This window comes from Staurois parvus, unplaced genomic scaffold (assembly GCF_062004578.1).
Source record: "Staurois parvus isolate SC_StPar_1 unplaced genomic scaffold, SC_StPar_1.0 ptg000711l, whole genome shotgun sequence".
Lineage (NCBI taxonomy): Eukaryota > Metazoa > Chordata > Amphibia > Anura > Ranidae > Staurois > Staurois parvus.
In genome coordinates this window covers 185480-291375 of record NW_028318507.1, presented here as the reverse complement: position 1 = coordinate 291375, position 105896 = coordinate 185480, and the positions used below count along the sequence as shown (strand labels likewise).

Below are 105896 nucleotides of genomic sequence, written 5' to 3'. Positions count from 1 at the left end.
TTTTATTCTAGGGTCTCATATTCTATCATGTTGAGGGTTGTTTTTTTTAGAAATTATTATTTTTATTATTACTGTACCGGATTTATATAGCGCCAACAGTTTGCGCATCGCTGTACAATATAAGGGAGACAATACAATTACAATACAGGTCAGTACAGAAGAAATAGGAGGGCCCGGCTCGTGGAGATTACAATCTAAAGGAAGGAGGAGGTGATACAAAAGGTGATAGCTGCGGGGGATGATCTGGTGGAGGTGATTCAAGTACAGTTCTTAGGTGGAGGTGGGGTAAGCTTCCCTGAAGAAGTGAGTTTTCAAAGATCGCCTAAAGGCAGACAGGGTGGGGGCTGATAACAAAGATATATATCTTCTATAGATCTTGTCGGGTGATTCATTTAGATATTTAAGCCTAATTATACACTCAATGGCCACTTTATTAGGTAAACCTGTTCAATTGCTTGGTAACACAAATTGCTAATCAGCCAATCACATGGCAACAACTCAATACATTTTCATGTGATACAAGCGCTTCACTATTTCTTCTTTTTATTTGCACTTATTGGTATCAGTTAAGTGATAGCAGCTGTATTATAATAATTATATTAATTATTCCCATGAGCGCAGGAGGATTCCTTGTTATTTAGCTTATTTCACACCATTACACCTTTTGCAGCCAATATGGAGATTTTCAAATTCATAGAGAGTAGAACTATTAACATAGAGGATATTTTTACCAAAACAGAGAACACCCTTAATGGAGATTTAGATACTTTATATAGAAAATTAGGGCACCTAATGGAGAAGAAACTATCCACATGGTGGGATATGACCACCTTTGAAAAATATCTCAACTACCGGTTGGTTCCTAGGAGATTTAGGTGGGACGTACCCATTTGTGATGGATTAGTTGATGTTGAGGCCACTGATGAATGGTTCAACTTCTTTCATGATAAAGGGTTGGAACTCTTGAGATTTTTATTAAAAAGAAAACAGAAGAAAATGAGACAACTCGAATCACAGATAGAAGAAATAAAAAACAGAATTGAACCTCTGAAAGACTCTCCAGATTTAGAACCATATAATAAAAGATTAAATAAAGACTTAGAAAAATTGGATCAGGAAACAAAATATAGGAAAACAAAAAAGTACCAAAGAGATCTTAATGATTTCAAAAAAGAGCAGGTATTCAAATGGCAAAGTTCCTCTACAGAATCAGAGATAGCCTCTAATAACACAACCCCGATTAAAGAACAGAAGGGGGAAACAGTAAAACTTTCGTTTATAACCACTCAGGAAAAACAGGAAAATAATAATGAAAAGAAGGGTAATTATCACCCTAATGGCCCACCGCATCATACACCCCGAAATGGATGGAGACCCAATAATAATGGGGGTTCTCATCGGAAAAAGTCTAAGGGGGGTGGCAATAATTGGAGACCGTATCAAAATGGGGGAAGACCGAATAACTATTACAAAGGAAATAATTATGGCCCATATAGACCAGATTATTACCAAAGACCTGTATACAATTATTATCAAGAGAGGCAATATCCACAAGAGAGATGGTACCCACCGTATGGTGAGGGAAGAAGCCCTATAGGACTGTACAATAGATATGAACCACTGAGAGATGAATTACCCCAGAGAGATTTTTTAGAGAGGGACAGGAGTCCGGAGAATGTAAGGTGGAAAAGTCCACCCAAAGGAGGGGGTGCCGGGCAGGGAGGAAACAACAAAAGAAAAAGAGAATAATAGGGGAAGGTGTTTTTAACTTAAGTGGATGTGAACTATCCAAAGAAGAAATTATGGCCCTAGATAAGGGCCTTAAATTCGCACCACCTAAGGCTGCCAATAAATTTGCTATATATGTAGATGCACAAAAATTTATCCGTAAATTAAATATTAAAAAGTATTTTTTAAACTTACCAGGAGCAAAGAATAGTATAGCGAATGGTGCTAGCAGTAATATTTTACATAGCCATCTTTCAAATAAATCGCTTTTTAATCCGCAGGTACATAATAATGACCATATTGAAGTTTTTAAACAGATGGTCACCAAAGATTTGGACAATTTGAAAATCCCTAAATGCATTAATAATATAGGCATTCAAACAGGGATTAATAGACTTGCTAAGAGAGATAATATAGTCATCAGGCCTGCTGATAAGGGAGGGGGCATAGTGGTGTTATCCAAAGAATATTATTTACAAGAATTAGCACAACAGTTGGCAGATGATACTACTTATAAAGTTATTTCGAAAGATCCCACGTTGTTATATAAGAAACAATTGGTCAAACTTGTAACAAAAGGTGAAAATAAAAAAATCTTGAACAAAAAGGAAACTAAATATCTGATACCTGAAACTTGCCGTATTCCAGTGATATACACTGTACCGAAAATACACAAGAATGTGAAGGACCCTCCGGGTAGACCAATAGTGAATGGCATCCAATCTGTTTTATCAAGACTTGGTCAATATGTGGATTTTTATCTACAGCCAGCAGTTAAAAGAACTAAAGTGTACCTACGGGATACGAAACATCTAATTCAAATATTAGAAAAAATTGAGGGTCATCCAGAAATAATTTTAGCAAGTGCAGACGTGACTTCGCTGTATACCATCATTGACCATGATGGAGCGATGGACGCAGTGAAGTGGGGACTTGAAAAATATAGTGATATCCAACGAGTCCAAAGGAAATTCCTATTGGAGTGTCTAGAGTTTTGTCTTTTACATAATTACTTTTGGCACAATCATACCTTTTTCCAGCAGATTAGGGGTGTTGCGATGGGGGCAAGGTTTGCCCCCAGTGTTGCCAATCTGTATGTGGCCCACTGGGAGGAGGAAGCCATTTATAAACAAACTCCATGTGAACTTATCTCATATTATCGATATATTGATGATGTAATTATCATTTGGAAGGGAAGTAGACAACTGCTGATTGAATTTTTGAATGGATTAAATAATAATACAAAAAATATAAAATTTTCTTGGACATATGACAATGAAAAAGTCAATTTCTTAGATCTTAACATTATGAATCAACAAGGGAAAATTTATACAAATACTTATTTTAAAGAAGTGGATCGTAATGGATTCATACCATCAGACAGTTGTCATTACCGCCCATGGCTCTATAATATACCTAAGGGCCAGCTAGTGAGGTTGAGAAGGAATTGTTCTGATAAGGAGGAGTACAAGAAACAAGCGAAGATCATAGGAGATAAGTTTATTAAAAAAGGCTACCCTGAGAAAGAAATAGAGAAGAGAATAATTGAAGTTCAAAATATGGAGAGGGAGTTATTGATTGTTGATAAGAATAAAAAGGAGAACTTTGAGAGTCAAATGGCAATTATTCTAGACTACAATGTCCATTATAAAAAAATCGAGAAAATATTTGCTAAACATTGGTCTATTCTTAAAACGGACCCTGATTTGAATAAGATTTTGGGAGATAATCCAAAATTTATATATAGGAAGGCCCCTTCCCTGAGGACGAGATTAGTTAAAAATGTACTTGAGCCACCAGTTAAAAAGAAGAGTATCACATTTCTTGACCAAGTAGGTTTTTTTCCGTGCCGACACTGTTACGCTTGTAGAGAAACCAAGGGTAAAAACGGCAAACGTAACACCTTTAAGGCCAACTATGATGGTACAGTATATAAGATCAAAGATTTCATTTCATGCCATACAGAGGGAGTAGTATATGGCCTTGAATGTGAATGTGGTTATCAATAAATAGGAAGAACAAAAAGGCCTATGTGGAAATGCATGAGGGAACATGTACAAAATATAAAAAAGGGGTTCCCTAAACATAGCGTTTCCCGGCACTTCCTAAAACAGCATAACAAAGACCCCTCAGGACTCAAGTTTTGGGGTATACAGAAGTATGTGAGTCATTGGAGGGGGAGTAATAAGATCAAATCCCTAAGTCAGGCAGAGTCGAGATGGATGTACATCATGCATACACAAGCATCGCATGGCCTTAATATTGAGTTTGATCTCAATTGTTTCATTAGCGATTTTTAAAATTTTAATTTTAAATGTTAGAAGACTGATCTGGTAATAATAATTTAGAATATGTAATATACATATATTTTATTAATTTAAGCTTGGTTGATATGATGAGTGAACTTTTGTAAACCCAAGCTATGGATATTTGTGCATGTCACGTGTATATTTTATAATCTATTTTTTAATATTCCTTTTAAATAGGTATCTAATGAGTTTTATGAGTATTTATTCAAATCCATTTAGCGTGGCAGTGTAGATAAATACCCTTATATTATAGATTTGTGGGTTTGTTTTGTCATTATTTTTTATTTTTTAGTTTTTAGTTTAATGTTTATTTTTATTTTATTTTTATTTATTTTTTTTTATTTTTATTTTCATTTTTATATTTTATTTTTTTTTATATTTTTTCATTTTTATTTATATTTATTTTTATTTAAATTTATTTTCTTTATTTATTTTTTAGGGTATACACATCCACTTAATAAGGAAGCCCATTAAGATTTATGAAAAAGTATTTTTGGAATGTTTTCAATATTTTTAATATTAATAAAGTTTCTGATTTTGTAATAGTGCATCATCAAAGTTGTAGATGTGGTCTAAAAAGGCTAGAATATATAATTCGTCTCATTTTTATATGTATATATTCTGAATATGATATAGGTAGATATAGATCCGTTATCCAGCACTAGAGTTTACATATGGGTAGGTTAATGTAGTTCCATGTATGTGAGTGCTGGACTCTAATAAGATGTCCACCGTAAGTCCGCCCTCACAATGGAATCCAATTAAGCTTTTTCTATAAATACCATTGAGTCACCAGGGGGCGGTAACCCTGATGAAGTCACGACGCACGTGACGCAATGCGTCGGATCGTTCATTTCCTGGTGACGCATGTCCGGACGCAGCGGCCATATTGGATTCCCCCAGGTGCATGCATATCTACCCATAGGCTGGGGAAACCGCTTTTTAATGGAGAGGAGCATGTGAGTGGAATATTGTGTTATTTTAATCAATCTCAATTAAATACACTACACTATGGAAGGCTTTCTTGTCTTTTTATGAGTTGCATTAGAGAGGAGGAGGAATAAGGAGTCTGCCAGAGGAATTACACCACCGAGGTGGTAACTGCTTTGGGGCCCTGTGTGGGTCAAGGAGGGGAGGTGAGCAGGCATTGCTGCCATTTGAAGGAGAGTATTTGCACTTGGAAGTGGAGATCACGTGTGTGTTTCAGCAAAAAGCACAGTCACATGCATGGACATTTTTTTCACTTGTGATATTGTTTTGTTTCACCTATGACATATATTATATACGTATGATTTAGACACTATTGTATGTGGCCAATTATTCTGTTTTCACGTATTCACATTTTGTTAAGAATTTTTTATATGCACTATATAACAAGTTTTATAATGTGTGCTATATTGTTATAGGGAATTATATTTTGGTTGGCACTATTTTTTTTCTTCCCACTAGAGGGAGTCAGCACTCACTTATTATATATAGTGGTCACTTTGATTTATAATTATATTTTCATTTTTTGGAGGTACTTGATTGTATTCATGTGATACAAGCGCTTCACTATTTCTTCTTTTTATTTTAACTCAATACATTTAGGCATCTAGACATGGTCAAAACGACTTGCTGAAGTTCAAACCGAGCATCAGAATGGGATAAAAAAGAGAATTAAGTGACTTGAACGTGGCATAGTTGTTGGTGCCAGATGGGCTGGTCTGAGTATTTCAGAAACTGCTGACATACTAGGATTTTCAGGCACAACCATCTCTAGGGTTTACAGAGAATGGTCTGAAAAAGAGAAAATATCTAGTGAGCGGCAGTTGTGTGGGCGAAAATACCTTGATGATGTCAGAGGAGTATGGGCAGACTAGTTGTGGCAACATTCAAATGGTAGGGTTAGAATTTGGCGTAAAAAACATGAAAGCATGAATCCATCCTGCCTTGTATCTACGATTCAGGCGGGTGGTGGTGGTATAATACACACACACACATACATTCAGGGAAATCAAACCTCTTGCTCTATATGTTGAATTTATTCCAGGTAATAACTGCACAACAATGGTTGAGCTTACCTGCACCTGGTGAAGAGTGGGGACACTTGAAACGGTTGTGCAACTGTTAAACCTGAAATGAATTAAACATATTGAGTGAGACATTTTGGAATGCAACGACTTTCCTGGATTGATAGGTCTCTGTGACAGTTTGGAGCCTGTCAGTTACCGGCTATATTTATATATACTGTATCTCTAATCTTACAAATGTATCGGGCTACATTGGATCCAGTCAAGCTCTGTATATATATCTCCAAGGGCCAATTATACATGACAGAAGCAGAGCACACTGGAGAGTGCAGCCAAAACCACTTTAATAAAGAAAACATTTACATTGTACCTGCATACAAGTGAGTTGATCAGTGCCTATCACCACAATCAGCTCATCCAGAGGTGTACCATATTCCAGATGTAAATTTACCTCCATTGATCGCCGGTGCGCTGTGTCCCTCGGACACAGAGGATCACAGAAAGAGCCAAAGATGTTGGCTCGGTCATGTGATCAGCTGTGTCCAATCACAGCTGATCACATGTAAACATGGAAATGCCGGTTATCGGCATTTCTCTCCTCTCGAGCTGTCACGCTGACAGCTCGAGAGGAGAGGAGAGCCGGTAATCGGCTTTCCGCGGAGGGGACATGTACACTGATCATCAGGGCACTGATGATCAGTGTGCCCTGATGATCAGTGTGGCCCCAGAAGTGCCACCTGTCAGTGCTCATCAGTGCCACGTGCCAGTGCCCATCAGTGCCACGTGCCAGTGCCCATCAATGCCACATAACAGTGAATACCAGTGCACATCAATACCACATATCAGTGCCCATCTGAGCTGCCTTTCAATGTCACCCATCAGTGCCAGTCAGTGCCACCTATCAATGCCAATCAGTGCCACCTATCAGTGCTGCCAATCAGTGCCACCTATTAGTGCCAATCAGTGCGCATCAGTGCCAGTCAGTGCCGCCTATCAGTGCCAGTCAGTGCTGCCTAACAGTGCCAGTCAGTGCCGCCTAACAATGTCATATATCAGTGCCATATATCAGTGTCATGTATCAGTGCTGCCTTTCAGTGCCCATCAGTGATGCCTGTCAATGCCCATCAGTGCAACCTACCAGTGCCTCCTCATCAGTGCCCATCAGTGCAGCCTATCAGTGCCCATCACTGCAGCCTCATTAGCGCACATCAGTGAAGGAGAAAAATCACATATTTTACAAAATTGTATAACAAAAACTAAGAAAAAACTTTTTTTTTTCAAAATTTTCAGTGGTTTTTGGTTTGTTTAAGAAAAAATAAAAATCCCAAAGGTTATTAAATACCACCAAAAGAAAGCTCTATCTGTCTCAAAAAAATGATAAAAATTTAATATGGGTACAGTGTTGCATGACCGCGCAATTGTCACTCAAAGTGTGACAGCGCTGAAAGCTGGAAATTGGCCTGGGCAGGAAGGGGGTATAAGTGTCCTGTAGGCGAGTGGTTAAGGAGCACTAAGAGCCCTTGGATGAATATCTTCAGACCTCAGCAGTAAACTACCCACCTAATTGGCTGCCTTGAAGAATATCCCAGAGCAAGGGATTCCAGAACAGTCATCAGCATTGGCCCGGGAGAAATTACTGGGTATTGCACCTGGCAGCCCTTTCTCTTGCAGGCCCCGGGGGTGTAGAGGTGTTCACACTGTCCCTTGTGTCCTGCAGCTGAGGATAAAACTGCTTTCAGGCGTTCTGCTGGGCTAGTCCTTCCAGGTTGTGCAGGCTGTCCTTTTCCCATAGACTGTAGATCAGTGGAGCTCCCTCTTCCAGCTTCCTTTCCTTCCAGCCTCCTTTCTCCAGCCTGGAGGTGAAGCCTCCCTTTCCTGGGGTCCCCTCCCAGACCACACGACAACAACTTAGTAATTCCACCTGCCTCCTTCCAATTGCTGGCCATGCTCTCTCCTATTTAAGGGCTTACCTAGCCACCTTGACAGACCTCCTGCCTGAGAACTGGCCAAATTCCCCTAAGTATGCAGATCCTGCCTCCTTACCTCCGCCCACTAGTTTCTAGAAGTTCCCTTCTAGAAACCAGGGGGAGGAGAAAGAGGCCTGGTTTGCACAGCCTTGCAGTCTTCCTGCCTTACCTCACATTGAACCCACAGTAAATTCAGATTCACACACCTACTGTGAGTCAGCAATAAATTGACCTCACTCTGTCTAACACTAGAGGGCACTACATGTGGACAGCCACCATTGAAATACATGGGATTTGGGATGTTGAGACGTTTGGAACTTTGAACTACAAAACCCTCATGTGTGAGTGGGGCCTAACTATCACTTGGCTTGGTGATCAGATATTCAACTCCAAGGCTCTCACCATAACCTTCTTCTACTGTAACTCTCCACAATTCATCTGTTTACTGGTAATACCATAGTTCATGACAGTTAATCCCCATTATACGAGGGTGTCTAGTGGATCCCATCACTGTACCTACATTTTGGGCATTCATTCCTGAACGCTCAAGACCTAACACCGATACCACTTGGTACAGTGTTTAGCCCTGTCTAGCTGCAGCCTGCCATAGACCCTGCTGCAAGCAATGGGTCTACTATACCAGTGCCTCCAATTTGCATTAAAATGCAGAGCTACATGCACAGCAGCTAGATGCCCTCATGTGCAAGGAGCCTTAGGGACTGTGTTGACGGGCTTTGGGCTTGTGTTGATCCATCAGTTTAAGACGTTTCCTGAAATTATTCAGAATTTCATGTCAGGTGTGCTTGACCTGCAAACAAAATCCTGTTGACACAGACCACTAAGGCTTGTTTACACTAGCATTAGCCCTCTGAAGAGAGATTCACTGTGGATTGCTTTTTAGAAGATGTTTGAGAGGCAGTGAGATTATATTGTTTCCTCACCATTCTTTTCAATCCCAAAAAACAACTGTCCACTGTTTTGCTTTCTGCTGAAAGTGATTTAGTGGCTGTAAAGCTGCTTGATCACTTCCATGCATACTGGAATGTGCTCTTTCCCCCACCTGACCAATTTCACCCCTGGCCCTCCTATTGGTTGAGTGGATGGAGAACAGTGAACATCAGTTCCTGCTTACTGATCATTCCTATAGTGAATGAAGCCGGAACTGATGAGATAGAGCACTGTCTTTGCATGGCTGCTGTGGCTGACAAAGGAATTAATCAAGTACAAAAGCTAAACAAAAAGATGGCAACCACCCTAATTTATAACTATCGTTTGCAGTAAGGTGCACATGGAAGGGCAATGCAGATCACAGACAAAAATTTCCCAGCACACTTAATGTGTTCCTGTGCCTTTAGGAGGAGTGAGCACCCTAGCATTTTTTGCAGGCTAGCTGGTAAGGGCCTGTTGTGGAGAGTGCCAGGCTTTCCTGTTTGAGATGCTCCCAGTTGGGGAGTTGGCATGTCACCATCTAGGGCCCTGCCAAGAAGATGCATAATAGTTGGGTGGAGAGCAGGGGCGGACTGACAACTCATGGAGCCCCTGGGCAATAGGGGATCATGGGGCCCCTGTGTCCTTGCCCAAACTCAAAAAAGCCTATGAAAAAGGTACCAGGGGCATCTCAGGGGCAGTGCCCGAGGTTCAAATGGGCAGTCCGCCCCTGGTGGAGAGTCATCAACGGGACCCTGTCATCGGCAGAATGGCAATTGGACTCTCCAGACCTGGTGGAGGACATCCCCCACCAGGGCTTCCCCAACAATCGCAGAGTTGAGTGCTGCCCCAGTAGTGATGGGCAAAACACCCCCGTTTGGTTCGTAGTTGAACATTAAAACGAAAGTTCAACCGTGAACTTTGAAGAGGGACAATTCACTAAGCGGTATCTTATACAGCACAGCCACTAAAATACTGCATGAGTTATATTATTGAGTCATGCAGTATTTTAGTAGTGAAAACATTCTTTAATGATTCAGCTGCCAGCCCTTCAGGTCTGGTATGGATTTTGAGGGGAACCCCATGTCAAAATGTAAAAAGAAAATGGTGTGGCCCCCCTCCAAAATCCATACTAGACCCTTATCCGAACATGCAGCCCGACAGGTCAGGAAGGGGGGGGGGGTGAGCATGCTCCCCCCCCTCTTGAACAATACCAGGTCACATGCCCTCAACATGGGGGGGTGCTTTGGGGCGGGAGGCCCCCCAAAAGCACCTTGTCCACATATTGATGGGGACAAGGGCCTCTTCCCTACAACTGTTGCTGGTTGAACAAAGGGGCCCCCAGATCCCAGGCCCCCCTCCCATGTGAATAAGTAAAAAATGCTCTGCTCTTGACACTGGCTCCTGGCCCTCTGACAGCTGCGCCGGGATGACAGTCCTTTAAAACTGTGATGACGTCACATGCGCTATGACCTGACCTGTGGTCAGACTCATTGGTTTGGCCAATCGCAATGCACTATAAGGGCGCAGTGCATTGTGGGGCACGGTGGGCAAACATCCTGCTGAACACCATTACTATTAGTGTGTTCACCAAAAACAGAATGGCTGATGATCGAGCCGATCGTATGTTCGACTCGAACATAAAGCCCAAAATCATCTCCCAGTACCAACGGGATCGAGCTCTGTCTTGACCCTGTCCCTGAGGTACTTTTGTCGGAGGTCTCTGTGCAGCCACCACCTACTACAGCACAGGTACATGCAGCAGAGGCTAGTAGTTCTCATATACCATCTGGAGACCCACAGCCTGCTCTATCATTTACGCAGCCAACACAGTCAGTGGTGGACTGTGTGTCTTCAGCTTCTTGGGAGTGGTCTGGGGCCTTATGGGATGCCCCTAATGGTACTATTGCAGCAGAGATCTGGGATGTTTGTGGGCTCTCACTGCCTGACCTGCGTTTCCCGCATCAGTGCCCGTTTGTGACACCTGAGAGTGGGCTCAATTCATGGGAGACCTAGTGCCCTCCCTACATGGGGTCAGATGAAGAGGAAGTGGAGGAGACAAGCAGTGCCCCAGAGCCTTCCCAACATCCAAAGTCCTATCTGCCCCTAGGACAGGGGCAGCATCGCATATGCCTCCTCATCAGTATTATATTTATCTACAGATACAAAATTTTTTCTCCTCCAAGATTCCCTCCGTAAATCTAGAGAAGCCTACTCTTTTCGAACGCATCTGCATTCAGGGTCCATACCAACGGGGCCTAATTTCCTCTATCTATACGTTACTTCAAGACACTTGTCCCCTTTCTACTGATACACACCTTTATATGTGAAAGTGGCCCCGAATCCTTCAATGAGATATCCTCTTAGATCAATGGAGCAGGATCTGGGAGGCCGCCTCTAGATTTTCTATATGTGTGGTATATAAAGAAAACACATAACATTTTGAAGTTTTGGTACAAGACTCCTGAGGTTCTCCATGATCACAATCTGAGTGTTTCTCATGTCTGGTGTCGATGTGGCGTGGAAATTGGCACTCTTTTTCACATTTTCTGGCTTTGCCAACACATTGCATCTTTCTGGAGAGAGGTCCTTAGCCTCTTGCGGCTACTTCTACAGGCCCATATTCCATTTGACCCCATTTACTTTTTATTAGGCCTACCTTTTACAGGCCTCTCCAAATCTGCCAAGAAACTATCCTCTCCTGTTTTGGCCAGGAGAACCATTCCCATTCATTGGCTATCTTTTATACCTCCTACTCGGTCGGAATTGGTGAAGGTCATTGCTGAGATTAGAAGAATGGAGTACCTCACTGCTATGCATGCTAATCTTGTCCCCTTTTTTGAAGTGGTTGAGGAACCATGGGATCTTTTGATTTCCAATATGTCTACCCAGATGTCTGATGTTGCTGGCTAACCCACTGTTATACACTGACATTGTATGTATATGCATTTCACTCGATGTTCTTGTTTCTTTTCTCCTTTTGTTGGTTTGTGACTGTTATCTCACAACTCTGTGCAACTTTTTGTCTGTTGTATGTCTTTCAAAACTCAATAAAAACTAAAAAAAAAAATAATTATAGAAAAAAAACCCACAACAGTCTGTATATGTAGTAAAGCATGCTTGTTATACTCACTGTGGAACCTAAGGGGTTAATCCTCCACATTGTAAAAAAAAGATGCTTGATTCTGTCTTCTCTGATCCTCCCCTTCTTCTGCTGTCCCCAATCCATCTGCTGATAGAACAGAGCCTTGAGGACAAGCTGCACATGTTCAGTTTCGTGTGCATTGCTAGAGAGTTTTTTTTCTTTCTTGGGAGAGTGCATGTGATCAGCACAGGGCCAATCAGAACTGTAGAGACAGAGGGTCAGGGGTTATGAAGCCTCATAGGAGAATCAGGGAAGAATGAAAACTCCTCCAACAAGCTTTAACCAGTGCTGTGCTGGACAGAAGTCACAAGACTGCTATATACTGCTGATAAGAAAAGGTATTTAGCAGTTTATATTGACTAAAATAATTGCATTTCCATGTTCTGTGTACTGTGGGAGACCAGATATAGTGAATGCAGGGTCCGGGGAGACCAGATATAGTGAATGCAGGGTCCTGGGAGACCGGATATAGTGAATGCAGGGTCCGGGGAGACCAGATATAGTGAATGCCGGGTCCGGGGAGACCAGATATAGTGAATGCAGGGTCCGGGGAGACCAGATATAGTGAATGCCGGGTCCGGGGAGACCAGATATAGTGAATGCAGGGTCCGGGGAGACCAGATATAGTGAATGCAGGGTCCTGGTTTAGTAACACTTTAAGATAATATATTTATAAACAATATAGGGTCTGGGATTAAAAATCCCATTTCAGTCTTTGCAGATGACACCAAGCTGTGCAATGGAATAACGTCCTTATAGGATGTGTCCAATTTACAAGCCGACCTCAATGCACTGTTTAATTGGGCAACTATGTGGCAAATGAGGTTTAATGTTGATAAATGTAAGGTTCTGCACTTGGGGGCTAAGAATATGCATGCATCATACATACTGGGGGGGTACAACTGGGGGAATCAATGGTGGAGAAGGATCTGGGGGTTCTGGTAGGTCTCAAGCTTAATAATGGCATGCAATGCCAAGCTGCAGATTTTAAAGCGAGCAAAATCCTCTCTTGTATTAAAAGAGATATAGACTCCAGAGAGAGATATCATATTACCCCGGTACAAATCATTAGTAAGACCTCATCTGGAATATGCAGTTCAGTTTTGGGCACCAATTCACAAAAAGAACATTGGGGAACTGGAGAAAGTACAGAGAAGGGCAACCAAACTGATAAGAGGCATGGAGGAGCTCAGCTATGAGGAAAGATTAGAGGAACTGAATTTATTCTCTCTTGAGAAGAGGAGATTAAGGGGGGATATGATCAACATGTATAAATACAGCAGTGGTTCATATAGTGACCTCGGTGTAGAGATATTCACCCTGAGATCATCACAGAGGACAAGGGGGCACTCTTTACATCTAGAGGAAAAGAAATGTAATCTCCAAACACGGAAAGGTTTCTTCACAGTGAGAGCTGTGAAAATGTGGAATAGACTCCCTCAAGAGTTGGTTCTGGCCAGCTCAGTGGATTGCTTCAAAAAAGGCCTGGATTGTTTCTTGGATACACAGAATATAACTGGATACTAACATTTATAGGTAAAGTTAATCCAGGGAATATCCGACTGCCTCTCGGGGGATCAGGAAGGAATTTTTTCCCAGCAGGTGCAAATTGGATCGTGCTTTGCTGGGTTTTTTTGCCTTCCTCTGGATCAACTGTGGGTGAAGGATTATAACTTTTTTTTTTCTATGGTTGAACTGGATGGACATTTGTCTTTTTTCAGCCGGACTAACTATGTAACTATAATATATCCATAAAGGGCCATATAAAGGCAAATGTAAAACAGTAAAGTCAAAGGAAAGCCAAAGATTGGATAACTCGCCAGTCATCTGCAGTATAATGCCCAAAAGACTTTGCTGCTAGCCCTGGACATGTATTTGCTGCCATGTAAGGTAACATTGGCAACAAGTCTTCTTGATGTAGTCACCTGTGTAAGCTGAGTTTTGCTTTTCCCTTATCAGTAATAAGTGTTTAATGCGTGACAAAGTCCATGGTCATTGAACTTGAACGTCCTCAGCCCTGCAGCCCGCTCTATACAGAATCCAGCTGTCATCATCCCACCATCCTCTCCATGCTGGTGAGGATTCAGCTGAGCTGCTGCCTTGTATGGTATCCTCGAGCTGCCGGCCGGGATGTTATTAGCTTTACATAGGAAGGAGGAATTCATAGAAGCTGATGATCTGCCGTATTTATACATATCTGCCTGCATTCCTGAATCCTGGTGAAGAGTGACCCATCCTAACACTAACCCAGCTGAATCAGAGTTCTAGATTTTAAAATAGTTTTAAATGAAATCCTATTACTATCACCTCAGGTCAATACAAAAGTAAGAAATCAGATCCTGTCTCATAGTATTAGGTAGAAACATTCTAATATTTTTTGCATTGTAAAATCATAGCATATAATAATAAATACATTTAAATAACCACTTTGCTTCTGGAGCACCTTTTTTAAAATTTTCATGGTAAAATTTGAATTTTTTCAGCTATAAAATTACTTAAACCTCCCCCAAACAATTATGTTCTCTGAAAGCAGAGGCCCCGATGAATAAAATGGTGGTAGCTGAAAATGTTTATACTGCAAGATAATTATGCAATTGTTTATCAAATCTATATTAAAAAAAATTGAGCCAAAATGAATAGTGCACAGAAACACAATTTTTTTTTGTAAAATATTTAAAAGTTGATTTTCTATCGAGTAAATAGATGCAAAACATGTCAAGCCAACTTTACAGTGCTGTAGAAGTGATTGGGTGACTCTATAGCCATATAGATCACTTTTATGGGATATCTAGAAGCTGTCTGAAAAAATGCTAATGCTAAACCTTTTGGATATATTAAATGTATAAAGTCACATGACTGTGTTTGGTACCTAAATATCATGTCCAGCAAGATTTGACAGACCAGCAAGTACGGTATGTTTTTGTACTTGCAATGCAACACATTCCAATGTGGTTTTTTTTGCCCTAATACAAATTTTTTTTTTAAATAACAAACATGTTATACTTACCTGCTCTGAGCAATGGATTTGCACAGAGCAGCCCCGAACCTCCTCTATTTGGGTCCCCTACTGGCGCCCCTGGCTCCTCCCCTTGCTTGCTATGGGTGCACATGTGCATGCTCACTCCCAAGCCAGCTCTGTGTGTCCAATGACACACAGAGAGGGGCTCAGCCCCGTCCCTCCGCTCCCTCCTCACTGGCTGTGATTGACAGCAGAAGGAGCCAATAGCTCCCACTGCTTTGTCTGAGCCAGTGAGAAGGGGAAGAGCCAGGAGAGCTGCTGCTCTAGTACCCATCTCAGGATCGAGATCAGGCCCAGTTAAGGGGGTGCTGGGGAAACTGCACAGTGAAGGTTTTTTACTTTCATGCACAAAATGCATGAAAGTAAAAAAAACCTTCAGCCTTTACAACCACTATAAGGCTGCTTTCACACTGATTTGTTTTTTTACGCATGTGACCATGTAATCCTATGGAACTCTTCACACTGATCCTTTTTGGGTCAGTTGTGTCTTTTAACCACTTCAATACCGGGCACTTATACCCCCTTCCTGCCCAGGCCAATTTTCAGCTTTCAGCGCTGTCGCACTTTGAATGACGATTGCGCAGTCATGCAACACTGTACCCGTATGAAATTTTTATCATTTTGTTTCACACAAATAGAGCTTTCTTTTGGTGGTATTTAATCACCACTGAGTTTTTTTTTTTTGCTAAATAAAACAAAAAACACCTGAAACTTTTGAAAAAAAACGCACTTTTCTTTGTTTGTTATAAAATTTTGCAAATAAATAACATTTCTTCATAAATTTAGGTCAAAATGTATTCTGCTACATTTCTTTGGTGAAAATAATAATTGAATTTATAATTTTTTTTCAAATGTTTCTATTTTTTTATTTTTTATTAAATTTTTTCTTTTTTTTTACTATTTTATTTTTCAGCACACTGTTATCAAAGCAATACAATATTACCTTAGTAACATTAAACTACTCTGGGCAAGTGATCAGGATTTATTTTTTTAACACATTGCTAATACCAATGTATTTCATTGATATTTGCAATCATTGCTACTGAATGAAACGGATTAATTCAGTCTTTTGTTGTGATTAGCTGTGATTGGGTAAAGCTGATCACATGATACAGATGGGCTGTGAATGGCCCTGTCTGTATCATGTGATTGCTTTGACCATTCACAGGTAACAACACAATTGTATAGAATAAATGGCATGACAGGAAGCCATCCATTGTATACAATAGACATGTGATCTGCTGTGATTGGTCACAGCAATCACATGACACTGGCAACAGGCCGGTGTAGTAATATGTCATCGACACAGCCGGTGACAGATCGTGCCAATGCGCGACTCGTTTTGACAGGTCGTCATATGACTCCCAGTCGCAACGGCGAGTGTCCTGCCCAGCCGTCAATCTCCTATAGGCCGGGCGGGAAGGTGTTAAAATCCCGCTTGCTGAATTTTTGGAGCAGGTTTGGTGGAGTGAAAAAAAAAAGCACACCAAAAAATGTACCCACCCCATTCAAATGGATGGAAACGCAGCAAAAACGCACTACATTGTGTTTATGGTGCGTTTTTTGAGTCGCATAACCTGTAAAAAAAACTCGTACCGCATATGTGTTTTTGCTACAGATCAGTGTGAAAGTAACCTAATGGCTCATGTACATTGGCAGAAAAATACAGCTGCTTTGGGCTTCTGAATTTTTTTATTTTTATTTTTTTGTATGCCTATGAATGCAGCTGCATGTTATTTATTGTGGCCATGTACAACCAGGCGTTTATGTGTGTATTAATGTGTAGCATTTAGGGGAATAAGGCCTCATGCACACATGTACGCTCCAAATATGCCGCCAGAATTTGGTAGGAAAAATGTCTCTAATCTCAGGAATCCCCCTGATGAAGCCACGTGACCCGGTGGCGTAACACGTAGGGGAGGGGCTCTGACGTCACGACGCTATTCAGAACACACACGGCGAGTACAGACAGTGTGCAGAGCATACACAGAGGAATTATATGTTTTAAAAACAGCTATTAATTTAGAAAAAATGTGAGTGGATATATATGCAGCATTAATAAATAATTTTAAAAAAGGATAAGGCACTATCAGGGGCGGACTGACCATTTGGAAACTCAGGCAGTGCCCGAGGGCCCGGGGTTAGTAGGGGGCCCCATGAGATGCCCCTGGTACCTTTTTCATAGGCTTTTTTGAGTTTGGCCAAGGACACAGGGGCCCCATGATCCCCTATTGCCAGGGGGCCCCATGAGTTGTCAGTCCACCCCTGGGCACTATATATAGATTCTTTTGCATGATAACCCACAATATGGAGGAATAAAGAGGGGAGGTGGAGGAAGTGCAAAGACCCCTGGAGGACAGAGGAAGAAAATCCATCCATTCATAATACAAACAGGGATCAGCAAGTCCAGGAGACCCCCTGTGGGAAAAGTGCATTACTACATTCAACTACCCATCGTTTTTGGAATATGGTCAAAGCTTGAAAATCACCTACCTGTCCACAGAAGGACACAAAGCTGTTTTAGCCTAACTTCACGGTTTGGCTAAAATTAAAGGTGAGAACATAAATAAGAAAGATCCATTCATTTTCTGATTGCCATCATGGAGTGGACTTTTTTGGTTTCTTGATTTAGACACTATTTTGTAAATTGAACACTAAATATTTTATACACTTGATATATATTTTATTTTTTATTTAATTATTTATTTTTTATTCATATTTTATTTTTCGTATCACTATAAAATAAAATTTTTTGGGTATCTTAAATTGAGAGTTTATAATAATATATTTTACTAGAGCACATATTGCACCTTAAAAATATATTAAGGTTTATTAAATTTCACTTGTATTTAAAAACTGATTTTTGCAAAAATATTAATTATTTATTCACAGTGGAGCACGACACAAATTTAATATTATATATTTGCACATGTTTATAACTCTTTAAATCTTCTCCACTCTAACTAAAAAACAAGTTTTATTTTTTTATTATTATTATATATTATTTTTATTTAAGTTATATTTTAAGCAGTATGAGCATTCTTCACGTTATTAGAAAATCGAATACTATGACTATTTATTATACTGTGCTCAAGCTGGTCTAGAGATCGATCTGCACAGACAGGACATGTGTGTACTCAGGCTGGACGACTGACGGTGAGCGTTGTCAGCACAGCTGCTCCTTTAAGAAGCCGGTCACATGATTCTGGGAGCAGAGGGCACTTCAGCGTTGGAAGGAAGAAGTTTATGGAAACACAAATCACAAGCAAGAGACTTCATTTCTGTACATGATAATTCTGTAGCCTGTGAGAGCAGCAAAGGATCCCCTGCACAATACTCATCATACACCGCCGGGGTGAGAATCACTATTAGAGAAGAGTAGAAATGTTTGTTTTCTTTGTCCTGCATATGAAGCGGTATCTTCCATTATTACTCTGCTTCTACAGCCTAGCTCAGAACAGATTCTAAGAAGACCGCAATACGTATATATACGTTCCAGAAGTGGGGAAGAGATAAGCCATAAACTTTTCTTTCAGCCTGGATTTCTGATGAAAGTGGTCTGAGCAGTTCATTAGCCACTGGAACACTTTCTGTACCTGTGCCCCCCCCCCCCCCCCCCGCTGCTCACCGGTGTTTCTCGGGCTCACTGTTAAAACCAGCGTCCACGAGAACAGATCCGACGGTGCGGCTCGCTGCTCCTAGAGGCAATGAGAGATTCTATGGTCTCTGATCACCTCTATGGTGTTGGAGGTCCAAAGCGGCATCATGACGTCACATCCAGTCCAGGACAGATGTAAACAATTGTTTTCTTTTTTTAAAGAAAAAGAACAAAACATTTTTTTTTTAATCTTTTGCTCTTAAAGGAGAGATTTGGAGTCTTTTTGACCCCAGATCTCTCCTTAACCACTTTGCGCCTGCGCCTCCCGGCGCTTTAAAAGTTTCAGAAGTCGGGCGGGGTTTTAGGGTCATGTGACCGCTGTGATTCGCCATCATGGTGGTCACATGATCGGAAAAGGTCCCGATCGCAAGGGGAGAACGGAACCAGGGGCGGACTGACAACTGATGGGGCCCCGGGCAATAGGGGATCATGGGGCCACTGTGTCCTTGCCCAAACTCAAAAAAGCCTATGAAAAAGGTACCAGGGGCATCTCATGGGGCCCCCTACTGACCCCGGGCCCTCGCGCAGTGCCCGAGTTTCCAAATGGTCAGTCCGCCCCTGATCGGGACCTTCCCGTGAGTCACGGACATATGTGCTGGTAGTGCGCAGGGTGCTCACTCTCAGCACATATGTATTTTCTAATGGCACGCAAATATGCAAGGCCCAGATGCCGAGAGGTACATATTTGCATGCGCTCGGCGTCCAGGGGTTAAAGAGGACCTATCATGCTTATTTCTATTATAAAGGATGTTTACATTTCTTGTAATAGGAATAAAAGTGGTAATAAAAATATAAAAGTGGTAAAAATGTAAAGCTCCCCCATCCCTCCGTGCATGCAGAAGTTAACACATATGTAAGTCATGCACGCATGTGTAAACGGTGTTCACAGCACACATGAGGTATTGCCCTGAACGTTAGAGCAATAATTCTAGTGCTAGAACTTTAAACAGGTAACTTGGAAAAAAATTTAAAGCGTCGCCTATGGAGATTTTTTCAGTAGTTTGTCACCATTCCACGAGTGTGTCCAATTTTAAAGCACCGTAACATATTTTTAAGATTTCAATTTCAGATTAAAATTAATTTTTTCCAAAAAGATTGTGTTTGAAAAACTGCTGCACAAATACCATGTGACATAAAAAATTGCAACGATCGCCATTTTATTATCTAGGGTCTTTGCTAACAAAAAAATATATAATGTTTGGTGGTTAGAAGTAATTTTGTAGTAAAAAATACTGATTTAAACTTGTAAGTAAAACGTGCCAGAAAATGCTTGGTCTTCAAGTGCTTTTAAAGGGCCACAAATCTAATACAAGAATGTTCTTACATAAGAACATGGTCACTAATTTGACTTTTGCTAAACAGAAAATCCTAAAAACACGAAGAAGTCTTCTGCTCCTCACATCAGCCATTCAGAAAGCACAGAAGTCAGAGCGTCAGTGTAACAGCCAGGAAACCTGCATTTTCAGAAGGGGTCAGTAGTAGCAGTCTATGTGTTTTTCTCAGGAAGGTTTATCTTTAAAAGGTTAGTCGACCTCTACATCATGCACCCTTCCTACCCCCAGTCACCGGTGTACTTACCTCTGGGGTTGCCAAGCTATTAGCACCCCCACAGCCACTCCAGTGTTCTGAGAATTTGAAACCCCATTCTTCTCTCTCTTTTCCATGCAGTGCTTCAGGGATGGACCAGATGTATTCACTGTGACAGTGAGGACCATGAGTGGTACAAGTGGATAGCCATCCATCTATCCATAGGCTGCATAGAGCTGTATTAGACCTTGTATGTTTAATGTCCTGGTAAGCCATGTGGTGTGGTGGTGGCTGCGTGCACTGTAATTGGTGGAGGTGGTACAAAGGATACACATCACTCTGGACTGTAGTGTACTTTATAGGTTTTTTTGATATTACATCAGAACGTTTTGTATTTATGCACTTAATTGTTGCAGTGCAACACATCGGAGTTGATTTACTAAAACTGGAGAGTGCAAAATCTGGTGCAGCCAGGGGCGGACTGACAACTCATGGGGCCCCCGGGCAATAGGAAATCATGGGGCCCCTGTGTCCTTGCCCAGACTCAAAAAAGCCTATGAAAAAGGTACCAGGGGCATCTCATGGGGCCCCCTACTGACCCCGGGTCCTCGGGTAGTGCCCAAGTTTCCAAATGATCAGTCCGCCCCTGGGTGCAGCTGGGCATGGTAGCCAATCAGCTTCTAACTTTTATACTAAAATACTAACATTTATAGGTAAAGGTGATCCAGGGAATATTCGATTGCCTCTCGGGGGATCAGGAAGGATTTATTTCCTTGCAGGAGCAAATTGGCTCATTCTTTTTTTTTGCCCTCTTCTGGATCAACTGTGGGTATAGGATTATAATTTTTTTTTTTTTTAAATGGTTGAACTGGATGGACTTTTGTCTTTTTTCAGCCAGACTAACTATGTAACTTCAGCTTGTTCAATTAAGTTTTGACAATAAAACCTGGAAACAGATTGGTTTCTATGAAGAGCTGCACTGGATTTTATATACTCCAGTTTTAGTAAATCAACCCCATTATTTATGTTTAGTCTGGTTATTGGGTATTCAGAGATCAGTGAGTGCTGCTGTTACCTTCATATGTATATTTTTTGTATGGTTTACACTAAGAGCGGTTTGTGTGCTATTTTTGGTTTCACATGTTGAGCTAATATAATCAACTCTGTGCTGAACTGTGCCACAAGCCACTAGTGCTTTTTATTATACATATTCACCAGCTTCTTGTGATAATCAATGCCATGTGTGCCATTGTTAAGGGATTATCAGTGATCTGTGTTTGAGATATGACAAAGATGCAGCCTGCAGAATCTATATTTAACCATTTAGCCGCCTGGCCTATAGCCGTTTGGCGGCCGCAAAAATGCTGTAGCTTTCGGTTGCACGCCATTTGGCGTGCTCCCGCACATGCGCAGTTCGCGCGGTTGCAGAGCCGCGCAGCGGCGCGATCTGTCACCGGCCGTGTACCTCGGACACGGCCGATGACAGATCTGAGTACCGGCCCCCGTTGCCGGTACTATGTGACCTGCTGTGACCAATCACAGCAGGTCACATGACAGTTGTAAACAATGGATGGCTTCATTCATGCCATCCATTGTATACTAGTGCCTAGCTGTGAATGGTCACAGCAGGTCACATGCACATGTCATGTGATTAGCTGTGGCCAAATCACAGCTAAGCACAGAAAAAAACAAAAAAAAAAAACCTGAATGAATCGATTTCGTTCAGGTAAATGCTTGCTTATAGCAAAGTAATTCTTTGCTATAAGCAAATTGTGTAAAAAAAAAAAATACTGATTACTTCCCCAAAGTAGTACAATGTTACTATGGTAACATTGTACTACTTTGGTCATAGTAAAATATGAAAAAAAACTTAAAAAAAATAAAAAAAAATGTAATAAAAAATTAAAAATAGTAAAAAAATACAAATATATATATATATAATTTGTTTTCATACTGTCACCAGTCAGTGTCCCTGTTCACCGCCATGCCAGTTATATGATGACGCTGTACTGCACTGGTGACAGTATGTAAAAATAAAAATAGTGAAAATAATTTTTTTAATTTTCTGAAAAATTATGACAAAAAAAATACAACTTCAAAAAACTCGCCATTCCTCTTATGAAGTACGTCGGACTGTCTACTCTGCAAAAAGGGGTCATTTGGGGATATCTGTACTATTCTGACATTCTTGGACCTCAAGAAATTAGATTGGCTGTCAGTACTTCAGGATTGATCAATTTTCAGATCTATACCATAGTTTGTGAACTCTATAACTTTCCTACAAACTAAATAATACATCCTAATTTTGGGTTATTTTCACCAAAGACATGTAGCAGAATACATCTTGGCCTAAATTTATGAAGAACAATTATTTATTTGTAAACTTTTATAACAGAAACAAAGAAAAACGTGGGGTTTTTTTCAAAATTTTTGGTCTTTTTTTGTTAATTTAGCAAAAAATAAAAACCCCAGCGGTGATTAAATACCACCAAAAGAAAGCTCTAGTTGTGTGAAGAAAATGATAAAATTTTAGTTTGGGTACAATGTTGTATGACAGCGCAATTGTCATTCAAAGTGTGAGAGCGCTGAAACCTGAAAAATGGCCTGGGCAGGAAGGGGTAAAATTGCACGGTATTGAAATGGTTAAAGAGGAGCAGAAAACACATGTTGCTCACTTGCAGTCCAAGTTTAATGTGTTAAACTGAAATGGATAACATTATACAGCTAATTACTGGTTCACACTAGCCCGCAGGCTTCAGGCTGGTTGCAGGTTCAGGAATTGCACCTGTTCCCACACCCACAACCACCCACAGGCACATTGTGTTTCTCTTGTGAAGAATGTGGGGGTGTCATTAATTCTGAATGGCACCCCCACGCATCTCATCTCGCAGCGCGATTGTGGGTGCAGGAAACTGCATGGTGCTTTGCTTGGTGAAACGAGGGCACAGCAGGTCATTCAAATGAAAAACGATGGCCGCACGGCCTTCACTAGTGTGATTCAGGCCAGCAGTAGTGGCAGTGCAGGCCACATGAAAAGCACATTCATTTGTATTAGAGAATTACCATTACTAACATATAGGATACTAAACAGAGAAAGTGAGTGTCAGAACAAACACAAAACTGACCAAAGATAGCATAAACATAGGGGTTGATTTACTAAAGGCAAATAGACTGTGCTTCTGCTCGTTTACAAAACCTTAGAGCAACTGCACTGCAAGTGCACAGTCTATTTGACTTTAGTAAATCAACCCCCAAAGTGTGACTAACCTGTATTTAAAGAGGAAAAGAAAAAACATGTTGCTCACTTGCATTACGAGTTTAATGCGAGCTTATTGGTATAGTCTCCTGAAGTCACTCTACAAATCATCAGAGCTCCCTCTAGCTGCAGCCTAGTAATAGCATTACTGGGAGGTTTATTTTACTTTCTACACTATAAACAGGTGAAGACATGAAAATATATGAACATTTATAACTGTTAACCACTTGAGCTCCAGAGGATTTACCCCCCTTAATGACCACGCCTCTTTTTGCTACTCGGCGCTGCATTAATTCAACTGATAATTGCACGGTCATGCAATGCTGCACCCAAACAAAATTTACGTCCTTTTTTTCACACAAATAGAGCTTTCTTTCGGTGTAAATTGATCACATGTGTGCTTTTTATTTTTCACGCTATAAACAAAAAAAGGCCAAAAATTTTGAAGAAAAACAATATTTTTTACTTTCAACTATAAAAAATATATAGTAAACTCAAAGTTGGTTATAAATTTAGGCCAAAATGTATTCTGCTACATGTTTTTGGAAAAAAAATCCCAATAAGTGTATATTGATTGCTTTGTGTGGAAGTTATAGCGTCTACAAACTATGGTATAAATACTGCAATTTACGCCATTTTTCTGCTATACAGCGCTGCGCTAGTTTAACGGACAATTGCGCGGTCATGCAATACGGTACATAAATGAAATTTACATCCTTTTTTCCCCACAAATTGAGCTTTCTTTCGGTGGTATTTGATCACCTGTGTGGTTTTTATTTTTTGCGCTATAAAAAAAAAGGCTGACAATTTTGAGGAAAAAAAAACAATATTTTGGACTTTTTGCTATAAAACATGTCCAGTAAAAAAAAATGCAAAAATCAAATTTAGTCATAAATTTCTGCCAAAATGCATTCTGCGACATGTCTTTGCTAAAAAAAAAACCCAATACGTGTAAATTAATTGGTTTACGTGAAAGTTATAGCGTTTACAGATACTGGAATTTTTTATTTTTATTTATACTAATAATGGCGCCGATCAGCGACATATGGCGGCAATCAGCAACATATGGCGGCGACCAGCGACTTATGGTAGGACTGCGGGACTGTGGCGGACATTTTGACACTGGGGGGGGAACTGACTTGGGGTCACTGACATCCCCAGTGACACCAATACAGTGATCAGTGAAAAAAAACCACTGAAACTGTACTAATGTCACTGGGGAGGAAGGGGTTAACATTTTTAGAATTTGCTGTGTAAGGGGAGTGTTTTACTAGGCGGGGAGTGTGTACTGGACGGGGGAGGGAGGGGGGAGCTGATCAAGGGAGAGAAACTCTGCAGCTTCTCACAAGCTGTCAGAGAACTGACACAGAACAGGGCTGTGTGTAAACAATGCAGCCCTGCTCTGTGTCAGCGATCACCGTCAATCGCGGGAAAACGGCCGGTAAAAACCGGCTGTGACCTGGTGGCTGACACCCGCTGCTGACACCCGCGGGACAGATAGGGCACCTTGCGCGCGCCCCCTACCTGGTTTGAAGGCAGCCGTTTTAAAATGTGCTTTTGCCTACGAGTGCCGTCCTGCCGCTGTTTATATGCGGTGGCTGGGCGGCAAGTGGTTAAGAAGCAAAGTGTCCATAAATATGTCTTTTAAAAACTCCCACAAATAATGAGAAACATCCACAAGTAAAAAACGTTTCTGTTTTGTGTTCAGGTTGATTCAATGGACTTTCATCTGGCATGATTTTTTATATGTGATTTTTTATGTGTTGGACACTTGCACTTGTGTATTAGTTGCGTTCCCCTATAGGGAATCACTTGCCTCACAGTTATTTGTTCCCCCTGATTGGGGTTATTTTATGTGGGGGTCACTTGTGCAGTTTGTGACAGCTGACCTATATGTTACTATGTCTTTTGTGTTATTGATACTTCTGTTTAGTATTTATTTTAGCGCTACACCATTTTCTTCATAATATTTGTATACTTTGTGGTAAAAGAGGGTGCTAGCTGCTTAGGGTAGGTTACATCCATTTCAGCGCAGGGGGTCTTTCTCCTTCCACTCAGCTGGTCTCTCACAATGAACATGGTGGATGGCTGTATAGCAGTGGGCCCCTATATCAAGTACGTTGACCACCAGCTTCCTGAACCCTGTCCACTCTTAAGAAACTATTTGAATTCCTGCATGCTTTCTATTCCCTGTTACTTCCTGTACATTATGGCATTAGTTACTAAAACAGAAAGTGATGGGAAATCTCTCCAATGGAGACACAAATGGTAATAAAAACCTGACTGAGGTTCCCTACTTAGGCCGTTGTTTGGTGGACTGCACAGTTGTAGCCATATCTACAGCTGACATAATGCTGCTTACAATAGTGGATCCTAGTTTTAGTTTTTTTGCAGCAATAATTACTAAATATGTGAAGGGTTAAGTCTTTTTAAGGTGTCATCCTTATTTTGTGCCTAGAGTAAATATACTGTAAATCCTGATGCGTGTCGTCTGTACATATGAGTGTTTTTCTTCCCTTTATAGCTGAAAAAATGAAGTACACCAGCACAAGAGGAGTTGTGTCTGGTGTGGGGTTTGATGAGGTCTTATTTTCGGGATTTGCTGCAGATGATGGTCTGTATATGCCGGAGCAGATCCCGAAGCTGGATGAGCAGACTCTCAGATCATGGAGCGCTCTCTCCTACAAGGAGTTGGTGAAGGAAGTGTGCTCTCTCTTTATTCCTTCGGAGCTCATCCCCAGGAATGATCTACATGGTAAGTTACACATTAACGAAAGTTGAGAGAAATGTATAAATTGCTACTGCTAAAGTGTTCACAAAGGTTGATTGGTGGCCAGGAGAAGTATCTCCAGTTCTTAGTAAGGGCAAGTCGATATGCAGTATACGGCACTATTTAGCTCTTTAGTTGAGGAAAAGCACTAAGGAAAAAAAGGTCCCTAACTCACTATAAGCGCCATGTCACTCCTTGACACGGGTGCATTTCAGCGTAGCAACTGGTGTGCACTGCAATTTGGGTGAGATCAGACTTTTTTTTTGTTTTTACATTTTTCTAACAACTTCTCAACCGTGCCATAGCCAAAAGACGGTTACAGTGCGGTCTTCTACGTCTGAGAGGGTGTCTATAGATGTCCCCCCAGAACCCTGCCCCCTGCATGCCCCCCGGGTGCGCATTGGGCACGCTCTGTAATCACCTTTGGACACAGTTGATCACAGATCAAAGTAAAGGCTCAATCACAGCGGCCCTTTGCCATGTGATCACCTGTGTCCAATCACAGCTGATCACATGTAAACAAATCTGCCGGTTATCAGCATTTCAGCATATCGGCTCTCCTTTCCTCACACAGTGACAGCACGTGAGTAAAGGAGAGCTGATAACGGCAATCCTGACAGGCCACATCTACAATGATAATCAGGGCACTGATCTTCAGTGCCCCAATTATCAATGCAGCCCCATCAGTGCAGGTTCTTAGTGCCTATCAGTGCCGGCTTATCAGTGCAGCCTCATGAGTGCCCATCGGTGCAGCCTCATGAGTGCCCATCGGTGCAGCCTCATGAGTGCCCATCGGTGCAGCCTCATGATTGCCCATCAGTGCAGCCTATCAGTGCCAGCTTATCAGTGCAGCCTCATGAATGCCCATCAGTGCAGCCTCATCAGAGCACATCGGTGAAGAAGAAAATTTTCATAACGAAAACTAAGAAAAACTTTTTTTCAAAATGTTCAGGCATTTTTCCTTTGTTTTGTGGCAATAGCCGCCCATCACAGTGCCACAGCATCTGCTGTGAATAGACCCTTATTTCAAAAGGAAAAATACATTGTAACTGCTTAAAATGCCTAAAATGTGGTAGCTGGAGTTAGGCTTTAATTTCTTAGTCATTTATGTAAAGTCCATCTAAATCTACTAGTCCATCTAACACTAACCTCACCCTAGGATGACAGCACTGCTGTCCAAGGGTGGCTACATGGCTGCTCCATAGATACAGCTGATGATTGAGTGTAGCCACCCTAAGGCTTCATGCACATGGGTGAATGAATTTATGCTGCCAAAAGGTGGCAGAAAAAAATGCCACTGATTTTGTGTTTTTTCACTTTTAGGTGCATTTTATGCGCATTTACATGCATATGGTGTTTAGAAGCGGTTGCGCGCAAACTCATTCTATTGGCTAGAATATTCATGCATTCTATCCATTAGAATACAGTGAAGGAAATAAGTATTTGATCCCCTGCTGATTTTGAATGTTTGCCCACTCACAAAGAAATGATCAGTCTAAAAATCGAATGGTAGGTGTATTGTAACACAGAGACAGAATTGCAACCCAAAATTCAAAAGAAATGCATGTCTAACAAATGATCAAGTATTTGATCCCCTTCACAAAACATGACTTAGTACTTGGTAACAAATCCCTTGTTGGCAATCACAGAGGTCAGACGATTCCTGTAGTTGGCCACCAGGTTTGCACACATCTTAGGAGGGATTTTGGCCCACTCCTCTTGGCAGATCCTCTCCAGGTCATTAAGGTTTGGTGGCTGACGTTTGGCAACTTGAACTTTCAGCTCCCTCCACAGATTTTCAGTCGGATTAAGGTCTGGAGACTGGCTAGGCCACTCCAGGACCTTAATGTGCTTCTTCTTGAGCCACTCCTTTGTTGCCTTGGCCGTGTGTTTTGGGTCATTGTCATGCTGGGACACCCATCCACGACCCATTTTCAATGCCCTGGCTGAGGGAAGAAGGTTCTCACCCAAGCTTTGACGGTACATTGCCCCGTCCATCGTCCCTTTGATGCGGTGCAGTTGTCCTGTCCCCTTAGCAGAACCCCCCCCCCCGAAGCAGAATGGTTCGCCTCCATGTTTGACAGTTGGGATGGTGTTCTTGGGGTCATAAGCAGCATTCCTCCTCCTCCAACATGGCCAGCTGAGTTGATGCCAAAGAGCTCGATTTTGGTCTCATCTGACCACAACACTTTCAACCAGTCCTCCTCTGCATCATTCAGATGTTCAGTGGCAAGCTTCAGATGGGCCTGGACATGTGCTTTCTTGAGCAGAGGGACCTTGCGGGCACTGCAGGATTTCAATCCTTGTTGGCATAGTTCGTTACCAATTGTTTTCTTGGTGACTGTGGTCCCAGCTGCCTGGAGATCATTGACAAGATCCTCACATGTAGTTCTGGGATGATTCCTCACTGTTCCCATGATCATTGACACTCCATGAGGTGAGATCTTGTATGGTGCACCAGACCTAGGGAGACTGACAGTTGTTTTGTGTTTCTTCCATTTGCGATGATTGCACCAACTGTTGTCACCTTCTCACCAAGCTGCTTGGCGATAGTTTGGTAGCCCAGTCCAGCCTTGTGTAGGTCTACAATCTTGTCCCTGACATCCTTGGACAGCTCTTTGGTCTTTGCCATGGTGGAGAGTTTGCAATCTGATTGTTTGATTGTTCCTGTGGACAGGTGTCTTTTATACAGGTAACACAATGAGATTAGCAGAACTCCCTTTAAGAGACTGCTTCTAATCTCAGCTTGTTTCCTGTATAGAAGACACCTGGTAGCCAGAAATTCTGCTGAATGATAGGGGATCAAATACGTACCATGCACATGCAAATCAGTGCATCATTTGTTAGTCATGCATTTCTTTTGAATTTTTTGTAGCTATTCTGTCTCAGTGTTACAATACACCGAACATTCGATTTTTAGACTGATCATTTCTTTGTGAGTGGGCAAACATTCAAAATCAGCAGGGGATCAAAAACTTCTTTCCTTCACTGTAAATACACACACGTGTTTACATGTGTTTAGGGCATGTATATGCGTTGTGTGGAGAAACCGCAAAAGCCGCTTCTTGGGGAATGCATGCTTGGGAAATTTCTTTCCGCCACTGGACGAAAACACCTGCATGGGCCCATTACCTAAAATGCAGTGGTGTTCAGAGGTGAAAAAAAAAACCCCAAACACCCTTGAAAGTGGCGTTTTCTGCATCTGTGTGCATGAGGTCTAAGACAGGAGGTGGATTGCTGCCAGATCACCAGGTAAAGATAAAAGAAAAAAAAAAGAAAACTAATGCAGCCACCACATCTCAGGACTGGTAAGCTGCAGTATATTACATTTATGGTTTTTGGGTTTAGATATGTGGAAAGCAGCGATAACTCTTCTCTGTATAGATCTGATCGACAAAGCTTTACTGCGCTTCAGACACCAAGACATCGTTCCAATTACCAGACTGGAAAATGGGTTGAATGTGATGGAGATGTGGCACGGTCCAACATACGCTTTTAAAGACCTCGCTATGTCCTGTATGGGCCAGTTTCTGGATTACTTTTTGAAGGAAAGCAAGCGGCATGTGAACATCCTGGTTGGTACGTTGTCACCAATATATCATTGTTATCCCACAGATGGCTGACTTTTCTCATATCGTTCATAAAATATATGAAAGCACATTAAAGCGGTTGTAAATCCTCACATATACCCAGTGAAGTGACTGGCCTCAAAGTGGTTGTAAAGGCTCAAGGTTTTTTTACCTTTTGTGCATTCTATGCACGAAGGTAAAAAACCTGTGTGCAGCATCCCCCCCCCCAGCCCCCCTAATACTCCCCTAAGCCCCCTCTTGATCCAGCGATGTGCACTGGACTGTTCCTGGACTCCCTCTCCTCATTGGCTGAGACAGAAGCGGGAGGCATTGGCTGTCAATCACAGCAAGTGAACCAATGAGAAGTGAGAGAGCAGGGGGCCGAGCCGTGGCTCCGTGTGACTGGACACACAGACAGCGGGTGCTCCCATAGCAAGCTGATTGCTGTGGGGTCACCTGACAGGAGGGAGTGGCCAGGAGAGCATGCAGTGGACCTGAGAAGAGGAGGATCCAGGCTGCTCTGTGCAAAACCACTGCACACAACAGGTAAGTATATAGACATATTTGTTATTTTTTCTTAAACAAAAGCCTTTAGAAAAACTTCAAGTAATACACAGAGATGAAAAACGTCCTCTTACATAAGTTGTACCTGTTTATCTACAGTTGTGTTTCTCCTACATCCATTCAAAGTGCAGAATTTACACAGGATCTCTCAGCTATGAAAAGCAGGGGGTGGGGTGCTGAAGTTACATCAATGAGGAGAACTGATTGGAGGGAAGGGAACCCCCCCCCCTTAAAACAGGAACAGAGCTGCGGCTGTCAATCACAGGCTGTGTCCTCTCCTGTCACCATTTTTCTGTTCGTGTCATGAAAACTTGTCAGAAGTGACTCATATTATAGCAGAGAGACAGAAATGACTCTTAGTGCTCTGGATTGAGACAAATACACACTATAGAGGGATATGTTTTGTTCATATTTCATGTCTGAGGTTTACAACCACTTTAAGTGACACAACATCTGAAATACACATATTTTTCAGTGGACAGATTTCCTTTAAGTGTGGTACTTTGGAGAGTAAATCAGACTTAACACAAGCTACATGTTTTCTTGCTGTGTGCTGCACGCAGTAATGTGTCTAATGTGTAAAACTTCCAGCTATTTATTACCTCTCACTGAGATCACAGCACTCCCCCCAACAATGTATTCATCTGATTTCCTCTCCTGAAGAACTGCACCATCTTTGTTCAGCCACCATCCAGGGTCAGCATCTACTTTCTGGACTGAGGTGACAGTCATGTAAATTTTAGTGCTTGTGCAATTTTTGGCTGTGTTCACAAATGCCTTACACAAATCAGCCTCTGCTGCATCCTCTCACCTTGCAGTGTTATAATGTACAGTCTGATCCTCCTACCTGCAGCGCACTGATGACATCATTTGAGCCTAGACAAAGACTGACTGAATCTTGAGGATTGCTTTTTAACGATAAAAGTTGGAGCTTTTCTGAAAAGAAAATGATACTGTTACTCTGTATTGTGACATATCAGGAATTTATTCATGCAGACTTGTTATGTTACTGACAGGTCCACTTTAACCCCGTGTTTATATCTCACATTTATTACTGACTGATTATTTTAATTACTGACCAGAAGCTTTCAGAGAGCTTTCTGTATTATTCAGCGCTGTGTATCTTATGTTTCAGCAACATCTGGAGACACGGGAAGTGCTGCAATTGAGGGTGTTCGAGAAAATCCAAATATTGATATCATTGTTCTGTTCCCACTTGGACGCTGTACTAAGATCCAGGAGCTGCAGATGATCACAGTGTTTGAGGATAATGTTCACGTGTTAGGGGGTAGGTAGCCGGTACATTACTATTAGTCAGGATTTAACCACTATGTACGTCCCGAGAGCGAAGCGCACAAAGCAAACTTGTGGCAGTAGCAGCCATGTGCTTTGTATTTATTTCAGTCAAAGCCAGGGGCGGACTGACCATTTGGAAACTCAGGCACTGTCCGAGGCCCAGGGTCAGTAGGGGGCCCATGAGATGCCCCTGGTACGTTTTTCATAGGCTTTTTTTGAGTTTGGGCAAGGATACAGGGGCCCCATGATCTCCTATTGCCCGGGGGCCCCATGAGTTGTCAGTCCGCCCCTGGTCAAAGCTGGCCTCCAGCTGTAATTTAAAAGTGATCCGGGCACATTACATGGGGAGGCTGCAGGGCACATTGCATGGGGAGGCTGCAGGGCACATTGCATGGGGGGCAGCAGCAGGGCGCATTACATGGGGGGCAGCAGCAGGGCACGTTACATGGGGGACAGCAGCAGAGCGCGTTGCATGGGGGGCAGCAGCAGGGCGCGTTGCATGGGGGGCAGCAGCAGGGCGCGTTGCATGGGGGGCAGCAGCAGGGCGCGTTGCATGGAGGGGTAGCACCAGGATATATTATTTTGTACATGGAGTCAGCAGCAGGCTATATTACATCTTCCTTCATCCTTGGGTCAGCTGATAGCTTTCCATGGTTTCCAACACCATTTCTATGCTGATGACACACAAATCTATCTCTCTACTCCTCAGCTCACCCCATCAGTTTCCTCACGTATCACCTATTTACTGACAGATATATCAGACTGGATGTCACACCTCTTCCTAAAATTCAATCTATCCAAAACTGAGCTCATAATATTTCCTCCCCCACGTGTCTCTTCCCCTGATTTCTCAGTCAGGATCAATAGCACGACTATCAACCCATCCCCACATGCCAGGGTGCTAGGGGTAACCCTGGATTCTGAACTATCCTTTCAGGCTCACATCCAATCCCTGTCCAAATCATGCCGCCTCAACCTCCGCAACATCTCCAGAATATGCCCCTTATTAACCAAGGATACCACAAAGCTCCTAATTCACTCCCTGGTCATCTCTTGACTTGACTACTGCAACTCCCTCCTCATTGGTTTACCTTTACATAGACTATCCCCCCTCCAGTCCATCATGAATACTGCTGTCAAGCTCATCCAACTTACCAACCATTCAGTGTCTGCTACCCCTCTCTGCCAATCCCTCCACTGGCTTCCACTCGCTCAATGAACAAAATTCAAAATACTAACAACAACTTACAAAGCCATCCACAACTCTGCCCCCAGCTACATCACCTACCTGGTCTCCAAATATCAACCAAACTGCTCTCTTCAATCCTCCCAAGACCTTCTGCTCTCTAGTTCCCGTGTCACCTCCACGCTTGCACCTCCATGCTTGCCTCCAGGACTTCTCCCGAGCTTCTCCCATCCTATGGAACTCCCTACCCCAATCTGTCTGGCTGTCTCCTAATCTATCCACCTTTAGACAATCCCTGAAAACCTTTCTCTTTAAATAAGTCTATCCTGCTTCTACATAGTAAACCGCCATTTATTTCCTCCATCAGCTCATCCCCCCCACAGCTATTACCTTTTGTATCACTCAACCCTTCCTCCTAGATTGTAAGCTCTAACGAGCCAGGCCTTCTGTTCCTCTTGTACCAAATTGTATTGTAATAGTAATGTCTACCTTCATTTTGTAAAGCGCTGCGCAAATTGTTGGTGCTATATAAATCCTGTATTATAATAATAATTACATGGGAGGGAGCAGAAGGGCACATTACATGAGGGACTGTAGCGGCCGAGCACAGCAAGCGGAGATGGCAATATACTGTAGAGTAGGTTTTGGGAGTCCTGGTCCTCACCAGCCCCACCATTCTTCTCCATCCCAGGTGATGTCACATACATGCACCTAGGATGGACAGGAGGGGAGTAGGGGCCGCGGGGAACAGAGTGCTACAGCACGACTCCCAGAAGCTTCACAATGCAGATCTGTATGTAGGGGAGACCTGGGGATGAGAAACAATCTGATTACTAATGCAGGCCATAGATGGGTTGAAAATCGGCCGTTTAAAATAAAAAAAAAATTAAAAAATCGGTCGTTCAATCGGCCGACATTACCACCAATGGCAAAAAAATCAGCCACTTTTCGTCCCGTCTACGGCCGGCATTTTTACTTCTGTCCTTGCAGAGAGCTCCGCTATTATATGTTACATGAAAAAGTCTTGCGGTTTCAACATTGTATTTATTTCAGATACAGATATTTTTATTCGGATACAAATAGATACATTTTTGCAACTGCAAGACTTTTAATATAAAATATAAAAGCGGACTATTCTTCTTCTTCTTCTTCTTGCAGGTCACAGCTCATGTGCAGATTTTTTATGGGTAAAACGATCGGCCGATTTGCCCATCATTGCCGGGAAAATTGGCCAATTGTCAAAATCGGCCGTGAATTTTCCAACTTTACCGATGAAAAAAAATGTGCCAAAACCCCGAAAAACGGCCGACCAATTGACCCACTAACGATGCGAAAATCAGCTGATTTTTTTTCGGACGAAATTTCGGCCAATTTTTGACCCATCTATGGCCTGCATAAGTGATTACATTGGAATGTGTGAGATATTGTACATCCTCCATACGCATGAGCAACCTAATAATTCATATAAAATGCAACTCTTCTAAATTTTCTCCTGTTCCTTGGCAGTTGAAGGAACATCGGATGAGCTGGATGTACCTGTAAGAAAACTCTTCGCAGACACAAGTTTTGCAAGCAAGCATAACTTAATGAGCACTAATTCTGTAAACTGGGCTCGAGTGATGGTCCAGGTAGCCCATTTCATCTACGGGTACTTCCGATGTGCTCCAGCATCAGAGGAAGACATACTGCGCCCAGTGGAGATAGTCGTACCAACAGGTGGAGCAGGGAATATTACAGGTAAGAGATGGGTAACATGAAGTGAGCACGCACCAGTACCCCAACAGCAAATGGCTTGCTATGGGGGGGGGGCACTGGTCAAGGGGGAGGAGCCAGGAGCGCTGGCGGGGGAAAAAGAGGATCCTGGTTGCTCTGTGCAAAACCAGCACAGAGCAGGTAAGCATAACATGTTTGTCATAACCTCTGTGACCAAACCCCGTTGGGTAGGGTGAAATGCATCAGAGGGTGTGGCCAGAATGGCGGCTGAGGCTATTCCTCAACATTGGACTCCTGTGGTCGGTTGATCAGCGTCCATCCCTTCACAGGTACAACATGTTTGTTATAAAAAAAACAGAACAACGAACCTTTAGAATCACTTTAACTATTTTAATCCTTATGCTGCTAGCATTAGTAAATAGATCATATTAATATAGTTACTCTTTTTTAATTTTTTTTTTTACATTTCTTCAGTTACTTCCTGGTTTCTGGCCTAGATCAAAATGATGCCATACATCCATGGAGTTTTAATGAGCATTTTGTTTTCTTTCATCTGGAGGAGGAGCTTTCACAGTAACAACACTCAGGAACAAACTGGCACCCAATATAATTAACCCTCCCAAACAACCCAGTTTTTTCTTTAACCGCAGTGGTTTTTATCCCTGCAATAGGTGCATGTTATGCGTTTGTAATGGTATACACAAAAGTACTGTAAAATCTTTTAGATCAAACGCTACAGGTAAAACGTACGACATTGAAAATACCATTACATGTAACACTACACATGTGGTCTACCTCTTAGAGTGCTCCTGCGGGAAGCAATACGTAGGGAGGACAACCCGAAGGCTAAGAGACAGGTTGCGTGAACACCTCAAAAACATCACTAAGGGATTTAAGGAACACTCTGTATCCATGCATTTCAGACAACACCACCACAGAAACCCCCACTGTCTGAAATTCACGGGAATTGATGTTATCAAAAAACAATGGCGAGGTACATACAGCAAAAGAGCTGTATCTAAACTAGAAACGAAATGGATATATTTATTGCAAACGCTGTCACCATCAGGCCTGAACATCAACCTCGACATTAATTGCTTCATTGACACCAGTTAATAGCATCACAAAATCCCACATCCCCTCAGTTGGGTTCATCTGTTTCCATTTTTTATACTCATGATTATTGGTTCCACCCCATGTGGGTGTGTATTTTATATGTTTATATTTTTTATATTCTAATACCTTTGTGACCCATGTCTCATATATTCACAGTTTTATGGTCACTATTATTCGTTTTAATATGTCCGCATACGTTTATGTTACTGTCATTTGGCCTTATAGGCCTTTATGCTGGATTTAAGCGGTATGATATTAGTTAATATTATTCTTTCACCTTTTTTACATATGGTTTATTAATAGGGTATTGATGACCATCATTGTAATTTCCATTAATTTTTTAACACACATGTTTTATATTATTTTATACTGTTTTTAAACTATTATTATCCAGTCACTATGAGGTAGTGATTCTTCTTCTTGTAAGACGTTTATGACTAATCATAGATTGTTAGATGATTTGCTTCATATATGTTTCCTGGCTTTATTTAGGAGAGATCCTTTTCCCCATATCGTCTTTTCCAATTTGGTCACTAGGTGGTGCTGTGGCTTCCATTAAATCCTTGCACAGGGATTTGGGTCATACTATAGCCTTACCGATGAGTAATCGATTGTCACAGACCCCATTGCGCCACAGAGGAATAAGTAGACATCCACATGCCCGGATAAACCTTTTAATTTAGAAGGAACATTCCCCTGTGCGCTGGGCACATCTCTCATTGATGTATTGTTTTCAACCCACGGCAAAATGGCCGCCGGAGGTCTTACTGGGCATGCGCGACTGCTGTTTGTCCTCTATGCACTATAAGCCAAAAACATGGCTAGTGCGCATGCGCGGGAAGCCCGCGATGCCGCAGATGTGCAGAATGAGCACATTTGCTCTTTCTTTATTTAAGGACTCACTTGGGACCGGGTTCTCTCCCTTTGAAAATGTGTTATTACACGAAACGCGTTACAGAGATACCCTTTCTTATGGAATGTTAACCACTAACTACCTCAGATGTAAGTGCTGATTTTGTTTACTTACTTGTACTTTGATGTTACCCCTATTTTGATCATTAAACATACTACACTATTGGAGTTCTTTTCTCTCTGGGCTCATTTATCTGGCACTGAGAGTCCCTGTTCTGAAGGATTTTTCCTGGCTCCTATCTGCCTCGTATGATCCCCCTGATGGCTGGAAATTGTACTGCTGGACACAGCTAACCTGAGATGTGGAAACCTGCTTTGGATAGATGACAGCTGGTGAAGTACCTCCACCTGATGATCACATCCGCATGCTGAGTTCCCACCCCCAGAGTACCGAGGAGTAGGTCTTATTTACTCCAACGCACATTTATCTGTGCTATCTGGTTAGTGCATAGTACGCTCATTGCTTCCAGCCACAGCAGTCACGAAAGTTATCCGCTGTTCTTTGTGTCACCACAGTCACATCATCTCATATGAACTATATCCTATCAGTCAATTGGTGCATAGTATGCTCATTGCTTCCAGTTTTAATAGTCACGTATTTTACTTTTCTGTTTACTGTATATCCACAGTCACCTCACTCCGCATTATCTATACCTAATAAGCGGTGTTGCTGTTAATATCATTTAACACCACGGTCACGGCAGTCACAGAAGGTTTATTACTGCTCGTTGTGTCACAACAGTCACATTAATTTATATATACTATATTAATGAAGTTTTAACACTGTGAGATATCTTCAATATGTTGCAACTATGATCGAGCGCCGCATTTGTACCTTTATTTCTGATATTTATTGGAGGATCTGAGGTTGTTTCCTCTTCTATGCTGGCTGCTCCTATTTTTCTGTACTTAACTGGTCTACTGTAACCCAGCGCTCATATTTCTATTGTTTTTATTACTCTTCCTTTCACAGTAAGCACACACTCCTGCCTGCATGCCTGAACTAAGGACAAATGGATTCCAGGAAGTAAATGTTACATGAATCATCTGCCATTACCAGGGGTGGACTGACAACTCATGGGGCCCCTGGGCAATAAGGGATCATGGGGCCCCTGTGTCCTTGCCCTCACTCACAAAAGCCTATGGAAAAGGTACTAGGGGCATCTCATTGGGCCCCCTACTGACCCTGGGCCCTCAGGCAGTGCCTGAGTTTCCAAATGGCCAGTCTGCCCCTGGCCATTACACAAGGCTGTGGTTAGAAATGCTGAGGGTTGGTTTTCAAAATAATTTCTCAACAAAATAAAGCATGGAGAAATGGATGGATGGGTGAGCATGCTTTATGAACTAAATGGTGTTTTCAGTGGTCAGATACAGTTAAGTTCCACTTTAAAGTGTGACTTCCATAGTCTGGTTGGAAAAAGACAAAAGTCCATCCAGTTCAACCATAGAAAAAAAAAAAAAGTTATAATCCTATACCCACAGTTGATCCAGAGGAAGGATCTCAGCAAAAACTCAGCAAAGCATGATCCAATTTGCTCCTGCTGGGAAACAAAATCCTTCTTGATCCCCCGAGAGGCAATAGGATATTCCCTGGATCAAGCTTACCTTCAAATGTTAGTATCCAGTTATATTCTGTGTATCTAAGAAAGAATCCAGGACTTTTTTAAAGCAATCCACTGAGCTGGCCAGAACCAACTCTTGAGGGAGTCTATTCCACATTTTCACAGCTCTTACTGTGAAGAAACCTTTCCGTGTTTGGAGATTAAATTTCTTTTCTTCCAGACGTAAAGAGTGCCCCCTTATCCTCTGTGATGACCTCAGGGTGAATAACTCTACACCGAGTTCACTATATGAACCACTGATGTATTTATACATGTTGATCATATCACCCCTTATGTATTATACATGGAGATCATATCCCCCTTATGTATTATACATGGAGATCATATCCCCCTTATGTATTATACATGGAGATCATATCCCCCCTTATGTATTATACATGGAGATCATATCCCCCTTATGTATTATACATGGAGATCATATCCCCCTTATGTATTATACATGGAGATCATATCCCCCTTATGTATTATACATGGTGATCATATCCCCCCTTATGTATTATACATGGTGATCATATCCCCCTTATGTATTATACATGGAGATCATATCCCCCCTTATGTATTATACATGGAGATCATATCCCCCCTTATGTATTATACATGGAGATCATATCCCCCTTATGTATTTATACATGTTGATCATATCCCCCTTATGTATTATACATGGAGATCATATCCCCCCTTATGTATTATACATGGTGATCATATCCCCCCTTATGTATTATACACGGAGATCATATCCCCCCTTATGTATTATACATGGTGATCATATCCCCCCTTATGTATTATACATGGAGATCATATCCCCCTTATGTATTATACATGGTGATCATATCCCCCCTTATGTATTATACATGGTGAACATATCCCCCTTATGTATTATACATGGAGATCATATCCCCCTTATGTATTATACATGGTGATCATATCCCCCCTTATGTATTATACATGGAGATCATATCCCCCCTTATGTATTATACATGTTGATCATATCCCCCTTATGTATTATACATGGTGATCATATCCCCCTTATGTATTATACATGGTGATCATATCCCCCTTATGTATTATACATGGTGATCATATCCCCCTTATGTACTATACATGGTGATCATATCCCCCCTTATGTATTATACATGGTGATCATATCCCCCCTTATGTATTATACATGGTGATCATATCCCCCCTTATGTATTATACATGGTGATCATATCCCCCCTTATGTATTATACATGGTGATCATATCCTCCCTTATGTATTATACATGGTGATCATATCCCCCTTATGTATTATACATGGTGATCATATCCCCCTTATGTATTATACATGGAGATCATATCCCCCCTTATGTATTATACATGGTGATCATATCCCCCCTTTATCTCCTCAAGAGAGAATAAATTCAGTTCCTCTAATCTTTCCTCATAGCTGTTTGGTTGCCCTTCTCTGTACTTTCTCCAGTTCCCCAATATTCTTTTTGTGAATTGGTGCCCAAAACTGAACTGCATATTCCAGATGAGGTCTTACTAATGATTAGTACCGGGGTAATATGATATCTCTCTCTCTGGAGTCTATACCTCTTTTAATACAAGAGAGGATTTTGCTCGCTTTAGAAACTGCAGCTTGGCATTGCATGCCATTATTAAGCTTGTGATCTACCAGAACTCCCAGATCCTTCTCCACCATTGATTCCCCCAGTTGTACCCCCCCCCAGTATGTATGATGCATGCATATTCTTAGCCCCCAAGTGCAGAACCTTACATTTATCAACATTAAACCTCATTTGCCACATAGTTGCCCAATTACACAGTACATTGAGGTCGGCTTGTAAATTGGAGACATCCTGTAAGGACGTTATTCCACTGCACAGCTTAGTGTCATCTACAAAGACTGAAATGGGATTTATAATCCCAGACCCTATATTGTTTATAAATATATTAAAAAGTAAGGGTCCCAACACTGAACCTTGGGGTACACCACTGACGACCCCAGACCATTCAGAGTATGAATCAATAACCACTACTCTCTGAATACGATCTTTTAGCCAGTTTTCTATCAATTTACATTCAGATTTTTCCAAGCCTGTAGACTTTACCTTACACATTAGCCGTGTGTGGGGAACTGTGTCAAACACTTTGGCAAAATCCAAGTATACCATTTTTATATTTATTAAAAGCTCTTTTCTTATTATCTATAGCCTTTTTAACTTTGGCCGTAAGCCACATAGATTTGATTTTTAGCCCTTTAAACGTGTTGCCCATGGGAATATATTTTGCAGTGTGTTCACATACAGTCTTTGAAGAACTCCCATTTCTGTGTTGTGTTCATCAATGCCAATATTCCCTCCCAGTCTAAGGCTTGGAGAGCAACTCTCAGCCTTGAAAAATTAGCTCTCTTGAAATTGATCCTTTTTATTTTTCCCGTATGTGCTTGCTGTTTACAGCTAACAATAAATGAAATCATGTAATGGTCACTGCTACCCAGTGTCAAGGTCCTACCTTTTCCCTGAAGTTATGTTACTCCATGTGCTGGCGTCCATCTTGGATTCTGCTGTGCATGGTGGGAATCCTTTTATGCCTTCAGGTCTCTGAGGTCCATCCCCCAGAGGGGTGTGGCTGATGACATATAAACCTGTGGCCCGCACATGCTCTTTGCACTTGTGTCTTGTGTCTTGGTCTTCCTACAGCTCTGTGTATACGCTCGTGACTCTTCTGGTATCTGACTCGGCTTGTGTTTAAGACCATTCTCTGTGTTTTCCTTCAATCTGACCTTCCGTTGCTGAACCCGGCCCGTGACCTGTGATTCTCTGTCTACTGTCCTGTACCGTTTTGTCCCGTTGTTGTCGACCCGGCTTGCCTGACTACGCTATTGTCATTCTCACCAGCTACACGCCATTGGCGGCGGCTATTACCGCAGCTGGGGTGTCTCGGGGGCCGCGACCTGGTTCCTGGCTGCGTCAAGTCCATCCCCACCATCAGGGGCCCTGGTGAAGGGCAGCCTGGGACTTAGACTCCGCGCCCTGAGGGACTTCGGTCTGTTGGTGGTGGTTGTCGTCAGCCAGTGCGTTACCCTGCCACTAGGCCTACCTGTCCGTTCCACAGCCCTGCCCTGACACCCAGATGTTCTTTTATATGGACATTAGTAATAAGCTCTGGTTTGAGATTACCAGGTCCAGCAGAGCATCGTTCCTAGTAGGGGCCTCTATGAACTGGACCATAAAATTGTCCTGTAGTAGGTTTAAAAATGTTTGCCCTTTAACTGTTCCTGCAGTACCATTACTCCAGTCAATTTCCGAGTAGTTAAAATCCCCCATTATTATCACTGTCCCAGCCCTTTCGATCTGTGCAAGGAGCTAAGTTTCCACCTGCTCATTAACACTGGGAAGTGTAACTTGGTTATTAATTTTGATATAAGGAAGCTGCCATCTTAGCCTCTGTTTGATCTGCAGTTGCCGTGGTTCTGCACATTTGATCAGTTATGACACCAGACAATTTATGGCTTGTCAGTTCAGTTGAGAGCTGTCATTCACAGCATGCTTTGAATACAACAGTTCTGGGAAACCATTACATTGATGGGTTTTGTTCCACTTTAAAGTCGGCACTCCACCTTAAGTTGCTCAGCACCCATGCTCTGCCCCAGCCTTTTTCAACCAGGGTACCTTTTGGGTTCTTCAAGGGTGCTTTGGAAAATGCCTAAAAACTTCCCCAAAATTGTGTACAACCCAGTGGGTAGATTAAGCCTGTTTTTTGTTACACAAGGCCATCGTTTTTAATTAACTGTGCAGGCCAGTCACCAGCATTCTAACAATCACTGACATCATTGGTTGATAAGGAGAACATCAGACACCTACACGGCATCTTTATTTAACCCTTCCTCCCCGCCCCACTCTGTCAGCACTGGTTCACGTTAACTGAATTGGGGAGAGAAAATAAGGAAGCAATGTTGGAATACTAGTCAGTACCAGTCTGGATAAGAGTAATTGCTTTGAAATAATAAATCACCTCTAATGTTGGGTGTCTTATGTGTGTGGATGTTGATGTATTATGTAAAACGATTAGTTTAGATTTTTACATTTTAGAATGGGGTGCCTTGAGATCATCTATAATTTTAAAGGATGTCTTGACTGTTAAAAGGTTTAGAAAAATGGTTCTACCCATCTGTGATGTTCCTGGAGGGCTATTTAATTAGGTTGATGGGATAGTGAAAAAGGCCTTCAAGCTGTGGTAAGAAGCAAGTAGTAGTTCTCGTCTTGGACCTGTTCATAGCCTCCATGTAACCAGGAAGCTTTTCCACATAAGCTTTCCCTCCAGGGGGAGCATAAGGACTTTTCCCACTTGATGGGGTAAGACAAATCGTATTCCACCCTTAGAGGAATGTTGGGACTACAGTTGCAAGAAAAAGTATGTGAACCGCTTGGGATTATGTGGAGTTTTGCATGAATTGGGCATAAAATGTGCTGTGAACGTCATCTAAGTCACAACAATAGAAGAACACAGTCTGCTGAACATAATACTACACAAACATTAGATGTTGCCATGGTTTAATTGCACATAACATGTAAACATTCACAGTGCAGGGAGGAAAAAGTATGTGAGGCCCTAGCTTAATGACTTCTCCCAGAGCTAATTGGAGCCAGGAGTGAGCCAACCTTGACTCCAATCAGTGTGATGATATTGGGTGTGTTGCTGACAGCTGTCCTTAAAAAACACACACCTGTTTTGGGTTTACTGGTTTCAAGAAGCACTGTCTGATGTGAACCATGCCTCGCAGAAAAGAGCTCTCAGAAGACCTACGATCAAGAATTGTTGACTTACATGAAGCTGGAAAGGGTTACAAAAGTATCTCCAAAAGCCTTGATGTTCATGTGTCCACGGTAAGACAGACTGTCTACAAATGGAGAAAGTTTAGCACTGTTGCTACTCTCCCTAGGCATGGTCGTCCTGTAAAAATAACTGCAAGAGCACAGCGCAGAATGCTGCATGAGGTAACGAAGAATCCCAGAGTGTCAGCTAAAGACCTACAGAAATCTCTGGCACATGCTAACATTTTTGTTGACACATCTACAATAAGGAAAACATTAAACAAGAATGGAGTACATGGGAGGATACCACAGAGGAAACCATTGCTGTCCAAAAAGAATATTGCAGCACGTTTGAAGTTTGCAAAAGAGCACCTGGATGTTCCACAGCACTACTGGCAAAATATACTGTGGACAGATGAAACCAAGATTGAGTTGTTTGGGAAGAACACACAACACTATGTGTGGAGAAAAAAAGGCACAGCACACCAACATCAAAACCTCATCCCCACTGTAAAACATGGCGGAGGGAGCATCATGGTTTGGGGCTGCTTTGCGGCCTCAGGGCCTGGACGGATTGTTGTCATTGATGGGAAAATGAATTCCAGAGTTTATCAAGACATTTTGCAGGAAAACGTACGACCATCTGTCCGCCAACTGAAGCTCCGCAGAGGATGGGTGATGCAACAGGACAATGACCCAAAGCATACAAGTAATTCAACAAAACAATGGCTGCAACAGCACAGAATACACCTTCTGGAGTGGCCCAGTCAGAGTCCTGACCTCAACCCGATTGAAATGCTGTGGCATGACCTTAAGAGAGCGATTCACGCCAGACATCCCAAGAATATTGTTACACTGAAACAGTTTTGTGAAGAGGAGTGGTCCAAAATTACTCCAGATCATTGTGCAGGTCTGATCTGCAACTACAGGAAAAATTTGGTTGAGGTTATTGCTGCCAAAGGAGGGTCAACCAATTATTAAGTCCAAAGGTTCACATACTTTTTCCTCCCTGCACTGTGAATGTTTACATGTTATGTGCAATTAAACCATGGCAACATCTAATGTTTGTGTAGTATTATGTTCAGCAGACTGTGTTCTTCTATTGTTGTGACTTCAGAGCACATTTTATGCCCAATTCATGCAAAACTCCACGTAATCCCAAGGGGTTCACATACTTTTTCTTGCAACTGTATGTTCTATCCACTGCTATGCCACTGGTCTCTCCCTCTCCACCTTTCCTTGTATTAAAGGAATTGTTGTAACTCATAACGCTTGCTGCCACCATTACCCTACATGGCTGGCTGTTCACTTGTAGGACTATGCTTGGACATGGCCAAGGAGAATAAGGAAGACCAAGGATGGTTGGAAGAAATTGCCGGTTCAGTTGAAGAGCCTGGGTTCAGATTAGGCCAGGCTGGGATGCTCACAGGGTGTCTTGGGGCGATGTCTGGAGGTTTCTGCTTAGGAAACTACAGGAGCACTGGCATTAAGGGGCCACAGAGTGTCCATGGATTGCCCAAGCCGGTAAGGAAAGAGTAAGGGGTAGATTTACTAAAGCTGGAGAGTACAAAATCTGGTGCAGCTCTGCATAGAAACCAATCAGTTTCCAGGTTGTTTTTGTCGAAGTTTAATTGAACAAGCTGAAGTTAGGAGCTGATTGGCTACCATGCACAGCTACACCAGATTTTGAGTGCTCCAGTTTTAGTAAATCTCCCCCTTAGACTTCACATGGTCCTGTCACATCACATTATCACCCTTGACACTGATCCCCACTTATTTTTCTAGTCGGTGAGAATATCTTGTAGTTTTATGTGATTGTTATGTGAGATAGGCAGAACTATTGTGTAGACTTACCTTTTTCTGTTCTGTTTCTGCCCATCCAGCTGGTTGCTGCTGTAAATAAAAATGATATCCTTCACAGAGCCATTCAACATGGAGACTTCTCATTGGGAGAAACAGAGATGACATTAGCCTCTGCAATGGATATCCAGGTATTAAATGTTATACAGCTTACACCTTCTATATGTTTTCAGAGTGCTTATCTTGTAGAGGTGGCAGGAACAGCAGCCTGGGCAAGTCAATCCAGAAAACCTGCCAATGGGCCCACTTTCTGGCAAAGTCCAACCCATCTCCACATTTCATTTTTGTCACATGCTATTGTAGTTTTTCCCTCCTTTATGGACCCTAAGCATTGCATCTGCAGGTCTATAGATGAATGGAAATAGATGTAAGGGAGCTGTTTAATCTTTCAAAGCATTTGTCTTTCTGTCCAACCAGTTCTGAGATTCAAACAGCTCTGCCACAGACCACAACCATGCCTGGAGGACAGAAGACCTGAAATTCTCTGCTCCACTTCCATAACACTTGCAGATGTCCACCCCACATCACCCTGTGATTTGACAATAAAAGGACAAGCAGCAGAAAGATGACTCTTCATTAAAAAAGTGATAAAAAATATATTTTTATAAGTATTTTTATTATAACAAAATTTAGGGGAAACCATTTTTGCAGCATTTTCAGTCTTTTTTTTTCTTCCTTTTTATAGTAAAAAAATAAAGAAAAAAACAAAACAATGGTTTCTAAATACATTAAAAAGAAAGCTCTACCTATCTAAATGATATACACAAAATTAATGTTTGTACAGTGTGTCATGACATGAGTAATTGTCAGTCAAACTATCAATGAAACCTGAAAATGGCTTTCTAATGAAGGGGTACTACAGGCTGGTGCTCAAGTTGTTCGAGACCCTACAAGTGGAAAAAATACCTCTTGATCTGCAGAAATGCATTCAACAACTAATTCCTGTTTTAAGCTGACAACACGCAGCATTTTTGTGGACTGAGTGGTGTCAGCCCTGCTCAGTTGTCTGTTATTAAACAACTCAACCTCTTCCACTGTTTTCATCTGTACAATATAGAGCAGCCTTTCTCAACCTATTAACCCCAGAGGAATCTGTGAAATAATTTTGTAGGTCTCATGGAACCCTTGGTATGAATAGTCAGTTGGGTCTATTGGAAAAATGTCTCGTACCTTGGTGGTCAGTGGGAAGATTGCCCTCCTTAGAGTGGTGGCTTCAATGACGCCCTTACAGTCAGCTAAAAAGATCATTGTTGTCTTTCTACTGACTCTGCAAAGTGGTTATGGACCTGCAACTATGAAGGCACCATGATAAGGGACACAGCTCAAGGAACTTCCAGCAACCTCTGGAGGAACCCTCGACTGAGAATGGCTGACAAAGACAGTAATTATTCTGTATTCCAAAGATAAGGACTAGGAGGGCTAATTTCTCTCCTTAAAGTGTTACTAAACTCACAACAATAATATCAGCCTGTATATGCAGTAAAGCATGCTTGTTATACTCACTGTGGAACCTAAGGGGTTAATCATCTGCACTGTGTAAAAAGGATGTTTGATCCTATCTTCTCTCTTCCTCCCCTTTTTCAAGCGACCACCTCTTATCTCCTGATAAGACAGACTGAACCGTAGGTATTTTGCACATGCTCAGTTTGGTGTGTATTACTAGAACGGTTTTTTTTTTTTCTTGGGAGAGTGCATGTGATGAGCACAGGGACAATCAGCACTGGTCAGACAGAGGTCAGGGGTTCTGCATCCTACTATAGCAAAAAGAAAACTCCTACTAGCTTTAGCTGGAAGATAATAAAAATCACAAGACTGCTCTAACTGCTGATGAGAAAAGGTATTTAGCAGTTTACATTTACTAAAATAATTGCATTTCCATGTTGTGTGTAGTGTGGGAGACTGGATATAGTGAATGCAGGGTCCAGGGAGATCATATATAGTGAATGCCGGGTCCTGGGAGACCATATATAGTGAATGCAGGGTCCAGGGAGACCGGATATAGTGAATGCAGGGTCCGGGGAGACCGGATATAGTGAATGCGGGGTCCGGGGAGACCGGATATAGTGAATGTGGGGTCCGGGGAGACCGGATATAGTGAATGCGGGGTCCGGGGAGACCAGATATAGTGAATGCGGGGTCCGGGGAGACCGGATATAGTGAATGCAGGGTCCGGGGAGACCAAATATAGTGAATGCAGGGTCCGGGGAGACCGGATATAGTGAATGCAGGGTCCGGGGAGACCCGATATAGTGAATGCAGGGTCCGGGGAGACCCGATATAGTGAATGCAGGGTCCGGGGAGACCAGATATATAGTGAATGCGGGGTCTGGGGAGACCAGATATAGTGAATGCGGGATCTGGGGAGACCGGATATAGTGAATGCGGGGTCCGGGGAGACCGGATATAGTGAATGCGGGGTCTGGGAAGACCGGATATAGTGAATGCGGGGTCTGGGGAGACCGGATATAGTGAATGCGGGGTCTGGGGAGACCGGATATAGTGAATGCGGGGTCCGGGGAGACCGGATATAGTGAATGCAGGGTCCGGGGAGACCGGATATAGTGAATGCGGGGTCTGGAAAGACCGGATATAGTGAATGCGGTGTCTGGGGAGACCGGATATAGTGAATGCGGGGTCTGGGGAGACCGGATATAGTGAATGCGGGGTCCGGGGAGACCGGATATAGTGAATGCAGGGTCCGGGGAGACTGGATATAGTGAATGCGGGGTCCGGAGAGACCGGATATAGTGAATGTGGGGTCCGGGGAGACCGGATATAGTTAGTGCAGGGTCCGGGGAGACCAAATATAGTGAATGCAGGGTCTGGGGAGACCGGATATAGTGAATGCGGGGTCCGGGGAGACCGGATATAGTGAATGCAGGGTCCGGGGAGAGCAGATATAGTGAATGCAGGGTCCGGGGAGACCGGATATAGTGAATGCAGGGTCCGGGGAGACCAGATATAGTGAATGCAGGGTCCGGGGAGACCAGATATAGTGAATGCAGGGTCCGGGGAGACCAGATATAGTGAATGCAGGGTCCTGGGAGACCAGATATAGTGAATGCAGGGTCCGGGGAGACCAGATATAGTGAATGCAGGGTCCGGGGAGACCGGATATAGTGAATGCAGGGTCCGGGGAGACCAGATATAGTGAATGCAGGGTCTGGGGAGACCGGATGTAGTGAATGCAGGGTCCGGGGAGAGCAGATGTAGTGAATGCAGGGTCCGGGGAGACCGGATGTAGTGAATGCAGGGTCCGGGGAGAGCAGATGTAGTGAATGCAGGGTCCGGGGAGAGCAGATGTAGTGAATGCAGGGTCCGGGGAGAGCAGATATAGTGAATGCAGGGTCCGGGGTTTAGTAACACTTTAAGATAACAGAGGAAGTATGCACAGGACAACCCTGAATATTTCCAGGATCAAGTGATATTATCAAACAGATATAACAAAACACTTACAATTGTATAATTGACAAATTAAAAAGGTGCAAATAAGAGAAGTTCATTATTAGGGTTTTCATACACCTTAAAGAATAAGTTCACCTTTCGAAACATGTTACATGTTATACCCATATTCTGCGTGTAACATGTTCTGGAAGGAGTGGCCCCCCTTCCCCCAATGTGACAGCCCCCTCCCCTTCCCCCACTAGCTGTCACAATTTAAAAAAAAGTGTTTGTGCAGGACTCTGCCTTCCTGTGTCACTCATTCACAGTATGCTGTGAATGGGAAGAATACAAGTTCCCACATCCTCTGTGGCTGTTGTCTTGTAGTTCTCAATAAACTACCACGGCTCTGTTGAGTGCTCTGGTAGCTCATTGATTCTTTGTCAGTGTGTATCTGCTTGCCCATATGATGTACGAGCAGACAGCTTACACCGACAGTCTGCAGTTCTGCATGGCACCGGTGATCTGCTGGTGCAATGCTTTCCAGGCTCACAGAACAAAAAATAGTAAATGCACATTTTTATTACCTGCAAAAAATGTGCAATTATTATTTTTTGTTAGAGGTGATTGCAGCCGTATTAGTGCATTTGCGACAGAAACAATTGAGTACTGTCCGTGATACTTTTTTTTATTTGCACGGAGTATGTCCCCTTCTTCAAGGTCCAAGTAGTACCGTTATGATGGGTCTGTTATGATGGGTCCCATCATAACAGTACTGCTTGGACTTTGAAGAAGGGGACATACCCCGTGCAAATAAAAAAAAGTATCACGGACAGTACTCAATTGTTTATTTTTTGTTAAAAAGTGAACTTATCCTTTTAACCTGTTCCATTTTTTTTATGAGATTGGGTGGATAGCTCTATAAATATCTCTGTTTTACCCCCTTAGGACCTATATAGTGCAAATCTTAAAGTGTCTTGTGCTAATTGTAAACACACTTATATTAATTATAAAACATCCATTCATATGTGTGAACTACCAAATGTGGCTTCCACCTGTGCAAACAAATCTTATGTTTTTCACAAGATGCCACAGGTGGAAGCCTCCTGTGTTCACTAAGCAGCACGGCAACCACTTGGCATGGGATCCAGGAGCTAATAGAAATCACTGTAGTAGCTGTGCCTACTACAGTGATTTCTGTCTCCAGGGGGATTTTCCAGAAATGGCACATACATACTTACGCAGGGCCCTCTGATTCCTCCTGTATTCATTTGTATTGTAATTGTATTGTCCAAGCTGGATCAATGTCACTACTCACCACATACCTTGAATTCAGCTTTAAAGATCTGTTCTCTGCTGACATCTAGTGGAGAAATAGCAGAATGCAATTAATATTTTACTGCCTGTCACCCAATACAAAATTAAAGGCACAACCACCTTTCCAGACTTTTGCTGTAAAACCCATTTCACATGAGGTGGATTACATTCTTATCAGCAGGGGATCAGCTCACAGGTCCCCTGCTGATTGGTGCAGAGCGGGCAGATGACACATCCATAATAACAAAAATCACCAGCACCAAAAAATAATGTGAAATAATTCTTAACCTCCCTGGAGGTATTCCTGAGTTTAGCTCGGGTAAAGTTTCAGCACCACATGCGGTAACCCCGAGCTACACTCGGGAATACAATGCAGCATTGCTCCGGGATCCCTCGATCATTTACCTTGTCCTGCACTACTGCGATGTCCCCCCTGCAGCGTCCCCAGCCATCTCCTCCAGCCAATGCCGGCATCTGTCTTCCGGGTTCCATTCCCTGCGACGTCGGGACGTACGGGTCTTACGGGGATGTAACCGACAGGAAATTTAAAAATTTTAAAAAGTGACATTCCCTAAATACATTAAAATCACATAGTAAAACATTACTGTATCAAACCATTTCACATACATTTTGTCCTGAGTGCTTTGTCCTGTGCACTGCCTGCATTTTTACTGTTCTTTCTGCCTGGAAATTGAGAAACGTCCATGGTGTCCAAAAAGAGTCCCTTTAGGTCAAAAGTGGTTTTAGACCGGCTAGAGAACAGCGATAGTAAATCAGAACCACTTGCAGAATTGAATGATAATGATTCGTGGGGAAACAATTTTGCGACTTTGTTAAGTGATGTGCGAACTTGGTGCTATATTTCAAATTTCAGTGTTTTTGGTTTGATTACATTATTGAATTAAATTTATTATTATTATATTATTTTTTATGATTATTTATTAAATTATAATTTATAATTTCGCGTTTCAAATTTTAACATACCCGGGATGTTTACTAGGCTCTTGTTCAGACAGTTTTCAGTGAGATATTAAGAGAATTACAGGCCTACAATAAAAAAATGACATATTTCCATGCAAAAAAATGTACCGCTTTGAGCACAGAAATATGAACATAATGAGACCGCTAGGGAGGCTACTATGTAAAATGTTGCTGCTCCTTTGTGATATCAATAATAAAAATAATATATATATATATAAAACAGCACAAACAAATATTAGATATATATATTAACTCACAAAAACTCAATTAGTGCAGAAAAAAAATATTTCTGCAGAAAATTTTTTTTTGTTGAGATGGTCCCAAATATATTAGATAGGATATAATAGATAGGATAAAGTCCTTATTCCAAGACCCTTGACCAGTGATCTTTGCTCGCCCTGGAGGTTGGAGGCTGATTACAATTACAATGTGTATCTCTGAGGCATTGAGTGAAAGGCAATAGTCTTACCTACAACTGGGGATTTCTGCCTAAACCTTGAGATTGGAGGCTGATCCGAGGAGGATCTTGGATTCATGAGTCCATAAAATTTATGGCATTTCATTCACCTATATCTGGGGAGTGCGGTGTGTGATAATACCACAAATGGGTGTGAATTCTGGTCAAGGGCCTTGGAATAAGGACTTTATCCTATCTATTATATCCTATCTAATATATTTGGAGTGGGACTATCTCAACAAAAAAAAATTTTTCTGCACAAATATTTTTTCTGCACTAGATGACACATCCATGTCCACTCACTATCTGCAGAGTGACCACTCAGTTTCTGCAGAGCAGACACGGACAGAACCTGCTCTGCTCTTTTTGGGCAACTGGTAGTTAATAGACTCCACTGTCCTTTTTACACCCCACTTCCCTTCGATCAGCTCTGCCTAAATGGAAGAGGATAGATTCCCTTCTGACCCGATCGGACCAGGAGGTAGGCGGGTGTAAATGGACACAAGTCCATTTTTACCCCCACTGTCCATAGGTATACATGGACCTTCTGACGAGGTGTCAGGTCTACCGGAAAAACTGACAGGTGGACATGATTTGATTGCCCGTGTGAAAAGGGCCTAAGTCTTGCTGCTAGAACTGTGATTAATCTGGGAACAGAAGACGCCAATCACTTATTGACTGACACTGTTCTTGGTCCACTAAAAAGAACATCAATTCATGTTTTATCTTTTATAGGAGCCTTACAACATGGAAAGGATATTGTGGCTAGTTGCTGATGGGGACTGTGGAAAAATTAAAGCCATGATGGAAGAATTCAATGCTAAAAAACAGCTCCGATTACCAGCAGACCTTCACCAAAAGGTAGATTATAGGCATTATAATTAAACATTCGTTATTTAGTTGCTTCTGTTTTACATATTGGGGTGGATTTACTAAAGGCTAATAGATTGTACCCTTTAAAATTGCAGTTGCTCCAGAGCTTAGTGAATGAGGTAAAGCTTTACTTTGCAAAGAATACCCAATCACATGCAAGGAAAATAAAAAACAGCATTTTTGCTTGCACGTGATTGGATGATGGAAGTCAGCAGAGCTTCCCCTCATTCACTAAGCTCTGGAGCAACTGCACTTGTAAAATGCAGTCTATTTGTCTTTAGTAAATCCACTTCACTGGGTTGCCAACATTTTGGTTTTACATGGTTTTGACTTCCAGGAATCATGCACCTTGGGTGTGTGCTGCTGTTTTTGGTGTTTTTTTTTTTACAGCCAGTAAACTCCCCAGCATGTTATCCTATGACAATTTTCCTTTGTGACACATTGGGGTTGATTTACTAAAGGCAAATAGACTGTGCACTCTGTAAGTGCAGTTGCTCCAGAGCTTAGGAAATGAGGCAAAGCTTCCCTTTGCCAAGAATACCCAATTAGGCTGGAAATACATTATACAATTTTCTGTCCAATTTCTGCCAAATTCCCTTTAGATTTACCTTCAACTATGTAGCTCAAGAGCCTACCTAAGGCTGGCTATACATTATAAAAATTTTCTGTCCAATTTCTGCCCAATTCCCTTTAGATTTACCTTTAACTATGTAGTGCAAGAGCTTACCTAAGGCTGGCCGTACATTATACAATTTTCTTGAGATTTTTACTTTAGATTTACCAAAAACCATATAATATGTGGTCAAACCTAAACAACACTTTCAGTTGTATCCAATTAGGCAGGCCCATGCGCTACATAAGTTAAAGTTTTATTTAAGCCATGCGCTACATAGTTGAAGGTAAATCTAAAGGAAAATGGGCAGAAAATGGACAGAAAATTGTATAATGTATGGGCAGCCTAATTGGATACAATTGAAAGTGTTGTTAGTTTTGACCTCCTATTATATGTTTTTTTTGTAAATCTAAACCAAAAACCTCAAGAAAATTGTATAATGTATGGCCAGCCTTATATGCAAAGAAACTAAAAAACCAGCACTTTTGCTTGTACATGATTGGATGATGGAAGTCAGCTGAGCTGCTGCTCATTTCCTAAGCTCTGGAGCAACTGCACTTACAGAGTGCACAGTCTAATTGCCTTTAGTAAATCATCCCCATAGGCTTTACTCAGCGTTTTTTGGAAGGGGAATTTTCTGGCTGGAAAAACCCCAAAACTAGTGGGTTTCAAGAGGAGTTTTTTAGCTGTAAAAATGCTCTAACGCCGGTAAATGCAGTAAAACGCAGCAAACTGGTGTTTTTGAGCCAACATTTTTAATGTGTAAAAAACGTGTCTAAACGCAACAAAACAACACTAATGTAAAGAACGTGGTAAAACATGCATTTTTATGGCGACTTTATAGGTGTCAGAGGAAAATCCCAGATGGACTGTTTTGTTGGTAGTCAGTAGTGGCTGAGCTGTGAGCCCCCCGAGTCCAAGTGTAGATAGTGTACCCTCCCAGTCACCAGACGAAATTAAACGCTCACCTTCGGGGTATGACAAAAAAAGGTCAAAAATCGCATTTCCCTTCTGGGGCATGTAAGCACTGAAGGCTCCATTCAGTCTCGAACTGTATGGTATCAATCAAACTACATATGGAAAGAGGCAAAAACAGAAGGATAGGGCTCTCCGTATAATATACTTTTATTAAAATATAAAAAACACACTTACAAAGGAGGCAAAACGTGCATAACCGAGTGCTCTAGATCACAGTGCATAGATGCAAGATAGCCGCGGGTGACGTCATAGGCGTGGCTCCTCCCCCGTACACATTACATCCTAAGACCGGACTTCGTCAGCGGGAACGGGAACAGAGCCAATCAGCACTGTCCAGGCAGAGGGTCAGGGGTTATGCAGCCTCATAGGACAGTCATTGCAGAACGAAAACTCCTCCAATAAGCTTTAACTAGTACTCTGATAGCAGTCACAAGACTGCTATATACTGCTGATGAGAAAAGGTATTTAGCAGTTTATCTTTACTAAAATAATTGCATTTCCATGTTCTGTGTACTGTGGGAGACCAGATATAGTGAATGCAGGGTCCGGGGAGACCATATATAGTGAATGCAGGGTCTGGGGAGACCAGATATAGTGAGTGCAGGGTCTGGGGAGACCAGATATAGTGAATGCAGGGTCCGGGGAGACCATATATAGTGAATGCAGGGTACTGGGAGACCAGACATAGTGAATGCAGGGTCCTGGGAGACCAGATAGGGGGCCCAGTGAGAGGCTCACTGGGCACATTTCACTAAGCGGTATCTTACCACATCCGAGTATGCGGTAGGATACCGCACAGCATTTTTAAAAAAAAGTTTGAATTCACCAAAAAACACTACTAAAATATCCTGTGAGTTATTTTATCAAGTCATGCAATATTTTAGTAGTGAAAACTATGCAGCGTTAATGTTTTAGCTGTCTGCAGGGTTCCCACTGACAGCTGAATGTAAAAGATAGAATTGCCAGCAATTAAAAAAAATAATTTAAAAAACAGCGTGGGGTCCCCCCCCCTCCATCCATACCAAGCCCTTTGAGTCTGGTATGGGTTTTGAGGGGAACCCCCACGCCAAAAGTGAAAAAAAAATAGCGTGGGGGTACCCCCCCAAAATCCATAGCAGACCCTTTTCCGAGCATGCAGCCTGGCAGATCAGCAAACGGGGGGAATAAGCGAGCGCCCACCCCCTCTTGAACCATAGCAGGCCACATGTCCTCAACATGGGGGGGGGTGCTTTGGGGCCGGGGGGCTCCCCTCCTCAAAGCACCTTGTCCTCATGTTGATGGGTACAAGGGCCTCTTCTCCACAACCCTGGGAATTGTGGGGGTGTGTGGATGCGGGGCTGGTCGGAATCTGGAAGCCCCCTTTAGCAAGGGTGCCCCCAGATCCTTCCCCCCCATGTGAATGAGTATGGGGTGCATGCTACCACTACCCATTCACAAAAAACACAGGAGATAGTCTTTGACAAGTCTTTTATTAAAAGAAGAAAAATAAAAGAATGCCCCCCAAAGTAAATCCAATGTCAATGTCAATCACGATGCCCGCCGACACTGCCAACCCGATACAAGAAAAAAAAGAAAGGATCCGCTCCCGATGCTGGCTCCCGGCCATCTGACTGCTCTGCTGGCTTGACAGTTGAGTATAACAAGCATGCTTTACTGCAGATACAGACTGTTTTTACTGTTGTGGGTTTAGTAACACTTTCAGTAAAATGAGTACGGTACAGTCATCCTTTATTAATGTAATATTGTTTAAACATAACATTCATTATTACATGAAGCTTGTTCTTGTGCATTTCTTCCAGATCTGTGCAGTAATCCAAGATAATAAAGACCGGTCACTGCTGCTCTCCTTCTTGTGCAGGGTGACTGATCTTGTGTCCGCCCCCTCCTATAGTTCTCTGCAGGCAGCCTGTGGTGGGTGGAACCTGCTCAGTCCCTCCCACAGCTCTTTCCTCTGCACAGGCTATATACATCACAATGATGATGTCACCTCTACCCAGGTAATAACTGGGTTTGCAAAGTCTTTTAATGCACACAAAATAGATTTATATCTTTTGTCATTGTTAAGAATTATATTTCAATAAACGTTTTTGTATCTAGAGTTCAGCTTTAAGCTGTTAAAGGGGGGATTGTGGCTGAGTCAACTTTATTTCCATGACTGCCACACACAGCTTGGAGACCAATTATACAGTTGAAAGAAAAAGTATGTGAACCCCTTGGGATTACGTGGAGTTTTGCATGAATTGGGCATAAAATGTGCTCTGAACGTCATCTAAGTCACAACAACAGAAGAAGACAGTCTGCTGAACATAATACTACACAAACATTAGATGTTGCCATGGTTTAATTGCACATAACATGTAAACATTCACAGTGCAGGGAGGAAAAAGTATGTGAGGCCCTAGCTTAATGACTTCTCCCAGAGCTAATTGGAGCCAGGAGTGAGCCAACCTTGACTCCAATCAGTGTGATGATATTGGATGTGTTGCTGACAGCTGTCCTGCCCTTAAAAAACACACACCTGTTTTGGGTTTACTGGTTTCAAGAAGCACTGTCTGATGTGAACCATGCCTCGCAGAAAAGAGCTCTCAGAAGACCTACGATCAAGAATTGTTGACTTGCATGAAGCTGGAAAGGGTTACAAAAGTATCTCCAAAAGCCGACTTTTTCCTCCCTGCACTGTGAATGTTTACATGTTATGTGCAATTAAACCATGGCAGCATCTAATGTTTGTGTAGTATTATGTTCAGCAGACTGTGTTCTTCTATTGTTGTGACTTAGATGACGTTCAGAGCACATTTTATGCCCAATTCATGCAAAACTCCACGTAATCCCAAGGGGTTCACATACTTTTTCTTGCAACTGTAAGTCTGAATATCAGCAGATCACAATTCTGCAAACTATTATCAGTTTGTTAAGATTTGTGACCGCGCCCTGTCAGTCACCTCCCCCTTCCTCACCCCTCCTTTTCTACTTTTATCCTTTTCGCTTCTACTTTTTCTCCTAGATTGGGCTTCTCCTATTTTGTTTTTTTTTTTATAAATACGATTTATATTCAACAATCATATATATTCAGTAGCCAAATATCTTGGACTTTATATAAGCAGGCTGCTGTTTTATGATATCACCATGCCGCTTCTCCACCTCTTCCAATCAGAGAACACTTTAAACTTGCTCAGAAAATGCAAAGCAATCTCTGAATGGCACCCATGCTGAGCGGCTCAAGTTGGACCAATGTAACCATGTATAAATATCCAGGGGCGGACTGAACATTCGAGCACTCGGGCACTGCCTGAGGGCCCGGGATCAGTAGGGGACCCCATGAGATGCCCCTGGTACCTTTTATTGGCTTTTTCATAGGCTTTTTTGGATGTGGGCGAGGACACAGGGGCCCCATGATCCCCTATTGCCCGGGGGCCCCATGTCAGTCCGCCCCTGAAAATATCAATATGTGAAGTTCTGCTTTAAGGTGAGCTTGGACTTTAAAAGTCACCCCCTGAATACAAGTGTCAGGCAGACCATAGATGATACAATTTTCTTTTCTTCCACCATCAACGCTGATTCCCTCCCACAGCATTACTGTGTTCTGTAGTCAGGGAGCCTTCCCTGCGGCAGAACACAATGATTACTGCTGGCTGATATACCCACCGGCAGTGTTCACATGCATAAAATCAGACAGGCTGGTTGTACTGAAGTTGATCGATGGCTAGCCATCAATTCATCTATGGCCAGCTTTAGAATTTCATTATTAGTGGAAAAGCGCTTAAAGTATGAAAAGTGCAAAGTGCAAAGGTTTAAATTGCATTGTGTTCAATAGTTTAAAGTTTTAATAGCAATAATACACACATCTCCATCTCCATCCACCCAGTCATACAATCATTGGTGGTCAGTGGCATTTTAAAAGGCCCCACCCTGCATCACTGGTGGTCCGCGGCATATTCAAACCTTCCAAAACACTCCCAGAACGTTAGTGACCAGTGGCATTTAAACTCCACCAAAACAATCCCACAATCATAGGTGATCACTGGCACTTTAAAATCCCTACATCCTATTACTGGTGGTGAGCGGCGCTTTAAAACCCAAAAAGCAATCCCAAAAGACTGGTGGTTAATGGCCTTTTAACCCCCCCCCCCCCCCACCTTCAATTGCAGCCTTCCCATAGGATTGATTCATTCCTTGAATCCTTCATTCTGTAGTGAGAGGAAGAGGAGGGAACAACAATATAAACAGTACTACACTATTTACATTGGTGATCTCTGTGATTGGTAATCACATCTATCCCATGGCACAGAGCCACCCTGATCGTCTCTATGCCCTTACTAAATGTTCTCCATTGACTAATAATGGCAGGAGTAAGAGCTTTGTGTGTGTGCAAACAAAAGATTGTACTGGTACATCCATCCACCCATGTAAGGAGGTTAAACTTTTCAGGCCCCAGATTAGCACCCCCTTTAAACTTCTCTTTAGACCAGCCCCCCTAAACTTTAATTCAGACTCCAGATCAGTATCAGCTTATATCACATGACCAGAAACAAGATGTGTGGATAGTTTTCCACACCTTCCTGTATAGGCACCATGCTAGTTGAAGGTTTGATACCAGTGCTGGATTGTAGGAAAAAGCATTCAGCACTGCCAGAACATAGGGTGGGTCTGCGGGACCCTTGTATTTATTTCAAAGTCCCCAGGTTAGTTGGGAGGTATACTGTAGTCACTATGCCACAAAGAACAAAATAGTAAATTCGATCATTACATATACAGTGGGGCAAAAAAGTATTTAGTCAGCCACCAATTGTACAAGTTCTCCCACTTACAAAGATGAGAGAGGCCTGTAATTGGCATCATAGGTAGACCTCAACTATGAGAGACAAAATGAGAAAACAAATCCAGACAATCACATTGGCTGATTTGGAAAGAATTTATTTGCAAATTATGGTGGAAAATAAGTATTTGGTCACCTACAAACAAGCAAGATTTCTGGCTCTCACAGACCTGTACCTTCTCCTTTAAGAGGCTCCTCTGTCCTGCACTCATTACCTGTATCAATGGCACCTGTTTGAACTTATAAACCATATAAATGCTGCGCTACATTCAAACTTATTTAAGTGAATGTGGAATCCAATGACTCAAATCAAAATAGTAACAATAATAATAAAAATATGTGCTTAATGATACGCCGACGCGTTACGTCACAATGTCACGTGACTTCATCAGGGCACTGATGAAGTCACGTGACATTGTGACGTAACGCGTCGGCGTAGCGCGGTGACGTATTTCCGGCGTGGCGGCCATCTTGGTACACCTGTGGATTCAGCTGTACACCCAACAAACATAGATATATCCTCATCTGAGAGCATGAGGGTCTAATGTGGACTGGCTGCTACGTAAGTGCAATTTTACCAAAGATTTTATGTTCCTATGGTATAATAAACATACTACACTATGGGAGGATTCCTCTGTTTTGTTCTGAGAGATTGATATTTCACCTATACCTGGAGAAGAGCTTGAGTGGGAATATAAAATTCTGAAAAGCGATTTTGGAGTGCTTTGGTGCCTGGAGGATCTGTGAGAGGGATCCATTACTGCCCTTTGATCCGCAAGGGTCGAAGTGATGAGGTGAGAGGCTAATCCAGAAGGTGGTTGGATTCATAAGCTCTATCCACACCCAGATATCTGCACGATTTGTTTCACCTGTGGTCACTTTACAGTATTATTGGAAACAATGTTTACAGTTTTGTTCACTTTCAACATTCTATTATTGGATTTTGAGTTTGCGTTTATTATTTAGTCATTATTTCACTTCACATTTTGCACGTGTGATGTAATATATGTATGTGTATTTCTCATGCACATGCGTATAGATTTAAGTTTGTGTTTTTTCATCATTTTGGGTGGTTTATTTAATAATTTTGTTATCATTAAGCACATATTTTTATTATTATTGTTACTATTTTGATTTGAGTCATTGGATTCCACATTCACTTAAATAAGTTTGAATGTAGCGCAGCATTTATATGGTTTATATTTACTTGATCACTGGTATATGATTTAATGCTAGCAGCTGTTTGGGGTTCATATATTAATTTAGTTTGTTTTAAACACACATTTGGAGCGCAGGAGGGTCACACCACTTTTGCAACCTGTTTGAACTTGTTATCAGTATAAAAGACACCTGTCTACAACCTCAAACAGTCACACTCCAAACTCCACTATGGTGAAGACCAAAGAGCTGTCGAAGGACACCAGAAACAACATTGTAGACCTGCACCAGGCTGGGAAGACTGAATTTGCAATAGGCAAGGAGCTTGGTGTGAACAAATCAACTGTGGGAGCAATAATTAGAAAATGGAAGACATACAAGACCACTGATAATCTCCCTCGATCTGAGGCTCCACGCAAGATCTCACCGCGTGAGTTCAAATTGATCACAAGAACGGTGAGCAAAAATCCCAGGACCACATGGGGGGACCTAGTGAATGACCTGCAGAGAGCTGGGACCAACGTAACAAAGGCTACCATCAGTAACACACTACGCCGCCAGGGACTCAGATCCTGCAGTGCCAGACGTGTCCCCCTGCTTAAGCCAGTACATGTCCGGGCCCATCTGAAGTTTGCTAGAGAGCATTTGGATGATCCAGAAGAGGATTGGGAGAATGTCATATGGTCAGATGAAACCAAAATAGAACTGTTTGATAGAAACACAACTCGTCGTGTTTGGAGGAGAGAGAATGCTGAGTTGCATCCAAAGAACACCATACCTACTGTGAAGCATGGGGGTGGCAACATCATGCTTTGGGGCTGTTTCTCCGCAAAGGGACCAGGACGACTGATCCATGTACAGGACAGAATGAATGGGGCCATGTATCGTGAGATTTTGAGTGCAAACCTCCTTCCATCAGCAAGGGCATTGAAGATGAAATGTGGCTGGGCCTTCCAACATCACAATGATCCCAAACATACCGCCCAGGCAAGGAAGGAGTGGCTTCGTAAGAAGCATTTCAAGGTCCTGGAGTGGCCTAGCCAGTCTCCAGATCTCAACCCCATAGAAAACCTTTGGAGGGAGTTGAAAGTCCGTGTTGCCCAGCGACAGCCCCAAAACATCACTGCTCTAGAGGAGATCTGCATGGAGGAATGGGCCAACATACCAGCAACAGTGTGTGCCAACCTTGTGAAGACTTACAGGAAACGTTTGACCTCTGTCATTGCCAACATAGGATATATAACAAAGTATTGAGATGAACTTTTGATATTGACCAAATACTTATTTTCCACCATAATTTGCAAATAAATTCTTTCCAAATCAGCCAATGTGATTGTCTGGATTTGTTTTCTCATTTTGTCTCTCATAGTTGAGGTCTACCTATGATGCCAATTACAGGTCTCTCTCATCTTTTTAAGTGGGAGAACTTGCACAATTGGTGGCTGACTAAATACATTTTTGCCCCGCTGTAGTTCCCTGTTTACAGGATATAGATGTGAACACCTTGTCTGGTTCGTTTAAATAATTGGGAACTACCTAGCAACTGGACACCAGAGAGACAATAAATGTCTTGGTCAGAATTAGGTAATCACGTACTATACATACTGTATATGACATCATATAAAGTGCAGGGTCAGGACTGTGAAACATACAGGGGTCAGAAGGGTGTAACATGGGGCCCTTACTTTGCTGGTGAGATCACACTGCCAGGCAGTAGGTGCATAGATCAGAGCTGAGCGCTGGAACAAGAGATTCAGCCCTGGACTTCAGGACATGACCTGGTTCAGCAGGACACCAGGATTATGCTTCAATCCTGGGACAATCCCATAGACAATGCCCCACAGTTCTAGAAGGGGCAGGACTTACGTTGTGAGGAGCACAGGGACATTTCTGATAGTCCACTGTGTGTTAACTAATCTTCACTTCAGGTCTGTGAAAGAAGAACGTGGCTCCAACGTCCCCTAGCATCCAATCTCATCAATATCACAAGCGCTGCTCTGCTACATGAATCCTTGCTGCAGCTCTAGTGCTTGTGATGTGGAGAAGATCTGGCTTCAGGGGAGCTGCAGGGTGAGAAGACCAGATGAGTTTGGTGACACCCCCTCTCTATGCGGCGCTCGGGGAACATAATGGGAGCAAAATTGATGCTCAGAGAGGGTCAGAAGGTATATTGGTGCTAAGAAGGTGGTGAAGGGAATAGTAAACCTTAGCAAGGGGGACAATAATGCCCAGTGGGAGGTGGGAGGGAACAATAATGCTCTGGGGAGGGGGGGAGGTTATAAGCAGGGTATGGGAGGAACAACAATGCGAAGATTGGGTTGAGGGAAAACTAGTCCCCAGCCAAAGTAGAGAGAACAATGTTGCCCAGCGGAGGGCGAGGGGAATAAAAATACCCTAGATGACTGTGAAAGGTGGGCGAGAACAGTAGTGCACAGAACTGGGTGTGGAAAAAATAGTGGTCAGTAACGGTACCAGTGTGTATTGGGGGGAATCAGTAGTGACCTGTGGGCTGGTTTACAATAGTACCCAGAGGGCGGTGGGGAGGAACAACAGCACCCAGTAGGGGGTGAAAGTAAACAATGGTGTCAGTGGACAAAACTTACCTTGCACTGCAGTCCTTGTCCCGCGAATCTGCTCTCTTCGTCCTCCTCCTTCTGCTACCTGGACTGAGTAGACTCTGTCAAGCAGGAGATCAGTTCGTCTGCAAAGAGCTGGAGCTGTGCGCTCCATCTCTCGGTCCTAGACACACGGGATACCAGGATTCTGTTAAAATCCTGGGACAGTCCAGAGGAGTCTGGGATAGTTTTGGTGGTATTTGGGGTTATGCCAATCCAGATGGGCTTGAGACATTAAAGATCTAAGCCCTTCAAGAGCACCTATCTTTACATTTAGGCTCTCATTAAAGGGGAATGTGAGCTCTCTTATGACAGTGATAAACCTCAATTAAAAAAATGAATACATATGAAATGTTCATGACTGGGTAGGGCGAAACGCGTTGAGGCGCATGGCCTGGATGGAGCCTGGGCTGAGGCTGCTTTTACCATACAGATTGTTGGGTTTTGCTGGATGTGAGACACCTGGGACGTTCTTTCTACATTCTGTGAATGGCTGTCACAGTGCCGATCATTACTAGAGTGCCTGGGAGATGTCAAAGACTGTGCCAAAGACTGTGCTGAAAGCATGCATTGAGTGAACTCTCAGCACAGAAACTCCCGTCACCCAAGGAAACATATGTGTAGTGTGTGGGCATTAAAGCCCACCCTCTTTGCCGCTGCACATATGTGTTACATTGGCAAGAGGCTAAGATAGAGTGGATGTCACAATTTTATAGGTATGTGAAAACTGTTTTGCTCATACTTAGATATATTCTTCTTAATCCATGTAGCTGCCTTTACCCTTGCTAATATATTTTGTCTTCCTTTCTCAACAGAGCAGTTTATGGGTCATACCACCACATGGATTTCATTTGAAATTTGGATAGGCAGTTACTAATTCCCTAATCCCAGGGGCCGCCCACACCATCTACTACTGATGCCCCCCTGATGGCGGACCAGCTCTTTGCGAAAGCCAATAGTCTTCTAGCACCATCTGTATTGCCAGTTGCTGGTTTCCAAAGGATGTCTTACATTGCATTTGGAAGGATCCAAAGGATTGGGAATACTTCTTGTTTTAAACAGGGTAAAAAGAACACTCAATTTTCTTGTTAAGAAAAAAGAAATTAAAAACACATCAAGTATTAATTTCCAGGCCCTCAGGCGAGGAAGGAAATTCCTGAGCGTTCGCCACAATCAAGGCTGGAGATATTCTTTGAATATTGTGGTTCAGGCAAGACTTGCATTGTTCAGCCTTAGTCAGCAGCAGAGTAGCAGAAATGGAGCCGTTTCTGCTGTTTTTCTTTTGGTGGAGGTGGATGGGTCACTGCCAGCATGGAGTATTTCACTGAAGCAAGCACCGCTCCATCCAGATGTAGCCAATCCAAAGCCAGGCTACGGGGAGGAGAGATCTTCTAATCAACAACTCCTTCAATCAAGTTCACAATAAACAATGATTCAACTAATCAGAGCATCGCTGCTTCCCTTCAGAGATTGTGAGATTGGTAATAACAGTCTTTTGGTATGATGCAATAAAAAAAATGTCTAAAAGGCCCCACACATGAGCTTCAAAGGCATTCCTACACCTGCGCATAATTTGCATGGAAAAATGGCTTATTGTCTAACAATGTACCTATGCAGTAAACACACTCCGTATTTTGCATTATTTCCAGACAGGGCAAAATTGATGGTATTTTTAGACCTCTAGACTCCTTAGGTATGGAAATTAAAACTACCAGGGCATGTTTTGTATTATGTTCTGAAGCGGTTGGTTTAACCTGGTCGGAACTTTTGAATATTATGTTCTGAAGCGGTTGGTTTAACCTGGTCGGAACTTTTGAATATTATGTTCTGAAGCGGTTGGTTTGACCTGGTCGGAACTTTTGAATATTATGTTCTGAAGTGGTTGGTTTGACCTGGTCGGAACTTTTGAAAAGTCTGCTATTAAAGCAGTTGTGCAGCTTAAATAAGAATGTGCTTTGTAATACCTATTGTGGAAAAAAAAAGGTGTGCACCCTCCTGTACACTTTAGTGCAGCCTTTCTCAACCAGGGTTCCTTGGTACACACTGTAATCTGGGCTGAACAAAAAAAAACTGAGGAGCTTGTGAGAAGTTCTTTGTACAATCGATGCGATGATAGTACCGCAATCTCCCCACTGAGCTATTGTTTTCAGAACACACACGATCAGCGCTCGCAGCCATTGGCTGAAAGCACTGATCGGATGTCAGTCGGCTACTGACTTTCCAGCATGCTCGTTCGACAGAAGCCATCTGTGACATCGGCTTCTGTCAAATAATGACTTGTACACACAGACCAAATGTCAGCTGTTATCTACTACTGTACCAGCTGATTTCAGCCAATATTCAACCTGGCTATATAGGGCTTTAGGTTCCTCCAGAGCAGTGTTACTTATCCTTTTAACATTGGAGGGACCCCTGGAAAAAGTTGGAGATTTCGGGGAACCCATAAAGTAATGTTGAGATGTACAACTCACAGAACATTGGTTTGATCAGCAAGCTGTTGATATAACAGCAATTATTTTTTAAATAGTATTAAAAAATAGAATCAATATTAAAATATACATGTTTATTGTAAGACTTGTGCTTGCTTTTTTCTGAAAAAAAAAATGCTAAACTCTGGATAAAACTTGAGATAAGCAGAGTATGGGGGGGGGGGGGCAACAGAGCACACTACATGGGAGGCAGCAAGGCACATCACTTGGGAACAGTGCACACAGTGGGCCCCATTACATAGGATCAGGGCACCTGGGATCTGAGCACCTTACATAGGATCAGGGCACATGGTATCAAAGAACCTTACATGGGATCAGAGCACCTTACATAGGATCAAGGTACATGGGATCAAAGCACCTTACATGGGATCAGGGCACATGGGATCACAGCGCTTTAAATGGGATCAGGGTACATGAGATCACAGCACCTTACATGGGATCATGGCACGTGGGATCACAGCACCTTACATGGGATCATAGCACATGGGATCACAGCACCTTACATGGGATCATAGCACATGGGATCAAAGCACCTTACATGGGATCAGGGCACATGGGATCACAGCGCTTTAAATGGGATCAGGGTACATGGGATCAGATCACCTTAAATGGGATCAGGGCACATGGGATCAGAACGCTTTAAATGGGATCATAGCACATGGGATCACAGCACCTTACATGGGATCAGGGCACATGGGATCAAAGCACCTTACATAGGATCAGGGCACATGGGATCAGATCACCTTAAATGGGATCAGGGCACATGGGATCAGAACGCTTTAAATGGGATCAGGGCACATGAAATCACAGCACCTTACATGGGATCATGGCACATGAGGTCAGAGCACCTTACATGGGATCAGGGCACCTTACATGGGATCAGAGCACCTTGCATGGGATCATGGCACATAGGATCAGGTCACCTTACATGGGACCAAAATACTTTACATGGGATTAGGGCACATGGGATCACAGCACCTTACATGGGATCACAGCACCATGCATTGGATCATGGCACACAGAATCAAAGAGCCTTACATGGGATCATGGCACATGGGATCACAGCACTTCACATAGGATCAGGGCACCTTACAAGGAATCATAGCACCTTACATGAGATAAGGGCACTTTACATAGGATCAGAGCACTGCACATAGGATCAGGGCACCTTACATGGGATCAGAGCACCTTACATGGGATCAGGGGATCTTGCATGGGATCAGAGCATCTTAAATTGGATAAGGGCACCTTACATAGGATCAGAGCACCTTACATAGGATCATGGCACTGTACATGAGATCATGGCACCTTACATGGGATTAGGGCACATGGGATCAAGGCACATGGGATTAGGGCATTTTACATGGAATCATGGCACATTACATGGGATCATGACATATTACATGGGATCAGAGCACTTTACTAGTGATGGGCCAAACACCCCCCCTGTTCGTTTCACGGTTGAACATTCGAACCTAAGGAAAATTCAACTGTGACCTTCGAATCAGAGGGGACAATTCACTAGATAAGATACCACAGCAAATCGTAAGATACCGCACAGCTGCTAAAATACTGCATAAGTTATATTATTAAGTAATGCAGTATTTTAATATAGAAAACATTATTTAATGTTTCAGCTGTCAGCGGCATGACTAGTGCACCAGAGATAGGTTCATCCAGATCCCCCCCTTTTAATTATACTTAAAGAAAACATGACACCAATTTTGGAGTAAAATGGTCAACACGGCCTTTTATTAACAAACACGTTTTAACACACCAACCATTCCTTATAACAGAAACATACAGAGTTGCTGTTGGTCTTCGAAGGCACCCCCCAAAAATGATCTGAAATGCACCTGCAGACAACCATATTACACAAGGCCTCCAGCCGCAACCAACCAGCTCAGAGACAACCATACCGTCTGCAGTGCAGCACCACCACCTTCCAGTTAAACCTTGGTTAACTGGAATGTCCCCGGGCATCCCATACCATCGATGGGTCCCACACCATTATCTGTACCTCGAAGATAAGAACCGCCTTCAAAGACCAACAACCGCCCATGAAACTAAATAACCCCCCATTCCCCCCGAGAGGAACACAATACTCACTAAATAGGGAGAGCGGGAGGGAAGCTCTCTCACCAATGTCCAGCTCCGACTGATGCCCCCCACCAGGACACCCCACCGTAAGATGCAGAAGAGCCCACCAACGCTCTCCCTCTACCAACCAGCTCCCCAGGTATACTTTTCAAACCCCCTGGCACTATACTTAACCCTTTCTATTCTTCCTTCCCACTCTAGGCCTAGTCATGCCTGCCCTGCGCTAATTCTTTTTTCTTTTCTGCTACGGGCATTTCTTTGTCAATGTTTCAGCTGTCAGCGGCATTGTCCGGCAATTAAAATTTGTTTAAAAAAAACAGCGTAGGGTTCCCCCCTCCCCATGCCTACCAAGCCCTTCAGGTCTGATATGGATTTTGAGGGGAACCCCCCACGCCAAAATAAAAAAAAAATGTGTGGGCATTCCTCCCAAAATCCATACCAGACCCTTATTCGACCATGCAGCCAGCAGGTCAGGAAAGTAAGGGGAACGAGTGAGCGCCCTACCCCCGAACCATACCAGGCCACATGTCCTCAGCATGGTGGGGACAAGGGGCCCCCCAGATCCCGGACCCCCTCTATGTAAATGAGTATGGGGTACAAGGTACCGCTGCTTATTCACAAAAAAAAGTGCAGTGTAAAAAATGACAGTAGACATTGTTTGACAAATCCTTTATTAAAAACAAAAATAAAAAAATGTCCCCCTGAAGTAGATCCAAGGCCAATCACGATGCCACCTTACATGGGATCGAAGCACCTTACATGGGACCAGGGCACCTTACATGGGATCGGAGCACCTTACATGGGATCTGACTAAAGACTGTTTTAAGCCTGCTGTGACTCCTTGTGGCTTCACAGCTGGCTCCCCACCACGAATGCATGAGCTGCACTGTGATCTGTGAGTGGCCCTGCAGCTTCCTAGGAACTTTGAACTGTCCCAGGAGACTGCAGGAGGTGAGGAGCGGGACAAATTTCCTCTGGGATCACCCAGGCAATGGCAGCAGAAGTGAGAGTGAGAACTTGTCAAAACCAAGTACCCACTCCCCCTTCCCCTTCCAAAATAAAACAGCTTTGCATTAGTGGCAGAGTAGGGAGGAAAGGAGTAGGAACAGCAAAACTTGCAAAACAGTTTACATCAAAATCAACATTTATTCCTTTAGTCTTCCTAGGACCAATGTTTTTTGAATCTTCAATCCATTACTATGTGTTTGTTTAGCACCATAGAGATTTAGAGAAGCCCAACTTGGGAAACATTGTCTGTAGCGCAACCCATCTCCACCTAAAAGAGCCCTGGAGAACACAAGGTGGTTCCATAGACTCTGCACCTCATCGGTGGGGGACTCCAGAAGAGGCTTGAGACTGCTCTGTGTAAAACCATTGCACAGAGAAGTTCAGTTTGACATTTTGACAGTACATATACAGCGGCAAAATCATGTATATATATATACGTGATTATTATTATTATACAGGATTTATATATGTGGCTGCACATTTGCGTGCAATTAAAAAAAACGTGCTGAGTACGTGCGCCCCCAGCACACATGTCCGATACTCACGGAAAGGTCCCGATCTCCTCTTGTGATCGAAACCTTTCCCGATCATGTGACAGCAAATCACGGCAGTCACATGACCCAAAAACCCCACCTGCCTCCCGGCTTCTGAAACCCTTAAAGGATCGGGAGGTGCCGGCACCAAGGAGTTAAGGTCCTGGAATAGCCTAGCCAGTCTCCAGACCTTGATCCTATGGAAAATTTATGGACGGAGATGAAACTTCCAGTTGCCAAGTGACAGCCAAGAAACCTGAAGGATTTAGAGATCATTAGATTAGCGTGGACCAAAATCCCCCCTGAGATGTGTGCAAACCTGGGAACCAACTACAAGAAACATCTTACCTCTTCTGTGCTTGCCAACAAGGGTTTCTCCACCAAGTATGTTTTGTTTGCGGATCAAATACTTATTTTGCTCACAGAACTGCGACTCAATTTATATCATTTGTATCATGTTTTTCCTGGATTTTTGGTTAATATTCTGTCTCTGTCATTTAAAATACACTTCCGATAAAAAAAATTACAGACCTTTCATTTCTTTCTCAGTGGGCAAACTTTCAAAATCTGCAGGGGATCAAATCATTATTTTCCCCACTGTATTTACAAATTCAGATGCTAGAGGGCAGCAGATCTCTACACTGGCACAGCAAATGCAAGATGTACAGAGGTGAAAGTTCAGTGCAAATGCAAATTAAAAGCAAATGCAAGAATGAGACACTTGAAAAAAGCATCAGTACCGTATTTGCCGGCGTATAAGACGACTGGGCGTATAAGACGACCCCCTACTTTTCCTGCTAAAATGTAGTGTTTGGGCTATACTTGCCGTATAAGACTACCCCTCTTCCAATGCAAAACAGTGGGAGGAATAGTGCCCCATCATTGGTATCAGTGGCAGGAATAGTGCCCCATCATTGGTGTCAGTGGCAGGAATAGTGCCCCATCATTAGTATCAGTGGGGGAAATAGGTGCCCCATCATTGGTATCAGTGGCAGGAATAGTGCCCCATCATTGGTATCAGTGGCAGGAATAGTGCCCCATCATTGGTATCAGTGGCAGGAATAGTGCCCCATCATTGGTATCAGTGGCAGGAATAGTGCCCCATCATTGGTATCAGTGGGAGGAATAGTGCCCCATCATTGGTATCAGTGGGAGGAATAGTGCCCCATCATTGGTATCAGTGGGAGGAATAGTGCCGCATCATTGGTATCAGTGGCAGGAATAATGCCCCATCATTGGTATCAGTGGCAGGAATAGTGCCGCATCATTGGTATCAGTGGCAGGAATAGTGCCCCATCATTAGTATCAGTGGGGGGAATAGTGCCCCATCATCGGTGTCAGTGGCAGGAATAGTGCCCCATCATCGGTATCAGTGGGGGGAATAGTGCCCCATCATCGGTGTCAGTGGCAGGAATAGTGCCCCATCATCGGTGTCAGTGGCAGGAATAGTGCCCCATCATCGGTGTCAGTGGCAGGAATAGTGCCCCATCATCGGTGTCAGTGGCAGGAATAGTGCCCCATCATCGGTGTCAGTGGCAGGAATAGTGCCCCATCATCGGTGTCAGTGGCAGGAATAGTGCCCCATCATCGGTGTCAGTGGCAGGAATAGGTGCCCCATCATCGGTGTCAGTGGGGGAATAGGTGCCCCATCATCGGTATCAGTGGGCGGAATAGTGCCCCATCATCGGTGTCAGTGGCGGGAATAGTGCCCCATCATCGGTGTCAGTGGGGGGAATAGTGCCCCATCATCGGTGTCAGTGGCAGGAATAGTGCCCCATCATCGGTGTCAGTGGCAGGAATAGTGCCCCATCATCGGTGTCAGTGGGGGAATAGGTGCCCCATCATCGGTATCAGTGGCGGGAATAATGCCCCATCATCGGTATCAGTGGCGGGAATAGTGCCCCATCATCGGTATCAGTGGGGGGAATAGTGCCCCATCATCGGTATCAGTGGGGGGAATAGTGCCCCATCATCGGTATCAGTGGGGGGAATAGTGCCCCATCATCGGTGTCAGTGGGGGGAATAGTGCCCCATCATCGGTGTCAGTGGGGGGAATAGTGCCCCATCATCGGTGTCAGTGGGGGGAATAGTGCCCCATCATCGGTGTCAGTGGGGGGAATAGTGCCCCATCATCGGTGTCAGTGGGGGGAATAGTGCCCCATCATCGGTGTCAGTGGGGGGAATAGTGCCCCATCATCGGTGTCAGTGGGGGGAATAGTGCCCCATCATCGGTGTCAGTGGGGGGAATAGTGCCCCATCATCGGTGTCAGTGGGGGGAATAGTGCCCCATCATCGGTGTCAGTGGGGGGAATAGTGCCCCATCATCGGTGTCAGTGGGGGGAATAGTGCCCCATCATCGGTGTCAGTGGGGGGAATAGTGCCCCATCATCGGTGTCAGTGGGGGGAATAGTGCCCCATCATCGGTGTCAGTGGGGGGAATAGTGCCCCATCATCGGTGTCAGTGGGGGGAATAGTGCCCCATCATCGGTGTCAGTGGGGGGAATAGTGCCCCATCATCGGTGTCAGTGGGGGGAATAGTGCCCCATCATCGGTGTCAGTGGGGGGAATAGTGCCCCATCATCGGTGTCAGTGGGGGGAATAGTGCCCCATCATCGGTGTCAGTGGCGGGAATAGTGCCCCATCATCGGTGTCAGTGGCGGGAATAGTGCCCCATCATCGGTGTCAGTGGCAGGAATAGTGCCCCATCATCGGTGTCAGTGGCAGGAATAGTGCCCCATCATCGGTGTCAGTGGCAGGAATAGTGCCCCATCATCGGTGTCAGTGGCAGGAATAGTGCCCCATCATCGGTGTCAGTGGCAGGAATAGTGCCCCATCATCGGTGTCAGTGGCAGGAATAGTGCCCCATCATCGGTGTCAGTGGCAGGAATAGTGCCCCATCATCGGTGTCAGTGGCAGGAATAGTGCCCCATCATCGGTGTCAGTGGCAGGAATAGTGCCCCATCATCGGTGTCAGTGGCAGGAATAGTGCCCCATCATCGGTGTCAGTGGCAGGAATAGTGCCCCATCATCGGTGTCAGTGGCAGGAATAGTGCCCCATCATCGGTGTCAGTGGCAGGAATAGTGCCCCATCATCGGTGTCAGTGGCAGGAATAGTGCCCCAACATTGGTGTCAGTGGGAGGAATAGTGTCCCAACATTGGTGTCAGTGGGAGGAATGGTATCCCATCGGTGTCAGTGGGGGGTGGAATAGTGCCCCATCATTGGTGTCAGTGGGGGGGGGGGGGAATAGTGCCCCGTTGTTGGTGTCAGTGGGAGGAATAGTGCCCCGTTGTTGGTGTCAGTGGGGGGGAGTAATAGTGCCCCATCGTTGGTGTCAGTGGGAGGAATAGTGCCCCATCATTGGTGTCAGTGGGAGGAATAGTGCCCCATCATTGGTGTCAGTGGGGGGAGGAATAGTGCCCCGTCGGTGTCAGTGGGAGGAATAATGCCCCATCATTGGTATCAATGACACCAATGATGGGGCACTATTCCTCCCACTGACACCAATTACACTTGCTGACCCTGTTCTAGTATGGTGCTGCTGCAGCCAGCATATGTGGTTGCAGCAGCACCTCTACACTGAACACTTACCTGCTGCTACTGCACTCCATTTTCGTGGGGCCACTCGGCTCCGCCCCCTCACCGGCGATTGGCCGCCTGTGTGCCTTTCCTGAGCTACAGTTCTGGCGGCCAATCACCGGTGAGGAGGCGGAGCCGAGCAGCCACCCGAACATCCAGTGGCCGAACTGAGGGAGCAGCCGAGCTTCCTGGACCGGATCGTCGTGGGACCGGAGCCAGGTAAGAGACAGCCCCTGTCCACCCCTGTACTTAGTGTCCCTTCCGTTGGAAGGGGGGGGGGGGGGCAGCACCGCGCCGCCCCCCTAAAAAGTGTCAGTATGCCGTAAACCGGCGTATAAGACGACCCCCGACTTCAGAGAAGATTTTCAAGGGGTAAAAAGTCGTCTTATACGCCGGCAAATACGGTATATACATGTGCCTATTGGCAAACTTGGAAGGGACATACCTAGGCACAATATTACATAGAATGATGAAAGAATGTATTGTAGCACTCGGGGTGCCCATGCTCAGTACTCATATTCCCCATGCTCAATGTTACGGTGACTAGCTGTGCCGCGCTCCATGGTCCTGCGCGGGCTCATGGCTTTCTCTCTCTCCACTGTACAAAACAGGATTTCCTGCCTCCCAGCAATGCACCCATGAAGCCTGAACATGTGACCCCAAAAACGCAGTGCATTTTCAATGTTTTTTGTTGTGTTACCACTGAATTCTATGGAAGGTGCAGGACTTTTCAAACTGAAGCACAAATGCAGCACACTAATGTGAACAGCTACATACGATGTAACCACTTCCTGTCAGGCCCATGTATATAAACGACCGGAAGGTGGCAGTGCAGGGGCGCGTTGCCATTCATAAATGGCACCCACCATTTAAGCCTGTGCGCGCTCCCTGGGAAGGCGATCCAGAACACCGATCGCTGTGCGGGACCTCAGTGTGAGGTCGTGATCACTGATTGGCCAATCAGTGACCACATGAATAGTAGTAAGCAAAATGTCCCTTTCTGACATCATTGCTTACTACTAGTGAAATCTGTGAATGATCACAGAGATCACATGGTACAGGGCTATTCACAACAGCCTTGTACCATGTGACAAGCTGTGACCAATCACAGCTCTCACAGTATTTCTCAATGTCTGCAAGAATGCAGCCAGAGAGAAGGAGAAATTATTGCTTTTATAGCCTTTATGGCTATAAAAGCAATCAGTGTAAAAAAAAAAAATCATCACACCCCCCCCACAAGTAGTACTGTGTCACTATGGTGACACTGTACTGCTAGCGTGACAGTATGTAAAAAAAAAAACCATAAAAAATATAAAAAAATAAAAAAGAAATTTACAAAAAATATAATTTTTGGTTATAAACTAATTTGGATAATTGTTTTAACTAAAAAGATAGATGAATACATTTTGGCCAAGATTTACGAAGAAAGATTATTTATCTGCAAAATCTTATAAGAAAAGCACTTTTTTTCAAAATGTTTGGACTTTTTCATTTACATTGCAAAAAAAAAATCCCAGTGATGAATAAATACCAGCAAAATAAAGTTTTGTCTGTCTCAAAAAAAAAATGCTAAAAAATTAATATGGGTACAGTGTTGCATGACTGCGCAACTGTCATTTCAAAGTGTGATAGCGCTGAAAGCTGAGAATTGGCCTGGACAGGAAGGGGGTGAAAGTGTCTGGACTTGAAGTGGTTAAAGGGGCATCATTTTCATGTGCTTTTGTTGTGCTGGACAGATGCGTTTTATCACAAAAAAAGCGCATTAGTAGAAAGAGGCCTCCCCCCCCCCCCCCCCCCCGGGTCACATAAAAGCAGATTTTGAATTTATGCGACTTACAGTGAAGTCGGGTGACCTGCTGATTTCATTGCGATTTGCAAGACGTCTGACACAGATGTAAATCACACCAAACGTAGTGCATGTAGTACTGTAGAAATCGGTACGTCTCTGACCAAGTCAGAACCGCACCGATATGACCGCTCTAGTAGCGGACAATAGGGTGTGACTTGGCCTACGATTTGCAAGTCGCCTGGCATGCAAATCGCACCCGATGTGACCGGGGTTTAGGCAAATGACTCAATGTCCCGTCTTTTACAGGCATGAGGGTGCACAGGTGTTGCATCCATCCCCATACCAGCGTCCCATTTTAGTCTATTGGGACACACGGCTGCATGGACACAGCTGCTGTGGCCCTATATGACATGTGGTTGCGGGTCCCCAAACGCACACACTGTTCTGAACATTCAGTTTAAAAAGATGGAAAGTACATTCATAGAAAACAAAGGTGTGCAAAATCTTACAGTTCCATTTCCTTTCAAAGCTGCCACAGCCTGAGTGGAGTAGCAGTCCTATAAAAGGACCTTTGCTCTGTGTGTGGAAGCAGTGGTCTCTCTCCTAGGGTGTGACACCCCCCCCTGCTGAGTCAGAATCAGTACTCTCCCATCAGCAGGACACTCATTGATTGCTTCACTGATTGCAGAGCCATATACAGTATCTGACACAGCAGGGGCCCTGTGTGTTGGACCATTGCAGAGAGACCACTGCTTCCACACATAGAACAAAGGTCCTTCTCTTCAGCTCATACCCAACATTGGGCTTCAACATTCTGACTTGTACCTAATGTAGCACTACCCCCTTAGGAGTTGCAATAGATTTGGGTCCCCCTATAGTCCTGCACAGCCAAGCAACACACATTTTCCACTCAGACTTGCATCAGGAGGCAGTGACCAGTCCTTGAGCTTCGTTTTGAAGTTTTATTAGGGGGTTCAGAACTTGGATGGGGTGAGGGGCGTATAGGATGGCCGGGGGGAACGGCAACAGAAGGCAAATTCCTTAGCAATGATGTACAAGTCTATACAGCAAAATGTCTCTTCTGGAGAGCTAGCCAGCGTCCCCTGTAGTACCGCCCCCGAGGACTCCTCTCCTCATCCACATGTACTGGGTGCATCATTGGGCAGGGAATCCAATGCTTGCCACTGCAGAGTGTACAGTCCCGGGTAAGAGAACAAATCGAGCTTCCCACCAGAGGGCTCCTCTTCCCTTACTGGCAGGGTGCAGGCTTCTTCACTTGGTCCCCTCCTGTGCTGCCAGTGACTGCTACCAGACCTTCTAGCTGGGCCGCTCCTTCCCTGCTGTACAGGTGGGCCTCTCTCAGGGGACAGAAGTCCCAAATTATCTTACAGGGTCCTGTGCCTGTAGGTGAGCCCCTCTCCATCCGGGCACCCTAACATCCTATCCTACTAACTACCCCTCCATGTACCCCTCCACTGAGTGCCTGCTATCCTACTAACTACCCCTCCATGTACCCCTCCACTGAGTGCCTGCTATCCTACTAACTACCCCTCCCTGTAAAGCGCCACTGAGTGCCTGCTATCCTACTAACTACCCCGCCCTGTAAAGCGCCACTGAGTGCCTGCTATCCTACTAACTACCCCGCCCTGTAAAGCGCCACTGAGTGCCTGCTATCCTACTAACTACCCCGCCCTGTAAAGCGCCACTGAGTGCCTGCTATCCTACTAACTACCCCTCCCTGTACCCCGCCACTGTGTGCCTGCTATCCTACTAACTACCCTTCCCTGTACCCCGCCACTGTGTGCCTGCTATCCTACTAACTACCCCTCCCTGTACCCCGCCACTGAATGCCTGCTATCCTACTAACTACCCCTCCCTGTACCCCGCCACTGAGTGCCTGCTATCCTACTACCTGTCCCTGCCACTGAATACCTGCTATCATACTAACTACCCCTCCCTGTACCCCGCCACTGAGTGCCTGCTATCCTACTACCTGTCCCTGCCACTGTGGGGGGAGGGAGGTCCTTGTAGAAGCAGCCCGGTGTAACGGCAAGATGTGTATCCTATGAAGAAATGTCTCCCCTGAAGCAACTGCGCATGTGCCGGTTTTAGACAGAAGAAGCCGATCGCCATCTTTAGCACAGAGCTGCCACAGTTAACCCCTTACAGGCTGCACTGCTGAAGCTGATTCCGCGGATCACTAGCCGCCGACGCTCCCGTAAGATGGATCCAAGCTGCGTACTGGGGAGCATAATGGATCGGAGAGAGGACAGTGACATGGGGAGGACTGTGAAATGGGGGGGGGGGGGGCAGTGACATGGGGACGACTGTGAAATGTGGGGGGGCACAGTGACATGGGGAGGACTGTGAAATGTGGGGGGAGACAGTGACATGGGGAGGACTGTGAAATGTGGGGGGGCACAGTGACATGGGAGGATAGTGACGTGGGGAAGCAGTGACATGGAGAGGACGGTGACATGGAAGAGAACACTGACATAGGGGGGAGTGACATGGGGGGATGAGAGATATGGGGGGGGCTGACATGGGGAGGGTAGTGGCATGTGGGGGACCTGACATGGGGTAGACAGTGACATTGGGGGGCGTGACATGCGGGACAGTGACATTGGGGGGGGGGGGCATGAAATGGGGAGGAAAGTGACATAGGGAGGGGGTATTGACATGAGGACAGTGACATGGGGAGGACAGTGACATGTGAGGGGGTCAGTGATATGGGGGGGCAGTGTCACTCACACTGTCATCCCCATGTCACTGACACCGCCCCCCATGTCACCACACTGACACTGCAACCTCCATATCACTGCCACTGCTCCCCCATGTCACCGGCACTGTCCTCCCCTTCATGTCACTTCACTGCTCCCCCATGTCACCGGCACTGTCCTCCCCTTCATGTCACTGACATTCCTCTCCCCCCATATCACTGACACTGTCCGATGTCCCTGCAGAGAATTTGGCATGTAACAGCCCCCATTTGTGGGATACACAAATTACCTCTACACCGGCCTCCCTGTCAATCTGGCCCCCTTGTGCCTCTCAGTCCCCCTGCGGTCCATGCTGAGACTTGCAGTCCACCCACCGAGCTTCTCCTTACCCCATGAAGACAGATCTCATCTCCCTGGCCGAGGCTCTGTCCTCCGAGATAGAAGTACATGTCCCCTGTCTGGTAACCTCCCACTCTCACAGCACTTCCGGATACAGGGATAAGCCACGCCCACCGTCTGCACAGGAAAAAGGGGCGGAGTCCTAGCTGAGGCACCTGCGCACACAGGACCTGCGTGTCAGTCAGAGCCAGGCTGAGCTCAGAGGAGGATGTAGGATGGAGAGCGGGAGGAGTCCGGAGGAGCGACACACCCCCGGCCACTACCAATTCATGCAAATCTATTTCCAGAGTCACCGCTGGAAATAGATTTCCAGCGGTGACTCTGGAAATAGTGAGTCACTGGGAGAAAACTCCCAGTGATTTCTCTGGGAGTTGCTTTTCTCCCTGGAACAACGAGAAAAGCGACTCCCAGAGAAATCACTGACAGGGGCGGATTCCCATAATAGGCACACCCACTTTTCATAGTGAAAGACTATTTCTGCCTCAGAACAGATCCCTCTCCACCAATGGACGGGAATTCTGATCAGTGGGCAGGGCGAGGGAATGTTTTCTTGCAATGTGTGCCGTCCAATCACATCTCTCCCTTCTCCGTCCAATCACATCTCTCCCTTCTCCGATGACAAGAGCGAGCCCACAACCAGGACAAGTCCCAACATGTCCAGCTTAGCCACGCCCACCGTCTGCACAGGAAAAAGGGGCGGAGTCCTAGCTGAGGCACCTGCGCACACAGGACCTGCGTGTCAGTCAGAGCCAGGCTGAGCTCAGAGGAGGATGTAGGATGGAGAGCGGGAGGAGTCCAGAGGAGCGACACACCCCCGGTCACTACCAATTCATGCAAATCTATTTCCAGAGTCACCGCTGGAAATAGATTTCCAGCGGTGACTCTGGAAATAGTGAGTCACTGGGAGAAAACTCCCAGTGATTTCTCTGGGAGTTGCTTTTCTCCCTGGAACAACGAGAAAAGCAACTCCCAGAGAAATCACTGACAGGGGCGGATTCCCATAATAGGCACACCCACTTTTCATAGTGAAAGACTATTTCTGCCTCAGAAAAGATCCCTCTCCACCAATGGACGGGAATTCTGATCAGTGGGCAGGGCGAGGGAATGTTTTCTTGCAATGTGTGCCGTCCAATCACATCTCTCCCTTCTCCATCCAATCACATCTCTTCCTTCTCCGATGACAAGAGCGAGCCCACAACCAGGACAAGTCCCAACATGTCCAGCTTAGCCACGCCCACCGTCTGCCCAGGAAAAAGGGGCGGAGTCCTAGCTGAGGCACCTGCGCACACAGGACCTGCGTGTCAGTCAGAGCCAAGCTGAGCTCAGAGGAGGATGTAGGATGGAGAGCGGGAGGAGTCCGGAGGAGCGACACACCCCTGGCCACTACCAATTCATGTAAATCTATTTCCAGAGTCACCGCTGGAAATAGATTTCCAGCGGTGACTGGAAATCGTGAGTCACTGGGAGAAAACTCCCAGTGATTTCTCTGGGAGTTGCTTTTCTCCCTGGAACAACGAGAAAAGCAACTCCCAGAGAAATCACTGACAGGGGCGGACTCCCATAATAGGCACACCCACTTTTCATAGTGAAAGACTATTTCTGCCTCAGAACAGATCCCTCTCCACCAATGGACGGGATTTCTGTTCAGTGGGCGAGGCGAGGGAAAGTTTTCTTGCCATGTGTGCCGTCCAATCACATCTCTCCCTTCTCCGTCCAATCACATCTCTCCCTTCTCCGATGACAAGAGCGAGCCCACAACTACGACAAGTCCCAACATGTCCAGCTTAGCCAAGAAGAGGACTTCTACCGCTGGATGGACCCCCCGATGTCCGTACACAGCGCCACACGGGACCGTCCTCTGAGAGCCGGGCTGAGGGGAGGATGGAGAGCCAGGAGCGCGGAGGCAGGTAAGAAATCCCCTTCTATCTCCTATTATTCTTCTATCTGTGATTGGGGGGATTTTATTATTGTCTGTTATTAGCGATTCTATCTACTGCTAATATTTGATGTACTATTATTATTGTTTATTTCTATTGGGATGATTATTTATATCTAATAAATGGGGTATGTAGCGCTGGAGAACAGATAACAAGCACAGGGACTGTAACAATATGAAATAATCATACAGAAGTTCATATAATGACTCATATATAACGGTCAGAAGCAAAAACGGAGATGATCCAATGCTGCTCCAGATCACATTCAGTGAGATAAAGGAAGATAGTGAGGTTGTGCGCTTACCACAAGTACACACAATATGAGCATTGTATGCAGTTCAACAGCAACCGGGCATCATGGTCTGGTCAATAGCCTGGGCACCCTCTGGTCACATCCGAACATCTAGGTCACAGGTACACCGCTAACCAAGCTCCCTCTGGCTTTCCAATCCAAAACGCCACCTTACATGAGCTCATTGAAAAACGAGCCGGGAGGCAAGAAAGCGCTTATAGTGAAGTACGTTTATTGAAAACAGAAGATGTAAGCAGAACAACCAGAACTTACATCGACAAAATATACATCCAGGCCCAAATAAATAGGCTCCCTGGTGGTTAGTGGTTCATACAACATGCACTGCATACAGAACCAGGTCCAATAGATGAAACCCTGGTGGCTAGTGGTACCATGAGTATATAGTCATGTAATAATGGGTAATGCAGATATACTCATCCAGGTCTGGTGAGGCAGTTCCCTGGTGGCTAGTGGATCCTCAATAGCAAAGGCGTCAGTAGGGTGGATCCCCTAACATGTTTCGAGCTACAGCTCGTTTTCAAAGGGAATTTGCCTTTGAAAACGAGCTGTAGCTCGAAACATGTTAGGGGATCCACCCTACTGACGCCTTTGCTATTGAGGATCCACTAGCCACCAGGGAACTGCCTCACCAGACCTGGATGAGTATATCTGCATTACCCATTATTACATGACTATATACTCATGGTACCACTAGCCACCAGGGTTTCATCTATTGGACCTGGTTCTGTATGCAGTGCATGTTGTATGAACCACTAACCACCAGGGAGCCTATTTATTTGGGCCTGGATGTATATTTTGTCGATGTAAGTTCTGGTTGTTCTGCTTACATCTTCTGTTTTCAATAAACGTACTTCACTATAAGCGCTTTCTTGCCTCCCGGCTCGTTTTTCAATGAGCTCATGTAAGGTGGCGTTTTGGATTGGAAAGCCAGAGGGAGCTTGGTTAGCGGTGTACCTGTGACCTAGATGTTCGGATGTGACCAGAGGGTGCCCAGGCTATTGACCAGACCATGATGCCCGGTTGCTGTTGAACTGCATACAATGCTCATATTGTGTGTACTTGTGGTAAGCGCACAACCTCACTATCTTCCTTTATCTCACTGAATGTGATCTGGAGCAGCATTGGATCATCTCCGTTTTTGCTTCTGACCGTTATATATGAGTCATTATATGAACTTCTGTATGATTATTTCATATTGTTACAGTCCCTGTGCTTGTTATCTGTTCTCCAGCGCTACATACCCCATTTATTAGTTTATTCCAAGGTTTTGAGGTTTACCCTGTATGTTAGCTGCTCATATGATCTGTTTGCGCTCACTTACCCACCTTTATATCTGATTATTTATATCTATTCTTTTATTATTCTTCGTTACATTACATATAACGAAGAATAATAAATTCTTAGATTGTACACCCCTTGAGGGTAAGGGACCGATGTGAATGTTCAATATATATATGTGTAAAGCGCTGCGTAAATTGACGGCGCTATATAGGTACCTGAAATAAATAATAATGAGTTGGACCGCACTTTACAGAGGAGCCTTGGTGAGGCAGTGCGGCTTCCACATACATTTGCAAATGTCTACAACTAAAATCTATATGAGCAGATATAGATTTTTCCGTAGGTTACCGTGGTTATATAGCTTGTAAAGTTCATGGACTTACTGTGCAATGGGCTAAAGAGAGCTTGTAGATAGTCCTCCTTTGGGCTACCTCGAGGGGAATTTACTTAAAATGGGTGCAGACAGGATCCGAAGTTGTTGTGCATCGTAAGCAATCAACTTCTCACTTCAGCTTGTTGAGTGAAGGTTTGAAATGGACACAAGGAGCTGAGTGGTTGCTATACTCAGTGGCTCCAGATTCTGTCTTCTCCCTTTTTAAGTAAACTCCCCCTCAAAATACTACAAAGCTCTTTACTGCTGTCCCGTCTGCGTGTGCACGCCCAACTGTAAAACGGGGAAGAAGGTGTACCCCTTTACGGAGGATAGACAGCAGGACCTGTTCGCCTAAAGTGTGGTTTTCCCATGGGCGTGGTCAACCCACCGTTCTTTACACAACACTGTTGTGAGAGAGGTGGGTGGTTAAATTTCCAGACAAGCAACAAACCACTGGCTGTTGTATTGCAGAACGGGTAGGGCGGTTGCGTGCCTCTCGCGCGCCCCCTACTTGTTTTGCAATATCACGTTTTAAACGTGATTTTGCCCAGCGGTGCCACCTTGTGGCCGTTTTTCCACGGTGGCTGGATGGCAAGCAGTTAAATACCCCTACCTACCTGCTCGATGTCATCTCCAGCTCTGTAACCTGATCTGCACATGCACAGCTCAGCCTACAGCTCCGGGCCAGTCTCTGTGTGTCAGAATGAATAGCTCCTGTGCATGCGCAGAAGTGATGTCATCTCGTGCCAGCCAATGAAGATGGAGAAGATGCAGGACAGGATTGTTGGCGGAAACGTGATTATATCGCTCCATTTGGTTCCATTTTTATTTCTGTTGTGAATGTTCCAACAGGAAGACTCTTGTATGGTTAGCACATCTGCCTTGCAGTAAAAATGGGTCATGGGTTCGATTCCCGACCATGGCGTCTCCTGCATGGAGTTTGCATGTTCTCCCTGTGCCTGCGTGGGTTTCCTCCGGGTGCTCCGGTTTCCTCCCGCACTCCAAAGACATGCTGATAGGTTAACTGGATCCTGTCTAAATTGGCCCTAATATGTGCATGTATGAATGTGAGTTAGGGTCCTTAGATTGTACACCCCTTGAGGGTAAGGGACCGATGTGAATGTTCAATATATATATGTGTAAAGCGCTGCGTAAATTGACGGCGCTATATAAGTACCTGAAATAAATAATAATGAGTTGGACCGCACTTTACAGAGGAGCCTTGGTGAGGCAGTGCGGCTTCCACATACATTTGCAAATGTCTACAACTAAAATCTATATGAGCAGATATAGATTTTTCCGTAGGTTACCGTGGTTATATAGCTTGTAAAGTTCATGGACTTACTGTGCAATGGGCTAAAGAGAGCTTGTAGATAGTCCTCCTTTGGGCTTCCTCGAGGGGAATTTACTTAAAATGGGTGCAGACAGGATCCGAAGTTGTTGTGCATCGTAAGCAATCAACTTCTCACTTCAGCTTGTTGAGTGAAGGTTTGAAATGGACACAAGGAGCTGAGTGGTTGCTATACTCAGTGGCTCCAGATTCTGTCTTCTCCCTTTTTAAGTAAACTCCCCCTCAAAATACTACAAAGCTCTTTACTGCTGTCCCGTCTGTGTGTGCACGCTCGACTGTAAAACGGGGAAGAAGGTGTACCCCTTTACGGAGGATAGACAGCAGGACCTGTTCGCCTAAAGTGTGGTTTTCCCATGGGCGTGGTCAACCCACCGTTCTTTACACAACACTGTTGTGTGAGAGGTGGGTGGTTAAATTTTCCAGACAAGCAACAAACCACTGGCTGTTGTATTGCAGAACGGGTAGGGCGGTTGCGTGCCTCTCGCGCGCCCCCTACTTGTTTTGCAATATCACGTTTTAAACGTGATTTTGCCCAGCGGTGCCACCTTGTGGCCGTTTTTCCACGGTGGCTGGATGGCAAGCAGTTAAATACCCCTACCTACCTGATCGATGTCATCTCCAGCTCTGTAACCTGATCTGCACATGCACAGCTCAGCCTACAGCTCCGGGCCAGTCTCTGTGTGTCAGAATGAATAGCTCCTGTGCATGCGCAGAAGTGATGTCATCTCGTGCCAGCCAATGAAGATGGAGAAGATGCAGGACAGGATTGTTGGCGGAAACGTGATTATATCGCTCCATTTGGTTCCATTTTTATTTCTGTTGTGAATGTTCCAACAGGAAGAGTCTTGTATGGTTAGCACATCTGCCTTGCAGTAAAAATGGGTCATGGGTTCGATTCCCGACCATGGCGTCTCCTGCATGGAGTTTGCATGTTCTCCCTGTGCCTGCGTGGGTTTCCTCCGGGTGCTCCGGTTTCCTCCCGCACTCCAAAGACATGCTGATAGGTTAACTGGATCCTGTCTAAATTGGCCCTAATATGTGCATGTATGAATGTGAGTTAGGGTCCTTAGATTGTACACCCCTTGAGGGTAAGGGACCGATGTGAATGTTCAATATATATGTGTAAAGCGCTGCGTAAATTGACGGCGCTATATAAGTACCTGAAATAAATAATAATGAGTTGGACCGCACTTTACAGAGGAGCCTTGGTGAGGCAGTGCGGCTTCCACATACATTTGCAAATGTCTACAACTAAAATCTATATGAGCAGATATAGATTTTTCCGTAGGTTACCGTGGTTATATAGCTTGTAAAGTTCATGGACTTACTGTGCAATGGGCTAAAGAGAGCTTGTAGATAGTCCTCCTTTGGGCTACCTCGAGGGGAATTTACTTAAAATGGGTGCAGACAGGATCCGAAGTTGTTGTGCATCGTAAGCAATCAACTTCTCACTTCAGCTTGTTGAGTGAAGGTTTGAAATGGACACAAGGAGCTGAGTGGTTGCTATACTCAGTGGCTCCAGATTCTGTCTTCTCCCTTTTTAAGTAAACTCCCCCTCAAAATACTACAAAGCTCTTTACTGCTGTCCCGTCTGTGTGTGCACGCCCGACTGTAAAACGGGGAAGAAGGTGTACCCCTTTACGGAGGATAGACAGCAGGACCTGTTCGCCTAAAGTGTGGTTTTCCCATGGGCGTGGTCAACCCACCGTTCTTTACACAACACTGTTGTGAGAGAGGTGGGTGGTTAAATTTCCAGACAAGCAACAAACCACTGGCTGTTGTATTGCAGAACGGGTAGGGCGGTTGCGTGCCTCTCGCGCGCCCCCTACTTGTTTTGCAATATCACGTTTTAAACGTGATTTTGCCCAGCGGTGCCACCTTGTGGCCGTTTTTCCACGGTGGCTGGATGGCAAGCAGTTAAATACCCCTACCTACCTGCTCGATGTCTTCTCCAGCTCTGTAACCTGATCTGCACATGCACAGCTCAGCCTACAGCTCCGGGCCAGTCTCTGTGTGTCAGAATGAATAGCTCCTGTGCATGCGCAGAAGTGATGTCATCTCGTGCCAGCCAATGAAGATGGAGAAGATGCAGGACAGGATTGTTGGCGGAAACGTGAATATATCACTCCATTTGGTTCCATTTTTATTTCTGTTGTGAATTTTCCAACAGGAAGACTCTTGTATGAATAGCACATCTGCCTTGCAGTAAAAATGGGTCATGGGTTCGATTCCCGACCATGGCGTCTCCTGCATGGAGTTTGCATGTTCTCCCTGTGCCTGCGTGGGTTTCCTCCGGGTGCTCCGGTTTCCTCCCGCACTCCAAAGACATGCTGATAGGTTAACTGGATCCTGTCTAAATTGGCCCTAATATGTGCATGTATGAATGTGAGTTAGGGTCCTTAGATTGTACACCCCTTGAGGGTAAGGGACCGATGTGAATGTTCAATATATATATGTGTAAAGCGCTGCGTAAATTGACGGCGCTATATAAGTACCTGAAATAAATAATAATGAGTTGGACCGCACTTTACAGAGGAGCCTTGGTGAGGCAGTGCGGCTTCCACATACATTTGCAAATGTCTACAACTAAAATCTATATGAGCAGATATAGATTTTTCCGTAGGTTACCGTGGTTATATAGCTTGTAAAGTTCATGGACTTACTGTGCAATGGGCTAAAGAGAGCTTGTAGATAGTCCTCCTTTGGGCTTCCTCGAGGGGAATTTACTTAAAATGGGTGCAGACAGGATCCGAAGTTGTTGTGCATCGTAAGCAATCAACTTCTCACTTCAGCTTGTTGAGTGAAGGTTTGAAATGGACACAAGGAGCTGAGTGGTTGCTATACTCAGTGGCTCCAGATTCTGTCTTCTCCCTTTTTAAGTAAACTCCCCCTCAAAATACTACAAAGCTCTTTACTGCTGTCCCGTCTGTGTGTGCACGCTCGACTGTAAAACGGGGAAGAAGGTGTACCCCTTTACGGAGGATAGACAGCAGGACCTGTTCGCCTAAAGTGTGGTTTTCCCATGGGCGTGGTCAACCCACCGTTCTTTACACAACACTGTTGTGTGAGAGGTGGGTGGTTAAATTTTCCAGACAAGCAACAAACCACTGGCTGTTGTATTGCAGAACGGGTAGGGCGGTTGCGTGCCTCTCGCGCGCCCCCTACTTGTTTTGCAATATCACGTTTTAAACGTGATTTTGCCCAGCGGTGCCACCTTGTGGCCGTTTTTCCACGGTGGCTGGATGGCAAGCAGTTAAGTACCCCTACCTACCTGCTCGATGTCATCTCCAGCTCTGTAACCTGATCTGCACATGCACAGCTCAGCCTACAGCTCCGGGCCAGTCTCTGTGTGTCAGAATGAATAGCTTCTGTGCATGCGCAGAAGTGATGTCATCTCGTGCCAGCCAATGAAGATGGAGAAGATGCAGGACAGGATTGTTGGCGGAAACGTGATTATATCGCTCCATTTGGTTCCATTTTTATTTCTGTTGTGAATGTTCCAACAGGAAGACTCTTGTATGGTTAGCACATCTGCCTTGCAGTAAAAATGGGTCATGGGTTCGATTCCCGACCATGGCGTCTCCTGCATGGAGTTTGCATGTTCTCCCTGTGCCTGCGTGGGTTTCCTCCGGGTGCTCCTGTTTCCTCCCGCACTCCAAAGACATGCTGATAGGTTAACTGGATCCTGTCTAAATTGGCCCTAATATGTGCATGTATGAATGTGAGTTAGGGTCCTTAGATTGTACACCCCTTGAGGGTAAGGGACCGATGTGAATGTTCAATATATATATGTATAGAGCGCTGCGTAAATTGACGGCGCTATATAAGTACCTGAAATAAATAATAATGAGTTGGACCGCACTTTACAGAGGAGCCTTGGTGAGGCAGTGCGGCTTCCACATACATTTGCAAATGTCTACAACTAAAATCTATATGAGCAGATATAGATTTTTCCGTAGGTTACCGTGGTTATATAGCTTGTAAAGTTCATGGACTTACTGTGCAATGGGCTAAAGAGAGCTTGTAGATAGTCCTCCTTTGGGCTACCTCGAGGGGAATTTACTTAAAATGGGTGCAGACAGGATCCGAAGTTGTTGTGCATCGTAAGCAATCAACTTCTCACTTCAGCTTGTTGAGTGAAGGTTTGAAATGGACACAAGGAGCCTGAGTGGTTGCTATACTCAGTGGCTCCAGATTCTGTCTTCTCCCTTTTTAAGTAAACTCCCCCTCAAAATACTACAAAGCTCTTTACTGCTGTCCCGTCTGTGTGTGCACGCCCGACTGTAAAACGGGGAAGAAGGTGTACCCCTTTACGGAGGATAGACAGCAGGACCTGTTCGCCTAAAGTGTGGTTTTCCCATGGGCGTGGTCAACCCACCGTTCTTTACACAACACTGTTGTGAGAGAGGTGGGTGGTTAAATTTCCAGACAAGCAACAAACCACTGGCTGTTGTATTGCAGAACGGGTAGGGCGGTTGCGTGCCTCTCGCGCGCCCCCTACTTGTTTTGCAATATCACGTTTTAAACGTGATTTTGCCCAGCGGTGCCACCTTGTGGCCGTTTTTCCACGGTGGCTGGATGGCAAGCAGTTAAATACCCCTACCTACCTGCTCGATGTCATCTCCAGCTCTGTAACCTGATCTGCACATGCACAGCTCAGCCTACAGCTCCGGGCCAGTCTCTGTGTGTCAGAATGAATAGCTCCTGTGCATGCGCAGAAGTGATGTCATCTCGTGCCAGCCAATGAAGATGGAGAAGATGCAGGACAGGATTGTTGGCGGAAACGTGATTATATCGCTCCATTTGGTTCCATTTTTATTTCTGTTGTGAATGTTCCAACAGGAAGACTCTTGTATGGTTAGCACATCTGCCTTGCAGTAAAAATGGGTCATGGGTTCGATTCCCGACCATGGCGTCTCCTGCATGGAGTTTGCATGTTCTCCCTGTGCCTGCGTGGGTTTCCTCCGGGTGCTCCGGTTTCCTCCCGCACTCCAAAGACATGCTGATAGGTTAACTGGATCCTGTCTAAATTGGCCCTAATATGTGCATGTATGAATGTGAGTTAGGGTCCTTAGATTGTACACCCCTTGAGGGTAAGGGACCGATGTGAATGTTCAATATATATATGTGTAGAGCGCTGCGTAAATTGACGGCCCTATATAAGTACCTGAAATAAATAATAATGAGTTGGACCGCACTTTACAGAGGAGCCTTGGTGAGGCAGTGCGGCTTCCACATACATTTGCAAATGTCTGCAACTAAAATCTATATGAGCAGATATAGATTTTTCCGTAGGTTACCGTGGTTATATAGCTTGTAAAGTTCATGGACTTACTGTGCAATGGGCTAAAGAGAGCTTGTAGACAGTCCTCCTTTGGGCTACCTCGAGGGTAATTTACTTAAAATGGGTGCAGACAGGATCCGAAGTTGTTGTGCATCGTAAGCAATCAACTTCTCACTTCAGCTTGTTGAGTGAAGGTTTGAAATGGACACAAGGAGCTGAGTGGTTGCTATACTCAGTGGCTCCAGATTCTGTCTTCTCCCTTTTTAAGTAAACTCCCCCTCAAAATACTACAAAGCTCTTTACTGCTGTCCCGTCTGTGTGTGCACGCTCGACTGTAAAACGGGGAAGAAGGTGTACCCCTTTACGGAGGATAGACAGCAGGACCTGTTTGCCTAAAGTGTGGTTTTCCCATGGGCGTGGTCAACCCACCGTTCTTTACACAACACTGTTGTGAGAGAGGTGGGTGGTTAAATTTCCAGACAAGCAACAAACCACTGGCTGTTGTATTGCAGAACGGGTAGGGCGGTTGCGTGCCTCTCGTGCGCCCCCTACTTGTTTTGCAATATCACGTTTTAAACGTGATTTTGCCCAGCGGTGCCACCTTGTGGCCGTTTTTCCACGGTGGCTGGATGGCAAGCAGTTAAATACCCCTACCTACCTGATCGATGTCATCTCCAGCTCTGTAACCTGATCTGCACATGCACAGCTCAGCCTACAGCTCCGGGCCAGTCTCTGTGTGTCAGAATGAATAGCTCCTGTGCATGCACAGAAGTGATGTCATCTCGTGCCAGCCAATGAAGATGGAGAAGATGCAGGACAGGATTGTTGGCGGAAACGTGATTATATCGCTCCATTTGGTTCCATTTTTATTTCTGTTGTGAATGTTCCAACAGGAAGAGTCTTGTATGGTTAGCACATCTGCCTTGCAGTAAAAATGGGTCATGGGTTCGATTCCCGACCATGGCGTCTCCTGCATGGAGTTTGCATGTTCTCCCTGTGCCTGCGTGGGTTTCCTCCGGGTGCTCCGGTTTCCTCCCGCACTCCAAAGACATGCTGATAGGTTAACTGGATCCTGTCTAAATTGGCCCTAATATGTGCATGTATGAATGTGAGTTAGGGTCCTTAGATTGTACACCCCTTGAGGGTAAGGGACCGATGTGAATGTTCAATATATATATGTGTAAAGTGCTGCGTAAATTGTCGGCGCTATATAAGTACCTGAAATAAATAATAATGAGTTGGACCGCACTTTACAGAGGAGCCTTGGTGAGGCAGTGCGGCTTCCACATACATTTGCAAATGTCTACAACTAAAATCTATATGAGCAGATATAGATTTTTCCGTAGGTTACCGTGGTTATATAGCTTGTAAAGTTCATGGACTTACTGTGCAATGGGCTAAAGAGAGCTTGTAGATAGTCCTCCTTTGGGCTACCTCGAGGGGAATTTACTTAAAATGGGTGCAGACAGGATCCGAAGTTGTTGTGCATCGTAAGCAATCAACTTCTCACTTCAGCTTGTTGAGTGAAGGTTTGAAATGGACACAAGGAGCTGAGTGGTTGCTATACTCAGTGGCTCCAGATTCTGTCTTCTCCCTTTTTAAGTAAACTCCCCCTCAAAATACTACAAAGCTCTTTACTGCTGTCCCGTCTGTGTGTGCACGCCCGACTGTAAAACGGGGAAGAAGGTGTACCCCTTTACGGAGGATAGACAGCAGGACCTGTTCGCCTAAAGTGTGGTTTTCCCATGGGCGTGGTCAACCCACCGTTCTTTACACAACACTGTTGTGAGAGAGGTGGGTGGTTAAATTTCCAGACAAGCAACAAACCACTGGCTGTTGTATTGCAGAACGGGTAGGGCGGTTGCGTGCCTCTCGCGCGCCCCCTACTTGTTTTGCAATATCACGTTTTAAACGTGATTTTGCCCAGCGGTGCCACCTTGTGGCCGTTTTTCCACGGTGGCTGGATGGCAAGCAGTTAAATACCCCTACCTACCTGCTCGATGTCTTCTCCAGCTCTGTAACCTGATCTGCACATGCACAGCTCAGCCTACAGCTCCGGGCCAGTCTCTGTGTGTCAGAATGAATAGCTCCTGTGCATGCGCAGAAGTGATGTCATCTCGTGCCAGCCAATGAAGATGGAGAAGATGCAGGACAGGATTGTTGGCGGAAACGTGAATATATCGCTCCATTTGGTTCCATTTTTATTTCTGTTGTGAATTTTCCAACAGGAAGACTCTTGTATGAATAGCACATCTGCCTTGCAGTAAAAATGGGTCATGGGTTCGATTCCCGACCATGGCGTCTCCTGCATGGAGTTTGCATGTTCTCCCTGTGCCTGCGTGGGTTTCCTCCGGGTGCTCCGGTTTCCTCCCGCACTCCAAAGACATGCTGATAGGTTAACTGGATCCTGTCTAAATTGGCCCTAATATGTGCATGTATGAATGTGAGTTAGGGTCCTTAGATTGTACACCCCTTGAGGGTAAGGGACCGATGTGAATGTTCAATATATATATGTGTAAAGCGCTGCGTAAATTGACGGCGCTATATAAGTACCTGAAATAAATAATAATGATTTGGACCGCACTTTACAGATGAGCCTTGGTGAGGCAGTGCGGCTTCCACATACATTTGCAAATGTCTACAACTAAAATCTATATGAGCAGATATAGATTTTTCCGTAGGTTACCGTGGTTATATAGCTTGTAAAGTTCATGGACTTACTGTGCAATGGGCTAAAGAGAGCTTGTAGATAGTCCTCCTTTGGGCTTCCTCGAGGGGAATTTACTTAAAATGGGTGCAGACAGGATCCGAAGTTGTTGTGCATCGTAAGCAATCAACTTCTCACTTCAGCTTGTTGAGTGAAGGTTTGAAATGGACACAAGGAGCTGAGTGGTTGCTATACTCAGTGGCTCCAGATTCTGTCTTCTCCCTTTTTAAGTAAACTCCCCCTCAAAATACTACAAAGCTCTTTACTGCTGTCCCGTCTGTGTGTGCACGCCCGACTGTAAAACGGGGAAGAAGGTGTACCCCTTTACGGAGGATAGACAGCAGGACCTGTTCGCCTAAAGTGTGGTTTTCCCATGGGCGTGGTCAACCCACCGTTCTTTACACAACACTGTTGTGAGAGAGGTGGGTGGTTAAATTTCCAGACAAGCAACAAACCACTGGCTGTTGTATTGCAGAACGGGTAGGGCGGTTGCGTGCCTCTCGCGCGCCCCCTACTTGTTTTGCAATATCACGTTTTAAACGTGATTTTGCCCAGCGGTGCCACCTTGTGGCCGTTTTTCCACGGTGGCTGGATGGCAAGCAGTTAAATACCCCTACCTACCTGCTCGATGTCTTCTCCAGCTCTGTAACCTGATCTGCACATGCACAGCTCAGCCTACAGCTCCGGGCCAGTCTCTGTGTGTCAGAATGAATAGCTCCTGTGCATGCGCAGAAGTGATGTCATCTCGTGCCAGCCAATGAAGATGGAGAAGATGCAGGACAGGATTGTTGGCGGAAACGTGAATATATCGCTCCATTTGGTTCCATTTTTATTTCTGTTGTGAATTTTCCAACAGGAAGACTCTTGTATGAATAGCACATCTGCCTTGCAGTAAAAATGGGTCATGGGTTCGATTCCCGACCATGGCGTCTCCTGCATGGAGTTTGCATGTTCTCCCTGTGCCTGCGTGGGTTTCCTCCGGGTGCTCCGGTTTCCTCCCGCACTCCAAAGACATGCTGATAGGTTAACTGGATCCTGTCTAAATTGGCCCTAATATGTGCATGTATGAATGTGAGTTAGGGTCCTTAGATTGTACACCCCTTGAGGGTAAGGGACCGATGTGAATGTTCAATATATATATGTGTAAAGCGCTGCGTAAATTGACGGCGCTATATAAGTACCTGAAATAAATAATAATGATTTGGACCGCACTTTACAGATGAGCCTTGGTGAGGCAGTGCGGCTTCCACATACATTTGCAAATGTCTACAACTAAAATCTATATGAGCAGATATAGATTTTTCCGTAGGTTACCGTGGTTATATAGCTTGTAAAGTTCATGGACTTACTGTGCAATGGGCTAAAGAGAGCTTGTAGATAGTCCTCCTTTGGGCTTCCTCGAGGGGAATTTACTTAAAATGGGTGCAGACAGGATCCGAAGTTGTTGTGCATCGTAAGCAATCAACTTCTCACTTCAGCTTGTTGAGTGAAGGTTTGAAATGGACACAAGGAGCTGAGTGGTTGCTATACTCAGTGGCTCCAGATTCTGTCTTCTCCCTTTTTAAGTAAACTCCCCCTCAAAATACTACAAAGCTCTTTACTGCTGTCCCGTCTGTGTGTGCACGCTCGACTGTAAAACGGGGAAGAAGGTGTACCCCTTTACGGAGGATAGACAGCAGGACCTGTTCGCCTAAAGTGTGGTTTTCCCATGGGCGTGGTCAACCCACCGTTCTTTACACAACACTGTTGTGTGAGAGGTGGGTGGTTAAATTTTCCAGACAAGCAACAAACCACTGGCTGTTGTATTGCAGAACGGGTAGGGCGGTTGCGTGCCTCTCGCGCGCCCCCTACTTGTTTTGCAATATCACGTTTTAAACGTGATTTTGCCCAGCGGTGCCACCTTGTGGCCGTTTTTCCACGGTGGCTGGATGGCAAGCAGTTAAATACCCCTACCTACCTGCTCGATGTCATCTCCAGCTCTGTAACCTGATCTGCACATGCACAGCTCAGCCTACAGCTCCGGGCCAGTCTCTGTGTGTCAGAATGAATAGCTCCTGTGCATGCGCAGAAGTGATGTCATCTCGTGCCAGCCAATGAAGATGGAGAAGATGCAGGACAGGATTGTTGGCGGAAACGTGATTATATCGCTCCATTTGGTTCCATTTTTATTTCTGTTGTGAATGTTCCAACAGGAAGACTCTTGTATGAATAGCACATCTGCCTTGCAGTAAAAATGGGTCATGGGTTCGATTCCCGACCATGGCGTCTCCTGCATGGAGTTTGCATGTTCTCCCTGTGCCTGCGTGGGTTTCCTCTGGGTGCTCGGTTTCCTCCCGCACTCCAAAGACATGCTGATAGGTTAACCTGATCCTGTCTAAATTGGCCCTAATATGTGCATGTATGAATGTGAGTTAGGGTCCTTAGATTGTACACCCCTTGAGGGTAAGGGACCGATGTGAATGTTCAATATATATATGTGTAGAGCGCTGCGTAAATTGACGGCGCTATATAAGTACCTGAAATAAATAATAATGAGTTGGACCGCACTTTACAGAGGAGCCTTGGTGAGGCAGTGCGGCTTCCACATACATTTGCAAATGTCTACAACTAAAATCTATATGAGCAGATATAGATTTTTCCGTAGGTTACCGTGGTTATATAGCTTGTAAAGTTCATGGACTTACTGTGCAATGGGCTAAAGAGAGCTTGTAGATAGTCCTCCTTTGGGCTACCTCGAGGGGAATTTACTTAAAATGGGTGCAGACAGGATCCAAAGTTGTTGTGCATCGTAAGCAATCAACTTCTCACTTCAGCTTGTTGAGTGAAGGTTTGAAATGGACACAAGGAGCTGAGTGGTTGCTATACTCAGTGGCTCCAGATTCTGTCTTCTCCCTTTTTAAGTAAACTCCCCCTCAAAATACTGCAAAGCTCTTTACTGCTGTCCCGTCTGCGTGTGCACGCCCGACTGTAAAACGGGGAAGAAGGTGTACCCCTTTACGGAGGATAGACAGCAGGACCTGTTCGCCTAAAGTGTGGTTTTCCCATGGGCGTGGTCAACCCACCGTTCTTTACACAACACTGTTGTGAGAGAGGTGGGTGGTTAAATTTCCAGACAAGCAACAAACCACTGGCTGTTGTATTGCAGAACGGGTAGGGCGGTTGCGTGCCTCTCGCGCGCCCCCTACTTGTTTTGCAATATCACGTTTTAAACGTGATTTTGCCCAGCGGTGCCACCTTGTGGCCGTTTTTCCACGGTGGCTGGATGGCAAGCAGTTAAATACCCCTACCTACCTGCTCGATGTCATCTCCAGATCTGTAACCTGATCTGCACATGCACAGCTCAGCCTACAGCTCCGGGCCAGTCTCTGTGTGTCAGAATGAATAGCTCCTGTGCATGCGCAGAAGTGATGTCATCTCGTGCCAGCCAATGAAGATGGAGAAGATGCAGGACAGGATTGTTGGCGGAAACGTGATTATATCGCTCCATTTGGTTCCATTTTTATTTCTGTTGTGAATGTTCCAACAGGAAGACTCTTGTATGGTTAGCACATCTGCCTTGCAGTAAAAATGGGTCATGGGTTCGATTCCCGACCATGGCGTCTCCTGCATGGAGTTTGCATGTTCTCCCTGTGCCTGCGTGGGTTTCCTCCGGGTGCTCCGGTTTCCTGCCGCACTCCAAAGACATGCTGATAGGTTAACTGGATCCTGTCTAAATTGGCCCTAATATGTGCATGTATGAATGTGAGTTAGGGTCCTTAGATTGTACACCCCTTGAGGGTAAGGGACCGATGTGAATGTTCAATATATATATGTGTAAAGCGCTGCGTAAATTGACGGCGCTATATAAGTACCTGAAATAAATAATAATGAGTTGGACCGCACTTTACAGAGGAGCCTTGGTGAGGCAGTGCGGCTTCCACATACATTTGCAAATGTCTGCAACTAAAATCTATATGAGCAGATATAGATTTTTCCGTAGGTTACCGTGGTTATATAGCTTGTAAAGTTCATGGACTTACTGTGCAATGGGCTAAAGAGAGCTTGTAGACAGTCCTCCTTTGGGCTACCTCGAGGGGAATTTACTTAAAATGGGTGCAGACAGGATCCGAAGTTGTTGTGCATCGTAAGCAATCAACTTCTCACTTCAGCTTGTTGAGTGAAGGTTTGAAATGGACACAAGGAGCTGAGTGGTTGCTATACTCAGTGGCTCCAGATTCTGTCTTCTCCCTTTTTAAGTAAACTCCCCCTCAAAATACTACAAAGCTCTTTACTGCTGTCCCGTCTGTGTGTGCACGCTCGACTGTAAAACGGGGAAGAAGGTGTACCCCTTTACGGAGGATAGACAGCAGGACCTGTTCGCCTAAAGTGTGGTTTTCCCATGGGCGTGGTCAACCCACCGTTCTTTACACAACACTGTTGTGAGAGAGGTGGGTGGTTAAATTTCCAGACAAGCAACAAACCACTGGCTGTTGTATTGCAGAACGGGTAGGGCGGTTGCGTGCCTCTCGTGCGCCCCCTACTTGTTTTGCAATATCACGTTTTAAACGTGATTTTGCCCAGCGGTGCCACCTTGTGGCCGTTTTTCCACGGTGGCTGGATGGCAAGCAGTTAAATACCCCTACCTACCTGCTCGATGTCATCTCCAGCTCTGTAACCTGATCTGCACATGCACAGCTCAGCCTACAGCTCCGGGCCAGTCTCTGTGTGTCAGAATGAATAGCTCCTGTGCATGCGCAGAAGTGATGTCATCTCGTGCCAGCCAATGAAGATGGAGAAGATGCAGGACAGGATTGTTGGCGGAAACGTGATTATATCACTCCATTTGGTTCCATTTTTATTTCTGTTGTGAATGTTCCAACAGGAAGACTCTTGTATGGTTAGCACATCTGCCTTGCAGTAAAAATGGGTCATGGGTTCGATTCCCGACCATGGCGTCTCCTGCATGGAGTTTGCATGTTCTCCCTGTGCCTGCGTGGGTTTCCTCCGGGTGCTCCGGTTTCCTCCCGCACTCCAAAGACATGCTGATAGGTTAACTGGATCCTGTCTAAATTGGCCCTAATATGTGCATGTATGAATGTGAGTTAGGGTCCTTAGATTGTACACCCCTTGAGGGTAAGGGACCGATGTGAATGTTCAATATATATGTGTAAAGCGCTGCGTAAATTGACGGCGCTATATAAGTACCTGAAATAAATAATAATGAGTTGGACCGCACTTTACAGAGGAGCCTTGGTGAGGCAGTGCGGCTTCCACATACATTTGCAAATGTCTACAACTAAAATCTATATGAGCAGATATAGATTTTTCCGTAGGTTACCGTGGTTATATAGCTTGTAAAGTTCATGGACTTACTGTGCAATGGGCTAAAGAGAGCTTGTAGATAGTCCTCCTTTGGGCTTCCTCGAGGGGAATTTACTTAAAATGGGTGCAGACAGGATCCGAAGTTGTTGTGCATCGTAAGCAATCAACTTCTCACTTCAGCTTGTTGAGTGAAGGTTTGAAATGGACACAAGGAGCTGAGTGGTTGCTATACTCAGTGGCTCCAGATTCTGTCTTCTCCCTTTTTAAGTAAACTCCCCCTCAAAATACTACAAAGCTCTTTACTGCTGTCCCGTCTGTGTGTGCACGCTCGACTGTAAAACGGGGAAGAAGGTGTACCCCTTTACGGAGGATAGACAGCAGGACCTGTTCGCCTAAAGTGTGGTTTTCCCATGGGCGTGGTCAACCCACCGTTCTTTACACAACACTGTTGTGTGAGAGGTGGGTGGTTAAATTTTCCAGACAAGCAACAAACCACTGGCTGTTGTATTGCAGAACGGGTAGGGCGGTTGCGTGCCTCTCGCGCGCCCCCTACTTGTTTTGCAATATCACGTTTTAAACGTGATTTTGCCCAGCGGTGCCACCTTGTGGCCGTTTTTCCACGGTGGCTGGATGGCAAGCAGTTAAGTACCCCTACCTACCTGCTCGATGTCATCTCCAGCTCTGTAACCTGATCTGCACATGCACAGCTCAGCCTACAGCTCCGGGCCAGTCTCTGTGTGTCAGAATGAATAGCTTCTGTGCATGCGCAGAAGTGATGTCATCTCGTGCCAGCCAATGAAGATGGAGAAGATGCAGGACAGGATTGTTGGCGGAAACGTGATTATATCGCTCCATTTGGTTCCATTTTTATTTCTGTTGTGAATGTTCCAACAGGAAGACTCTTGTATGGTTAGCACATCTGCCTTGCAGTAAAAATGGGTCATGGGTTCGATTCCCGACCATGGCGTCTCCTGCATGGAGTTTGCATGTTCTCCCTGTGCCTGCGTGGGTTTCCTCCGGGTGCTCCGGTTTCCTCCCGCACTCCAAAGACATGCTGATAGGTTAACTGGATCCTGTCTAAATTGGCCCTAATATGTGCATGTATGAATGTGAGTTAGGGTCCTTAGATTGTACACCCCTTGAGGGTAAGGGACCGATGTGAATGTTCAATATATATATGTGTAGAGCGCTGCGTAAATTGACGGCGCTATATAAGTACCTGAAATAAATAATAATGAGTTGGACCGCACTTTACAGAGGAGCCTTGGTGAGGCAGTGCGGCTTCCACATACATTTGCAAATGTCTACAACTAAAATCTATATGAGCAGATATAGATTTTTCCGTAGGTTACCGTGGTTATATAGCTTGTAAAGTTCATGGACTTACTGTGCAATGGGCTAAAGAGAGCTTGTAGATAGTCCTCCTTTGGGCTACCTCGAGGGGAATTTACTTAAAATGGGTGCAGACAGGATCCGAAGTTGTTGTGCATCGTAAGCAATCAACTTCTCACTTCAGCTTGTTGAGTGAAGGTTTGAAATGGACACAAGGAGCCTGAGTGGTTGCTATACTCAGTGGCTCCAGATTCTGTCTTCTCCCTTTTTAAGTAAACTCCCCCTCAAAATACTACAAAGCTCTTTACTGCTGTCCCGTCTGTGTGTGCACGCCCGACTGTAAAACGGGGAAGAAGGTGTACCCCTTTACGGAGGATAGACAGCAGGACCTGTTCGCCTAAAGTGTGGTTTTCCCATGGGCGTGGTCAACCCACCGTTCTTTACACAACACTGTTGTGAGAGAGGTGGGTGGTTAAATTTCCAGACAAGCAACAAACCACTGGCTGTTGTATTGCAGAACGGGTAGGGCGGTTGCGTGCCTCTCGCGCGCCCCCTACTTGTTTTGCAATATCACGTTTTAAACGTGATTTTGCCCAGCGGTGCCACCTTGTGGCCGTTTTTCCACGGTGGCTGGATGGCAAGCAGTTAAATACCCCTACCTACCTGCTCGATGTCATCTCCAGCTCTGTAACCTGATCTGCACATGCACAGCTCAGCCTACAGCTCCGGGCCAGTCTCTGTGTGTCAGAATGAATAGCTCCTGTGCATGCGCAGAAGTGATGTCATCTCGTGCCAGCCAATGAAGATGGAGAAGATGCAGGACAGGATTGTTGGCGGAAACGTGATTATATCGCTCCATTTGGTTCCATTTTTATTTCTGTTGTGAATGTTCCAACAGGAAGACTCTTGTATGGTTAGCACATCTGCCTTGCAGTAAAAATGGGTCATGGGTTCGATTCCCGACCATGGCGTCTCCTGCATGGAGTTTGCATGTTCTCCCTGTGCCTGCGTGGGTTTCCTCCGGGTGCTCCGGTTTCCTCCCGCACTCCAAAGACATGCTGATAGGTTAACTGGATCCTGTCTAAATTGGCCCTAATATGTGCATGTATGAATGTGAGTTAGGGTCCTTAGATTGTACACCCCTTGAGGGTAAGGGACCGATGTGAATGTTCAATATATATATGTGTAGAGCGCTGCGTAAATTGACGGCCCTATATAAGTACCTGAAATAAATAATAATGAGTTGGACCGCACTTTACAGAGGAGCCTTGGTGAGGCAGTGCGGCTTCCACATACATTTGCAAATGTCTGCAACTAAAATCTATATGAGCAGATATAGATTTTTCCGTAGGTTACCGTGGTTATATAGCTTGTAAAGTTCATGGACTTACTGTGCAATGGGCTAAAGAGAGCTTGTAGACAGTCCTCCTTTGGGCTACCTCGAGGGGAATTTACTTAAAATGGGTGCAGACAGGATCCGAAGTTGTTGTGCATCGTAAGCAATCAACTTCTCACTTCAGCTTGTTGAGTGAAGGTTTGAAATGGACACAAGGAGCTGAGTGGTTGCTATACTCAGTGGCTCCAGATTCTGTCTTCTCCCTTTTTAAGTAAACTCCCCCTCAAAATACTACAAAGCTCTTTACTGCTGTCCCGTCTGTGTGTGCACGCTCGACTGTAAAACGGGGAAGAAGGTGTACCCCTTTACGGAGGATAGACAGCAGGACCTGTTTGCCTAAAGTGTGGTTTTCCCATGGGCGTGGTCAACCCACCGTTCTTTACACAACACTGTTGTGAGAGAGGTGGGTGGTTAAATTTCCAGACAAGCAACAAACCACTGGCTGTTGTATTGCAGAACGGGTAGGGCGGTTGCGTGCCTCTCGTGCGCCCCCTACTTGTTTTGCAATATCACGTTTTAAACGTGATTTTGCCCAGCGGTGCCACCTTGTGGCCGTTTTTCCACGGTGGCTGGATGGCAAGCAGTTAAATACCCCTACCTACCTGATCGATGTCATCTCCAGCTCTGTAACCTGATCTGCACATGCACAGCTCAGCCTACAGCTCCGGGCCAGTCTCTGTGTGTCAGAATGAATAGCTCCTGTGCATGCACAGAAGTGATGTCATCTCGTGCCAGCCAATGAAGATGGAGAAGATGCAGGACAGGATTGTTGGCGGAAACGTGATTATATCGCTCCATTTGGTTCCATTTTTATTTCTGTTGTGAATGTTCCAACAGGAAGAGTCTTGTATGGTTAGCACATCTGCCTTGCAGTAAAAATGGGTCATGGGTTCGATTCCCGACCATGGCGTCTCCTGCATGGAGTTTGCATGTTCTCCCTGTGCCTGCGTGGGTTTCCTCCGGGTGCTCCGGTTTTCTCCCGCACTCCAAAGACATGCTGATAGGTTAACTGGATCCTGTCTAAATTGGCCCTAATATGTGCATGTATGAATGTGAGTTAGGGTCCTTAGATTGTACACCCCTTGAGGGTAAGGGACCGATGTGAATGTTCAATATATATATGTGTAAAGTGCTGCGTAAATTGTCGGCGCTATATAAGTACCTGAAATAAATAATAATGAGTTGGACCGCACTTTACAGAGGAGCCTTGGTGAGGCAGTGCAGCTTCCACATACATTTGCAAATGTCTACAACTAAAATCTATATGAGCAGATATAGATTTTTCCGTAGGTTACCGTGGTTATATAGCTTGTAAAGTTCATGGACTTACTGTGCAATGGGCTAAAGAGAGCTTGTAGATAGTCCTCCTTTGGGCTACCTCGAGGGGAATTTACTTAAAATGGGTGCAGACAGGATCCGAAGTTGTTGTGCATCGTAAGCAATCAACTTCTCACTTCAGCTTGTTGAGTGAAGGTTTGAAATGGACACAAGGAGCTGAGTGGTTGCTATACTCAGTGGCTCCAGATTCTGTCTTCTCCCTTTTTAAGTAAACTCCCCCTCAAAATACTACAAAGCTCTTTACTGCTGTCCCGTCTGTGTGTGCACGCCCGACTGTAAAACGGGGAAGAAGGTGTACCCCTTTACGGAGGATAGACAGCAGGACCTGTTCGCCTAAAGTGTGGTTTTCCCATGGGCGTGGTCAACCCACCGTTCTTTACACAACACTGTTGTGAGAGAGGTGGGTGGTTAAATTTCCAGACAAGCAACAAACCACTGGCTGTTGTATTGCAGAACGGGTAGGGCGGTTGCGTGCCTCTCGCGCGCCCCCTACTTGTTTTGCAATATCACGTTTTAAACGTGATTTTGCCCAGCGGTGCCACCTTGTGGCCGTTTTTCCACGGTGGCTGGATGGCAAGCAGTTAAATACCCCTACCTACCTGCTCGATGTCTTCTCCAGCTCTGTAACCTGATCTGCACATGCACAGCTCAGCCTACAGCTCCGGGCCAGTCTCTGTGTGTCAGAATGAATAGCTCCTGTGCATGCGCAGAAGTGATGTCATCTCGTGCCAGCCAATGAAGATGGAGAAGATGCAGGACAGGATTGTTGGCGGAAACGTGAATATATCGCTCCATTTGGTTCCATTTTTATTTCTGTTGTGAATTTTCCAACAGGAAGACTCTTGTATGAATAGCACATCTGCCTTGCAGTAAAAATGGGTCATGGGTTCGATTCCCGACCATGGCGTCTCCTGCATGGAGTTTGCATGTTCTCCCTGTGCCTGCGTGGGTTTCCTCCGGGTGCTCCGGTTTCCTCCCGCACTCCAAAGACATGCTGATAGGTTAACTGGATCCTGTCTAAATTGGCCCTAATATGTGCATGTATGAATGTGAGTTAGGGTCCTTAGATTGTACACCCCTTGAGGGTAAGGGACCGATGTGAATGTTCAATATATATATGTGTAAAGCGCTGCGTAAATTGACGGCGCTATATAAGTACCTGAAATAAATAATAATGAGTTGGACCGCACTTTACAGAGGAGCCTTGGTGAGGCAGTGCGGCTTCCACATACATTTGCAAATGTCTACAACTAAAATCTATATGAGCAGATATAGATTTTTCCGTAGGTTACCGTGGTTATATAGCTTGTAAAGTTCATGGACTTACTGTGCAATGGGCTAAAGAGAGCTTGTAGATAGTCCTCCTTTGGGCTTCCTCGAGGGGAATTTACTTAAAATGGGTGCAGACAGGATCCGAAGTTGTTGTGCATCGTAAGCAATCAACTTCTCACTTCAGCTTGTTGAGTGAAGGTTTGAAATGGACACAAGGAGCTGAGTGGTTGCTATACTCAGTGGCTCCAGATTCTGTCTTCTCCCTTTTTAAGTAAACTCCCCCTCAAAATACTACAAAGCTCTTTACTGCTGTCCCGTCTGTGTGTGCACGCTCGACTGTAAAACGGGGAAGAAGGTGTACCCCTTTACGGAGGATAGACAGCAGGACCTGTTCGCCTAAAGTGTGGTTTTCCCATGGGCGTGGTCAACCCACCGTTCTTTACACAACACTGTTGTGTGAGAGGTGGGTGGTTAAATTTTCCAGACAAGCAACAAACCACTGGCTGTTGTATTGCAGAACGGGTAGGGCGGTTGCGTGCCTCTCGCGCGCCCCCTACTTGTTTTGCAATATCACGTTTTAAATGTGATTTTGCCCAGCGGTGCCACCTTGTGGCCGTTTTTCCACGGTGGCTGGATGGCAAGCAGTTAAGTACCCCTACCTACCTGCTCGATGTCATCTCCAGCTCTGTAACCTGATCTGCACATGCACAGCTCAGCCTACAGCTCCGGGCCAGTCTCTGTGTGTCAGAATGAATAGCTCCTGTGCATGCGCAGAAGTGATGTCATCTCGTGCCAGCCAATGAAGATGGAGAAGATGCAGGACAGGATTGTTGGCGGAAACGTGATTATATCGCTCCATTTGGTTCCATTTTTATTTCTGTTGTGAATGTTCCAACAGGAAGACTCTTGTATGGTTAGCACATCTGCCTTGCAGTAAAAATGGGTCATGGGTTCGATTCCCGACCATGGCGTCTCCTGCATGGAGTTTGCATGTTCTCCCTGTGCCTGCGTGGGTTTCCTCCGGGTGCTCCGGTTTCCTCCCGCACTCCAAAGACATGCTGATAGGTTAACTGGATCCTGTCTAAATTGGCCCTAATATGTGCATGTATGAATGTGAGTTAGGGTCCTTAGATTGTACACCCCTTGAGGGTAAGGGACCGATGTGAATGTTCAATATATATATGTGTAGAGCGCTGCGTAAATTGACGGCCCTATATAAGTACCTGAAATAAATAATAATGAGTTGGACCGCACTTTACAGAGGAGCCTTGGTGAGGCAGTGCGGCTTCCACATACATTTGCAAATGTCTGCAACTAAAATCTATATGAGCAGATATAGATTTTTCCGTAGGTTACCGTGGTTATATAGCTTGTAAAGTTCATGGACTTACTGTGCAATGGGCTAAAGAGAGCTTGTAGACAGTCCTCCTTTGGGCTACCTCGAGGGGAATTTACTTAAAATGGGTGCAGACAGGATCCGAAGTTGTTGTGCATCGTAAGCAATCAACTTCTCACTTCAGCTTGTTGAGTGAAGGTTTGAAATGGACACAAGGAGCTGAGTGGTTGCTATACTCAGTGGCTCCAGATTCTGTCTTCTCCCTTTTTAAGTAAACTCCCCCTCAAAATACTACAAAGCTCTTTACTGCTGTCCCGTCTGTGTGTGCACGCTCGACTGTAAAACGGGGAAGAAGGTGTACCCCTTTACGGAGGATAGACAGCAGGACCTGTTCGCCTAAAGTGTGGTTTTCCCATGGGCGTGGTCAACCCACCGTTCTTTACACAACACTGTTGTGAGAGAGGTGGGTGGTTAAATTTCCAGACAAGCAACAAACCACTGGCTGTTGTATTGCAGAACGGGTAGGGCGGTTGCGTGCCTCTCGTGCGCCCCCTACTTGTTTTGCAATATCACGTTTTAAACGTGATTTTGCCCAGCGGTGCCACCTTGTGGCCGTTTTTCCACGGTGGCTGGATGGCAAGCAGTTAAATACCCCTACCTACCTGATCGATGTCATCTCCAGCTCTGTAACCTGATCTGCACATGCACAGCTCAGCCTACAGCTCCGGGCCAGTCTCTGTGTGTCAGAATGAATAGCTCCTGTGCATGCGCAGAAGTGATGTCATCTCGTGCCAGCCAATGAAGATGGAGAAGATGCAGGACAGGATTGTTGGCGGAAACGTGATTATATCGCTCCATTTGGTTCCATTTTTATTTCTGTTGTGAATGTTCCAACAGGAAGAGTCTTGTATGGTTAGCACATCTGCCTTGCAGTAAAAATGGGTCATGGGTTCGATTCCCGACCATGGCGTCTCCTGCATGGAGTTTGCATGTTCTCCCTGTGCCTGCGTGGGTTTCCTCCGGGTGCTCCGGTTTCCTCCCGCACTCCAAAGACATGCTGATAGGTTAACTGGATCCTGTCTAAATTGGCCCTAATATGTGCATGTATGAATGTGAGTTAGGGTCCTTAGATTGTACACCCCTTGAGGGTAAGGGACCGATGTGAATGTTCAATATATATGTGTAAAGCGCTGCGTAAATTGACGGCGCTATATAAGTACCTGAAATAAATAATAATGAGTTGGACCGCACTTTACAGAGGAGCCTTGGTGAGGCAGTGCGGCTTCCACATACATTTGCAAATGTCTACAACTAAAATCTATATGAGCAGATACAGATTTTTCCGTAGGTTACCGTGGTTATATAGCTTGTAAAGTTCATGGACTTACTGTGCAATGGGCTAAAGAGAGCTTGTAGATAGTCCTCCTTTGGGCTACCTCGAGGGGAATTTACTTAAAATGGGTGCAGACAGGATCCGAAGTTGTTGTGCATCGTAAGCAATCAACTTCTCACTTCAGCTTGTTGAGTGAAGGTTTGAAATGGACACAAGGAGCTGAGTGGTTGCTATACTCAGTGGCTCCAGATTCTGTCTTCTCCCTTTTTAAGTAAACTCCCCCTCAAAATACTACAAAGCTCTTTACTGCTGTCCCGTCTGTGTGTGCACGCCCGACTGTAAAACGGGGAAGAAGGTGTACCCCTTTACGGAGGATAGACAGCAGGACCTGTTCGCCTAAAGTGTGGTTTTCCCATGGGCGTGGTCAACCCACCGTTCTTTACACAACACTGTTGTGAGAGAGGTGGGTGGTTAAATTTCCAGACAAGCAACAAACCACTGGCTGTTGTATTGCAGAACGGGTAGGGCGGTTGCGTGCCTCTCGCGCGCCCCCTACTTGTTTTGCAATATCACGTTTTAAACGTGATTTTGCCCAGCGGTGCCACCTTGTGGCCGTTTTTCCACGGTGGCTGGATGGCAAGCAGTTAAATACCCCTACCTACCTGCTCGATGTCATCTCCAGCTCTGTAACCTGATCTGCACATGCACAGCTCAGCCTACAGCTCCGGGCCAGTCTCTGTGTGTCAGAATGAATAGCTCCTGTGCATGCGCAGAAGTGATGTCATCTCGTGCCAGCCAATGAAGATGGAGAAGATGCAGGACAGGATTGTTGGCGGAAACGTGATTATATCGCTCCATTTGGTTCCATTTTTATTTCTGTTGTGAATGTTCCAACAGGAAGACTCTTGTATGGTTAGCACATCTGCCTTGCAGTAAAAATGGGTCATGGGTTCGATTCCCGACCATGGCGTCTCCTGCATGGAGTTTGCATGTTCTCCCTGTGCCTGCGTGGGTTTCCTCCGGGTGCTCCGGTTTCCTCCCGCACTCCAAAGACATGCTGATAGGTTAACTGGATCCTGTCTAAATTGGCCCTAATATGTGCATGTATGAATGTGAGTTAGGGTCCTTAGATTGTACACCCCTTGAGGGTAAGGGACCGATGTGAATGTTCAATATATATATGTGTAGAGCGCTGCGTAAATTGACGGCCCTATATAAGTACCTGAAATAAATAATAATGAGTTGGACCGCACTTTACAGAGGAGCCTTGGTGAGGCAGTGCGGCTTCCACATACATTTGCAAATGTCTGCAACTAAAATCTATATGAGCAGATATAGATTTTTCCGTAGGTTACCGTGGTTATATAGCTTGTAAAGTTCATGGACTTACTGTGCAATGGGCTAAAGAGAGCTTGTAGACAGTCCTCCTTTGGGCTACCTCGAGGGGAATTTACTTAAAATGGGTGCAGACAGGATCCGAAGTTGTTGTGCATCGTAAGCAATCAACTTCTCACTTCAGCTTGTTGAGTGAAGGTTTGAAATGGACACAAGGAGCTGAGTGGTTGCTATACTCAGTGGCTCCAGATTCTGTCTTCTCCCTTTTTAAGTAAACTCCCCCTCAAAATACTACAAAGCTCTTTACTGCTGTCCCGTCTGTGTGTGCACGCTCGACTGTAAAACGGGGAAGAAGGTGTACCCCTTTACGGAGGATAGACAGCAGGACCTGTTTGCCTAAAGTGTGGTTTTCCCATGGGCGTGGTCAACCCACCGTTCTTTACACAACACTGTTGTGAGAGAGGTGGGTGGTTAAATTTCCAGACAAGCAACAAACCACTGGCTGTTGTATTGCAGAACGGGTAGGGCGGTTGCGTGCCTCTCGTGCGCCCCCTACTTGTTTTGCAATATCACGTTTTAAACGTGATTTTGCCCAGCAATGCCACCTTGTGGCCGTTTTTCCACGGTGGCTGGATGGCAAGCAGTTAAATACCCCTACCTACCTGCTCGATGTCATCTCCAGCTCTGTAACCTGATCTGCACATGCACAGCTCAGCCTACAGCTCCGGGCCAGTCTCTGTGTGTCAGAATGAATAGCTCCTGTGCATGCGCAGAAGTGATGTCATCTCGTGCCAGCCAATGAAGATGGAGAAGATGCAGGACAGGATTGTTGGCGGAAACGTGATTATATCGCTCCATTTGGTTCCATTTTTATTTCTGTTGTGAATGTTCCAACAGGAAGAGTCTTGTATGGTTAGCACATCTGCCTTGCAGTAAAAATGGGTCATGGGTTCGATTCCCGACCATGGCGTCTCCTGCATGGAGTTTGCATGTTCTCCCTGTGCCTGCGTGGGTTTCCTCCGGGTGCTCCGGTTTCCTCCCGCACTCCAAAGACATGCTGATAGGTTAACTGGATCCTGTCTAAATTGGCCCTAATATGTGCATGTATGAATGTGAGTTAGGGTCCTTAGATTGTACACCCCTTGAGGGTAAGGGACCGATGTGAATGTTCAATATATATGTGTAAAGCGCTGCGTAAATTGACGGCGCTATATAAGTACCTGAAATAAATAATAATGAGTTGGACCG

At 44.7% G+C, this 105896-nt stretch overlaps 1 protein-coding gene across 3 annotated transcripts; it reads left to right on the top strand.

The window, feature by feature from the left end:
- The first annotated feature begins 18336 nt into the window (after positions 1–18336).
- Positions 18337–64715, top strand: LOC149445757 (threonine synthase-like 2). Of its 3 annotated transcripts, none has more exons than XM_089653409.1 (8): positions 18337–18462; positions 26073–26303; positions 29703–29897; positions 31587–31739; positions 34440–34670; positions 44978–45085; positions 51826–51951; positions 62959–64715. In XM_089653409.1, the coding sequence occupies exons 2-6, from the start codon at positions 26081–26083 to the stop codon at positions 44995–44997; spliced, it is 822 nt and encodes a 273-aa protein (XP_089509535.1). In that variant the 5' UTR covers positions 18337–18462; positions 26073–26080; the 3' UTR covers positions 44998–45085; positions 51826–51951; positions 62959–64715. The 3 variants fall into 3 exon arrangements, with proteins under 3 accessions (XP_089509535.1, XP_089509536.1, XP_089509537.1); XM_089653410.1 differs by lacking the exon at positions 62959–64715 and adding an exon at positions 55354–55514; XM_089653411.1 differs by lacking the exons at positions 51826–51951; positions 62959–64715 and adding an exon at positions 45372–45551.
- The last annotated feature ends 41181 nt before the right edge of the window (positions 64716–105896 follow it).

Bases quoted from the DNA above. Each gene is read 5' to 3' on its own strand.
- LOC149445757 (XM_089653409.1), top strand. From the start codon at position 26,081: ATGAAGTACACCAGCACAAGAGGAGTTGTGTCTGGTGTGGGGTTTGAT. The intron at 26,304-29,702 runs GTAAGTTACACA...TTCTCTGTATAG, and splicing joins CCCCAGGAATGATCTACATG to ATCTGATCGACAAAGCTTTA. The intron at 34,671-44,977 runs GTAAGAGATGGG...CTGCCCATCCAG, and splicing joins TGGAGCAGGGAATATTACAG to CTGGTTGCTGCTGTAAATAA.